The following is a 144,179-nucleotide window of genomic DNA, read 5'->3' on the forward strand; positions in this document are numbered from 1 at the left end:
TGCGGGGTAGGAAGCATGGCTACCCCTTCTGATGAGCCTATCCCAGGAGCATTTGTCTGACGTAGGCCAGCTAACTTGGCAACGATCTGATCGATCAAGGACTCTTGGACTTTCGTGATTGCATCTAGGGTACTCTGGCTATTCTGATTTATCTTTTCTTCTATCTCTCTCTGGAGCTTCAACATGTTCTCTTCGATCTGAGTAAATCTGGCTTCCATCTTCTTTTCGATTTGAATGAGGATGACACGTGTCCGAAACTTGTGGAGGTATGTCCAGTGTTTGTACCGTTCCATTATGAAAATCTCTTGTTAGTTTATGCGAATGCAATGAAAAAAAGAAAATTATGCGAAATATGCAAGAATGCATGATGCATGAAATGTTCGAGGCATTGATCTAAAAAATGTGTCTGTTATTCTGAATAATCCTTATTGGGGACAAAAATGTTACGTCTGAAGAGACAAAAAACTTTTTGATGGTATAGATCCCGCACAGTTTCTGACAAGTTAATTCGTCTTCCGCCTTTTTTCACCGGTTGAATATCCTGTCGAACCATTCTGGTTTGGTTAAACTTGTGCAGGTGACGAGCTACTTGCCCCAAAAATTGTCTCGAATGACTGCATCTCCGGCTTTCACTCTATGCCGAGCTTGTTCCAAATGAAACTGCCATTGGAACCCTCAATCCAAAGTTTATCGACTTATTTCTGGAATTCTTCAATAATGGTCTCCAGCTTAGCTAGGGTTTCACCATCTTGTTCTTGTAGTTTTCTAAAGGACTCTTCGGGTCAGTAACCTTTTCCTCGTCTTGTCCCTGTAACCTTTTCCTCTGAGTATTCTTGGACCACGGTTGGGCTTCTGAGCTTTTTATCTCTTTGTATTATAACTCCTTTTTCCATTAATGCAGATTATTCATGTTTAACAAACACGTTTTGGTGGATCGACACCTCGTTTTAAATGAGGTAAACGATGAAAACAAAATAAAAGAGAACAAAAATAAAAAGAGTTAGTGATGTAAATCAAAACAATAATAAAAATGAAAAATCCTACCTCACATGATATCTACCCCACATGCTAATTTCAAATAAATCATAACCGCATATTTGTCTAGTTCGAATGATTTGAACAGAAAATAAAGCAGGAAACAAAGCAGCTTATGGTTTGGAATGAGGTTTTAGGGTGGGCTCTAATTCCATGTACTCTCCCGGTTTAGGTTCTAAAAAAGGTACCCGAGTTCTCCTTGTTGGTGCCCCCTTGGGCTTGCCAGACTCTTAGTCCTAAGCCCATTACAAGCTTGTGTGGACTAAGTTAAACTAGAGAGGAAAAATTCCCTTATGCCCATACGGAGAATAAATTCACACAAAGGCATAAGGTATATGAATCTCGAATGCTACTTGCTAGGCCCGCACAGTGAATAAATTCACACGAAGACGTCGCTTTCACCCCCACTTAAATAGGGTTCAGAGCTCGGGTATAGAGCCTGAGATGAAAAATTTGAAAATCTGAAATCTTTGAAAAAAAAGTCAGTACAACTATTTACTTGAAAAATAATCAAAGGTAAATAATTTGAATCGAATAAATAAATTAAAATTTAAATTCACTGTTTTCGCATAAAAAGACAATCAAAATTAACTCTGGCCTGACTAACTTACATGTCCCCAGCGGAGTCACCAAGCTGTCGGAACCGTCTTTCGGTTGGGCCTCGGAATTGGGCCTCAACTTAGGAAAAATGATTTGGGTTAGAGTCGCCACCAACTATTTTAAAACAAATTTAGGTGGGTCGGACACCATCTTACTTGATATGCGTTGTACCAGAAATATGTTGGGCTCGAGAATCGGTTACGGTCAAAGAAGAATTAGCACCCTTGAACTGCCCTTTTGGTACCAATTAATTTTTCAGTTATCTTTAATTGTAAAAATTAAAAATTAAAATTAAAATTTAAAAACCCGATTCGAATTACTTACCTCTGATTGGTTGAGATTATTACTGGCAAAGGCAAAAATAATATTAGATAGAAAAATAAATAAATAAAACTAAAAAGGCAAAAACATAAAATAAAAATATATATATATATATATATAATAGAAAAAAATGAATCAAGGGAAAAAAAGAAATAAAGACTAAAACAAATCAGTAAATAAATAAAAATAAATCAAAGAAATAAAATGAAAATAAAAAAATAATAAAGGAAAAATTAAATATAAAAAAATATTATTTTGAAAGTAATAAAATAGAAGTAAAAAAATGCTAATAATAATTTAAAAACATGATAATAATAAAATAAAATAAAATAAGAATTTAGAGGACCAAATTGTAAAACAAATGTGAAATATTAATGGGGATCGAATTGAATCAATCGAAAATCGAAGAGCCAAATTGCATACAGTGACCAAAATGAATTACGCTTCGAAATTGACAGGATGGCGGAAAGGATTTAATTATCCTTTAATTACCATGTAGTCCTTGGTATATAAATAGCCTAAAACACCTATTCCCTTCATTCTTACCATTTTCCTCAAAACCATCTCCCTCAAGCCTCACCAGACGCTCTCAACTCACCCCCAGCCGGTCGATAATTGGTCGCCTGCCGATGAATCCTCCGCCGTCCGGACCGTCACTCCGACGCCGCTCATGGCGGCCGAAAAAACCCAACTAGCCTCAAAATGTTCCTCTCGTTACCGTGAAGCTAAAACCGTAGCCCAAATCACCGAAACCCCTATGGATCGGCGTAGATCTAGGAAAATAGCTTCGGCTTTTTACCTTTTTCGGTGACCGTTCGCTTATCCGACGATGCTTTTGGGGCTTTCAGTATCCTTCCACGCAACAAAGTTTTGGACTTTGTTATTTTTACTTTCGGATTCGAAAGTCTCCGCCTTTTGGGTTTTGTTTTGTGTTGTGTTTGGCATCTGGCTTTGTTATTATTTCGTGGTTTACTGTAACACCCCAACCCATACCCAACTCGAATACGAGTTCGAGGTGTCACTTTGACTTTTCAAACTTTGACTCTTAAAGAAAAACCCCGGGAATTTAAAACTTTGTTTAAAACAAAATACGTTAATTTACATAAAAGAGACCACAAAATACAAACTCGATCAGAGTGCTCATAATTAACGACTTATTACATGCCAACACTCTATACACAACAAAATACATACTTTGTCGATTACTTCTGATATGATCTTCTAGTAATAATACTATCCTTGCTACTTCTATTCTTGCTCTTCTCGTTTCTTGGTACCTACGTATAAATCACTTACATGCTAAGTCATAGACTTAGTGAGGCAATAAATAAACATGTAACAGTAGATTCATGAATATGCATTCTTACCATTTGATCATGATATTTCAATATGCATGTATATATTTCATATGACATATATAACCAAGTCATGCACACATGAAACTTACCTTTTTGCATCACTTTCACTTTAATTTATATTTCAATTGCCCATTTATATTGTTGTTGAGAACAAAGGTATGTAAGTACATTGAGGTTGTGCACTAATACTGTCACCACAGCTCGTATAAATTCCCTCATGGGCACCGAACATTTGTTCAGTATTCTTCCCGAAGGACTGCTATATATGTCCCGTAGGACCACTACGTCCTGAAGGACTACATCCCGAAGGACTACGTCCCGAAGGACTACAATACCCTCGACTCTTGGCATGCCAACTATACCTATAGCTCTCATATCATATACTATGGGCATTTACGATGAATACATTTCTCATCACTTGTTCTTTCTTTTCTGTCACATACCACATGTATGTGTAACCATGTATTTCATATCATATCACATAGCTTATCTCATTTCACATTGGCCATGTCTCATAGCATATATCACATATGCATATAATCATGTATATCATATCATATCATATCATATATCTTATGTTTTATGCTCTTATGTCTATGCATATCATATAACATATATAATAACCTATACTCATTTCATGTATTCATGCACATAAGAATCACAAATCAAATAATATTTTAGGAGTCACTTCTTACCATAGTAACTCCATCACTAGCTCTTCGCAAGCCAATGTTCGTTCAATAATATAAGTATAATTAAAATTGCACTCACCTTAGCCTTATTTGCTTTGATTCGATCATAATCCTTTGATTATTCCGGAACTTGTTTAGACTCAATATCTACATAAATATAACATTTCAAAACAGCTATCAGAACCTAAACCTTAAACTTGATGTCAACAACTTAAACCAAATTAAAGAACCAAATTCCATTTTTCATTTAGGGGGAATCGATACCCCCTGAACATATTGGAATTTTTGTTCAAGAGGGGGGAATCGATACCCATTCATAGGGTATCGGTTCCCTCTACCCATAAATTGTATTTTAAGCCCGAAATCATCAATTCTTCATTCAATTATTCTATTTTAAACCCCTACCATGTCATTAAACCTAACCACCATTACTTAAACCAATTTCTATCAATGAAAACCATCCATAACCTCAAAATCCTATCCCTCATATGTAAATCAAGAATCATACTCAAATTTCAATATGTTCTAAATACAATTCTAACACTTCATATTCCTTAATTAGCATGATGACAAGTCAAATTTAACTTCAAATTCAACTTATCAACTTTTTTTCCATAATTTCATATAAAAACCCGTTTTCTTTAATTTCTTATAACTTCTTCATCTTTTGATTATAAGACAACTTAAGCTTTCCTTAAGCTTAGTTATCATCTAATGATCATAACCCAACCTTAAAATCAACAATTAATCAACAAAATAGAAAACTCACCTTTGTTGTGGCTCTCTCTCTCTCGTATGGAAGAAAAAATGAGAAGAAGATAACTCTGCTTTGTTTCCATCCCTAGCACGTGGTTTCCTTATATAATAAGGAAATAAAAATCTTTCATGTCAAATGACCATTTTACCCTTTGATTCCTTTAATAATTACTAAAACCTTCAGGAATTACTTCCGAATCAATCATTGAACTATTCAAATATCCTAGTTTAATCAACACATTATGAAGTTTTACAATTTAGTCACTAACCCGTATTTTGGGATATTACAAATCTCTCCCCATTAAGAAAATTCGTCCTTGAATTTTCATTGTACAAAGAGATGGGGATATTGAATCTTCATGTCCTCTTCACGTTCCCACGTCGCTTCTTCCACCTTGTGATTTCTCCACAACACTTTGACTAATGGAATAGTCTTGTTCCTTAATTGTTTAACTTCATGGGCTAAAATTTGGACCGGTTCTTCCTTATATGTCAAATCCGATTGCACTTCTATTTCTTCTGGTGATATAATATGGGAGGGATTAGATCGATACTTACAAAGCATTGAAACATGGAAAACATTGTGAATTTTCTCTATATCAGGTGATAAAGCTAATTGATATGCCACTGGTCCCACTCTCTTAACGATTTCATATGGTCCAATAAACCGAGAACTCAATTTTCCTTTATTTCCAAATCTCAATACTTTCTTCTACGGAGACACTTTCAAGAACACTTTATCTCCGATTTGAAACTCAATTTCTTTCCTTTTTAAATCAACATATGATTTATGTCTATCAGATGAAGCTTTCAGATTATTCTGAATTACTTGAACTTTCTCTTCCAATTCATGAATCAACTCAGGACCAATAACTTCTCGATCCTTAAGTTCATACCAATTCAAGGGTGTACGACATCTTCTCCCATATAAAGCTTCATAGGGAGCCATTTTGATGCTTGACTTATAACTATTGTTGTACGCAAATTTAGCAAGTGGCAAATATTTTTCCCACGATCCTTTAAATTCGATAACACAAGCTCTTAACATATCCTCCAGAATTTGAATAGTTCGTTCAGACTGGCCATCTGTCTGAGGATGAAACGTTGTGCTAAAGTTCAGTTGTGTACCTAATGCTCCATGTAAAAACTTCCAAAATCGTGACGTGAATCTAGGATCCCGATCAGAAACTATGGAAATAGGTACACCATGTAACCGTATAATCTCTCTAATATACAACTCAGCATATTTATCCATAGAGAAATCAGCTCGTATCGGAATGAAATAAGATGACTTAGTCAACTTGTCTACAATCACCCATATTGAATCTCTTTTGTTCGGAGTTAAAGGCAACCCCATCATAAAATCCATCGTTACATTCTCCCATTTCCATTGAGGAATTGAAATTGATTGTAACAGTCCCGACGGAACCTGATGCTCAGCCTTAACTTGCTGGCAAGTCAAACACTTAGATACGAATTCTGTAATGTCTTTCTTCATTCCCAGCCACCAATATCGACTCTTGAGGTCCATATACATTTTGTTTCCTCCTGGATGCATCGTTAATGGACTACAATGAGCTTCCATTAATAAATCATTCTTTAATTCATTAACATCAATAATCACTAGCCTCCCTTGATAATATAGGTTCCCATCAGTTTTCATCTCATAATCTGTACACTCTCCATTCTTTATTTACTACAACTTCTTTGAACACTTTTTATCTTTAGCATACAATTCTTTAATTTGATCTAACCATGATGGTTTGATTGTCAATTCTGCACAAATTGCACCATCTCCGCCTAATGATAGTTTAGCATCCATAGCTCGTAAGGCTACAAACGTCTTTCGGCTTAAGGCATCCGCTACCACATTTTCCTTTCCGGGATGGAAATCAATCATAACATCATAATCCTTGAGAAATTCCACCCATCTTCTCTGTCTTAAATTTAACTCTTTCTGAGTCATCAAGTACTTTAAACTTTTGTGATCCGTATACAAGTAGCATTTTTCACCATACAAGTAATAACACCAGACCTTTAAAGAGAACACTATTGCAGCCATCTCCAGATCGTGTGTCGGATAATTCTTCTCATGCGGTTTTAATTATCTCGAAGCATAGGCCACCACCTTGCTTTCTTGCATTAATACACATCCCAAGCCATTATGAGACGCATCACTATACACTACAAAGTCCTTGCCAGACTCATGTTGGACTAACACTGGAGCTTCTGTCAAAATCTTCTTTAACTTTTCAAAACTCTCTTGGCATTCTTGAGTCCACGTAAATTTTACTTCCTTTCTCAACAGCTTAGTTAGGGGTAATGCTATTATTGAAAAGGATTTTAATGAACCTTCGATAATAACCAGCTAACCCCAGAAAACTTCGAACTTCTGACACATTCTTTGGAACTTCCCACTCTAGAATAGATTTAATCTTTTGAGGATCCACTCGAACTCCTTCTATAGAAATTACATGTCCAAGAAATGTCACTTCATTCAACCAGAACTCACATTTAGAGAATTTAGCATAAAGCTTCTTGTCTCGTAAATTCTGTAAGATAATCCTCAAATGAGAACTATGCTCTTCCTCTAACTTTGAATATATTAAAATATCATCAATGAAAACCACCACGAACTGATCCAAATAAGGTTAAAAAATTCTGTTCATTAAATCTATGAAAGTAGCTGGTGCATTCGTAACTCCAAACGGTATTACGATAAACTCATAGTGACCATATCTTGTTCTAAACGCCATCTTTGGAACATCTTTCTCTTGAATCTTTAATTGATGATAACCCGAACGTAGATCAATTTTTGAGAACACTGAAACTCCCTTTAATTGATCAAATAAGTTATCAATTCGAGGAAGTGGATATTTATTCTTGATAGTCACTTTATTGAGCTGCCTGTAGTCGATACAGAGTCGCATTGATCCATCTTTCTTCTTAACAAACAAAACTGGAGCTCCCCAAGGTGATACACTTGGTCTAATAAAACCTTTGTCCAATAATTCCTGTAATTGAATCTTTAATTCTTTCAACTCTTTTGGAGCCATTCTGTATAGTACCATTGCAATGGGCACTGTTCCTGGAATTATCTCAATATAAAATTATACCTCTCTGTCCAGAGGTAAACCTGGCAATTGTGCAGGAAATACATCAGAGAACTCTCTCACGATAGGAATTTATTCAATCTCTTTGTCTTTGGCTCTTACATCCAACACACTAGCAATGAACTCTTGACATCCTTGTAACAGTAACTTCTTTGCCGTTATCACTGAGATTACATTTGCCAATGGATTCCACCCTTCACTAAACACCACGATTTCTACCTCTTCTGGACTTCTCAATGTTACTCTTTTCAGTCTACAGTCGACATTAGCACAATAACGATATAACAAATCCATTCCCAGTATCACTTCAAATTCTTCAAAAGTTAATTCCATCAAATTAGCAGAGAATTTAATTCCCTGAATTCGTATGGGACACCCTCGACTCACCATATTTACCCGAGCACTGTGCCCTAACGGATTTGTCACTATCACCTCATTGTTAGTAGCTTCTAACTGAATGTTCAATTCTCTCACTAACTTACTAGTAATGTATGAATATGTAGACTCCGTATCAATCAATACCATAACATGTTTATCAAACAGTAAAAAGGTACCTGTTATAATCTCCGGATCATCCCGATCTTCATTGGTCCTGAGATTATACACTCGAGCAGTGGAATGTATCTCTTGTTGAGCAGAAGACTCTGACTGACTTCTTCCTCTGCCTCTACCTCTTCCCCTTTAGCCTGTATAAATAGACCTCTCTGGCTGTGCAGATTCATCGACTACCCTAGGAAAATCCCAAACAAAATTCGGTGTCCCCACATCTAAAGCAAGCTCCAGAAATCATTCTACATATCCCAGAATGATTTTTTCCACAATGTGGGCATTATCGGACTTGGCTTTGGTTAGATCTCCCAGCTCCCGATCCCACTGACTGAGTTTGTCTGACTCTCATCGGATTTAATCCTCTAACAGAGGATGCCACTGATTCTGACCGTGCTTGGGGTCAAGAACTAATATCTCTGCCCCTTTTTGATGGTGCAGTACTCGATGATGCACCTGATCTTTTCGATGTCTGAGCTCGAGAATCTCCGAACCTCTCATTCTGAGCTCTTTTTAGAGCTTTAGCACGATTCACCACTTCTTGAAATGAAGATAAATTCAACACAATTAACATCTCTTTCAGTCGAGGATGTAATCCCTCTACAAACCATTCACAAGCATCCTTATCCGTAGGAATTAACTCAGTAGCGAAACGACTTAACTTGTTGAATTCACATTTATACTCATACATTGTACGGTTCCATTACTTCTGATTCATAAACTCTTGCTTCATTTGTCGAATGAATTGATCTCCGATGTATTTATGCTTGAACTCTTCTAAAAACAAGGACCAAGTTACTTGATCATCAGACATTCTCAATGTAATGTTGGTCCACCAAATTCTCGCTTGCCCTCGAAGCAAGGAGACGACTCCATCCAGCTTGTCAGCATCGGAACAATGAAGTCCCTCAAGCATGATTTTCACATCATTAAGCCAAAGGTCCGCAGTAACATGACCTTCATCAGCTTCCCCTTTAAACTCTAGAGCTCCTAAACCCTTCAACTCTTTTGCAATATTCATTTTTGGAGTTGAAGTAACAGGAGGTTGAAAACGCGTCAATACTACGTCTAAAGTTCTAAAGAATACATCTTGATCATTCATAGGAACTCTAGAGGGTGTCTGTTCTTCACTCTGCCTGGCCAGGGCAGGTGAATTACTGCTTTCAGCAGGTATATCTTCTCCTGCTTCATTTCTAGAACTACCTTGTCCGGACATCTATAAAAATACAATCATATAGTTCTATTAACATAACAATATACTTATTATTCCATCATATCAGAAGTTTTCACTATTTTGTTGGCATGTATACCTTATAAAACACTCTAGACTCTGGTTTATGCCGAGAATCGACTAAACCTTAGCTCTGATGCCATTAACTGTAACACCCCAACCCGTACCCGACTCGAATACAAGTTCGAGGTGTCACTTTGACTTTTCAAACTTTGACTCCTAAAGAAAAACCCCGGGAATTTAAAACTTTGTTTAAAATAAAATACGTTAATTTACATAAAAGAGACCACAAAATACAAACTCGATCAGAGTGCTCATAATTAACGACTTATTACATGCCAACACTCTATACACAACAAAATACCTACTTTGTCGATTACTTCTAATCTGATCTTCTAGTAATAATATTATCCTTGCTACTTCTATTATTTCTCTTCTCGTTTCTTGGTACCTACGTGTAAATCACTTACACGCTAAGTCATAGACTTAGTGAAGCAATAAATAAAAATGTAACAGTAGATTCATGAATATGCATTCTTACTATTTGATCATGATATTTCAATATGCATGTATATATTTCATATGACATATATAACCAAGTCATGCACACATGAAACTTACCTTTTTGCATCACTTTTACTTTAATTTATATTTCAATTACCCATGTATATTGTTGTTGAGAACAAAGGTATGTAAGTACATTGAGGTTGTGCACTAATACTGTCACCACAGCTCGTATAAATTCCCTCATGGGCACCGAACATTTGTTCAGTATTCGTCCCGAAGGACTGCTATATATGTCCCGTAGGACCACTACGTCCCGAAGGACTACGTCCTGAAGGACTACAATACCCTCTACTCTTGGCATGCCAACTATACCTATAGCTCTCATATCATATACTATGGGCATTTACGATGAATACATTTCTCATCACTTGTTCTTTCTTTTCTGTCACATACCACATATATGTGTAACCATGTATTTCATATCATATCACATAGCTTATCTCATTTCACATTGGTCATGTCTCATAGCATATAACACATATGCATATAATCATGTGTATCATATCATATATCTTATGTTTTATGCTATTATGTCTATGCATATCATATAACATATATAATATCCTATACCCATTTCATATATTCATGCACATATAAGAATCACAAATCAAATAACATTTTAGGAGTCACTTCTTACCATAGTAACTCCATCACTAGCTCATCGCAAGCCAATGTTCGTTTAATAATATAAGTATAATTAAAATAGCACTCACCTTAGCCTTATTTGCTTTGATTCGATCCTAATCCTTTGATTATTCCGGAACTTTTTTAGACTCAATATCTACATAAATATAACATTTCAAAACAACTATTAGAAGCCTAAACCTTAAACTTGATGTTAACAACTTAAACCAAATTAAAGAACCAAATTCCATTTTTCATTTAGGGGGGAATCGATACCCCCCAGGGGGAATCGATACCCCCTGAACATACTGGAATTTTTCGTTCAAGAGGGGGGAATCGATACCCATTCATAGGGTATTGGTTCCCTCTACCCAAAAATTGTATTTTAAGCCCGAAAATCATCAATTCTTCTATTCTAAACCCCTACCATGTCATTAAACCTAACCACCATTACTTAAACCAATTTATATCCATGAAAACCATCCATAACCTCAAAATCCTATCCCTCATATGTAAATCAAGAATCATACTCAAATTTCAATATGTTCTAAATACAATTCTAACACTTCATATTCCTTAATTAGCATGATGACAAGTCAAATTTAACTTCAAATTCAACTTATCAACTCTTTTCCATAATTTCATATAAAAACCCGTTTTCTTTAATTTCTTATAACTTCTTCATCTTTTGATTATAAGACAACTTAAGCTTTCCTTAAGCTTAGTTATCATCAAATGATCATAACCCAACCTTAAAATCAACAATTAATCAACAAAATAGAAAACTCACCTTTGTTGTGTGTGTGTGTCTCTCTCTCTCGTATGGAAGAAGAGATGAGAAGAAGATAACTTTTCTTTGTTTCCATCCCTAGCACATGGTTTCCTTATATAATAAGGAAATAAAAATCTTTCCTGTCAAATGACCATTTTACCCTTTGATTCCTTTAATAATTACTAAAACCTTCATGAATTACTTCCGAATAAATCATTGAACTATTCAAATATCCTACTTTAATCAACACATTCTGAAGTTTTACAATTTAGTCACTAACCCGTATTTTGGGATATTACATTTACTGTCTTGTGATGATAGTTCTTTGGTTTATCGTTGGCCGTTTGTTCTAGTAGTGTGGTGTATCTCTGTTGGTGTTGATTCTGTTGTGATCTCTGTGTTCCCTTTGGTGTCACCATGGTGGGGTATTTATACCCACCCCATCGGTGCCTGCTCCGATGACAACGGGGTTGTTCCCGTGTATTTTGTGCTAACGTTGTTCACGTAGCCGGGAATCCCGGGATGGTGCAATCCCGGTTTTCCCGGCCGACCGGTGCACCGTTTGACCGTTTGGCCCCCCTGTACGGCGTTATTGATATGTTAGGGTTCCTAAACCCTAAACTCCCTTGGTTAGTTCAGGCTCATTCCTTTGGATCAATATGTGGACTGTTATTGGACCTGAAAAAACAAAAAAGAAAAATAAGTGATAAATAAATAAATAAATAATAATAATAATAAATAAAATAAATAATTAGATATAAAAAACGTTCTAAAACTATACAATATATATTTTAAAAACTAATTTTCAAAACTATATAATATATATTTTTTTAAAACTAATTTTAAAACTATGTAATATATAATTTTGAAAATCGTTTTCTAAAAATTATATATTATATTACTATATATATATATATATATATATATATATATATATATATATATATATAATAAAAAATAAAATAAATCCGAGCGAAAATGAATTTCTATGACAATGATCCAAAACGGAACGAGACAAGTGAGAAATATCATGACTCAACAACATATTACTCCAAGTATCATTAGCAACACCTCGATCAAGCCGCTCTCGAATATTGGTAAACTCAAACCGACCCCTCTCCCACGTGAACCAAAGATCACGGTAACCCAAATCCACAGGGTTACAATCATTAAGGGCAATTATGTCTATCTATAATTGAATTGCATCATCAATTCATATATTTTTGGGTAAACTAAGCGTTTAGTACCTAAACAATCAATTTTGATCTGTTTTAATACCTAAAGTTTTAATACCTAAAGTTTTAACTTTTTTCAAAACCATACCTAAAGTTTTGTTTTGTTTCATTTTAGTATCACGTTTAAAATTTAACGTTAAGTTTTGAAAAAATTAAAAATTTAGGCACTAAAACGGACCAAAACCTATAGTTTAGATACTAAGCGATATAAGTTTTTAACAGCAAGGTACTAAACTGAAACAAAAACTAAATATTAGGCTTGACTTTAAAAAAATTGAAAGTTTAAATACTAAAATAGACAAAAACTGATAGTTTGAATACTAAATGCATAGTTTATCCTATATTTTTTTGGGTATAATAAATTATATATGCATTTATTAAGAAGATGTGATTTTCTAACAACCTTTTACTCATAACATTCAAATAATTATTATGGAAAGGATGCTTTCATAGAAAATAAAAATACATATACACTTTTAGATGCCTTGATTGGTGGGTCCTAAAAGGGTTACTATTAGGGAGGAGCCGATGTGGGATCCCATTCCCATTTAATGTACCTCTCTTTGTTATAATTCGATATCACTAGGATGGCAAATGGGTACAATTTCATGGATTTCACACCGCACCCGCTCCAATTGGGGACGGGGATGGGTATAATTTTAGTAGGTAGGGGGCGGGTGTGGATTTAGAAAGTGGTACCCGTCGCGGGTAGTGGGCGGGTAATGGGTTTGAGACCTTAGCCGCCCCGCATCCGCCCGCCCAGCTAAATATCCATTAAAATTTGGACCATTATGAATTTAGGTGTAATTTTAGAGACTAATTTATAAATCCTAATATTGTATAAGATATAACTTGTAATTTAACCAAATATTAGGGATAAGTTTATGCTTAAATTTTTTTCTTGCAAACCTCTCGTTACAGCGTCGATCTTTCAAACCTCTAGTCTCCACTCTCTAGCTTATTCAGGTACGTTTCTTCCCTTTTTACTTGAAATTTAATTTTCGTAAGAGTCATTTCCGTAGTCATTTCGTTTTAAGCTCCTCTGTATTTCGTTTTAAGAGTTTAATTTTTATTTGCTCGTACTGATTTTTAATTATTTTTTAGATTCATCTCAATGTTTGTTTTAAGCTTAATTTCTTAATGTTCTGCAAATCAGTATCTTGTCACTGAGCACCCACGTTTTAGGCCAACAGAGTCAGATCATTGCTTCTCAAACCTCCATTTTTAACGCCATTGAATAGAACTAAGTGTTAAGAGATTCAATGTCTCCCTTGTGCTATATTATTTTCCCCTATTCTTGTCCCCAAAATTAAATTTATATTTTTTTTATCTTTTACTAACTGTAGAGTTGTCATTAGAATAATGACATAAAAAATTTATATAGAGTCAAGTAAGCATCTTTTCTGTTTTTTGGGATGTGTCAAGTAAGCTTCTTTTGTTCGATATAGTAATATCATTTGTTTTTTTGCTTCTAATCTCTACCGAGAATCTTGTTTTAGGCACCTCCTAAACTATATCTTGAAATGAAACACCAAATTTACTGCTTTTCTTACTGTTAACATATAAATAGATGAGTAAATGAATGTTCTACCCACATCTTTCACATTTATTTATGATAAGTAAATGCATTGAAGAGAAATCTTTGTAATGATATGGTTATCTTCTTGTTTATGGTTAAAAGGCTGCATTTTTTTTGCTCATTTAAAAAGGGCCTATGTTGTATTCTCCTTTCTGGAGAGCTGCTATTTTAGAAGGTCTTAAGTAATCTTAGTTTGCTTCGACAAAACTTAAATGTTCTCAGCTTTTATTTTGGTTAAATTTGATGATATTTTCTCATGATTTTGATGGAATAATTTAGCTCAAAGAAAGCAGATGATAGGGAAATATAAATATATAATGTCATTGAATCATATGTGTGTAATTCAATTGCCCTTTCCTGTTTTACTAAAAAACATAGTTTTCTTTCTTTTCTAATCCAATATAAATTTTCTTGTTGGATAACATAGTTATAATTTCTAAAGAAAACCGAAGATACGAGAAGTTTATTGCCTAACATATTTATTCAAGCGAAACATGGTCTGCAAGCCCCATACTGAGTTGTCACCGATCGTTGGCCTGAGCTTGAAGTACGAAACAGTACACACATATATAATGCATCCCCTATTCCCATATTTGGTTGAAATCATCATGCATTTATTGAAGAATCAATGTTGTTGGGTAGTGGGTGTGGGGATGGATTTGAGAATGTACCCTCGTGGGCGGATGTGGATTTGAAAATTTTTACCCATTATGGATGGTGGGCGGGTGGTAGATTGAAAAATATTTGGTGGGTATGGGATGGGGAGGGGGTATCCACACCCGACCCGCCCGTTTGCCATCCCTAGATATCATATCTCTCAAAATCCCTCCCATTTTCATCTTTCGAAGTTTACTTGTATAATTCTATACATTATATAATTATATAATACAGGAACGAAGTTTTAAAAAAATCAAATAAATAAAAGTCTTTTAAAATGTCAAAATGAGTTGTTGTTATTATTATTATTATATTAATTTAAATTAATTAAACAATAAATTTATTATTTAGGATCAAAATATAATTTTATTATTATACTAATTTACTTTTTTAAGAAAATAAAAAAAATATTTAAAGAAATCAAAACCCTTGCATTTCTCCTTTGATGTTCTCCCTAATACGATGTAGATAAGATATAAGACAAAAAAAATAATGTCTATAAATAAACTTTATTAGCATATCAAAATTTATATATAGTATTTTAAATATAATCCTAACCTTAAAAAAGTATAAATAAAACCATCAGACACTAAAACTAATTGGTACGCAATAGTTCTTTTTTTAATTAAAATCTTGTTTGAATTCTTATAATATAATAATAATAATAATAATAATAAATATTTGATAAATTTTATTATTATCTTATATAATTTAGCGAAATTAATACATGATTAAAGGAATGAGTGAACAGGCTCGTATATCATAAAAAACGAGATTAATATTAAGTTTATAGTATGAAGTATAATTTATAATATTTGTTCCTTAATATTCATACACTACATCAATTTAGTAAATATTTTAATTCAATTAAATAAATTCATCTCTAATCTGGAGGTACCACGTGTCATTATATGATTGGAGGGTGAATTTAATTAATTTTAATATTTTAATTAAATAAAAATTTCTACCAATTAGATTGTGACACGTGTCACAACATGTGTAAAGTTAAAACATTTGAGAAATATAAAAGGCTACGAAGATTCAAACCAAGGACCATATGGTGTCCCTAGGCAAGCTGTTTAATTGATTTAAAATTACTAAATACTTTATATATTGTATTTGAAGTTATTTCATATATATATATATATATATAATTATATAGTTAATATAAGACTTAAAAATAAAAATAATTTTAATATTTTTATTTAACTAATAATATTGTGAGTTTAATAAATATTTAAATCACAAAATAATTTAAATAATTATATTGGTGGGAATTTTTTAAATAATATATATATATATATATATATAAAATTTTATATAAATTATTTTTTGATAAATATTTATTAAACTCACAATATTACTATTTAAATAAAAAATTTAATTTAATTTATTTTTATTTTTATATAAATTATTTTCTATAATTTTATTTTTTTAATATAATTTATATATGCATGTGTGAAATAACTTCAAACATAATATATAAAACATTGTGCAATTTTAAACTAATTAAATAGCTTGGCTGGTGACAAAAGCTTCCTTAGGGACATGGATCCATGGTTTGAATCCCCCTAACCCTTTATATTTCTCAAATGTTTTGTCTTTACACAGGTGGTGACATATCACCATCAAATTGGAGGGAAAATTTATTTAATTAAATTAAAATGGCTAAATTGATATAATATATAAATATTAAAGGCTGAATATATAATTATACCAATTTGACTTAATTGCCACATCACAAAAATAACGGACAATGAATCATTTAAATAGTTGGGTGATTTGTTTGAGTGTTTTCAAACGTTGATGGTCAAAATGATTTATGACCATAATTCGGTAGTCACCAGTATAGTTTACCCTTATTTTATATTATAAAAAGTTATATTTTACTTCAGTTCATGATCACTGTTGGGCAGGCGTTTAGGTTCATATTTTGATTTCCGTTTGGTAAGACGGCGGCATCCAATGATCCGACAAAACTTTTAAACTGATATAGGGGTTTTGTACTGAAAGTTAATTATAATGATTTTGGTATGTGTTGATTTGGGTGGAGGGTTATAATTAATAATTTTATAGAGGAGAGATGGGTTATTAATGAGTTGAGTAGTTCGAATTTAATTCAGTAAAAATTTGATAAAAATTCGACTCGAGACCTTAACGAGCCGAGTTAAGTAAAGTATAACTCGATTCGATAAGTTCGTGAGCATATTGTTAATTTTTTTATAATTTTTTACTATTATCTTAAAAAATTATTTCATTAAAAAAATTTACTAATTTACTAATAGATGATAAATGACTAATCTATTAATTTTTTAATAAAAATACTAAATTATTAATTAATAATTATTATTTTACAACACCCAAAAATTAAACTCTAATAATTATTTTAATGTATTTGTGAATTTTTATTTTAAAATTTAGACTTTCAATTTGTTTCATATACACTTTTGATAATTTTTTTTGTTAAATTTATCAATTTACGTTTATTTTAAGCTTTATATATTATTAGTAGACTTTACATACAGTTAAAAAATAAGATAAAAATTTTGGTGAGCTTAATGAGCAACGAGACGAGTAACAAGCTTAACAAACAACAAACTTAATGTGCACGAGTCGAGCAACAAGTTTATTTAACGAATATGAGTCGAGCAACAAGTTTTTTTAACGAGCACGAGTCCAGTACTACCTAACTCGCGATCGACTCACTCAATAAATACCCCTATCTATAACTTAATTCACCAGTTCCTATCACTAGAATATTGCTAAACCGTTACCAATCGACCAATAGGGCAATGATATCTCCATCCTCATCTTCAATGCTATCAGTCTCGAAACACGACGCAACATTATTGCGAATATTTTCTTGTATAGTGCCTGACAAAGCTTGAGGTATTAGTCCGGTTTCCAGATTATCCGGAGATGTCGACAATAGATGTGGAATCTTTCTCTGGTTGTTCAGTAAACAGCCTCAACCTTTCAGGTAATGTGGGTTTATAAGCACAAACTTATGGCATGGAGTGTGTCTCTGATTGAACCTGCCTGGAAGCTTAGGTCGAGTTTTATAGCAATCTCCACAAAGATCAAATCCCATTCTCTCTGTACAATCCTTGCATCTGTATCTATCCCCAACTATCGGACACATCTGCCAGCACAAATTTGAGACTATGAAAAAATTCTAACATTACAAGCGATGACGATTATACAGTAGAAAAAAGTATCAATTAGTTTAGCAATGCAATGCAATGCAAAGCAATAATATACTCCATCTTTATGCATTAGATCAGGTGAAAATGTTGCTTGAAAAGCTCTTAACAAAATCCAACAGACACTGAATCAATAAGCAACAGAGCAACTTATCCATTATAGGACCCCTCTTTAAGCAATAAAATGTCATCAATACAAATTTTCAGAGTTCAGTGCCCGGAAACTATCGATGGGATTAACTAGGGAGTGTTAGGAAAAAGAAGAGAAGACACTAGCCAAATCAAGCATGTACACACACATATGCTTGCACTCTGCATTTCCATTAGACTATTTACAAGCAATTTTCGTTAGAAAAGAATAAAAATGTTATGGGATCGAATAAAGGAAGACATGTTTTAAAACATTGTAGAATGGGCTATGTTATTTATGGGGATGAATTAAGAAGACAAGAGACAATTATGAGCATGCATGAAACCAACTAATTTGAACTTTAATGAAGACTGAATTGGTGCGACTCCAGATCACACACATAGACATGCACTCATATAAGAGAAAGTAAGCAACATATTTACCCCACAAGCATCACAACCAGCTTCTACATGAATATAGCGATGGGGCTTTACTTCTGAGGGCAACTGGACAGGTGAGATATCTCTTTTACCATCTTCCATGGAACCTGAGAATTCAACCATAATAACTAGTTTAAAATTATAGACTCAAAGTTGATGCAGCCTTATTATAGCACGGTCAGTCAATCAGACTCCTTTTAAGATTGATTTTGCCAACATGACTGACTAAGAAATTGAGTATATATTGGATATTGAATTAGTAATCATGTGCTTCAGTTTTAAGCTTAAAAAAGTAAGGCAATAGACCAATCAGCAGGAAAAAGGAAAGAACCAAAAATATAATTCTGTTAAATACTAAATCAACCGAAGTGTTGATAGACCTAGAACAAGATGGGACCGGTGGAAAATTGAGACATACAAGTGGATGGTCCCTCATGCTTGCAAGAAGCTTGTTTGAACTGAATAGTATCTTTTCTCAGTGAATACTCATTGGGAAATTTAGCCACCAAAAAGTGATCAAGTGTCAAGCAGACTTTTGGAAAACCCCTTGGATGCAAACATTGACAAACTTGACACCTAAGCATCTCATCAGCAGGTATACCGATGCATGTTTGACAAGAAACTGAGAAAGAATAAAGATAAGTCATAAATAACAGGAAATTGAGGCTCAGTGATGCTAATGTAAAGATAGAAACAATTTTAGAGGCATACCATGTCCACAGTTAAGAACAACAGGACGGAAAAGCAGTTGCTTGCACGTGGTACACAGTACATCAGCAACTGAAATCTGATCATTTTCCTTCCTGGAAACATGAGACTCTATCTGTCCATCTGGTTTATTAAGTTCCTCTTCACTGGTAGAAGAGTCAGAAATATTAGAAGACTTTGACGAGCTTCCCAGGTGATTAATTTCTCCATCAGCCTCCGATTCACATGCATAACCACTGAACTCCGGCGAAAAGCAGGTGCTTTGCTTTTCCTCCTCTGTAGCAAACAAAGCAACAAGATAAGTTCCATAACGTCAAAAAATATAGGCATAGCACTACACTAAATACAGTGAGAATAATCTCAAACTATCTACAACAATTCAGCACTTGAATCTAGAGACAAATCCACCACTGAAAAGTGTGGCAAACATAAGCAGACCGCTTCAATGCAAAAAACTGGGTCAACAAATTAGTCATATAGAACTATCGATTACGAAATCAAATGCTTTTTTTCTTGAAAATTATACTAAGAAACAATATTTTTGTTGCTAATAGTTATCTTTATAAAGCACAACCATGAAAACATATTTGATAGAACATAAAATCGAACCGAATAGAAAACCAAGCTTACCCAGAATCCGAGCTTCCCTGTTTTTGTATGTAATCGGATATAACTTTAACAACAGGAAGTGAAGCATTTCACAGATGCCTGGAAAGTGAGAATATGGATTTCTACAAACTGGACAGCGGGACTCGTATCGATAATTCATTGATCTATAAACGCACCAGAAACATGATATATGACCACAATCTGTACATTTTTGAAGAAGAAAAAATATCGAACCAATATAATAACAATTAAACATAAAAAAGCATGAAATTCATAGTTCTTTCTATAAAAGTAGCAAAGGAAAATCTTACGCAGAACTATTGGTTTGTAAAGAAGATCCCTGCAAAAAAACACAAAATTTTAAACAAAAGTTTTGGTATTTAAAAAAAATAAAGGAAAAGATGGCGAGAAACATTGAAATTATTTGAAGGTAATGATAATTACTTACAGACAAACGCAACAAACGAAATCGTCAGGAATTTCTTCAGCATCAGGAGAGTGATGTTCCATGGGACAAGTTTGGGATTGGGAGGAATCCATTGAATTCCCTTCCACTCGGTAACCAAGATCAGCAAATCCTTCAACTTTCTTTTTTATCCTCACCGATTAACCATTTCTATTCTAGAAGCTGATCCCACGTCATAACAAAGTCATTCCACGTCATATTGTTTTGACGGACAAGCTAATTCCACATCATATTTTATAGAATTTATTAATTAAAACGTAAAAAAATAACATCAAATTGATTTAAGTTTGTATTACATAATATCGTTTGATTAAATAATTATATTAATTTATATTTATTTGTAGTATTTTAAATTTTAATATTTTATTATTGGAAAAAATTATCTATGGATGAAAATTGTTTGTCAACAATGATCGAATCTCTAAAATGTGTTCTTTTTTGTCTAAAATAAAATATTGTTAGAAAAAAATATTTAAAAAATAAAAATTAAAGTAATTATTTAGACAAACGTTAAAAGTATTTTTTTGCTTAAAATAAATCATTAGGAGGTAAAATGCTCTAAAAAAAGTTAAAAATAAATTTTTAATTAAATATTAATGATGTTTTTTTATTAATATAGGATGATTACAACTGATAATATGTTCTAAAAATTCTTAATCATTTGACAATAAATATTTAAATACTCATGTTGATGTTTAAACCTAAGATTTATAGAAATAATAATCATTCATTTAATCATTAAAGTATATTGGTTTGTGCTATTAAGGGTATATTTTAATATTATATCTTTTCATTTTGATAATTTAAAAAGCGTTACATGTTGGTTAAGTTTTAGACTATTATTTAGTTAATTGAGAAAACTTTTTTAGGGTGAAACTTAAATTAAATATTTATTAACTTTGATGGAATAATATTTTTTATCATCAAATTTTATAATTTATAAAATAGTAATTAAATTATTATAAAATAATATTTATAAGTTTATAATAATATATTTTAATGAGTTTTGTGATTATTTTATAATAAATAATAAATTTAATATTTTTAATTATTTAATAAATTTAAGAAACTTAATAACTATCTTATAATATTTAAAATGTCGTTGAATAAAAAAGTATTTTAACATAATCAAATAATACACTCATCCGAAACAATAAATCATTTATTGAAATTTATTTATTTTTAAACTAATGATTGCTATCTTGTTCTACTTTAACTTTTCCGTGCTTTCATTCTAAAATCCCGTTCAAAATTGTTGTAACTGAAAATTCTAAATTTAGAATCGTGATTGCTAATCCTTTTGATAAAAAACTAGGGTAAAGTATATAAATAGCCCCTGAAATTTTAAGGAGCTTACATTTTGTCACCTAACTTTTGAAAATTACAATACGATCATCAAACTTTTAGTTCGTTTTTAATCAGGTCCTTATCGTTACCTCCCATTAGTTTTTGCTGACATGGTAGTTAACCTTTCGTTAACCTTTTTTTCTGACATGACAGTTAACCCTTCTTCTTCAACTCTGTTGACCTCTTCTTCTTCTCTCCTAATCCAACTCTTTCTTTCTCTCTCTAGAACTAAGTTAAGCATTGACCATTCGACGGTCGTCGTACTCATATCGTAAGAACTTATTTTCATCGTTGCCGTCTGTGATGAAGGCGACGTTGGTCGATCACCGATCGCAACGTAAAAGCCTTCCCCGGGACCTCCTGGTTGGTCATTGGTTGGAAATTTGATTCATATCATCCTCCAATGTCGACATTACGTCTTCATAGTCGACATTACGTCTTCATAGTCGACGAGTTACATAAATTGTATGGTCCGATTTTCACCTTGCAAATGGGGCAACGTGCCATGGTGATCATTATAGATTCCAAGCTCATCCATGAAGCCCTGGTGCAGAAAGGCCTCGCTTTCACTTCCTGACCATTGGACTCGCCAATCTGGCTTGTGTTTAGCGTCGGTAAATGCGCTATCAACTTCATCGAGTACAAACCTCTATGACGGACCTTACGGAAGAATTTGGTCACTGATCTGATTACCCCTATGAGAGTGAAGCAGTGCGGCTGGATCCGAAAATGGGCGATTGAAAACCACATGGAAATGATCAAAAACAAATGTTTTGAGAAAGGGTTCGTTGAGGTAATGAGTAATTGCAGGCTCACTATATGTAGCATCTTAATTTGTTTATGCTTTGGTGCAAAGATCTCTGAGGAACGTATCAAGAATTGAGAAATACACAAATTGTTTCGACGCAAAAAGAGAAAATCAAGAGCATACTTAAAGATGTAATGCTCGTAACATCGTCGCAGCTATCAGATTTCTTGTCGATCTTTACGCCTTTGTTTCGACGGAAAATGAAAAAAGCTAAAGCATTGAGAAATACGCAAATTGTGTGCTTGACTCTATTGATAAATAACCGAAGATATTTCATCGAGAATGGCGAAAACCCTCACCAAGAAATGGTGAGTCCGATCAATGCAGCATATATCGACTCACTCGTCGGACTCGATCTAGCAACCTGAGGTCTATTAGGGGAAGAAGAGTATGTTACTCTATGTTCTGAGGTGATCATTGTCGGTACTGATATGAGTACGAAGATCGTCTAATGAGCAATGCTTGACTTGGTTATAGAGAGAGAGAGAAAGAATGAGTTGGATTAGGAGAGAAGAAGAAAAAGAAAAAGAATGGGTCAACGGGAGTTGAAGAAGAAGAAGAAAGAATAAGGATTAACCACGTCAGCAAAAAAAGAAGGCTAACGGAGGGTTAACGGCTACGTCAGCAAAAACTAACAGGAGGTACCGACAAGAATATTATTGAAAACGAGCTAAAAGTTTGATGATCATATTGCAAGTTTCAAACATTGGGTGACCAAAATACAAACATCCTAAAAGTTTAGAACTATTTATATACTTTACCCAAAAAAATTAGCTTTATCAAATGCAACTTGTAATTTTTTTTTTTTTTGAAATGGTGCAACTTGTAAATTTCAATTGCCCAAGACAAGTTCGCTCATCGCGCACGCGCGGACTGTGTACAGCGTGGACAACCTCACCGTTTTATTTGCCACGTATGACTAATAACTACCATCTAGAAACACTAAACAAATACGTGTCAAACAATGAGTGGACAGCACTTTCAAGAGGCTAATAGAAGAGCGCGAAACCAAACCCGGGGTATCGGGAAATATCGGGGGCCCAAACCCGAATAACCCGACCGCCCAACTATACTTAAACAACTCCCACGTCTAGTTTTCGTTTTCACACAAAGGGCTTAAAGAAAAAAGAGGAACAATAATTCCGCGATTTCGCCCTTTCCTCTCAGGTTCGCAAACCGTACGGTCATTCCCAAAATAGTTTGAAATTTTAAATGCTTATTCATTTTGATAGTTGTGTTTTTGGGTTAAAACCAAATTATTTAATTATATATGTTTCGTGTTTCTTCCGATTCGATTTTGCCTCTCTCTAGATCGTGTGATTTTAAAAAGCGGTAAAATTTTGATTTTGTGATCTCCAATAATTGAGAATTATAAGTCCATGAGTTATCTCGAGTGAAAGTCCTGGGCTTTTGATTTATGATGTGTGATCATATGGGTAATTAGCTATTTTAGGTTTGAAATTCTGATATTTTAAAAGATAAATACAAGATATTGCCGTTGTTAACCCGATTGAATGTATTGGGATCTGGTTAAAGAGGCAGTTAAAGTTTTTATAAATGGAAAGCCTTGTGAAGTAAAATTCTTTCATTTGATGATAATTTTTGCTTGTAAATTCTGTCTCCCTGATCTGTTTGGACAGGTCATCTGCGTCGGTTCCATTAGAGGTGCAATAATTCTTTCCCCTTTCTTTCCTAGCAAGAGCGTTAATAGCGTGACCTGCAGGCATGGCTGAGGTAACTAATTCTCCTCATTTGTTTCAACTTTTGTTGATTCTTTGCTTTGTTATATTTTCTTTGCATTTTTGCACTGTTCTGTTAGTATGCTTTCCCAGGATTTTGCTTTTGCACCTGTTTTTTTAGTATGCTTTACAAAAATTTTATTTAGTTGGTAAATGTTTGCATCGAAGACTATCTGTGATCTTATTGGGACTTTGAATTGATGACAGAAGAGCTATAATGTTACCTTGAATGTGTACGACTTGAGCCAAGGACTTGCTCGGCAGCTTTCAACGACCTTGTTAGGGAAGGCTATTGAGGGAATATGGTAAGCATTTAGTTTTAAGGGGAAAGATTGTTTCTTGATGTGAGATTTTTTATTGAAGTCTAAAATTTTCTTAAGTATGTTTATTATCATGTATCTTACATTTTAAGTATTCATTAAGAAAATTTTCTTAAGTATATTTCATTTGTAGGATTGTGTTGGTAGTTTTGCGTTTTTACCAGTTTTGTTTCTTTGAGCCAGACAGTCAGCTTTATCTGATTTTGACTCATAATCTGCTGCGTCTTTGTTTCAATACTGGGTATGTTGGGCCTTATTGGTGAATGTTATTGTTATTCATTTGAGGTTGTTCTCACATTATGTTAATCCATGCTGGAAACTTATTTGTGATGGTTATCTATGCTCCATCCCTTCTTTTAGTTGTAGTTATTCTACTTCTTTTTGTCGCATCAAGTCTTCTTCCTCCCATTGTATACATGGAAATGGAATGGGGTTTATAGTTGCATTGCTTGATACGCATTTGCTGAGTTAGGTTTATTCATTTTTGTTTGCTTGATAGGCACACTGGAGTTGTGGTTTATGGTAAGGAATACTATTTTGGTGGAGGAATACAACATGCTGTTATGACCCTAGGAGATTAGAGAAGAAATTAGACGAAGAATTGAGAGAATTAAGAGTAAGGAGAGAAAAGAAAAGATTCAAGAAGCTTAGAATTCATTCAATCAAAAGCATGCCATCTCCTCCTCTAGTACATGGTTTATATAATTACAGTGTACCCCTAATTACCCTACAGTTGGAAGTCCCTGTTGTACTGAATATAACAACCTACACAGATAAGCAAGTTGTTTCCTATCCTTAGTGGGCTGTAGAACATGTCAGGTTCATTCCCAATTCCAAATCCCTAACCCTATCTGATTTCCCCAATTCTCTTGCTCCGATTCTTATCTCTTCTCCTTTGTGCATGACAATACCCCCTCCATGAAAGGATCCTTGTCCCCAAGGATCAAAACCTGGGATTAGCGCTTTAAGCACAATATAGTTTTCCACAGTGATGTTTTTTGGCCTCAAGTTTGTCCACTGCAGCAACAATTGAGTGATAGCCTGATTGTGCTTCTTGAGGTTAAATACACTTTTATCCAGTGTTGGGCGGAGAATTCCATCAGAACCACCCATTGCAACCTCAAAAATTATTTCTTTGCCAAAATTTGAAGTAAGCAATTCTCTTGAGTCCTCAATGCAAACATCAACAAGATTCTCAGCGAGCCCACTCTTGACTAGCAACTCTCTCCTCCTTAATGAAGGATCCTTCTTCCCACCTTCAGCTGAGCAAAGGCTCTCTTTGGGAATGTCACTTTTACCAGACTCGGTTTCTGTCATATCAGGATCACTTGTAGCTGTCTCCGTTGTAGGTTCTTCATCAATGTTCTCTTCAGGAATATCACTCTTAGCTGCCTTCTTATTAGATTCTTTATCCCTTGAAATTTTCTCAGATCCGACTTCGTAATCATTCTTAGCAGTGAGCGACAGAACAGATAAATTCAGAAAGGCCAGACCATCGAAATTTAAATAGCGTGAACAATTTGGATGAAGCAACTGCAACAACAAGCGCCTTCCACTCTTGTCCAAAGCAAGCTCTTTCAATGTTTCTTGGAGCTCACGGATGATGAACTTTGTTAGAAGCTTCGTGTCATCAACCATTGAAACAATGCCAACGAGTACCATGCACCCACATTGATCATGTGTTATCTTGCTTATATGTCCTTTCATTCCTTTGATGATTTTCTTTCTTTCCTTAGCACTTCCATGCTTAACGCAGAGCATCCCAATCTTAGATCCATCCCGGTTATGGATCATACGAACTAGGAGTGGACCAGACAGTTGTTGAATTATATCCGCAACAGAGGAATGATCAGCTGTGTTCAAATACTCTACTAATACCCTGTATATAATCGAGTGATCCACTATTCCTTTTTCAAGGATTGGTTGAATCACCGAACTCATGTGTCGCAAAACAGAAGATTTCTGCAGGCCCAACTTCGATATTACATCTATTAACCTGCTTTCTTTTATGGATGCAAAGTTTTTAAACAGATGAAGCTCGAAAGAATATAATTCCATCAGAAGCTCTTGTTTTTGAGAGGCATTTCCAAGTTGATATGCATGCTCAACAACTACAGATCCAACCCTGTGACGAAGAAGCGAAGCAACGTGCCCACGGAGAGTTGAGATAACCCCCACCAGCTGCTTATTAGATGCCGCATCTAACATTTTCTTCACAAGATGCACCGCACAGGCATTGCACGAAAGGGTGAGAAGGTGTGGCTGAAGCTCAGAAAATACAGCATCCCTTTCTGTTTGCGAGCAATGTTTAACACAGGTCTGCAGAACACGAGACGAAACATGAGAACCAGTTATTTCTGGAATCTTTCCCTTCATCTTTTGCAGAGCTTCAGTTATCAGCTTTGATTTGTCTTTTTTAGCAATATTCCGAAGTCTCATCTTTTCCCCTAGAGATGCAAGCTCTTGTTCAAGAGTATAATGTGGTTTCCTCTTCGTCTTTCTAGCTGCTGCCAATTCCTTTGCTTGGATTCGACGCTCTCTCTTAGAAAGCTCTTTATTTTCACTCCCGTAATCCTGCTTCTTAAACTTTGAATGACTTGGGTGTTCGTGTTTTTGTTTCGATGGGTTGAAAGGTTTTATTAACGGCTTGTTTGAAGGGGTTTTTGATTGGATTGAAGCAAGTAGCTTCGGTTTCTTCGATTTCGAGCAATCTCGGTCAGTGTTTGAGCTTGAAATTTGCTTTCTCTGCTTGGGTTTTCGCGTTTGTTGATTCTTGGCCGCCATTGAAGCTTTTAGCTCTAGAGCTCTATCTCCTTCAGTACTGTATGATTCATAGGATTCATCTCCAACCTTAGGTGGACTCATAACAAGACTAACAAGAATTTGACCAGAGATATTGGAATACAGATTGACAATTGCCACTTTATAAATTTGCTCCCTGACATCTGCACCGAACCCAGTTACCTCCATGTAGCCACCCCTTTTTTTACACTCTCCATAATAACCTTTAGAGACTGACTGAAAAGATACTAAGGATATGTCCTTCTCGCTATAACCCATGGACCGCAAAACCTTCTTGAAATAGTGGAATTTCTTTTCAGGTACATAAATTTTTTTCTGGTAAACCTCATCTTCCAGCAGAACAAGACCCTCTTGCTTGTAGAACTCCACAATTGTCTTCTGATTTTCCTCAGTAAGAACCTGTCCTGTTGGTTTGCCTGGATTTATTACAACCAAGGCCCTAACAGTGTTGCCTTTGTACCTAGAAATCTCAAGTTGTTTCTTAAGCTCAGAGACTTCCAAACCCCATCCTGTGGCTTCATCAAGATAATATGGAATCTCCACAGCAACAAAACCACTGCCCACTCGCGCATTTTTAAGATTGATTCCCATTAGCAATAATCTAAACTTGTAAGGGTCATCATCTTCTACAAGTTTATTCCTCCCATTAGAATCAATATGAAACACCTTGTTTGTGGTCATTTTTGCTGTCAGCCGAGTAATTATCTCTTTGCCGACAATGTCATCCGTGGAAATCGGACCAATAGTGAATTCGAATTCAGTATGCTCTTTGTCTTTGTAGAGTCTGGTGACCTGGTAGATCCATTCATTAAACTGTTGGTAAACTTCATCAACTAAGGGTCCAGGAGTGATCCTCAATGGTACTGATCGTGAAACAACGATTAGAGATGAGCTGTTAGGCCGGAATACATATGCACCAAATGCTTGGGAATCAAAATTACCACTGCTTGAACTGTACCATAGGTAGCTCTGCTGCACTGGTACATCTACCTTTGGTGTTGGCAATTTATCGAACACCTGGGAATCATCATGATTTTCCTCACACTTTTTACCAGTCAGCAATTGGAAAATGTGCTCCACATCTCTCTGCTGCGACGTCATTTTGGATTCCAACATACTCAATCGACTGTCCTGCTGCTGCCACCATTTAGGAGGTTCTGTGCCATCCGTTACTTGAGTCACCAAAGTTGTAAGTTCTGCAATTTGATGTTGGATTGAAGAAAGATTAGGAGTTTTACCATGGTTGGTTCTTTGCTTTAAGCTGCCAAGAAATGATGGCTCTGAATACCAATTGTTATGTCCCTAGGAGATTAGAGAAGAAATTAGACGAAGAATTGAGAGAATTAAGAGTAAGGAGAGAAAAGAAAAGATTCAAGAAGCTTAGAATTCATTCAATCAAAAGCATGCCATCTCCTCCTCTAGTACATGGTTTATATAATTACAGTGTACCCCTAGTTACCCTACAGTTGGCAGTCCCTGTTGTACTGAATATAACAACCTACACAGATAAGCAAGTTGTTTCCTATCCTTAGTGGCTGTAGAACATGTCAGCTTTATCTGATTTTGACTCGTAATCTGCTGCGTCTTTGTTTCAATACTGGGTATGTTGGGCCTTATTGGTGAATGTTATTGTTATTCATTTGAGGTTGTTCTCACATTATGTTAATCCATGCTGGAAACTTATTTGTGATGGTTATCTATGCTCCATCCCTTCTTTTAGTTGTAGTTATTCTACTTCTTTTTGTCGCATCAAGTCTTCTTCCTCCCATTGTATACATGGAAATGGAATGGGGTTTACAGTTGCATTGCTTGATACGCATTTGCTGAGTTAGGTTTATTCATTTTTGTTTGCTTGATAGGCACACTGGAGTTGTGGTTTATGGTAAGGAATACTATTTTGGTGGAGGAATACAACATGCTCCTGTTGGGACAACACCATACGGGAAACCGATTAGAGTCATTGATTTAGGAGTCACTCATGTGCCTGAGGATGTGTTTGAGATGTATTTGCAGGAGATTAGTCCTCGTTACACAGCTGAGACCTACAGTTTGCTCACCCACAATTGCAACAACTTCAGCAATGAGGTTGCCCAATTTCTAGTCGGTTCCGGCATTCCAGACTACATCTTGCAGCTGCCTAATGAAGTAATGAGCAGTCCCATGGGTGCACTTTTAAGTAAGTTATTATCTGCCCTTAAATTTTACTTCATTGTATTTGTCTGATGAAGTCTGTGGCAGATATGCTGTAGGGACATCTCCATTAACCTATTTCATGTTAATTATAGTGGATTAATGTGTTTTAGCATTTTTATAGTGCATGATTAGCCTAACTAGTACTTTCAATCCAAAAATAGTGATTTGTTATTTCCAATAATTTTCTTTTCGTCTTGCATGTAAATTATCAAAATAACATGCTTGATAAAATAAAATTTAATTTCATCCCTTGATGAATGTGATCCATTTTGTTAGGTAGATGCTTTCTTTCTTTCCATGGCCAAAGTAAATGTTTTTTGGAATTATACTTATACTCTACCCATTTTTCTACAGTGCCCATGATACAAAATTTGGAGACAACCTTGAGAGCTGGCGCTGTTCCTCAAGTTCCCCAATTTACCCCTTCTGTATCTGGTCAGTCATCTCGGTTCACAACTGCCAAAGTGAACGGGTCATCTAATACTACACAGAAAAAAGAGGTTGAGAATAAGGCGAAGGCTGGGGAGCAGCCGAAATACAAGGAAGTCAAGCCAACACCACCTTCTAAACCGACTGGGGCTGGTGGAGCTGCAGCAGACCCTCTTGGAGATGCACGGACCAAGGTCCAAGAGGAGATAACACGTGAATTTGCCGCCATTATGGCCACCGGAACTTTGCGAGCTAGTGAGGCAGCAGCACTAGCGACTAGAAAAGTGATGCAGAAATACGGGCATTTGAATGTTGCCATGCCACAGAGTTAGAAGCAGGAAAGACGGGGAGAAAAACTTTGTTTTCTTCTCTTTCTTTGCAGGTGCAGCCATCTACCTTGGAAGTTTGGATTCGGACGTCCGACAAAGAATTGAAATAATGTTATAATAATGATTCGACTTCATTAAGAAAATGATTTGAATCTTTCCAAATTTAAATTTAACTATCGGAATGTGGTTGCGATGAGCCAGTAGCCTTCCTTTTTGAGGGTGGCTTTCACGCTATGAATCCCCTAGTATTCAACTGTATCCGCCTTCAGCAATATGGACTTGATTGGAATAAATCAAAATATTTTATAAATTTTATTGAATCGGAGTCCATCCATATTTGTCAATTCTAATGCAAGGATTTACGATCATTTTTTGGTTTAAACTTGAGATACAATTATTAAATTTAAAATGCCGAGTGAAGTATTTTAATGAAAATAAAATTACTCATTTTTATAAAAAATAAAAACTAATAATTTATATAGTGAAATCTTTTTTTTTTCTTGAAAATAAAATTACTCATTTTTATAAAAATTAAAAACTAATAATTTATATAGGGAAATCTTTTTTTTTCTTTAAGTTACGAGTTCGAGTAAAATTTTCATTCTTATCTCTAAGTAAAAAATGTTTAGAAATAATAGTAAAAAAAAGTGGTGTTAAATTGGAAATAGTTTTTGGCGATGTTATTTTGATAAAAATATAGAAGGTATGAACTTTCACATTTACTCTTAGATGATATCAAAGGGATAGAATTCTTTAGGTGATAAACTACAAAACGTAGTCGTTTCCCCCCATTTATACTAATTTTCCAGTTTTGGGGGCCAGACTCCCTCTATCCCCTCAAAACGCTGCCTTCGGCCTGCAGGTCTTTTATTTGACTTGCTTGGCTTTCCACCTGTATTCCGTATTAGTAATTTGCCTAAGTTACATGTTACATCAGAAAATTTAAAGTAGCATAACAAATACAAAAAAAAATGTTTTTAAACAAAAACGTACCAAAATGTTAATTACTTCTCAATTAAAATAAACATGATATTGTGGGTAAAAGATTAAACATATCAGCTACTCTATAGAATCACATCATCCAAATTTAAGGTGGAATCTTAATACAACTGCCCATTGTCACTAAATTTTGCTTTTATCAAAACATATAAGGACTAAATTCATTAAAAATTGAATAGAGAGGGACTAAATCGATAGAATAGTACAGATTCAAACTTCAACCTGAAAACATTATATGCTCAATAGAACTAAACTTCATAACATGTTAGTCAAATTGTTTCTTCCCGAGGTAATGCTGTATGCTCCTGATTGGTTAAACTAATGTTTACATTCTTTAATTCATCGGTACCTTCTTTAGCTCTACAAAAAACATCAGAAGGGATGTTGATTCCCGCAAAACCGATCATCACGGCCGCAGCTCCCACGTAATCCATGAGATGGGGATCATTGCCGATTATCGTATCAACAATTGCCGCCAATGGCACTTGGATAGCAAGACCAGCTGTTGCTACTGTTGTCGTGGTAAGAAGAACAGCTTTTGCCCATAAATAATCACTCAGCACATTGTCCAACAAGCCTATGCATGATGAAGTAAGAGATGATATCAGGTATGAAAATTGTGTCAGAGAGAAGGATACAATAAAACTGGAGTTCATAGCACAAAAACAAAGTTCACGTGCTAGGAGAACGCATTGAAAATGGTGGTAAAATGAAAAATTCTATCACTTCATCAAGGAAATGAAATGATATGATCCATCAAACCACCTCTGAGATCTAAATTCATACATGACGGTGTCTGCAACATCTGTAGTTTCCGGTGATGTTGTGCAATCAGGAATTCTTGGAAGAAAACAAGATTATGGCAAAGTATCGATACAACATACAACCGCATTTATGCTTCTCTTTCCAAATATGCTTATTTCGAAAATGAATAAAGACTTGAAGCAACAATTCAATTCAAGCATGTAAAGCCAATTCCCCTTTGTATAGATATTATCTAACTCAGGACTTGGACAATATTCCTTTGTAACTTGCATATTATTTATGCACAAAACCACGTCAACATTGCGATTGAGAATCTAGACTCCAGCTGTTCATGCACAAGCAGTTCTGTATCCAATAAATTTTTCAAACAGTTGTGCAAGTCAAGTGCATCTTTTCATGCAACAAATGCTCCAAAATCCATTAGCTCCCATATAACTTTTAAAGGACAAGTTTGAAAGGGATAATTTCATAAAGAGGTTCTCAAAAGGACGGATGACGACAAAAGCAAATATGATAAGGCACTTTAAAAAGGTGAAATATATTCTAGAAAACAAACACCAACCAAAAATGTCACCTATATGTGCTAATGCATTTAGTCATGCACCTTTTGTTTTATTAAAGCCCAACATATTAGGTAGATAAATTTAATAATTTCATCAGTTAAGAGGAGAAAGTAACTGCAACCCAAAATAAAATACAAACCTTTTCCTATAATCAGGCCAAACTGCTTCCAGGATAGTGTGTTGAGAGACTCTAGCTTGGTGAAATGGAGTATAAGAGCAAAAGGAAGGGATAATAATACGTTGAAAAGCCCTAGAAATCCCAGGAATTGTGCCATGCTCGCACAGCCACTCTTTTTGTCATTATCAGGTAACTTTTTACGAATAAGTGTAACATATACAGCATACAGAGCTGCTGCGACAAGAGCCAGAGCGTCTCCAAGAACAGGATTTGAAGCAATTATTCTTAAATTCTTGTTGTTGTGTGAGTCCCCCAAGCTGACAATAATGGTTCCTGTCATGCAAAGGAGGACACTTACAAGCTTTATCCAACTGAACTTCTCACCCAAGAATGCCAAAGAGACCAAAAATGTGAAAATACTTGACGCACTGCTCAAGACGGCGTTGGACTGCAGACAACAAAGGGAAGTAAATTATCTGATATATCTGAAAAAGAACATGTGTAGAATCTGAAATTATGCAATCATTGCAAATATGCATTATGCATACCGTTACAGTTGTGTACTTCAATGAGAGATTGAAAGCCAGTTGCCCCAGAAACCAAAATGGGCATATTGACAGGCTAACTTTAGCCACTCTAGTACGTGTCCATCGCCCTTTTGCATCTAAGCCAACATTGGCAACCTCACCTTGATTAGACAAAGTCGTAGTAAGCTCATCGGAAGCGTTTTCACACAGCGAACCATCCAAGATCTCGTGAATAATTTCCCCCTCTTCCGCAAGTGAGAATTGACTTGGTCCATCTGCTCTTGAACCTAAACAGCCCTCTCCAAGAAGGATAGCTTGCTCCGATTCTCTCAACTCTTCTAAAGGGCTGCTTCTTGAATTTCTTCGGAACAATAAACTTCCACAATTATCTTCTAGATACCGCCCAATTTCGACCAAGGGAATATAAACAACGAATAATGAATTGCAAATTTATGTTATAAGAAATGGAGAAACACCTGCATCAACAACAGACTGTACCACAAAACTAGCAGCTATCCATATAGCGGCAACAGCAAATATGTAAAGCAAACCTAAACCCCATCTCCAAGCTTCACTTTTCATTTCTTTCGAAGCCATTTATTAATCAGACTAGCTCTCAAAGTCACAATCATCCCATAAGGATCAAAACATGGCATGCCGACCAACGAACTTCAAATTCTAGAATTCCCATTAAGGAAGAAACTCAATACAAATGTAGTATCCAGATATCAATATCATAAATCAATAATTCACATCAAAATTTGAAGCTTGCTCGAAAGAAAGAAGAAAAATAAGCAAACAGTGGATTATTCAATAATGCCGGAAAATTATAAATAAAGATTACAAGTAAACCAAATGTAATCAATTAAAACACGAAAAATACTGATAACCCCAACAAATAAGATGCGCAGAAAAGTTACCTGCCTCGAATGTTTATATCTTGAGATTTTGTTGTATTCCTTCTGGCTCTGATTCTGAAATGTTTTGCAGATTCAGCTCAATAGAAGAATAACGATTGATGTCAAGGACCAAAATGGGTATCTTATGGCCCAATTTATCAGCCGTTTATGGCCCGATCTAAGATTTTTCACTCTCCTCCCTCGATCTCTCTCGACTTCGATTGGTTTGTTGATCGAATCTTTATTACAAAAAGTCAAATAATGAGCTGGTATGAATATCTTCAAATTCACCCATATTCTCGTTTGTTTGTTCTTTTATCTTCTGTCAGTTTAAATTAATTTTTTAACGTTTAAATTAGATATTTTTATTGTAAATACAATATATTTTTAGAGAAATTCTGTTACGCTAAATACTATTAATTTAATTTATAAAATTTTAAAATTATAAAGGATTGAATGTATAATTATAAATTAGTTAAAATTTAAAAAATTATTTAAAATAAAATATTAATTACATTATTTTCCATATTTTTTAAAAAATTAAATAATTTTTTAAAGATAAATTATAATTTTTTATTGTTAAAAAATTATGGAAATAATGTAATTAATATTTTATTTAAATAATTTACCTTTAAATTTTTAATTAATTCATAATTATACGTTGAGTCATTTAGAATTTTAAATTTTTATAAATTATATTAATAATGCTCAACAGTGTTCATCATTATTGGTGTTCAGCGATACTCGTTAAAGGTGAAGAAGATAAAACAAACTTGCTTTAAGGAGTTTCTACAATGCAATGACGACGAAGAAAGATCGAGAGCTAAACAAAGATATAAGGAAGCAAAGCGGGAAGCCAAGAAAACGAATGCTAAAGTAAAGGATAAGGCATACGAGGAAATGTACAAGAGATTAGACACCAAGGAAGGACAAAATGACATCTTCAGACTTGCAAAATCCAGGGAGAATAGGAAAAATGATATAGGTAGCATTAGGTTTATTAAGGACAACAATGGTGTTCTTTTAGTGAAAGATCATGATATTAAGAGGGTTTGGGTAGTTATTTCTTTGGCTTATTTAATGACGGTGCCTCTCCCTGTAGAGATAGTATCGTTGATGGGTCAGCCGACCATCATACTACAACCAATGACTGCCCTACAAGTAGGATTGGGTTTGAGGAAGTCAAAATGGCTCTTAGAAAAATGGGGAGGGACAAAGCTGTCGGTCCAGATCAAATTCCTATCACTGTGTGGTTGGCCCTAGGAGAAGAGGGAGTTAAGTGGTTGACCAACATCTTTAATATTATTATAGAGACTGCCAAGATGCCAGAGGAGTGGAGAGAGTCTACGGTGATACCAATCTTTAAGAATAAAGGAGATCCCCAAAGTTGTGGCAACTACAGAGGTATTAAACTACTCAGCCATACCATGAAGCTATGGAAAAGGGTGCTAGAGGCTAGGTTGAGACAAGTTACTAGGGTTTCAGAAAACCAATTTGGCTTTATGCCAGGCAGGTCTACTACGGAGGCGATTTATCTACTTCGACGGCTTATGGAGAAATATAGGGAAAAATAGAGATCTTCACATGGCGTTCATTGACCTTGAGAAGGCGTATGATAGCGTTCCCCGCGATACGATCTGGAAGACCTTGGAAACGAGATAGATCCCAACTACTTATATCAGGGCGATTCGTGATATGTAATGTAGATCTACTACATACGTTTAGGACTACAGTTGGTGACATCGAGGCATTCCCGGTGGAAATCGGACTCCACCAGGGGTCGGCTCTTAGCCGTTACATCTTCGCCTTGATTATGGACGATATCTATTGTGCTACACCAGACGGTGTTCCATGGTGTATGCTTTTCGTTGACGACATTGTCCTAGTCGCTGAAACAAAAAATGAGCTGAATAGTAGACTGGCTACCTGGAAGACTGTTTTGGAAGAAAAAGGTCTAAGGATCAATATTGAAAGACATAGTATTTATGTTCAAACTTCAGTGAGAACCAAAATACAGTCGACGGTGCCAGAAAGGATAGGACAACCAATGCGGAAGTGAGAAGACTGCTTGAGATCTGATTTGAAGGATTTAGCCCTTACGAGGACATGACCTCTAATAGGAAAGTATGGAGACTTAAGACCAGGTAATCGATTAGTGCGGGTCACTCCTAGGGTGTAACATTATGTCTTCTTTAATGCATTTGTTGTAATTTCTAAGACTTCTACTTTTTATACGTTTCTGTCATTAGAATTAATGAAGGCTTAGACTAGGGTAGGGATTAGTGTTGCTTAGTTTAGGTTTAACCCATTTGATTTTATTCCTTCTCGTAGCTTACTATCGTTGACTTCTGTGTATCATTCTCTTCATGTTTCCTCTTTTTAATTTTAGTCGAGTCTTACGTTTATGTCTATATGCAGAGATTATTATGCATGGATTTATTAGCAGAGATTATTATGCAGGGATTTATTAGCAGGGATTACTTCCCATTCCAGAAGTGCATATAAAGACTGTATATGAAGATTGTTCAAATATGTATTTATTTATTTATACATGCATTGCATTTTATCTTTATTTTTAATTTTCTGACTGCCAGAGGTCTTCCACGGAAGCTGCTCTCAACCATGCGTTGGGGGCAGCCTACTATCCTATCTCCCTCTTACCCCATTGCATATGGGAATAGAGTTTTGTTGTTGTTGTTGTTGTTGTTGTTGTGTTTTTCACATCCATAGGGTGTAACATTTTTGTCTTCTTTTAATGCATTTGTTGTAATTTCTATGACTTCTACTTTTTATACGTTTCTGTCATTAGAATTAATGAAGGCTTAGAACTAGGGTAGCGGATTAGTGTTGCCTTAGTTTAGGTTTTAACCCATTTGACTTTATTCATTCTCGTAGCTTACTATCGTTGACTTCTGTGTATCATTCTCTTCATGTTTCCTCTTTTTAATTTTAGTCGGGCCTTACGTTTTTGTCTATATGCAGAGATTATTATGCAGGGATTTATTAGCAGGGATTACTTCCTATTACAGAAGCGCATATGAAGACTGTATATGAAGTCTGTTCAAATATGTATTTATTTATTTATTTATTTATTTATTTATACATGCATTGCATTTTATCTTTATTTTTTATTTTCTGACTGCCGGAGGTCTTCCACGGAAGCTGCTCTCAACCATGCGTTGGGAGCAGCCTACTACCCTATCTCCCTCTTACCCCATTACATATGAGAATAGGGTTTTGTTGTTGTTGTTGTTGTTTTACCATCAAATCGGCAATGACCTAAGGGTGAATTGAGAATATATAAAATAATAAAGATATATTTGGAAAAAAAATAAAATTATAGTATGTCTTAAGTAACTTGATATTCTTTTAATATTATGTCATTTGTAAAGTAGTAATTGGTCTAAATATTTTTAAAGATTAAGAGTGAAATTAAAAATAGCAAACATTATATTATGTTTTAAACAAATAGATAATTTTATTTTGAAAACATATAATTCATTAATTTCTGAATAATTGGAAGGATTTATATTACATTCTGATTTATATTATGTTTTAAACAAAAATTTGCATATCAAATAGTTGGTAATAACTGAAAAATAATTTTAAAAAATAAAATATTTTTAAATCGTAAATTGAATCTTATGTATATAAAACAATTTGTCATACATACATACGTAATATATATATATATCAAACATCTTAAAATGGTACAATGAATTACATTGATACCAACATCAATAAAAAGGCTTAAATATAAAATAAATGTCCAAACTATAGCGTTTTTCATAAATAGGTGTCTAAACTATTTTTTGAATAATCTCAGTGTCTAATATTACAAATATTAACATTTTAAGTATCTGGATCGTCAACGGCGTTAATTTCCTCCAGTTAAATAACACGTATCACAATTTGATAATTTTAAAAATTTTATTTAAAATTAAAAATAAAATTATATATTAAAAAACAAAAAAAATGAAATAACCCAAAACTTTGAAAACCTTCATTTTAACCCCTAAATCCACACCAACCATCGCCCTTTGTCGTCGACGAAACTCCACCCGATCTCAACTCCCCTAGGACCAAAATCCCTATGAAATCGTGACCGATCAATGATAAATCAACTTTTTATGCACTACAGATCATATGATGAAAATTGTGATTGCACGTGATTATGACGGCCAATTGGCTGCAACTATAGTGGGGTATTACTAGGGGATGGCAGGGACTAAGCCATTGGCGGTGGTCGTGGTCGAAAAAGGCGGCGGCGACGGGTTAACATTAGGATTTGGAGATTTTAGAGTTTTTTTTATAATTTAAGAGAAATTATGTTTTTTATTAATATAATAATATTTTTAATATTTATTTTTTTTAAAAATTATCAAATTGTTGACATCTTGTGCACTTAAAATAATAACGTTTGTAACTTTAGACACCGAAATTATTCAATAAATTATTTAGACACATATTCATGAAAAACGCTATAATTTAGACACTTATATTATATTTAAGCCATAAAAAACGGAAGAATCATTACATTATACCGTAAAGAATTTATAAGATATGATATTTATAGATAGAATTTTAAATAAAATTTATATATAGATGTATATATTAATAATAGACCTAAATTATTAATAATTTTTTTATAATATCTTGACTATATAAAGTACTTTTAAAAACCACTAATTGGCTGTGAGTCCGATTTTTAATATTTATAATAGAAAATAGTTTTACGAGTTTTGTTTTTTTATATATTTTAATGATTAATGATTAGGTTAATAAAAATTGTAAACGTAAAAAACTAAAAATATTATTTTATATTTTTATAATCATCACATTAATAATCGACAGAACCATGAATATAATTTTTAAGAGAATAATTAATCTTATTTTCTCGAGATGCATAAAATTAATGTATCTATTTTTTAGTAAAGAGACCAAAACGTAATGTCGGATAATAAATGGGGACTGCTATGGTACTTTCACGAATTTACCCAAACACTTGTGTGCATGAGTTACGTGAAGACAGTATAAAATACAACAGCAGAATTCAACAAATACTTTACAGTAGTATATGTACTCCTAGAATCACGAGTGTGTATGTGTGACATAAGATTTTATATTAGAGAGGTGAAATTTCGATTCATCTGTGTGTACATTACACATGTCCCGCGAAATTTATAGCACAGCGCTACGGGTTTGCGCCATGTTGCGCCTTGAATTTGAACCCCATTCCATGGCTTCCTCCACAGCTCGTTGCCGTTCTTCCCTGCTAATTTCTTCATCATCGTAGCTTTCGCCGTCGGATTCCACGGAAGCCGAACCAGAAGCGGTCGTGTTTATTTTGGTGTTTGCATCCGGATCCTTTCCAAGGCAACTCAAAGCCGACACCACATCTCTAATCAAGGGGCGTACCTCGGCTTCCTCTTGCAGGCACATGGCCGCTATTGCCACAGCCTGTTGCAAGCCTATTAAGGGGAAATCACCACCGAGAAGTGGATCGGCGAGTTCCGGAAACCTACTCGGTTCCTTGAACATTGGTTGAGCCTGGTAATGGTTGAACATTAAAAAAGAATGAATAAGACATCGATTATTAAAAGAAAACTGAGAGAGAGGTCTTGAAAAAAAAGTGAATTTACCATAACTAGATTCTGTTCTTTGTTCGGTCTTGTGGTGTCTATGGCTCTTCTTCCGGTGATCAGCTCCACAAGACGACTCCGAAACTGTAAACATCGGATCTCACCGTTATTTGTCCGGTTCTTTGATACTCCGGGGCACAATCCGTATGTTCCCATGACCCTGGAAGACACATGTGTGTTGTCCCCTAGAGGCCCGAGTTTGGCTAACCCGAAATCGGAGAGTTTGGCGTTGAGTTCTTTATCTAGCAAGATGTTCGAGGACTTCAAATCGCGGTAAATGACCGGAGGATTCGCCTTATCGTGTAAATATTCGAGGCCTTTAGCAGCATCTACTGCAATTCTCATTCTGGCATACCAGTCCAATGGCTTCTGATCCGGGCTGATATCTGAAGTTGGAAAGATAAACAATTCATAGATTAATGCATACCCTTCCCATGAATTCATATATGAAAGCAAAAAGAAGAAAGTATACCAAGTAGATGGTCCTCAAGAGATCCCAACGGCATGTACTCATAAACCAAAAGCCTCTGATCTCCATCGGAGCAATATCCGATAAGATTAACGCGGTTCGGATGGTGCAACAGGCTTAGCATCAAAACCTCAACAAGAAATTCCCTGTTTCCTTGCAATCCATTTCTGTCAAGCTGCTTTACGGCTACAATCTACAATGCAAGTGAACCCAAAGTAATTAACTGAAAGAACAAAAAAGAAACTTCAATGAGCATGAAAGAAGTATGCAATACCTGGCCAGTTTTATCAAGCTTTCCCTTGTAAACTCGACCGAAACCGCCTTCCCCTATCAAACATTCTTGTCTAAAGTTCCGGGTTGCCGTCGCCAATTGACGGAAGGTGAATGTTTCCGCTGCGATGTTGTTGTTACCGGTCTCTCGAGCACCATCGGCAACAGTCTTTGCAGTCTCAGCTGAAATCTTTGGTTTAGGAATGTGCTCTGTTGAGAAGAAAGAGTTTACATTCAGAACCTCGTGCATTTGCAAAGTAAAAATGGTGAACGTGACATTACCCGGGGGGTGTTGCTGGGGAAGAAAAGCTTCAACTCGGGAGGAATTTTAGCACATGGCTGGCCACCATTTCTGCAGAACTTGTTTGCCTTTGAGATGCCTTCTTTTCTGAGGAAGTAAAACATGAAGACAACCCATTTTCCTTTGGATTCTGAATCAAATAAACTCTTTTCCTTAAAACTTTATTATCTCAGAACTTGGTGAGATAACCCCAAAGTGCTGCTATTTAATCACAAACGCTTCTAAAATATATTCTATAACAACTTAGATTAACGTTACAACATATCACCCTATGTTAGCTACTAACAAATGAAAAGAAAAGAAAAACTTAACTTTCCTAATTAGAAATTAGAAGATGAAAAAAATCTAACTAGTGGTCACAAATTAACCATACAAGGTTCCATTAGGAAATCCCAGAACAAGATAAAAGAAAAAGGAAAAACCTTCATGGAACAGTAAGGTGATTTAAAGGAATAGTGACCTTAGAATTGGAACAAAAAGCCAGCGAAACGTTCTTAGTACAGTTACATTGTTGGTTAGAAACGAAACGGGCAAAAAGAGGTTTATATAGGGAGGAAAATTTCGTGGAAAATGGAGAAATGAGGGATCCTTTCTGTTTTTGTGTGGACATTTTATGGACATGTTATGTGATGAAATCTTCCAGCCCTGAAGCAGAGATAAAAAGAGGGCCTGCCTGGCAATGGCATGTGTAGACACATTTTCGTCCATAACATTTTAATGTGATTATTATAGTATATAGTATATGTATTATATAATATGTACATATTATATTATATATTATAATTATATAAGCATATATTATACTAATTTTTTTCATTTTATTTACAGGATCAGACCCATTACATCTAGCTCGTTTACAAGCAAAACAACCAAACAAGTGGCCTAGCAGAAGCCAAAACGTGCGACCCGGTCCACGACCCAAACCGGCCCGCTGCAACGCCCGACCCGAACCAGTAAGCTAGGGTTTCCAGAACCCTATCCCTTTCTCACCCATCAACGCCGCTTCCCCCTTTGAAGAATCCACATGCATCACGGCTCCCTTGCCCGAATTTCCCGGCGAGTTCTCGACACCATCACGGAGTCAAAGAAACAACAACAACCAGAGCAGTTTTAGTTTCATTAGGATGCTATTGAGCTAAAAATAGCTTCGTTTTCTATTATAAATAGGCATGTAACATTCGAAATAGGGGGATTGCACAAGAAATTCCACACGAACTATATACAAGTTTACAGTGAAATACAAGAAGGATTCAAACTTTTTGTACTAATTTTTGAAGCTAAATAAAAGGTAAAAGCATTTTACCTCGTTCGTTTCTTTGTCTCGCATGCATGGTATGTTCCCTTTCCTTTTCGTATGTTGAAACGCCGATGAACGGGGGTATTGTTTTCGAGATTTTCGAACCTAGATCTACCCGAGGCATTTTCTTTTTAAAATTTCTTTTTTTTTTTCGGATTTTTAAAGTTTAGATCAGAAAAGTTTCAAAAAGAAAGGAAAAAACAACAATTTTTCGCCGCCGATGACCAGTGGCCGACGCCACTGGGAAAATCTGGAAAGCACGGTGGCGTTCATCGTGTTCACAAGAACATGAATGAGGCAGAGGTTTTGAAGAACAGGGAGAGGGGCTTGGTTTTTGAATGAAAATAATGAAAGTTTTAAAACATTTTGAGTTAAACACGACCCGCCTACCCTGATACAAACCCGCGTGTCGACCCAACCCTCACCCTCAACCCGCGTGTTTTCATTTCAAAACAGGGTAAACGACACTTTTGGTCCTCGTTAGTTTCTTAAGGTTCATTTGAACCTTAAAGCCGATTTTAAACTCAATTCATTCTCAAATTCGGCCTTCTATTTTGATTTTATTTCAATCTGATCCCTTATACGAATATATGTGTTTCTTTTTTTCAAATTTTCCCTTATTTATTTTATTTATGTATATATTTTTTATTATTGTTTATTTTTTTTGTTTCTATTGTAGTTATTTTCATATATGTATATTTACTATTTTTATTTTTTATTTTTATTTCTTTTATTCATTATATCATTCTTATGCTCTTTATTTTATTAATCTCCTTTGTTATTGCCTCTTTACTTTTATTTTCCTTTCCTTTATTTTTATCTTACTTATTTACCCTTTTTTAATCTATCTTTTTACTTATTCCATTGTTTCCTTTATTTTATTTTTCCCATCTTAATTATCTCCATCACTTATCGTTTGATACATTTCTCGACTTTTTAAGAGTGCGCTTTAATTCAATCTAAGGTAAGTGATCGGGATCATATGTACCTTTTTATTTTAACTTTTAATTTTATAATTTAAGACAATTGTAATTACGTAGTACCGAAAGGGCAGTTCAAGAGTGCTAACCCTTCCTTGACTGTAACCGACTTTCGAATCCGACACATCTGTGGAAAGGCGCAGATCAGGTAAGAAATAAGGTATCCGATCACCCGTTTGTTTTAAAATAAATGATCGGTGGCGACTCGAATCCATTTAATCCACGTCGAAGCCCAATTCTGGGGCCCACCCGAAAGACGGATGCGACAGCTTGGCGACTCTACTAGGGACATGTAAGTGAGTCAGGTTAAGGTACTTTACATTGTCTTTTTAGCGAAGAGGGTAAGTTTAAATTTTAAGGTAACATTTCGATCCTTATTGCTTACTTTTGATTATATTTTTCGAGTAAATAGTTGTACTAACCGTTTTCTGATGATTTCAGCCTCTAAAGATTTTTCATCTAAGGCTCTAAACCCGAGCTCCAAACCGTTTTAAGTGGGGGTGAAAGCGACGCCTTCATGTGAATTTATTTACCGTATGGGCCTTGCAAGTAGCCTCGGGATTCATATACCTTATTCTTCGTGTAATTTATCTCCGTATGGGCATAAGGGAATGTGTCCTCTCGAGTTTAACTTAGTCCACACAAGCCTGTGATGGGTTTAGGACTAAGGGTCTGGCAAGCCCAGGGGCACCGGCAAAGAGAACTCGAGTACCGTTTTTAGAACCTAAATCGGGAGACTAGGAGAATTAGAGCCTACCCCGAAACTACATTCCAAAACCTAGGATTTTTTTTACCCTAACCTAGCATTTATTTGTCTTCTACTTTTCATTTTTCTTTCATCATTTATTTATTTTATTTTTATTTTTTATTTTGCTAACTTTTTGCCTTTGGTGTTTGTTTTAAAGCACTTGCATCATTTAAAAGAGGTGTTGATCCACAAAACGTTTTGTTAAGAATGAATAATCTGCATTAATAGACAAAGGGGTTGTAATACAAGGGATGAAATACAGAAGACAGTCTACAAGGCGACTATGTATCACATTTAATCCCGAACGTGGCGCCCATAATTGAAGAGTATATCACTCTGTTGCGTTATAAGGACTCAGAATGAATCGAGTCTACATCAAGCACAATGAAAGTCTATTTTGGAATAACTGACTGACAGAGGTTGCAGGGGCAAGATGAAGGTTACTGATCTTGGGAGTCCCTTCAAAGACAACGATGGCAAAACGATAGCTGAAATTGGAGACTATTGCTGACGAATTCAAGAAGCAGACAAATGAACTTTATATAGTTCCTATTAGTTAAGGGCTCTAATGACGTATTCGTTGGGAACATGCTCAACAAAATAATGCCCGAGGTGCAGTCATTCGGACTTCATGGGCCAGTACAAAAGCAACTCAACATTTCACGATTCATCCAGAGAAGCCAGAGCGCTTCGACAAGTTATTCAACCGGTGACAGACGAAGGCAGAAGGCTAGTCAACATGCCAGAAGCTGTCAGGATATTTTTTGTCTCTTAAAAGATAAACACTTTTGTCCCCAATAAGAATTATTCATAATACAGACACATTTTTTGGATCAATGCCTCTGATATTTCATGCATCATGCTTTAGACATATTTTGCATTTTGTTATTTTCTTTGCATTCGCATTAACTAACGAAAGAATGCTTCAAATAAAGGAATAAATACTAGATACACCACATCAAGCGTTGGACACATTCTATCCACATAACACTCGCTTGAAAAAGAGACGAATGGAGGCCATAATCATACAAATCGAAGAGAATATGGCAAAACTACATAAAGAACTAGAGGATAAGATGACTCAGAACAATCAAAGTACCCTGGAGTCCATCAAGAAGAACCAAGTCCTTGGTCGATCAATTATGGCCAAGTTATCGGGTCTCCAACAAGTCAATATACCAGGGGCAGGTTCTCTGAAAGAGTCACTATACCACCAACCCGACAAGTGGTTGTCTCACCTGGGATCTTACTCGGATTACAAGTGGACTCATCTGCTATCAAGGGGAAAGCCATATATGGTGCAAATATACAAGCTTCCGCAACCAAAACTGACAATCATCCGGAAGACTATCATATCCCGGATTTTGACGAGGAGGATAAGACAAAGAAGATGGAGGAAAAGATCAAGATATTAGAAGATTAGATAAAAATGGTCCAAGGGGACCATGATTATTATGGAGTAGACGCAATAGAGCTGAGCCTGGTTCCAGATTTGGTGCTTTTACCAAAGTTTAAGGTTCCGGAGTTCGAGAAGTTCGACGGGAACAGATGTCCTTCCGCTCATATCACTATGTTCTGTCGAAAGATGACAGGACAAGGGGAAACGACCAACTCTTGATCCACTGCTTCCAGGAGAGCCTGTCCGGTTCAGCTATTCGGTGGTACAACCAGCTCAGTCGAACTCATATTAAGACATGGAAAGACTTAGCCAATCTTTCTTGGAGCCATACAACATATTAACGATATGAGACCAGACCGGGTTTTCTACAAAGCCTGGAGAAAAACACATGAAAGTTTCCGACAATACGCACAATAATGGAGGGATCTGTCTATACAAGTTCATCTACCTTTGGATGAAAAGGAACTAGAAAGCTGTTTGTACAGACCTTGAAGACGCCTTACTTCGGGCACCTGGTGGAATTACATCGGGAACTTCTCAGATCTATTTATGGCTGGTGAGATGGTCGAGCTAGTTATAAACAAGGAAAAATTGAGGGAATGTACTCCATCGAGAGGCCTCCTGAAGAACAAAGAGCGAGAGATCAACAATGTCAACACCTACAACGCTAACAAGGGTGTTACGATCTCAACCACTGTAGTTGTACCATCTGGTACTTCTAAACGAACTCAGAGAGAACAAAGGAATGAAAGAGGATTTTACCTGACTAATTTGGGGATTAGACCTCATAATGTCTTCCATAAAAGCTTGCTCAGTCCAATCCCAATGACATATGAGGAGTTGCTCCCAACGCTAGTTGAGAAGAATCTTGTGACTCCGGTTAGAGATCGAGCTAGTTTTCTCTTCACATGAAGAGTTCATCAAAGGTTTGGTATTCAGGTATGTGTTAGGAGCGAACAAAATGGGGCAACTAGCACATGAGATGGAAAACTAATTGGTTTATACTTTTGTTTAAGACGTTCAATGATGATCATGATCTTGTCAGATGGAATGGCCAAGTAGTGAATCTAGTTTAGGTCAGTTGCTTGGGAATTGAACTCTAACTAGTTTTAGGTCAGTTGCTTGGGAATTGAACTCTAACGATGAGATTTTCTGACCTTCAAAACACAACTATAACAGGTTCTTCTTAACAAACTTAAGAAATTCTCGTAATCCATATTATAATATTTTATATACAATAAAGCTTGAGTTGTTCCTCTAGAAATTGGTTAAACTCCCAGCTTTATGGATAATATTCAGCTAGTCTGATAACGGTGATTATACTATAAATAAAGCTTGAGCTGTCCCTATAAGGCAATTGATTAAAAGCCCCGACTTTATGGATAAGATTCAACTAACCTGGTAAAGGTTTTACATATTGAGTTGTCCCTCTAGAGCAATTGGTAAAATGCCCGGCTTTATGGATCCAACTAGCCATTTAATGGAAATTAAATAAGGAGTTTCGGTAAAAATTGACTAAGGGAGTTAAGGAACACCTGTTATAGTCAAATACACACGAGCCTCAATAATCTCATTTTAGACCGATATTTCTGCACTACCTTTGTTAGAGGAACTTACAAAACTTGAACAAATGGAATATTTCAAGAACTGAAATAGACGTATTCTGAAAGGTCTAGCCATTGATTATTCTAGTTGTGTCATTTTGTTCACCTCCGATCAAAATGTCAAATCAATAAAAAGGGTATGCCATGATCTTCACAATGACCGAATCGATGAAACAAACCTTAACCCCCCTCTAAACCAACTTTTCTATCTTGATATTTGTCAAAGGTTTGCAGCTATCAAGATTAAAAGAGCATTTGATTCTTTTGATGTTCAAGAACTCCGGTTTTATGATTTGCTTCAATTGTGAAACCTAGAATGAGGCAATATTTTCAAAACTCCTTTTGATATTTTTCAAAATTTTGAAATTCAAAGAAAAAAGCATTTTCAAACAAGATGAGTTCTGGAAGCATGTCTTGGAAATCAACGAATATCTCTCCGAAGCTCAATATTGAAACTGGGGCAGGAGAAGCCAAATTTTTTAGGCAAAATTTGTTGGAGCAAGGAAAAAAATGTCTTAGGTTGAGATTTGCAAGAATACACCCTGGTGGAAATGAAGACAAACTGAGAGAATGAAGACTGCTCACGCAATTATTCCCTTCACAGATCAACATTCTGTTTTAAGCATATTGAAGAATCCAAGATCAAGAATTAGAAATTCAAGATTCTAGCATCAAGAGTCATCAGGACTGACAACCAGGGATTGCGATTTCCTATAAACCCTAAAATAACATATTTTGCATATACATTTTAGGCATACATAAGAGCATCACATCCAGCATCGCATATGTGCATAATTTTGCAGATTCATGCTAGAGTCAATTTCAACTTCTCAGCGAAAGATATTGAACTCAAAGAATGTAATTACAAGTGTGGATCTGAACTTCATAACAAGAACATCCAATTAAATCTCAATTTCACAATTAATGAGCCATCCACGATTTCAACTTCACGAAGAAGGATATCGTGCCAGATAAGTGATTTAGTGTCACAACAAACATGTCTCCGCAGATTTGACTTCCTTAAGTTAACGATTAAAGCTTCTGAAAGGATTTCTTTAACATGCATGAACAATCAGATTATCGATCACCTTTGAGATTGTTTCTCTCGAAACAGGGGTCGCCTCGCTCAAGACTAATTTACTCAAAAAGTTTTGTCGCTCTCGAGACAGTTCTCTTAAAACAATTATGTCTCTCTTAAGACATTTCTTTTAAAACAAATTGTCTCTCTTGAGACAGTTTCCCTTGAAACAAAATCTTTGAATCTGTTTTCCTTAAAAAAATTCTCCCTTGAGACAGTTTATTTTAAAACAAATTTTTTCTCTCTTGAGACAGTTTCCCTCGAAACAAAATCTATGAATCTGTTTTCCTTAAAACAAGTTTCATCTCCCTTAGACAGTTTATTTTAAAACAAATTTTGTCTCTCTTGAGACGGTTTCCCTTGAAACAAAAATCTTTGAATCTATTTCCCTTGAACAAATTTTGTCTCTTTTGAGACATTTTCCCTTGAAACAAAATCTTTTAATCTGTTTTCCTTTAACAAATTTCGTCTCTCGAGACAATTTCTCTTGAAAAATTTTGTCTCCCTTGAGACGATTTCTTTTGAAACACAAAATCTTTGAATTTATTTCCCTTAAAACAAATTTTGTTTACCTTATACGTTTCTCATGAAACAACAATAATCTTTGAGATTGTTTCCCTTGAAACGAATTCTGTCTCTTTTGAGAATTTTCTCTTGAAGCATCATCTGAATCATGTCATTTAAATCAGAGTCAAATTTTTAACTCCACCGAACGAAAATTTGTGTCCTTTTATCTTTGTCCTATTTTTCGTTCCACGAAAAAGGACAAAGAGGGGCAGCTGTAGACACACATTTTCATCCATAACATTTTAATGTGATTATTATAGTATATAGTAATGTATTATATAATATGTACATATTATATTATATTATAATATAAGCATATTATACTACTTTTTTTTTCATTTTATTTACAGGATCAGACCCATTACATCTAGCCCGTTTACAAGCAAAACAACCAAACAAGTGGCCCAACAGAAGCCAAAACGTGCGACTCGGTCCACGACCCAAACTGGCCTTACAGTGCCCACCCGAACCAGTAAGCTAGGGTTTCCAGAACCCTAGCCCTTTCTCACCTGACCCGAACCAGTAAGCTAGGGTTTCAGAACCCTAGCCCTTTCTCACCCATCAGTGCCGTTTCCCCTTTGAAGAATCCACATGCATCACGGCTCCCTTGCCGAATTTCCCGACGAGTTCTCGGCACCATCACAGAGTCAAAGAAACCAACAACAACCAGAGCAGTTTTAGTTTCATTAGGATGCTATTGAGCTAAATAGCTTCGTTTTCTATTATAAATAGGCATGTAGCATTCGAAATAGGGGGATTGCACAAGAAATTCCACACGAACTATATACAAGTTTACAGTGAAATACTCGAAGGTTCAAACTTTTTGTACTAATTTTTGAAGCTAAATAAAAAAGGTAAAAGTGTTTTACCTCGTTCGTTCTTTGTCTTGCATGCATGGTATGTTCCCTTTCCTTTTCGTATTTGAAACGCCGATGAAATGGGGTATTATTTTCGAGATTTTGAACCTAGATCTACCCCGATGCATTTTCTTTTTTTCAATTTTTTTTTGGATTTTAAAGTTTAGATCATAAAAGTTTTCAAAAAAAAAAGAAAAAACACAATTTTCGTCGTCAATGACCGGCGGCGACGCCACCGCCGAAATCTGGAAAGCACGATGGCATTCATCGTGTTCATCAAGACACATGAATGAGGCAGAAGTTTTGAAGAACAGGGGAGAGGGGCTTGGTTTTTGAATGAAAATAATGAAAGTTTTAAAACGTTTTTTGAGTTAAATACACCCGCCTACCCAGATACAACCCGCGTGTCGACTCGACCCTCGCATTCAACCCGCGTGTTTTCATTTCAAAACGGGTAAACGACAATTTTGGTCCTCGTTAGTTTCTTAAGGTTCAATTTGAACCTTAAAACCAATTTTAAACTCAGTTCATTCTCAAATTCGGCCTTCTGTTTTGATTTTATTTCAATCTGGTCCCTTATACGAATATATGTGTTTTATTTTTCAATTTTTTCCCTTATTTATTTTATTTAATGTATATATTTTTTTTTTTATTGTTGTTTCATTTTTCGTTTATATGTAGTTATTATTTTCATATATGTATATTTATTATTTATTATTTTATTTCTTTATTTATTATTTTTATTTCTTTTTATTCATTATATCATTCTTATGCTCTTTATTTTATTAATCTCCTTTGTTATTGCCTATTTACTTTTATTTTCCTTCCCTTTATTTTTATCTTACTTATTTACCCTTTTTTAATCTATCTTTTTACTTATTCCATTGTTTCCTTTATTTTATCTTTCCTATCTTAATTATCTCCATCACCATATCGTCTGATACATTTCTCGACTTTTTTAAGAGTACGCTTTAAATCCAATCTAAGGTAAGTGATCAGGATCATATGTTACCTTTTTATTTTAACTTTTAATTTTATTAATTTAAGACAACTGGAAATTACGTAGTACCGAAAGGGCAGTTCAAGGGTGCTAACCCTTCCTTGACTGTAACCGACTCCCGAATCCGACACATCTTTAGAAAGGTGCAGATCATGTAAGAAATAGGGTATCCGATCAACCCGTTTGTTTTAAAATAAATGATCGGTGGCGACCACAATCCATTTAATCCACGTCGAAGCCCAATTCCAGAACCCACCCGAAAGACGGCCGCGACAGCATGCATTTCGTTTCAAGGTGATACATTTGATAAATATTAGGTGGTAAGGACAATACTGCAGAACCCGTATGCAAAGTTTGAAGCGGAGAGGGAATAGTCGACGAGGCCGGAGCGTTTGGACAGAATCAAATTAGCATCCTAGGAAGTGAAGACAAGCGTGACAGGACGGACATCCCAATGGGCAGAATTGGGTAGCAATAGCATAAGCTTCCCACAGAGAATTAGAGATTGTCAGTTTAAAATTATTTTTATTTGAAAACTAATAAATAATTTAAATATTGTATAAAAATCCTTTCATAATATGTGTGAATTATGATCATGTTGAGAAACAATATCTCAGAATAGTTGTCGAAAAATAGGTGGACAAGAAAAAGGTACAAGTGAACTTGCAAGGGCAGGATACGGATGAGATGAGACTGTAAATACCATAATGATATTATGACTTCTGATACTGTGAAACGTAATTTAATTCAATGCTGTAAGTAATGATTTTGTGAATTACGATGGTGTAAAGAGAAATTCAGAATTAATTAACGGAGATGAGTTTGAGAAAATTTACAGCCAAAACACAGTAACGAGAGAGATGGAGCATCATTACAGCAATGGGAACTATAAAAAAAAAATTGGCAGCATCAACAATCATGCCTTCAGTTCAAGGAGACGTCAACTTTAACGGAGGAGTCGGTTAAGATGATGTCTTTTGAGTTTTCAGCTTTTGGGTGATTATGAGAATTCAACTTTATTTGCACGTGCAATGGTTTTATGAAAATGAGGTCTCTCAAATCACTGTTAGATTTCAACAGGAACTTGGTGCAACAATCGCCACTTCCCTTGGGGTCCAAAATATTTGCTATCCTTGCTGCAAATTTCTCCCGATTGTTGTCATCTTCTACAACATGATTTCTTCTAAGTTTTAGATACAGTGCTGCATAAATTATAACCTGTATGGTGAAAGTTAACTGAAATAAGTCTCGCCGTACCTAGGCTGAAGATCATAAAAGCTGTACATGTGGCACCAATCATTGAGGGGGAAAGAGAGAGAGGGAGAGAGATGGAGAGAATACACCTCACTTGTTCCAGGGCTTGTATTAACTTCACAATCAATGTGAATTCTCTCATCTTGAGAATTTGAATCTGTAGTAGCATTGTCATCCTCGATTACCAGTTCTGATTCAGGTGCCGCAAAGGCAAGATTGTCCAGTTCATCATACCACTGTTGTGCAACACCAACCTGTATAAACCCAATAACTGAATTAAGCACCTTATCACACAACTAACCATACGGAATCACAGGAATGCAAGGTGAAAACCTTCTCCGAGGATCCTGTCACACGCTCCACCACTGATAACTCAGTAGCAGCCCCCCTTGCTTGGCACCATATGCAACTTTCATGCAAAGGTTCCACAAGTTCAGTGTCTTCGGGGATGTCTATGCTTACCCGAATGTCAACCCTACCTGTTAGAGAAAAAAAAAATTGGGCATAGAAAAAAGAATCAAACAATGGCATGAGATGTAGGTGCACCATTGAAAGAATGTATATCATAGCAGCTAAACATAATTTGTACAACGGAAATGCAAAGAACATACTAATTGTAGCCAGTAATCTACCTGGCAACAAACTAAATTCTTGAATATGATCAGTTTGTCCAACAGAAAATCCTGCAGCACTGTAAATTAGTCAAGAAAAGAGAAAAAAAATCAGTGGAATTAGAATGAAGAGCTGTCACTTTAATTGCCACAAAAAAGAACAATACTGTCATTATGCAGGGCTTGCAAGACATTAAGGGCTTGGCATGAATCCATCTATGTAGGGGGAAAAAGAACTTAAAGAATTGTAAAAGCGAAGGGGATTGAGAGAAAAACAAAGGAACTCAGGGAAAACACATCTAGGAAGACCAAATACTCACAGAGCATAAATCTTTCCAGAGGGAAGGACAGCCAGTAAGGTAGACCGAGCACCCCAAGATTGGAAAACTGGAAATTTGAACTGATTCCAGATTCTCTATTTAACTTCAGAACTCCCTGACCCACTTGAAATGCACATTAAAAAATGAGTAATCCTTGAAAGTCTCACTATGCATCCGGTTAAAGAGGCAAAACATAAAACAGACACAAAAATCAAGTACCAGTGTCACACATGATTACGTGGTTTTCAAAAGTTGTAACACATGATATAAGACCAGCATATGGGAGCTCCTCTCGCGATAAGTTGGCATCACTGTGCTGTTGCAACAGATAATCAGGCATCGTTTTCAAGAGGGATACTTTCTCCGAGATAAAGTGTCTGCAGAACTCCAAAGTATTCGGAAGTTCTTCATAAAAATAAGATAAGAAATATTAGACGGATTCTGCGGATTAAAATACAAACAATGAACATATAGAAAAATAACTTTGAACCTTTGACAGATTCTTTAATTGCTCCTGATGCAAGATCCATAACCCATAAATTCTCAAAGCTGCAAAGACCATTAAGACATTTGCAACAATAAAAACATGAATTGCTGGTAACAACCACCGGAAGCACAATAAGAAGATAGATGCATTTTAAAAACAGCAAATAAGCAACTAAAAAAATTTAAAAAATGAATAAACAAATTTAAAAAAGGCTGTGAAAATATGTTTAACAACCATGGAGCTTTTAGGAGCGTGGTAAGAATTCTAGGGAAAAAAGTGCCTAAAGTGTTGATAAGAGAAGTACAATAAGAAGACTTACCTTCGACTGGTAATTAAAATATTATTATCCCCCAAGTTTATCAGATGCCAAGGACACATTAGTGCCTGGGAATCATGCTCATCAAGTTTCAGATCAGCATCACCGGAAAAACCTAGCTTGGTCCTGATCCAGGTCCACAAACTTGTGCTTCTCTTGTTGCTAGATGTTGGATAAATTGTTTCCAAAACCCTGCTTTCCAAATCAGCTCTCCTGATGGCATGATTCTTAACAAATGGGACCAAACCAAAAATATTAATTAAAACCTAATTAAAATTCCATTGGCGTATCACAACGACATTACATCAGACCAGCAAAAGGAAGGAAAGAAAAAAAATATTCTGAGCGACTTGTAGGACAGAATTGCAAAGAATTCATCTCAAATGTTCAATCTATAAAGGAAGCCTAATGTTGAGAGCCTAAGATGCACATTATATATATTAAGAGAATTGTCAGAAGCATAAATTTAAATTTTGTTTCTTGCCAAAATCATAACCAATCTTATAGCACAGAGATTTTTAAAGCAATAGACCTTGGTGCCTTAAATATAAGCTGCAATATGAAATCATGTAAAGACCCTAGACCATACCTCAGAATCTACAATATAAAGACAATCTTCGGTATCATGATAAAAGGAAGCAGCAGGGCAAAGCAGCTTTGCAGACTCAAATTCACCATCCTCAAAACCTGGGGAAGAACCAATCTGACATAAAAAATTTAAGCTTGAATCTAAACTGTTTTGTCCCTTATTTTAGCTTATATACAAGGGGAAATACTAAATAAACAATAACAAGGATATAACAGATCTTTGAACCCAAAGTTTCACAACCCTAGGCAGAAATTATTACTAGCACACAGAGCACAAAACTTATGCAACATCCATTGAAGACTATTCAACAGTTATATTAGGTCTAGCAATCCGCCAAAAATGTATTCCTGACCTATTTCAGATCATTTAAGTAGCCAAAAAGGAGAAAAGAGTCTGTTTGATTTATTTTCTTTAAAAAAAATTCTTGTCATTTTTGCATTTTGCTAAATTAAGTAGTTTGGGGAATACCCAATTTTCCTTCTTTCTATTTCTACTGGTTGCAGTATATACTAAATTTATCAGTCAAAATACAACATAGTTGAAGATAACCACCAGCTAAAGATAGCTCTTAAACAGCCTCTGCAATTTATGAGTTTAAATGCTTACACTGTCTAAAATCTTCCCATTTCCATCAAATATAATTATCCGATGATGCTTGCTATCAGAAAGGAACAGGCGCTTCCCACTTTCATCTGCTGAGATACATGCTGTTTAAGAAAATATGAGTGCTTTAAGAATATTGCATTTTTCATTTGGCAGTCTTGCAAATTTGCTGAAGCTGATGTACTATCAGAAGAACTAGTGTTGTAAAAGACCTATACCAGGAAAGTAAAGAAATAAATTCCGCAAAGCAGTGCAAAGCTGGGATTCCTTAATGATCTCAGCTTCTTTCGACCACAAACTTTGTAAATTATGAACTGCGGTATTATTAACTTGGCATTGAGGACTTAACTCCTTGAAGGCTGCAAAGTGAAGCAGAACCAGAAGGTAAGAAAGTTAAATATAAGTGTACAAGCAAACATAGAGAATTGTGCACCCACATGTGTGCATGTGAATGCCAGGAAAGTGCATAAACACATGTAAAAACATAATCCACAAACCATATTGATAACATGATAATTCCTTTGAGAAGAGATCTCAAAGAGATGGGGGAGGTTGTAAAAGCCATAAAGAAGAAATGTTTTGATATGGTAATACCCATGTTGAAAGGAGGTGCATGTCAATGTAGGAGCTTAGCCTATTTTGTGTCAAAACATTTCTTCTTTGTGGCTTATGTTTTTATGATTATGGTTTTTGGATTATGTTTTTACCTGGGTTTATGCACTTTCCTAGCTTTTACAAGCACTCAGAAACGCATATTTTAGGGCAAAACATGAAATATTTGAGCAGCAAATAGTGTACAATAATAACAAAAACATAAGATTATATTACCAAGCTGATGCACAAGAAAACGACCAAGGAATCCAGAAGCTCCAAAATCAGTAGTATAATGCCACTGCAAGAGAAGGCGAAATTATTTCTGGCACTCTGAAATCGATCATTCAACGAAAAAAAGTTAAAATACCAAGAATGACTTGATGGAGGATCGACTACCGATGCCCTTGCGAAGGAGGTGACCCGTGCCCTTGTTGGAGGCCAGGGTAGATCCGTATAGCGGATGGTCACCTCCATAATCTAAAAAAATAGATGATAAATTGATTTAAAAAACAGAAAGAAAAAAATCATCAATTTGATGGAAATGCTAAACAACAACAATTAAAATAGAAGAGGAATAAATATAAACCGAAAAATTAAAAAGTGGGAACGGAAACGTTACAGTGATCGGAAAGAAGGTAAATGGACTTGATAGAAGACATGGAAGCTGTTGGACTCAGAGATTGCTGCCCAAATCGTCTCGTAATCGCTTGCATCGTTTCTGGCCTCAGAGATTGTTGCTTATTAATTTTAAAGAAATGAAAAACTTAATGATAGACAAAAAGGGAAACAGAACAAACACAGAAGAAAAGAGAAGAGAAGCGGAGCCAAGAAAGTTAAGAAGTGTGGCGCTAAGAGCCAAGGCTGAATCTATTAAAAATATGGAAAATCCAAAAGTAAAAATATGGAAACAGTCTAAGCAGAATGCACCCGGCGAATGACAGAATCATCGTCTTCAAAGTGCAAAGTTGTTCATCAACCGAAAGCAGTATACCCTAACCCGCCCCTCCAAACAAATTGGTCCCAAATTAGAATTACATTGAACTAAAACTTGGTTATAAAATATACCCAGAACTCATTCAACTTTGCAATTATATTGTTAATTCAGCATCAAAGAACTAAAATGGGAAAATTTTCAATGGGAACAGAGCTTGAAATTACAGTGCTAAAAGCGAAAAGAAAATTTTATGGTTTGCTACGTACTAAGAAAAAGTTGACAAGGGAGGAAGAAGAGTACAAATGGAGGTATGGAGGTTTGAGAAGGGCACCTGTGAGCAGTCCAAAAGAAGACACTGAAAATGCAGAGATTGTTAGTGTTGTTAAGAGTTGAAGGACGGAGATTTAGATTTCGGGTATTGATAGGTTTAGGGTTTAAGATTTACACTTAGAGTGTGTTTGGTCGATAGAATATAAGATTATAAGCAGTAATGTAAGATTATCAGAGAATAGGATTAATAAGAATATTGTATTTTGTGATTGGTTGGTTTAATAAGAATGTAAGATTACCGTGTTTGGTTAAAATAATAAAAAATTATTGGAATACATATTTGATCAAATTGTCCTTATTATATATATTTTTTTAACAAGTTGAAAAATATTTATATATTTTCTTTAAAAATTTATATTTTTTTAAAAAATTGAAAATATAAAAAATGTTTAATGAAAGGGTAAAATTTTATTTTAATCCCTGAACTTCATATAAAATTTTAATTATTAACTTTTTGTAAATCTAAAATAGTTTAAGGATAAATTTGTAATTTAACATTCGTAGAATTTTTATTATTCAATGGCAGAAAAATGATATTATTGAAGAAAACAAATTAAGGGCATTTTAGTCCAAAACGCCGGTAGTGTTACAATACCTAAGGAAAGGGAGGTAATGACATTCCCGGTAATATATCCCAAAAAATATACTATTGGTAATAAAACATTCCTGGGAATAAGATTCCCGTCCAATCAAATATGGGGATGTGGATTTCATTCCAATGTGAATCTCACGTTCCTTGATCCAAACACCCTCTTAGGGTAAACTACGCTGTTAGTACCTAAACTATCAATTATGATCCGTTTTAGTATCTAAACTTTTGATTTTATTAAAATTATACCTAAAGTTTAGTTCTTATTTCATTTTAGTACCTCTATTCAAAATTGAACATTAATTTTTGAAAACATTGAGTTCTTAACTGACCAAAAATGATAGTTTATGTATTAACATATTAAGTTCTTAACGGTGTGATACTAAAATGAAACCAAAACTAAACATTAGGTGTGATTTTGAAAAAAATGAAAGTTTAGGTAATAAAATTGACCAAAACTGATAGTTCAGGCACTACATGCATATTTTACCCTTTTTAATATATTTAAAACCATCAAAATGAAATAAATTATGTATAAAAAATAAGGGTAAAGTACATAAAAGGTAGGCTATTGGTTTATTAAGTCCCTCGACTATTAAAAGTTATAAAATGATCCTCTGACTATAGCATATTGTTTTGTTAAATCCTTCGACAATTAAAATTTACAAAATGATCACTTGACTATTCATTATGTTCTAAATTCATTCTTTTCGTTAAAAAAATTGAAGATTTTCTAAGTTGGACATCTACATGATAATTGGGATATAATAGTCGTTTGGGATTCAATGATCATATTTTATCATTTCACAATCAGCAGGTTAACATTCAACTCAGAATATCAACACATTTTAATGAAAAATGACGAGTTTGGAACATAATGAATAGTTGGGTGACAATTTTATAACTTTTAATAGTCGAGGGACACGAAACACTCTATAATCAGAAGATCATTTTATAACTTTTAATAATCGATAGACTTAATAAAGTAGTACCTTATAATTGAAGGACCATTTGTGTACTTTACCCCAAAAAATAATTAATCTAGTCATAGAATTTTATTAATTCGGATTATATTATTATTATTTTTGTTTAAAAAATCATCACATAGAAACAACATTGATATTGCGCACCAAAATGGAACAAAATTTTGACAAACTTTTGTGCATTGTCATGAGTCGGAGAAAAGCATTTCTTGTATATTAATTAGTCATTTCTAAATTAAATTAATTGAATAAAAATTTATAAAGTCTTGTAATTATTATATTTGAATTCATTTATATAGTAATTTAATTAATCAAATTATTCTAATTTAATCATTTAATTTAATTTCATGAATTCAATATGTTAATTAATATCGGAGGTGTTTTTCCCAAGAATGTGTTAGGAACTTGTAAGCACGAAAGTAATCAATTCGGGATTACCTTTAAATAAATCCATACACAAGTGATAATGTTTAACGTAATTTGACATTAGTTATCCACTTCAACGGATAAGAAAAAAAGTTACTATAAAACACAGAGACTATAAAGAATTCAAACATACGACAACTCTGTAGACATATGAATTATATGATTTGATGTGAATTGTACGATTATATGAACTCCAAATTTTAGAGATGAACCTGAAATCCTCAATATAAGAACAAAAAATTGAGATTTATTGGAAATTTCTGGAGTTTTTTAGTTTCTTAGCAGGCAAGGAACATCATGAATTTATACCCACGGAAAAAAACACATGGACTTATGTGAAACAAAAAAACAAAATGTCAGCATGAGGTTCCAGTAACACTTTAACAAAATGTCTGCAGAACTCCAAAATATCGGAAGTCCTTCATAGAAATGAGATAAGAAATATTAGACGAACTCGGGCTGATTAAAATACAAACAATTTTGATCGATATTAAAATACAAACAATGAACATATATAGAAAAATAACTTTGAACCCTTGACAGCTTCTTTAATCGCTCCTGATGCAAAATCCATAACCCATAAATTCTCAAAGATGCAAGCACCATTAAGTAGAATCATAAGCATCACTTATGTGGCGTACTGATTGAAGACATTGGCAACAACAATGAAAACATGGATTGCTGGAGCGCTGTTAGCATTGCTATCTTGGCACAAGAAGATAGATAATTTTCCTTACCTTGAAGTTAAAAACAACAAAAAAGCAACTAAATAAATTAAAAAAAATGAATAAACAAATAAAAAAGAGAAGGCTGTGAAGAATATGTTTAATAACTATGAAGCTTTAAAGGGTGTAGTAAGATTTCTAGAGAAAAAGTGTTGATAATAGAAGTACAATAAGAAGATTTACCTTCGACTGGCAATTAAAATACTAGTATCCCCTGACTTCATCAGATTCCAAGGACACATTAGTGCTCGAGAATCATGCTCTTCAAATTTCACATCAGCACCACTGGCAAAACCTAGCTTGGTCTTGATCCAGGTCCACAAGCTAGTGCTTATCTTGTTCCTAGATGTTGGATAAACTGTTTTCAAAACCCTCATTTCTAAATCAGCTCTCCTAATGGCATGATGCTTAACAAATGGGACCAAACCAAAAGTATTAATAATTAAAACCCAATTGAAATTCCATTAGCATATCACACTGACATTATATACATCAGACCAGCAAAAAGAAGGCAAGTGAAAACATTCAGAGTGACTTATAGGATATAATTACAAAGAATTCAACTAAACTTTTCAATCTATAAAGGAAGCCTAATGTTGAGATCCTAAGATGCACATTATATAAATCAAGAGATTTGTCAGAAGCATTAAATTTACATTTGTTTTCTTGCCAAAATCATAACCAATCTTGTAGCCCAGAGATTTTTAAACCCTGAGACCTTAGTGCCTTAAACTTAGTTTTAAAAGGCGCTAGGCGCACCGAGGTACAAAGGATCCCTGGAGTCTACGCACAAGGCGCAGGGCGAAGCCATACACCTTTTGTAGGCGAGGTGCACCTTTTATGCTAAAAAAATTATAGAATAATTCTAGAGTATATTCACACCCATTACTCACTGATTCACTCCTAGATCACTTAATTAATTTTAAATGATATGAATTAATTCTATAATCAATTTTAAATGACCACATAACTCTAAATTATTATTATAAATAAATAAATTTTATATTTAATATAATTTATTAAGTATTATTATGTTATTTAATATTTATTTATTTTAAAAATAATTATATATTGTGATAAATAGATAAATTAAAAAAACATAAAATATAAAATATAAAAGCAGTGTATTTTTTTTACCAAAACTAAGGCCTTAAATATAAGCTGCAATATGAAATCGTGTAAAGACCCTAAGACCATACCTCAGAATCTACAATATAAAGACAATCTTCAATATCATGATAAAAGGAAGCGGCAGGGCAAAGCAGCTTTGCAGACTCGAATTCACAATCCTCAAAACCTGAGCAAGAACCAATCTGACATATAAACAATTTATGTTTGAATCTAAACTGTTTTGTCCCTTATTTCAGCTTATATAAAAGGGGAAATACAAAAAAAAACAATAACAAGGAGAGAAATCTTTGAACCCAAAATTTCACATCCCTAGGCAGATATTATTACTAGCACAAAGAGCACAAAACTTATGTGGCATCCATCGAAGACTATTCAACAATTATAGTAGATCTAGCAATATGCCAAATATGATGTAACCCTGGCCCATTTCAGCTCATTTAAGTAGCCAAAAAAAGGAGGAAAGAGTCAATTTGATTTTTTTTTTCAAAAGACCTTTTTATTTTTGCATTTTGCTAAATTAAATAGTTTGGGTCCTTTGGGAAGTACCCAATTTTCCTTCTTTCTATTTCTACTTGTTGCAGTATATACTAAATTTATCAATCAAAATACTGCATAGTTGAGGATAATCACCAGCCAAAGATAGCTCTTAAAACAACATCTGCAACGCATGAGTTTATGTTCTTACACAGTCTAAAATCTTCCCATTTCCATCAAATATAATTATCCGATGATGATTGCTATCAGAAAGGAATAGTCGCTTCCCATTTTCATCTGCTGAGATACATGTTGTTTAAGAAAAAAATGACTGCTTTGAGAATATTGCATTTTTCATTTGACTGTCTTACATATTTTTCGAAGCTCATGTACTATTAGAATAAATAGTGCTCTAAAAGACATATACCAGGAAAGTAAAGAAGTAAATTCTGCAAAGCAATGCAAAATTGGGGTTCCTTAATGATCACAGCTTCTTTTGACCACGAACTTTGCAAATTATGAACTACGGTATTCTTAACTTCGCATTGCAGACTTAACTCCTCAAAGGCTGCAAAAGGAAGAAGAACCAGAAGAACCAGAAGACAAGAAAGTTAGATGCAAGAATACAAGCCTGCATGGAGAATTGTGTTCCCACATGAGTACATGTGAATGCCAGAAAAGTGCATAAACACAGGTAAAAACATAATCCACAATCTATATCAATGACAAGAGAATTCCTTTGAGAAGAGATCCAACTCAAAGAGATGGGGGAGATTGTAAAATCCATAAAGAAAAAATGTATTGATATGGTAATACCCATGTTAAAAGGAAGAGCATGTCAAAATGTAGGAGCTTAGGGAATACAAACAACTATATAGAATGAAGGAAAAAGGGGGATAGAGAAGAACTTAGGACAATGATTTATAGGTCCACCATCTCATTTTCAGGCTTTATAAATTATTCCTCAAATGATTGTTTTTAAATGTGCAAATTAAGAAGCTCAAAGTTCACTAATCATACTAAGAGGAGTCTAAAGAACGTAAAATTTGTATGAGAAAATAAATGTTTTGGTAGTTATAAAATGAAATAGAAAGAGAGCCCAGCAATCAGTTCATTCTTGATGAAAGATTCTTCATGTAAAAACAACTACATCAAAGTGAATAAATTAGATGTTACACATAAGTAACAAATATACCTTTGTTAAGCATTGCTATATCCAGGTCTTTCTCATGGAAAACTTAAGATTCTTAAAATCTATAGACAAAATAAATCAAGCCTTGTCCGTCAACTACGTACATAAAGAGGAAAAGGGGAAAATTTAATCAATCTACTTGATAAATGTATAATGTCAAGAAATACAACAGAACAGATCCTTGAGAAGAATTTAGCCAACCATGGTAAACAGATTCTAATTTGTAAACCATGTTAAAAATCATAGAGGCAATACAAAATAGGCAATACATGGCCATGTGACACAGCTTTAAAAATTCATGACATAATTTTAGAGAAATTCATCGCAAAAGATCCATACTTAAGACTCTGTCCTAGTTCCAAGTTACTCTGAATTGTTGATGCTTTGACACTTTCCCTTTTTTCCCAATCTCAATTGCCTTTTAATAAAATTATCAATTTTTAGACTAAGCTAAGGTATAAAAATTATAAAAGGAATTAGAAGAAAATGGTATTCTATAAGCTAAGATTGGGCTATATTGAATGCTAACAGAACACAGAAGAACAACATCTCACTGGTTCATTCTGAAAGCTGAGGGGATCATACTTGATGGCATAACTTAATTGTGAGAACATGTTTTGAAGTAAAATGCAACTCTCTCTAGTTTATGACAAATTTCATTCATGGGGATGTATGGCTTTGCAGCCATGTAGTCTTATATAGCTTCATTTCAAAATTGTACCTTAGAAAAGTTTTTGTTTGTCAACAAAACAGGAAAAGTAATGTATTCTTCCATTATCAATTGAATAAGTTGACTTCGATCATCAGTAGAGCAAACTGTACTGCGGTCCTGGAAACCAATAACCTCTATTGAAGGGAACCTACAATAGCAAAACATTAACTTTTTTCCTCAGACAAAAAACAAAAACAAAGTATTCAAGAAGCTAAGAGAAACAAATATCCACTATCTCTCTACCTCTGCTGAAGGAACTTCACTTTTTCAAATATAACATCCGAATGACATCCTACTTTCTCTGAATTCTCAAAGAACCTTCTAAAAACCACTAAAACCGTACAGTCTTTCTTTAAAAATCTTTGTTTTCGTCAACTTTATTCAACCAAAAATGATTATGAGCTAAATAAAAGACGTTATATTAGCTAATTAACATCTATTCAAAGTAACAGAAAAAAGGGTAGTAGATTTGAATACCTTGGAACTGACCAAAAGCAGATTTGATGAAAGACAAAAAATGGGTTTCAGAAGGAGAGAAACATGATTGTTGTGAGATTGTTGAGTGTCTGAAAGAGACTGTATTTGGTAAATTAGGAGAGTGAAACTCACCCAAATGCTGAAACTTACGTTACATCAAGAACATAAGTTATGAAACTTTAATATTTTTCCAAACGGGTTTCCTGAAAACCTCTCGGAAAATCTAATGTTAATTCCATTGCAATGCTGAAACAAATGACTCGATGAGGAAGCTACCGAGTTGAGTGATCGTCTAGACGACTGATAATGATAACCTGAATTTGAGAGAGAGAAAATAAAGTAATTCAACATATAATAGATTGGGGAAAAATGATTCTGGGAAAGGGCAAACTATAAAAGACCTGAGGAAAAATGGGACAAAAATCTTGAAAATTTTCTGATATGACGATGTCTCAAAGACATTTTCTAAGAAAAAAATTACAGGAAAATAAAATGGGATTTTGGGATTAAACGAGTTGAGGACGCATGTCTCCCCTTTTTTGCCTGCGACTAGAAATTTGAAGTTGAATGAGGGTTTTCAGAGTCCAGGTAGGGTTTAAGGTATCCGTTTGCCATCCGAAACAGTGTAAGGGTCAGGTTAATTCATATTTATAGTTTTAATAATAAATGATGATAATATTGTTCAAAACTAAATAAATGATGAATATTGCAAATTTTGAAAACTCGATTTGTGCGAGTGATGCCCTTCATCAATGTTTTAAATTTGGAACGATTTTTTTAATTTAATTAATTAAGTTGTAATTTGATATTAAATTAATATAAAAATAATTTTAAATTGTGAAATTTTCTTTTCCTCGACTCTTTCTCTGAACAATTGGAAGCATAATTAGAAGTAGTCATTCTTTCAAAAAATTTAAATTTATATATAATTTAAAGGTATTTTATATATTTTTCAATCTTATTTTTTTTTATTTTACCACTAAAAGATTTTAATTTGTTACCTAAGATAAAATCATAGGTCCAACCCTGATTAAGAATATTATTAATTCAAGTAGGAAATAGTTCATGCTATATCTTTGCATATTTTTCTTCATTTTAAGTGTGAAAATTTTAAATTTTGGGTTTTGTGTGCTTTGCATGAACACTTGACAGGCTTTTGAATTTGTGAGCATGTATGGATGAATAGTTTGAAAGTTATGTTCTAACTTGATATGGGAGGTGTAGCTTTAAATTTTTTGAAATTAGATTATACATTAGAACATTGGATGCTTTGAGGGACTGAGCTAGAATTTTAGTTCAAGAGAGAGAAAGTAACTAACAATAGAAAATTATGGGGTAAAATAAAATAAATTAAAATTTAAAAACCTAAATAGATAATTGTCCCATTATTCGTTAATGATAAAAAATAGAAAGAAAAATCAAAATAAATTAAAATTTAAAAATAGGTAACTCTTCCATTACTCTTTAGGGCGTGTTTGGATCACGTCATATTAGATTATCGGGGAATGAAATGTCATTTCCCTATTTGGTTGGTCAGTAATCCTATTCCCGGTAATCTTTTATTACTAACAGTGGTATTTTGGGGATATTACCGGGAATGTGAATACCTCTTCTCTTAGGTATTGTTGGATTATCGGCGTTTTGGATTAAAATGCACTTAAAAATTCAAAAATATCCTTATTCTTTCGTTGAATAAAAAAATTCTACGAAGGTTAAATTACAAATTTATCCTTAAACTATTTTAGATTTACAAAAAATGTCCATAATTAGAATTTTATATGAAGTTCAGAGTTAAAATAAAATTTTACCCTTTCATTAAACCTATTTATCTTTTCAATTTTGTAAAAAAATATATATAAATTTTATGAATTTAAATTTTTTAAAGAAAAAAAATATATAAATTTTATGAATTTAAATTTTTTAAAGAAAATATATAAATTAATTATAGTAATATTATAGTATAATTCAACTTGTTAAAAAAACAAATATATAATAAGGACAATTTGATAAAATATACATTCTAATAATCTTTTATTCTTTTAACCAAACACTCTAATCTTACATTCCTGCTAAACGAACCAAACACAAAATACAACATTCTCAGTAATCTTATTCCCGCCGGTAATTCTATTCCCACTGGTAATCTTACATTCTGTGAACCAAACGCACTATTAGGTATTTGTCATTTCCCGGCATTTTGGACTAAAATGCCCTTAAAATAATTTTTTTTCAAAAATATTATTCTTCTGTCGTCGAATAAAAAAAATTCTACGAAGGTTAAATTATAAATTTATCCTTAAACTATTTTAGGTTTACAAAAAAGTCCATAATTAGAATTTTATATGAAGTTCAAGGGATAAAATAAAATTAAACCCTTTCATTAAACCTATTTATCTTTTAAATTTTGTAAAAAAATATATATAAATTTTATGAATTTATATTTTTTAAAGCAAATATATAAATTAAAAATAGTAAAATTATATATTTTCTATGATCTTTTATACAAATATTTTCATTTGAATATTTAGAATTCAACTTGTTAAAAACAAATATATAATAAGAATAATTTAATAAAATATATATTCAAATAATCTTTTATTCTTTTAATCAAACACTGTAATATTACATTCCTGCTAAACGAACCAAACACAACAATACAATATTCCCAGTAATATGTTAGATAATATTACATTTCGATAATTCTATTCTTGAAGATAATACTACATTCTATGAACCAAACACACTATTAACAATAAAAAAAGTAATTTGATGGGGGTGCCCCAAGCACATACGTAGTATGTACCTTCATCCCCGGATGCTTACATGAGTTCAATTTTAAACTAACAATTTTTCTTAAAATAAAAAAATCTAAATATAACTCAATTAATAAAAAAAATGTACGCTTTCTTTATCATCCTTGCTTTTCCCTTTTTTTTCTTTATAATTTATGTTATTTTATTGATCAATCTAACTTTTTTTTTTAATTTTATTTAATCGACGACGATATCAATTTTAATGTTAGTTGTCGCCTATCAGTTATTTTTTTCTTTATTTTTTAAAATTTTTAATAAGAATAATTATGTCTTTATAACATGTTTTATGTCTTTATGTTACATTTATATTTGTTTTTGTGATATGTTTTTCTATGCAATTTGGTAACTTACAATTTTTTGTTGTTGTTTACGGTTTTTTGCCGTTATTTTTGTTTATCTTTTTTCTCATTGTTGGATTTGACATTGTCACGACTAATCAAGATGATACTTATTTGTTATCATGATAATCTTCCCTGCTTTGGACATTCAGATTGATTTGGATACCCGTTTTGCGTTCGTGGATAGTTTTCTCACGTCGCTTGACTCTGATTTGTGGTTTATCAGTGGTATTTCAATAGTTTCATCTCCTTTTCTAGTTCGTTCACCGATGCAGTCAGATTTATACGTATTTTTATTTTATTCGAGTTTTTTTTGTTAGATTTTTTAATCTTTTATTTCTTTAGTCTTTATGTGATCTAGGCGGCTAGTTTTTATCACAATAATAATAGAAAAATATCATAATTATATTTTAAATTTACGATTATACTTGTAAATCTTTATTATAATTTTAAATATTTTATATTTTTAATAAAATTAACGAATTTTTATCAAAAATAAAATAAAATTAGAGAACGTATTATAGAAAGAAATCATAGTGTAAAGTAAATAAGTAAACAAATAGATTGCGTGCGTGTTTGAAAAACATACAGTATCTCTCTTTAAATACGTTTCTATAAATGAAAAAAAGAAACAAATGAAAATAAAGGTAAACTGTGTATTTAGCCACTCAATTATCACTTTGGTTCCATTTTGATAACTAACTATCTTTTTCTTCAAAATCATATCTAATATTATGTTTTGGTAACCCAACATTAAAAAATAAATAGAACTATTGTTGTCATAATTTTTTATTTTTTCCAATGATGACATGAAATTATCTTATGGTAACACGTCAAAATTACCTTTAATTTTTTAGCAAAATGTAAGTTGGATATGATTTTAAAAACAATTAACAAGTAATGACCGAAACGAAAATAAAGTGGTAGTTAGGTGACTACAGACGTAGTTACTAAAAATATTTACACAAAGTAATGCCCATGATCATGACGATGACAAACGAGGTAACAAGCCCTTCTCGGAGAAGACTTGAAGTATATCAATGGAGGAACTGAACAGTAGTCACGAAGATATATCGTCCAAATTAACATCAACCCTTTGCACGACGCTATCTTCAACAAGCATATATGGTTTGGTGTCTTCCACAAACGACACCCATTACCTATCGGAAATAGGGTTTGGACCGCTTGGAATTTCGTGGCCTTCAGGTCCAAACTCTCTACGTGAAGCGTGAGGTTTTGGGGTTTGGTGGATGTTCATGGTAGAAGAAGTGAATTTCGGGGGAGCATCTAAGAGGAGCCGCCTGGTGTGAGCTGATGGGTTTATAGTAGGGTTGAGGATAAGAAATATGAAGAAAAGAGTGAGAAGGATGAGGAGAAACTGAGTTTTTGAGTGTGGTGGTGGAGGTTTACTTAATGCTTCCATGTACACATGAAGCACCCCTACAAGAGTTCACAAGGGTTCAATATCCATCAACCAGATAGCAAGGGGGAGGGGAGAGAAAAGGAAAAGAAACCCAAATCTATGGAAATCAGAGAAAGAAAAGCAAGGGGAAAAAGAGAAGAAGCTTCACTAAAAGTGAATACAAAGTAAGTTTTGAAACTCTGTATAAATTAGAGGGGAAGTTTATATGGAAGATGCATTAAGTTTATGAAATTTAATAAGGATTGCATAAAGTCACCGATCACCAAATCAGAATATTATGTAGAGGAATTTATTGAGTGGACTCGAGAGTGAAAAAAATATGTATATTCTTCTTCGTTGCTTGTTTTCCTTCCTAGTTTATTTTCGAAACATTTTTTTAATACAACTATTGATTTTTTATTTATTAATCGATTAATCCGGATTAGATACTACAACAGCAAGAGCGGAACTCTAATCAGTTCATTAAGCTAAAAACTTAAAATAGGGTGATGGCAAAGACCTTCAAAACAGTGTTTTGTCTGAAACAACAAAAGTAGCATTTGTAATTTTGGAAACCCTAAAAAGCAAAAAAAAAAGTGAAAAGACCAGACCAATCAGGGAAAACAAAGCAAAGGGCATCAGGCATGAATGATGGATCAAAATCTTATTTATTTATTTATTCTGTCTCGATACTACTAAGTATAATATCTAGTGTTTAGATTAAATAAAGCGATAATTTTAGAGAGGATACGGAAAAAAAAATAAACTAAAATCAACTCCATAAATGCATCATATTTGGTAGTATATGGGTAGAAAGCTGGGAAATATTTACATCATCATAATCAAGGGGAGTTCAAGGGATGAGATGCCAGCCATTACCATGCAAGCAAGAAAAGGGTGGCAAAAGTCAATGATGTTGGAACATTAAAACTCTTCCAGGCGAATAACCAAGGAAAGAAGAAAATGAAAATACATCAAAAATGGGGTCAAGATGTTATTGACATATACAACGAGGCAAATTTATCAGCGAATGAAAAAGATTCTCTTCAATTAAACTTCCAACGGATAGTGAATTCATTCTCATCTTTAATTGAGCAAGTAGAGCTCACTAACCTTTGTTTTTCTCAGATGTAAGTAAGAGAGGGGAAGCTGAATCCACCGGACACATTGAATTAATTGATGTATAATAAGAAGTTAGCAAACGAAATTATCTTCTGAAATGTACTTTTTCAACTATTGCCAATCATTTCAAAAGCATTAGTCACTTTCACATGACCGCGTCCCCAACACACATGCAGAATCGGAGTCAATCAATCAAGATTCAAGAAACAATGATGAGATTAGAAATATTAAAATAATTAGTTAAATTATATTTCTTTTCAACCTGTATCTTCAGCAAAATCACTTATCGAGGTGGTTATCACATCCTTGGGTTTTCAAACACAAATACAGACACAACTCACTTCACATGCACATGATTCTAAATCTGGTGTACTTTCTATCCACAAGCCGCAAGGACATAAGATAAAGGAGAGGAGAGGTGAACAAAAAGGCAAATTCCACAATAGATGGAAATGAACCCATCTGGATAAAATCACACGTCAGCCACAAAAATGTTCTTAACATAGAACTAAATCAGCTTCTCAAAATTTATTGACCAAAGGATTTAGAGAAACATCGAGCTGCAAGAGGCCGGAAAAAAAAACTTCGCGAGTAACGATGTGCAGATCACATTCCTCTAGACAGATGATACAACACGCAAAAATGACTATAATATAAATTTGTGATGAACAAAAAGTTAAGGTACCATTTACATCTCACTTTCATCTGAGGGACTGCCTAATTCCCGTATAGATGAGTCCTAATGACCTCCCAATCAAGCAAACTAGAAAAAATGAGATTGCATTGCTAACTTTGTCGATGACAAATCTAACCATGGGCAAGCTAATGTCATAGAACTCGAGAAACAGGCTGAAATAGTACCTCCTGCAATATGCAAAGCGAAGATTAGACTAAAAAGTAAAAACTATAATCAACTTTATAAATGTGGCTAGATCACAAATACGAATTCATGGCATTCAGTTGGCTCTAAATGTAGAAATATTGATTTCCTTAACCTTTATATGAATATTTAACCAATCACTACGATTATATTTGCATATTAAATATTTCTTGCCACCATAAAAAAACAATCGTTATTTTGTGCCATCCTACTGCAGTTGTCCTAATCAATCACGAACTTTTCTCAAACAGCACTACCTAAGAGGCCAAGTATTAATAGTGAATAATGAAATCACCATTTCCGAAAATATTTTTTATCCACATCATGAATATATCCACTCCACCAAAGCATGTTTGGTTTCACAATTTCTATAATTTCTCACACTATCTGAGAGAATAAAAGATCTTCAAGCATGAATCCATTGCGGTAGAGCTAATCTTTAAGTTCTCTGGGACAAATATATAAGGGCATATCCAAGCCACAAAAATTGAAAAAGACAACAATATGAGCTCAAGTGCCATAGTGTTTCTTTATATCCAAGTATCTAACCAATTTCAGTGTTATTCCCAGATAGTCTAAATCCACTAAAGTTCCATTAATGACAATGAATGCAAGCAAAGAAAATATTTATAGGAGAAAGGTTGTGGGAAACATGCCACCTTGTCAGGGCTCTTAATTCCTTGGTGCGTTTTATAGACATAGAGAAATAGCTTATCACAACATACTGCGATGAAGTAGGCACACTTCCATATTTTCTTAGAATAAGTTTCTTCCACCAACTATATGTTTCAGCATAATCACTACTGTTTTCCTCAATGAGTTGGCTCTTAAGCATGTAGAGGTTAAATCGATCCTCATACATTGATACAATTGCCTCCATATTTTGGTACAACCACTGGTTTAAAGCCACCTGTTAACAGGCACATGCTTTAAAATCCTGATGAAATATATCCTTATCATCTCATTAACCAAACATATCCGTAATATTTCACTCAATAACTATAGACATTAATGGCATGCACCAATATCACATGAAAGCTTTATGAAATTCTTAGTCTTTCAAATATGAGAAACAATTCCCACCTCACCACATCACTGATCTGAAATGAGAGCAGAAATAGACACTATTGAAGTGTTCCCAAATTTAGAAATATGTTATGCTAGCTTTATAATTAGAACATGATATTCATAGACAAGAAATGAAATAGTTTTACAGATATGTATCTATGAGGAGCTTGAAATAACATGCAAAGGAGGCAAGGACAAGAAAAAAAGGATCAAAGGTCTTGATGAATAAGCAATCTCACAGGCCTGCATAGTGTTTGCACTAAGTCAACATGCCTAATATGCTCAATCACTCCACCCATCAAATCTCACAGCAAAAACCTCATTATTTTACTTATAGAAAATCAGAAGTGGTAAATATGTTCATGAACACAATTAGGAGTTGAAGACCAACAGGTGCTACCATTAAACTCGCTAAGAAAAACAGCCATACCTCATTACGCAACTTTTGGAGTGCACGAGTAGATATGTCACAGATGGCTAAATCTAGATCATCCACTTCATCCAGTAAATTGCCATCAACAGAAATAAGCTCCAAATAAGTGCTTGCTATCCCATCTGCTAAAGTTATCACCAGATCTTCCAATATAGAATCCTCATATAAAGTAAACAAGCTTTGGCATAACAACAACCTTTGCTCCAAAATAGATAAATTAACAAATAAGTTTCCGAACAAATATATTATGAGAATATAATCAAATTTTATTACAAGAAAAAGCATGTGTCAAAGCTTAAATGTATTGTAACCAAGAGCAAGTTATCCAGCGACAATATATAACATTTAGCAGCAAATATTTATGTTACAGCAACTATCAGAATAGATATCATTTTGTCGCTGGCATGATTTGTAACACCCCATACCCAATTACAAAGATTAACCCGGATACCTAAGTATACATTAGATTCCAATCATGTTGGACAGAACATAAAACCATAAACATGTGTGATAAGTAAAAGCAATTTAAATTTAAAACATGCATCACTCAACACGTGGCAGTAACTAGCAAGAATATCAATCACAATATTTACACGATCAAATATCTCGAAGATAAACGTCATTCACAATGCACGAGTAATTTGGACATTTCACACTACATGGTTGTTCAAGTCAATTTCTTATTTTAAAGTTCCCAATATTTATTATTGCCCATTAATTAGTGTCATGCAAATTTTCAGGTTAATCGAATGTCAAACATGGACCTACTTGAACGTGCTCAACTTAGGTACTAAAATGCAAACGTTTCAAAATATGAAAATAAACCAAAAATATGAATTTAAAGGTTACAATATTAAATTATTATCATTATAGAGTCATAGAATAAATTTTAAAAAAATCCGAGTTGAAACCAAGATTTAATTACAAAATCATGTTTCAGGACCAAATTGAATACATTTTAAAGTTTAGGGACCATCCAAGGACTTAGGGAACTCTTTAGGTATTTAATGAATGTAATTTTACCAATTTTCATCGACCAAACAACGAAGGGATCGATCTCTTTTCACGGGGGATCGATCCTTTACATAACAGTGAGTTTTGGATTGATCCTTTGGAGAAAGGATCAATCCTTTACCTTAAGGGATCGATCCTTTTGAGCAAGGGATTGATAGTTTTTTATGAAAAATGCGTAAGTTTCATAGTAATGTACATGAACATGAATCCAATAGATCATGCAATCGATCCTAGGGTCTACGAACATGCTTGGACACCCTTAAACCACTTAAAACATGTCGTAATACATATGTAACGTGCTTCTTAACATCATTTCACATAACATACAAGTATTTAGCATCCAAAGTCAAATATTGCATATAAATTTAACTTAAATACAAATCGCTTATCCATTTTGTGCATTATTAATCGTTTGATACTTCCTAAGAGTCTCACATATTATGTCATCCTATTATAACTTGTCTAGGTGATCAAAACATATATTTAAGGCATAAATCATACTTTGACAAACCTAGATATACTTAGTTATAGGGCACAACATGTAATCCAACATAAAACTCATCATTTCATTATTCATTCAAGAGTCAAAGCATAATATATGTAACACCCCTAACTCATATTCGACCCGAATACAAGCCCGAGATGTCACATTAACTTTTCAAACTTTGATTCTTAAAGAAAAATCCCGGGAATTTAAAACTTTCATTAAAACAAAATACTTTAATTTACATAAAAGAGACCACTTAATACAAAATCGATCAGAGCATTCTTAATTAACCACTTATTACATACCAACACTTTATACACAACAAAATACCTACTTTGTCAATTACTTCTGATCTGATTTCTTAGTAATGTTGTTGTCCGTGCCACTGCTATTCTGAATCTTCTTATTTCTCGGTACCTACGTGTAAATCACTTACACGCTAAGTCATAGACTTAGTGAGGCAATAAATGAATATGCAACAAAATCTTCATGAATATGCATTCTTACCATTTCCTTCATGACATTTCAATATGCATGTATCTATTACACAATAACATATATAATCATATCATGCATGTACAAGACTTACCTTCTTGTACCACTTTCACTTTACTTTATATTTCAATTGCCTATGTATATTATTGAGAATAGAGGTATGTGAGTACATAGAGGTTTTGCACTAATGCTGTCACCACAGCTCGTATCAATTCCCTCATGGGGCACCGAACCTTAGTTCAGTATTCATCCCGAAGGACTGTCATATATGTCCCGTAGGACCCTTATGTCCCGTAGGACCACTACATCCCGAAGGACCACTACATCCCGAAGGACTATTATACCCTCGACTCTTGGCATGCCAATTACACCTATAGCTCTCATATCGTATATTATGGGCATTATTCTTATATTTCATATGTTCATGTACTCATGTCATTTCTCTTGTGATCATGTAGTTCATGTCATTTCTCTTGTGATCATATAGCTCATGTCATTTCTCTTGTGATCATGTAGCTCATGTCATGTTTTCATATCACATATCATATCACATGTGTATTTGAATCTATTCATATATATATACATCATTTATCCAATCACATGAACATATATATGCCTTATGCATGTATTACAATAATTATCATGTATGCATGTTCACAACTACTGTACTATGAAAATCAATATAGGAATTAGACTTATCACAAGTCTTATTCCATTATACTATACATATAGTATGCACTCACCTTAGCTTTGCTTTGATTCGATTCTAATCCTTTGATCAATCCGGAATAAGCTTACTTTTAGTATTTACATAATCACACATGGATCTATATCAGTATTATAGCTAAAATACTCTAATGGTTCACTCTTTAGATTAAGATAAATGCAAATTTCCTATTTTAATGAAGGTATGCATCGATGCACTACTTGTGCATCGGTGCATAAAATGCATTCGATGTTTTATTATTAATGGGATGCATCGATGCACTAATTGCATTCGATCTTTTTATTTTAAAAGAGTGCATCGATGCACTACTTGTGCATCGATACACCTTCAAACACTTTCTGGGTTTTAACCTTGATGCATCGATGCACTATGAATATGCATCGATGCACTCTGCCCAGAATCCTCTTTTTGAACCCGAAAATTCATTCATTTTGGATTAAATCCTTCATGTTTAATCCTCTTTTACATTCTTAACTATAGTACACATCCTTAAACCAATTTATACTCATTTATTTCATCTTAAACCTCCAAATTCTATCTTTCATATGTAATTCAAGAATTACATTAATAAATCAACATGTTTGAATTCCACTTCTAACACTTCGTATATCTTAACTAGATTGATGACAAGTCAAATTTAACTTTCAATTCTAGTTATGAACTATACTCAAGATTTCATTTAAGAACTTCAAATCTTAAATCTCTTCTAACTCAATCATCCTTTGATATTAAGATAACTTAAGCTTTCCTTACGCTTAGTTATCATCTAATAATCAAAACCCAATATTAAATTTAACAATAAACTCAATAATCAGAAATCTTACCTTTGTTTTGGTTCACACGCACAAGGAAGAAAGAAGAAGAAGAGAACTCTGGAAGTCTTGGGTGTTTTCTCCCCTTCCACCCACGTGTATCCTTATATATATACTTATCCTTTCTTTAATTATTTTTCCTTGCAATTACTCTATTGTCCTTCCATTCCTTCTTCCTTTCAATTCCATCCTACACAATAATTTATATATAAATCTTTATATTATTCATTCATTTTATTTTAACCACCAAATTTTGAGACTTTATAATTTAGTCACTAACCTGGTATTGAGGATGTTACAATATAAGTCACTATAGATCACTTATGCACTAGCAAGGGTCATAAGAACAAATCAACTTAAAGCTCAATTAAGGATCCCATATTTCCTCAAAATAAAACCAAGATTCAAAATAATTTTACAAAAGCTCCATTGGTTTGATCACAACCAAATGCCTTGCCCCTAAAGTTTTCGAGTCGAAAAGTAAAAATCTGAAAAATATTAAATAACGAGTGTGAGCTATAAAGCCCAATGAATGACTAAACATTCAAATATGATGTACATGCCAAGGCTAAAGGAAAGCATACCTAAATGCCATGATCCATTCTTGTTTTTACCTCAATGATCATACCTTAATATCATGCTTCGATGCTCACTTAATGCATCATATTCATCCTTTACATCATCACATACATTGCAACAAATCACATGCACTCATGCACAATTAACTTTTCGGAAAAGTCACATATTCCACATACATTTTTTCAATTAAAGATCAATGGCCTTTGTTCAAAATACAACTCACTAATTGGATAAACGAACTCTATACAACTCCTATTTTATTTGTGGACTCATATAGGCCCAAAACCATAAAATTATAGAACAAAGGTCAACGCCCACCTTACCTCGTGACTTCTCGGAGTATAGCTCAACGCATCAACCGAACCCCATATAACTCGATCACACACACATAAAAACACATAGAGTACTCTTTCCTAGGTATGTATTTCATATCCAAAGGTCCCATAAAGAAAAAATAGTCAATTAATCCGAGTTTCCAAGAGCGGTTGTCAATGATGTATAGTTTTTCACATATATTGATTCAAACGCATTTTGAAACACAATCACAATTGGTTGTCATGACCAACCCACATATGGACAGTGAGAAGATCGACTCGTCCAAGCACATATTTTGAAGCACAATCATAAATGGTTGACCTGATCAACCCACATATAGACAACATAATGTTCCACTCGTCCAAATACACATTCACATTATATATAGATTTTCGGAAAATATTTTCAAGATTATATGCATCATTTGCAGCACATCACATTCACATTTTCAATATATGTGTTGCATCACACACAATGTAGCACGATCCACATTACATACCATATTTTGTATCAATTGCACATTTTTAATTGACATTCCATGAATCAAAATCTTCCATTACATCATAGCTCATATTCAACACGCTTTAACATTCATGCTTGCATATAACGCTTGCTACCAATGTATCACGAATCATAATTAATACACCATAACTCACATAACTATCTTAATCACATTCTTTCAATATATTCTTAACTCATAGTCGACATGTTTTTATACACATGCTCATAATGATAATTCACTTTCAATGTTCCATGAGTCATGTCAGAAGATACAATGTTCACATTGATCGCAAAATTTAATCTACACATCATGAATTCACACAATCAATTATCAACAGCAATACCAACTTAGAACCTAAAATTTAGAGTTCACACATAACTAAACCTTCATTCAACATTGAATAAGTTCATCATGAGTGAATGGAGAGACACTCATCTCAATGTCTCAACCATATGATTCAACCCCAAACGCTAACCAAATAACCACCAACAATTGATGAACCATTTTCCCCCAATCATACACACCTTAGGCACCTTAGAAATCAATTCAACATGTCAAAAAAACATCTAAAACATAGTAGAAAATTCTCCTACTAAAACAGAACGAAAATCAATCGAAATATCGACAAATCTTACCGAAACAACTCTCCAAGCCTTCGATCCAATCGACACTACTTTTCCCCAACAATAACTGATCAAGAACAACTAATGTCAACATCTAAACTCATCTAGAACCCTCTCAATTGACATCAATTAACTCTAATTCTCGGATTTTCAAAAAATGTTGAAATCAAGTTTGTTTTGAAGAATTCCACGTAGAAATCAAATGAGATTGAAAAACTGATTTAGTATGGTAATAATATCATCAAAAAAGACCTTATTTAATCAAAGAAAACCTTAAAAAGTGATCAAGAAAATTAGCACATTAAATACCTCCGAAAATCACTTTAAAACAATTGTTCAATTAAAATCATCAATCACCTTTAATCATTAATCATTGAAGCACAAAAAGAACCAAGGAAGGAACATTACCTTGCTGGAAAATGAAAGAAAGAAGAATACCAACAATGGCAACACCAAAGAGATCAAGGAAAATCGGTAAAGAAGAAAAGGAGAAGAAATAATCTTGATTGATGAGAGAAAATCAAGAAGAACGGAGTAAAAATCAATAACAAAGGAATAGAAAATGAAGAAGAAGAGTTTCAGCCATTAGAGAGAACTTGAGAGAGTTTAGGAGAAAATACAAGAGTGTTTGGATGAGAGAAAATGAAAGGAACGGTTAATGAAAATTAAAGAAAATAAGCAAAGATTAAAAGAATGAATCTAGATGGAAAATTGGCAAAAAGATATTAATGATACAGTTAAGAAAGGAGGGAAAAATCATCCAAACAAGCCTTGGTAAAATAAACTTCATAGATTTTTCGATTTGTGATCTTTTACAATTTAGTCACTAAAACACAATTTAGTCACCTTCTAAAACCTAATTATAAATTCTCAAAAATAAAAATCAATAATTTAACCCCTTCAAATCATTTTAGAAAATATTTATCAATTAAAAATAACGTTATTAATATATTTATCGAAAATTCAGAAATCGATTCGACGACCGACCTGAAACTACTAACCCAGATTTTGGGATGTTACATGATTAATCTGCCAATTTCTAGCGGTGATGATACCCGAGTACCCGACACAATTACCTCCTGTTAGTTCCTTATCTGGGAACAACTAATAGCATGTAAACCAAGTAAGATCGCATTAACAACCATGTGATTAGGGCTATCATATCTACCAATCAATCTACCAGTGGAAGGGTCGAGGGAATATGTTATACTTGTTAGAATTATATCTATTAAGATTTCAATTTTTTGAAAAAGTAAAGGCAATAAACAAGAGTAGTCATTCTTGCGGAAAGAAAGAAAAGTTGGGGGAAACTGGATATCAAAGGAGAAAAAAGAAAAAACTGCACGGTCAGTTCCCATAAAACATATGCATAAGTTTCCAAGAAGATAAAATATCTTCTACTTCACAAAGTCTTGAATTTAGGGATCCAAAACTTTGGAAAGTTCAAATGTCTATGTTCCAAAAACAAATGTTTCTTTTAATACATGGTATAGAGGGCAATTAAGGCTATTTAGATCCCACTGTCCCATATCTTAGAAACATCCAGGCTCATTTACTCTAAATCAACTCAAAAGCCATTTGATTCATGCACTTGGAAAACCCCACGGCTTAAAGAGATTCCTAGTTCTTAAACGAGGTGTTATGAAGCTAGCAACATGGAATTATTATAAATCTTTGAGATTGATTTAAAAGGAAGTTGTGCACATACATCTGTTAGTACATGTAAAACTTGTCATCACTCTCCATCTATATACTAGCAAAATTGATGCATAGAAATATTACTAAAATTGTTTCTAAAGAGAAAGAAACAAGGAACAAGATAATTAATGCAACAAGTTATAAGATTAGTGGCTTTGAAGATTTATAAAGTACACTAAAAGCAACGCTTAGATATTAATATCATACGAAGTTCGAGTAAATCTTTAAAGATACAAAACCTATAGAAATAATAATCTCATAAGATACTGTAATAAACACAACAAGAGATGAGATAGTGGTTGTTCATTTTACCTTAGAGAACCAAATATAAGAAAATACAACAATTCCGCATACATATTTTTCTTCCCCTAGTTATAGAGTGTTGTTTTGTTGAGTCCCCCAACTATTAAAAGTTATAAAATAGTCCTCCAACTATAGGGCATTATTTTGTTTAGTCCCTTAACTATTAAAAATTACAGAATGTCCACTTGACTATTCATATGTTCCAAACTCGTCATTTTACATCAAAACAATTGGCTATCGTTTGAGCAGGATGTTAGCATGTTGACTAAGATATGATAAAATCCGATCTCATAATTGGTTGAGTTTTATTATATGGATTGACTCTCTGTTTACATTATGCGTTAAATGAATGCTTGAAACATTATGTCATCGAGTCAATGCTTGAAAGTAATGGCAGTGCCAGTGACATCATTAAAACATAATTTTATCATATCTTAGTGTAACACCTTGAATCCCAGGTTAGTAGTCCGGATCAACCCGAGACCCAAAGTTGAGCCCAGAAGACTTCATAAATTAGTTGGACCAAGTTTAGTGTTAGTGGTCTTGAGTTGAGACCCAAGAGAATTATGGTTAAGTGATAAGAGTTTTATGATTTAGAAGTTGGGAGACTAATAATGTAGTTTTCCCATAGTTAGAACTAAAAGCTGAAAACTCATTCCTTATTATATCTTATACGTGAACCACCCCCATTACCTCCTCACCAAATACTTCTCTTGTTTGTTCCATAATTCATTTATTTCTTCTCCATTCCAAGTTGAGATATTAGGATTTCTAAGTGTGGGGTTGCTAAGCTAAGGTGAGAATGTTTTTCTCCATCCTTCAAGCTTTGTTTCAAGCTCCATTTTGTGAATTTAAGAATTTGTTTTCAAAATGGGTTTTTTTTTTGAAGGTAGGGTGGCTCCTAGTTGATTCAAGAGGTGTTTTAGCAGCCATGGCAATAAGGTAACACACTTATAGCTTTCTCATACCAAGTGTAGATCATGGAAAGTTAAGACGTGTTAGAAAGTTAAGTTTAAAGCATGTTTAGCAATTTCCATGGTAGATTGTTCATTCAATGTTATAAGCATGTTAATAAGCCTCTATTATAACCCCTGTTGTTCCAATAAAACTTTAAGAATGTGTAGAGACCTCGCTAAGGTCATGCGGATTGAGAAATAGAGTTTTTCGTCCTTGTTTTTTACTTATACATGTAGGGTGTCAATACTATATGGATAATATCGATACTTGTTCTTTGTTTTAGGCAAATTCTTGAGTTTCTGGGCAAGATTATCGATACTTTCTCAAGAGTATTGAAACTTTGGGTCAAAGTTTTGAAACTCCAAGAAAGTTTTGAAATTGGGCAGAACAGAATGTTTAAAAGTATCAGTACATATAAAGTATCGAAACTTTTGCAGAAGTATCGATAATCTTGGGCTATTATCAATACTGTCAATCTGTATTGGGGAACAAAGTCAGTTTTTTAGGAAATTAGACTCGAGGTGCCCCAACACTTCATTATATCATCAAATAAGACTACAAGTGAGAATGATAAGAAAATTTAATTCAAGCGTATAAACAAGAATATAGTAAGATCAAATAATACTAGCCTTGTTTGAATGCTCGGGAAACAACCAGAACACTTGAGTTCCTTTGAAAAAGATAGCAGAGACGAAAATATAGAATCAGTCTGGATATTCTTAGGTAGTGCACAATGCACTTAAAACTGACTAGTTTGGGTGCAAGGTCCGACACTCAAGGAGTGGATCTCAAGAGTCAGAAAGAGCCCCGACATGTCAGTTTAGTCGACCAACTCAGAATGCAAGCAGATGAGAGAGTAGGACCAATCAGCGCAGAAGACCATTATTTACTGTACCAATAGCTAGCGTTAGAGGATCGTTGATAGTTCCTTGTCGGCCCATTTGTTTTATCTGTAGTAGAAAGCACTCAGGAGTTTGCAAATTTGGGTCTAGAGGTTGTTGCCATTATAGGTCTCTAGATGATTTTATCTGAGATTACTTACAAGCTCAGGATGTAGCTCCAGTGTTGACCCAACAGTCAGATTTGTCAGTTCAGAAAGACAGAGGGTTTTAGAGAGGAAGGAATTATTTTGGTCAGACTGGTAGAGGTGACATTCAACCCGAAGCTAGTGGGGAGCCTAGAGTTACAGCCTGTCAGTTTGCGATCATAGCTAGTGAAGAGGATGATGCAGTTGATGAGATCTCAGGTTACCTCACCCTATTCATATTCCAGTAACCGTTATAGTTAACCTATAGTTCAATCCTTAGAATATAAGTCTTAACAGTTGAGATTGGTAGTAGATGCCTTGTCGAAATTTTGAGGACGAAATTTCCTATTAGAAGGGAAGAGTTGTAACATCCCGAATCCTGGGTTAATAGCTCGGGTCAACCCAAGACCCAAAGTTGAACACAAAAGACTTCATAAATTAGTTGGACCAAGTTTAGTGTTAGTGGGATTTAGTTGAGGCCCAAGGGAATTATGGTTAAATGCTAAGAGTTTTATGATTTAGAAGTTGGGGGAATAATAATGTAGTTTGCCCATAGTTAAAACTAGAAGCTGAAAACACATTCCTTATTATATCTTATACGTGAACCACCCCCATTACCTCCTCACCAAATACTTTTCTTCTTTCTTCTGTGATTCCTTTCTTTCTTCTTCCTTCCAAGTTGAGATATTAAGAGTTCTAAGTGTGGGCTTGCTAAGCTAAGGTGAGAATGTTTCTCTCCATCCTCCAAGCTTTGTTTCAAGCTCCATTTTATAAGTTTTAGAATTTGTTTTCAGAATGGGTTTGTCTTCAAGGTAAGGTGGTTTCTAATTGATTCAAGAGGTGTTTTAGCAGCCAAGGTAATAAGTTAACACACTTATAGCTTTCTCATACCAAGTGTAGATCATGGAAAGTTAAGATGTGTTAGAAAGTTAAGTTTAAAGCATGTTTAACAATTTCCATGGTAGATTGTTCATTCCATGTTATAAACATGTTAATAAGTCTCTATTATGACCCTTGTTGATCAAATAAAACTTTAAGCATGTTTGGGGACCTTACTAAGGTCTTTGGGATTGAGAAATAGAGTTTTTTGTACTTGTTTTTTTACTTTTGCATTTAGAGTATCAATACTATAGGGATAGTATCGATTCTTGTTTTTTGTTTTAGGCAAATTTGTGAGTTTCTGGGCAAGAGTATCGATAGTCTTTCAAGAGTATTGAAACTTTTGGTAAAACATTCAAAAATCCAAGAAAGTTTCGAAACTAGGCAAAACAAAATGTTTAATAGTATATGTACTTTTATAAAGTATCAAAACTTTTTTACAGGAGTATCGATACTCTTGGGCTAATATCGCTACTTTAAGTTTGTTTTGGGAAAAACGTCAGCTTTTTAGGGAATTGCACTCAAGGTACCCCAACACTTCATTATATCATCAAATAAGACTACAAGTGAGAACGGCAAGAAAGTTCAATTCAAACGTAAAAATAAGAATAGAGTAAGATCAAATAATATTACCTTGTTTGAATGCAAGTATATAATCAGTCTGAATATCCTTAGGTAGTGCGCAAGGCACTTAAAGCTGACTAGTTTGGGCGCAAGGTCCGACACTCAATAACACCTGAGTTTCTTTAGGAAATATAGTAGAGACAAAAGTATAGAATCTATCAGGATATCCTTAGGTAGTGCGTAAGGCACTTAAAACTGACTAGTTTGGCCGCAAGGTCCGACACTCAAGGAGTGGGCTAGTCGATAGTGTGGTGTCCGATTCAGAGATTCTGGGGGCCACATTCTCGATAGACTAGAGTGGTGTGTGAGCTCCGAGATACAAAAATCTCAGTCGTACCATGATGTCTACCATAGAGTAGAGAGTGAGTATACAAGTATACTCACTAAAGCAGTACAAAATAGCTTAGTAGACTAGATAGAAAAGCAATTAACTTGAATGCTTAAGCCTTTCAGTGAATTATAGTTAGTATGTTTTAGATGTTAGTGTGGTTCTGAGCTAGTTAGCTCAGCCTTTGTATGTTTCTGTGGGCATGTTAGTAGATCAAGCATTTGGGAAGCAATATATAGATCAAGGTCCAGACCAGTCCAATGTAGATCAGATGTACGTCTCAACATTTTTATTGGGCATGTATATTTGTAAACATTATTATCCAGTTGAGTCATAGATTTAGTCATGTTGGTCTGTAATATTTTTGAAGTGTAAATATTTTATTTTGGAGCTCCTCAGTGAAAGGATTTTTTATTATTGGGCATTTTTTTATGATTGGTTATAATGGTCGTTTTAAAGCATGAGGAAGTAAGTTTAAAGATGGTTAGCCACTTTGGTGGTATTGTATAACACCTTAAATCGGTCGACTGTGTGTCGTATCGGTGTAGGATGTTACACTTAGTCAACATGTTAATGGCCAGCTCAGAGGCCTTAGATAACTGTCAATTTTCTAATGAAAATGATGAGTTTGGAACATGTGAATAGTTGGGTGTCCATTTTGTAACTTTTAATGGTTGAGGGACTAAACAAAATAACTTGTTGAGGGACTAAACAAAATAACTTTCTATAGTCTGAGACCATTTTTTAACTTTTAATAGTCGAAGGACTTAACAAAGCAACACCCTATTGTCGAGGGATCATTTTATAACTTTTAATAGTTGGGGAACTCAACAAAGAAATGTCCTATAGCCAAGGGACCATTTGTATATTTTACCCTTCATTTTTGTGCTTTAGAACTTCCATATATAACTTAATTAGAAGGCATGCAACTAGGTTTGGAAACAAATACTATCACAAGCTTTATAGAAACTCTTGTTTTGTAGAATTTTAACTAATGATTCTAACTATCTTTTGGCCTAAGATCTATAATAAATCCATAGACAAATAATGAGCCAATTACTTTGTTCACATAACTAGATTATTCAATTCTTATAACTATAACTACAGTAAATTTATGCACAATGAGTCCATTACCTAAAAATTTTAACAGTTACTTGAACACTGTTTACAGTATACTTATGCCTATACATCTATAAACAAGACTAACACTGATCCAATTAGACAAAGAACACAAATCACCCTTATTTTTAACACGCCCAAAAGAGCAAACCTTATTTATTGCTTAACATTCCAATTGATCTCTAAGTGAGGAAACCTCTTAAAAAATGGGTAGCCTCTTTGATCTAACCGGTGCCCATTCATTCATCAACAGCTCAACCCCATTGATAAAATCATGATCATCGAGTCCCATAATATCAGATAATTCCAAAGGTGGCTGAAAGGCTTTAAGCTCCATCAGCAATTCTCGACCTCTATTCCTGGCTCTAATGTCTTCTGAACCAGGAATTGTACCTTGCAATACATCTCCAAGGATCGAACCTGCATCCTCGAACCTGCCTTGCTTGAGAAGGCAAAGACCCAAGTTGCATGCCTTGTTGGCGTCGGGGTCGATCATCTGGACTTTTTTGTAAACCACCTCAGCCGTCAAGTAGTTGGATTTCTGCATGTAAGCCCAACCCATATTTCCCAGTAATCTAGAGGTTTCTTGCTTAACGGAAACCTGAAACTTCTTCCCGTAGGAACGAGCAGTCTTGGTAGGTCTTCCATTGAACATCTCTCCCTGGTATATTAATCAGCTTTCTTTTTATTAACTCCATATGCTCGTCTACTTTTCCACACTTCTGCCAAATTCATTTAAGTGGAACCGGTTCAAATGCAGTTGCAGGGAAACCATCATTGAAATGAGAACATGGTATGTGTTATATATATATATATACCTTGTATAAGTCGATGAGAACGTTGTCAAGCGACTCCTGTGCTTGTTTAGAGCAGCATGACCTGAAAGATTTGAAAGCCTCGATGGCTTCTTCGGTTCGGTTGAGTTGCTTCATCACCACGGCCATGTCTTTCAGTGCACTGTCTACTCTATCACCCACGTTTATCGCCTTTCAAAATAATACTATTGCTGCTTCTAGATTCTTTCTACCAGCTGCATGCCACGTTCAACCCAAAAATCTTCCATTATGAGCTTGGTAAATTGTTTTCATCACTCGGCTTATTTTGTAATGCTTTCATTCTAGTTTTAATAAAACTACCATTCAAATTGAACTTTGAGGTTAGTAAAGTACACGACTACTTTTAAGAAATTATATTCCTTAAATTCAATTCCAAAACCCTAATATTCGCTACTTATAAGCTTTGATTTTTGTAGTTTATACCCAAACTTTATGATAATGTGTTCATTGAATTAGTTTATTAAACTGATATAATCACGGACTTTATAATTCGCACACTTCTTATTCTTCTTCTTCTTATTATAATAATAATTACTTTTAATGATTTTTAGAGTGATTTACAGTACTTATTACATTTATGTTAATTTTTTAAAGGAGTTCATTTTTTTAAATTTTACTATAATAGAATAATAATTAGAATAGTGATCCGTTATTATCACAAATGATTGTTATCTTTTAAATTGCTACCGCAATCCATTATTTTGGGTGTAATTCTGCTTCATATCACTATTTTCAATAATAATGAGTTCAGACGGTGTCGTTATTGCTATGTCACTACCAACCTCTATTGAAAACCCTAGTAAGTAATTCAATTAGACGTACTTATAGGCACTTTGGTTCAAATTTTGAAGTGGGGAGAGAACTGAAATCACAAATTAATTTTCAAAAAGATAATTAAGGTATTATTATTTTAAAATTTAATAAAAAATTTAGTTTACCAAAAAATGGTTATTTACAGAAAATAAATTAAATATACATGAAGATTAGTGATTAAAACTAGAATGGTAAGCAGAAGGGAAATAGGGAAAGAGAGAAAGACTTGAGCATGTTTGGCTTTAACACAAGGAGAATCTCCTGTGGAACTTTATGAATGACGTGATAAAGATCATCTTTCTTTGAGCTTGAACTTCCATTCTTCATCATCTTCTTCGTTAAATTCTTATCACTTCACCCCTCTCCTCCTTTTATACATACAGTGGAGACTTGGGAACAATAAATGGGAATTGAAAAAACTCCATGCATCTTCCATCCATGTTTCTCACTTCATCTTCACTCATACTGTCTGCCCCCTTGCTTCTTCGAAGGGGCCACCCATTGAACAATTCATCCTGTCTAATGATATTATAGTAATAAAATACATACTACATAATATTTGGTTAAGATAATTATATCTATTTTAAAGTTGAATTTTACAACTCGTTAAACGATTTTAACATTAAACGATTTCAATAATAGACGAGAATATTATTTTTCTTAGATGTCTTGAGTTTGAGTAGCTGTCTATGTAGGGCGAGTTAGTACACTTTATCAACAATTAAGACAGATTCTGAATAGATAATATCTTATAATCACATCAAACTATTAAAAATGTCTTTCTAATTTCAAGATCTTAAACCTTAAATCTTACCTAAAATTACACAATTGTTAAATCCTATAAAAAATAATTTTATAAGTGTATGATAAAATTTAATCTGAAATGATTGATGATGATTTTATTTTTAAAATAATTTTTTTAAGAAAAAATATTAATATTGTTGAAAATAAAAGCAGTGAATAAAGCTAACTGCATCTGGATTTTTTTTTCTTTTCTTGGTACAATAATTGAATTAGGGCTTAATGATGGAGCAAATATAAAGGATCATGGATGGAGCCATATTTTCACACTTTGTTCACTAATGTTGTTGTTATCTTTGGGTGTGTAAGATCTTTGTTTGTATTGACAAACGACAAAAAGAGAAAAGAGAAACTACATCACATATATTTCAACAATAGCCGTGATTTGTTTTGGATGTATGAACTATGAACCTCTTGCAAAAACATGTGAACTTTTAGCCGACTTATTACTTGTTCAAAAGATTAATAAGATATTAATTCAATTATTAAAATATAATAAATAATAATATTATTATTTTTACATTTATATTTACCTAAATTAATTTAAAATTATTAATCAATGAATAAATATAAATAATTATTTTATATATAAATCATTTATTACTCTATTTGAGCGAAGACAGTGCATGCATAAATTCTTATACGTGATTTTGTAAATATTACGAATTATTAATATTTCTATTGATTATTTGTAATATAATTTAATATAGGATGATTCTTTATCTTTTAGGATTAGATTTATTATTTTATTAGGAATTGAGATAGAGTTAAAACATTATGTTTAATTTATTATTATTTTATTAAGAATAGGATGAAATCTAAACATTATCTTTAGTTTATTATTATTTTATTCAATAATTACTTAGATTCATGGAACTCCTTACCCTATATAAAGCACGCTCCATTGACCATTGTCAATCAGATTTCTTTGGATTAATAATACAACATGAGAACGTTTTTGCAAGTGATGATTGTGTTGTTCCTTCCAAGCATTCTTTATCATTAAGTTCTTCAAGTTCTTCGTGACGAAGATCTTCACACTTCGGTTTACCTCTTTATTGCGATTAGGAGGGCTGATTAGAGTTGATTATTGAGTTTTCTTAGTCAATTATAACTAGGAGGGTTCGTAGAACAACTATCTATCTATCGCCATCATCATTGTATAATCACCATTTTAGCCCATCACCACCAAAACCATAATTTTAGCTAGGTCATTCTATCTTTATCAGTTCTTTATCTTTGTTTATCTTCTCTATCTTTCGTTTATCTTCATTGCTTAGTCTTAATCTTGTGTTCTTATCTTAATTTTCTAGCATCTTCCTTCCTCATTCAAAACCCTAGATTATGACAAAAATCTAATTCATCTTCCCTCTCGTTCTTTGATTGAGTCTAGATCCCTAGGCTTGTTTCTTCAACTTCGAGCAACGTACATCACTCCACTGACATCCTCTATCAATGTACCAACAAAACAGACGTTGTACAACAAGCACATTACAAACAATCCACACTGCCACTACGCCCAGACAATATAGAATCAAGCATACACATTTTCAGTGATTGCTTTCTTGCTCAAGCAGTTTGGAAAAAAATACATTAATTATGACCTTCACAAAGCACACAGTGGAGCTTCAACAAGTGGTTAAGCTAGATCTTTGATAGTGCCTCAAGTGGAAAACAAACAGAAGCATTAGTATGTGTTTGAGTGCTATGGTTTGCTCGAAACATTAGGATACATGAAGGAAAAAGACACAAGAAGCAATAAAGTAGTAACCTTAGTGTGTAGTAAATATCAAGAGTAGAGAATAGCAATACCCTCGAACCCCATGTTGGGGATATGAAAATATAAAATACAAACTTGTAGAGAAGAAGAAGAAAATATAAGAAAATTCACTTGAATTGAGTGCTTTGCTTCATCATTTACAATCCTTTATATAGGGATTGTAAATAACTATTAGAATAGTTACAACCTTTGATGATACATTTTCAACATACATGGTTACATCTAATCATCATGGATAGTCATATTCATTCATGGTTATATAGCATGCACGATGTGCTTATTTCAACCTATATAACATAATTTTCATCCTTATACATTTATCTTCTTGAACTTTGACTTTGTATCCAGTGGGTTGCTCAATGTAAACTTTCTCTTCTAATAAACCATTGAGAAATGTTTGTTTCACATCAAGTTGATGAATTTTTCACTTCTTTTGAGCTGTTAGGGAGATAATCAATCAAATGGTTTTAATTCGAGCAACTGGTACAAAGACTTATCATAATCGACCCCATGCTTTTACTTATAGCCTTTAACAACATGTCTTGTTTTGTATCTCACCACTTCTCCGCTTGTATTCTTCTTTTCTTGAAAATCCACTTGACCTCGATAGCTTTATGACCTTTTGGAAGTTTCGATAACTCACGAGTATTGTTCTTCTCAATGGACTTATTTATTAATCCATTGCTAATCTCCATTTCTTGTCCTTCACATCATCATCAAAATTAAGTGAGTCATTATCTACCATCAAGCAAAACAAGTCATTAATATCTTTAGTGGAGAGGTAAAAATCCCTTATACTTCTAAATTTCTTTAGTCTTTCATTCAAACTTTCTCTGGAGCTCGAGCTTTCACCAGAAGTTTCTTCATAGAACAGTTTAGGTGAAGGTGGGGTCATATCATGTGGAGGGTTCACATCTTGCGGAGGAATCATATCTTGTTCTTCTTCAAAATACGAAAAAAATTCATAGTTTTCTTCTTGTGTGTCCCAATTCCAACTCGCTTATTCATCAAACTCAACATCACGACTAATAATAATTATTCCATTGCTTGGATTATATAACTTGTAGCCTTTGGACTTTGACTCATAACCAAAAAAAACATATTTAAAACTTCGATCGTCAAGTTTGGATCTACCTTGGTCGGGTACATCTGGAGGCGGCGGCCGGAATAGCCCTAGGGTGTAATGAAACCCTAGGGTTTCTGGAAGCTTCATCTGGGCCGTTTATCTCCCTTTCGATCGAACGGTTGTGATTGCTGGCGGCTGGAACTTTGAGCAAAAAAACCCTAAATGGGTTTGGGCCTTCTCGGGTTAGATCTGCTTCAGGTCAACTGGGTTTAGATCTGTCTCAGGTCAACTGGGTCAAACCTGAGTCTTCACTTGTAAATTGGCCTCCAGGATTGATGTAATTGGGCCTTTGTTTTGTTGTATTATTTGTAGTAATAATAATATAATTATATAATAATAATAATAATAGTAATAATAGTAATAGTAATAATAATAATAATATTATATAAATACGTAAACTCAGACGAAAATGATTGTCGACAATCTTTATTGGCCAAAACTTCGACCTCATCCACGTCCTCAACCCCTTCGATTCTTTTCTTCTAAGTTTTTTTTCAAAGACACATTAGCTTTGAGGGCTTCTTCAATATACTCATCTTGTATCCTATTGAATTTGTCTTCCGAGGCTTGCAACTCGTCCATAACTTGTTAAATAACCATATAGTCTAAATCCTTTGATTCAATAACATAAACCATATAATTAAACTTTTAATTCAAAGAACAAAGGATATTTTCAATCACACGAACATCTATTAAATTTTCTCTGTATCTCTTCATTTGATTGACCATGATTATCACCCTTGAGTAATAATTCGAAATTGACTAAGATTCCTTTATTCGTAAGGTTTCAAACTCACCTCGCAACACTTGGAGCCGAACCTTATTCACTTTGTCAACTCCCTGGAGAGAATTTTGTAAAATCTCTCATGTTTTCTTTGCAGTGTTAGCATTTGCCACTCTTACAAACATCGAATCATCCAGACATTGGTGGATGAGAGTAAGAGCGATCCTTCTTATTTGTCTTCGTCAAATTCTCCTTTTCTTGTTGTGACAATGAGACCTCATCTTGGGAAGATTCATAACTATTGTGTGTGATCTCCCAAGCATCTTGTGCCCTGAGTAAAGCTTTCACACGGAGACACCAACTTTCATAATTTTCGTTTGTAAGAAGAGGAAATTGAAATGGAAACATACCATTGTTGCCCATCTTCACTTATATCGAACCTGACTCTGATACCACTTATTGGAGATATGAAAATATAAAATACAGACTTGTAGAGATAAAGAAACAAATATAAGAAAATTCACTTGAATTGAGTGCTTTGCTTTATCATTTACAATCTTTTATATACAGATTGTAAATAACTATTAGAATAGTTACAACCTTCAATGATACCTTTTCATTATATATGGTTATATCTATTCATCATGAATAGTCATATTTATTCATGATGAATAGTTACATACATTCATCCTAATACATTAATGAAAAGGTACAGTTATTCATAATAATTGTTTAAATTAAATATTCAACACCCCAACCACATATTGAAACGAGATAATCTCCACCTTCCCCAAACATGGTAAAAGTGAATTATGATACATGTTTCAAAAGAACAGAGAATAGAAGCTGGTCAGGTGTTGTCATCAGGAACAATTTAGGGCTTGAAATGGAAGCATGCAGAAGACTTACCTCAAGAATTCCAATGGCTTTTGCAGTAGAGGTAGTAGAGGCGGAGCACACACTTCAGTTGACGGTGGATATAGGTTTAGTCAAGAAATTATAAAAGGGGACTCTTGATCGGTGATGAAGAAGCTAGCCTCACCAAACCCAGAAAATTCTGAGATAAGTGCCCTAATATGTGAAGCTCAACAACGGGCCAGATCATTTCACCACTGCAAATTTAGCTTCATTCCCCGTGAAGGTAACAGAGTGGATCATCTAGTGGCTACAAACCCAAGTGAAGGAGAAGGTGAACACTACTGTGTTGTGGAAATTTCTGAGGAACCAGCAAGACAGGCTGCAGAAGACAAAAGGTGGATAGATCTGCCTTAGAATCATTGGGGTCAATCAAGATTTCTTGTATCTTCATACAGAGAGCATGGCCATTTGAAGTTTTTAAGATTATTAAGAAGAAGAACGACTAGACAAATTAGATTATTTTTTTATGTCATTAGGAAAGTGCTAATTTATGCACAAAACCATATGTTTCATTCTTCATTTATTATTCTTTAATAAAACCTAGTGGTTTCCTTAAGAAAAGTAATATTTTATATTTATAAAGTCAAATATTTGGTCAACAAGAATCAATATTCAATGAAATTTTTTGTTAAATAAATTTAACCATTAAGTAATCTTCAACAGTAGAATTACAATAAAATTCAGTTTAATTTCTAATTAAAATTTTGAGTCAATTTCTAGGGTATCTTTGCCACTAACACACTGCTTATCGATCAATATTATTGAAAGGAACATAATTTTTTATCACTGTAGTAAATCTCCTTCAACTATGAAATTATGAAAACCTAGATCTTGAACGCAGTTAGGTATCCACCTACTCACTTCAAGTTGCTGTAAATTACAATTATTCTACTGTTTGCTGGTGGTTGAGCTCGGGCAATTTTGTTTCTTCCACTGTGGCGTGTGAAAGAGGTGCAGCTCGAAGTTAATGGAGGGTGTTGTTGATATATGATGACTATTTCGATCAACAGGTTGTGATTTTACTTGACACCATGATTCCTTCTGGTTTTCCTTTGGCAGCTGTTTGGACCATATTTATCTGCAATATTCCGTTGCTAAGATCAATGGTCCAACCAATTAAAAGTAATCACATCAACGTTTTTCTCCATGGCATCTATACAAATGGATTTTATTTTCCAAAAATCAACTTATTCATTAATGCATATTAAAATAAAACTAAACTTAAATTTAAAAATTATTGTTAGAATCTTCGTTAATACTCTTTTCTTTTCCACCAAAACAATCTTCTTTCTCTTACTCCATTGTTTTTCTTCTCAATTAAGGTGTTAAAGTAACACCATTTATAAGTGAAAAAATTACTTGAAAATTTTAAACAACTTCTGTTAAAACCTCGTACAAGAGAAGTCAATATCATAAACGAAATAATCATAAATCGTGAAAGAGCAGCTATCGAGGGAGAACAAGAGTTTGGCATCATATCATTCAAGTCCGCTGTACACAATTTAAGTGTTTTAAACCCCAGAAAGCATATTCGGCTTCTATTGAGCATGCTTTCAAAAGAGACAAAGAGCATGAAAAGCATGGACGAAAATGAGCTTATTTGTCTTAAGATGGTGTATCCAAGTGCCGTGTTTATGTGTCATTCGATCAATAAAACAATTATGCACAAAATTCCATTGGTAAGCAAAGTAGGTGCTTTGGTTGTCTTCCATGAAAATACATCGAGTCAGGACCCAAAGCATTTGGCATTTCAAGTTCTCAAAGTCTCATTTGGCATTTTCTTGGTAGAAATATTATTGTCCGAATTTCAACTTAAAAAATTAAATGATGTTTCAAACAGTGAGCATCGTCTCTTGAAGTGTACTTATATTTTAATAACCTTCCTCGTATGGGATGTGTGGATTGTATTTCTAATGGGGTGTTGGATGTATATTTATCTTTATATTAATCACCATAGATAAAGATATTAGCACCGATAAGATAAGATGATTAAAACAACTAAAAAAGAGAGAGAAAGAAGAGTATTTTTTTGAATGGAGAAGAAAATAGTATTAATGAATATCCCAAAAATAATCTCTAAATTAAGTTAAATTTTGATATGCTTTAGTCAAGAAATATATTTGAAAAATAAAACTCTCGTGTATAAAAGACATGAAGAAAATTATTGATATGTGAATCTTTTTAATTAGTTAGAACCGTTAATGACGTGGCGGGAAGAATCTATAAAATAATTTCTCGTAGAAAAATGTAGTTTCTAGTTGGGCTCATCAATGAGACAATTGAAACATATTTCCCAACCTCGTATGACAGCTGCGTTAATTTTTTGATAGAAAGTCACTAGTTTTATTAAAAATAGAAAATGTTCAAGATTACATGAAGATTTACAAGTATAATCGTAAACTTAAAATATAATTATGACATTTTCCTATTACCATTGAGACAAAAACTAGCCACCTAGATCACATAATGACTAAAGAAAGAAAAGGTTAAAAAACCTAACAAAAAGGCTCGAACAAAATAAAGATACGAAAAAATCTGAATGCATCGGCAAAGAACCACAAAAGAGGATAAAACTACTGAAAGACCATCGATAAATCGCAAATCAGAGTTGAGCTACGTGAGAAAACTATCCACGAACGTAAAATGTGTATCCAAATCAATCCGATGGTCCAAAGCAGGGAAGATCAGCATGGTAACAAATAAGCGTCATCTTGATCAGTCGTGGCGATGTTAAATCCAATCCTGAAAAAAAGATAAACGAAAACAACGGCCAAAAAACCGGAAACTACCAAAAGGCAAAGATAAACATACCACAAAGACAGAGATAAACATATCAGAAATACATAATTATTTTAGTAAAAAAACTAAAAGAAAAACATTGAGAAAATACAACTAAACGGTCAGTATCAAAACATATCTGAGAGATTATTTGTATGTTACCCTTTATTTATTTATTTATTTTAACTTTATTGACTTCAAGGCTTAAGGTTAATAGTTGTTAACAACTTTAATAGGTAACCTTCGTTACAGCACGAGTAGAAGTTAATACTATAATGTTAAAATTAGTGGTTTACCCAAAAGAATTTTTTCTCATTAAATTTTAGTTTTTCTTAATTAATCACTGTATTCAAACTATTAATCGACTAATTCAGATCAAGTTTTGTAAAAGCCTATTATAAAAAGAGAAAATCGCCTCAGTGACCAAAAAAAAGTTATAATATACGATTTTAACCAACTTTTTTTGGATTTGCCAAAATGACCAACAAAATCGCAACGCGAAATAAAAATCGCAACGCGATCCCCAGAATCGCAAATCAGTTTCCAGAATCGCAAATCAGTTTCCAAAATCGCAACGCGATTCTTGAAAATCGCGATGCGATAGTAGAAATTCGCATTGCGATTTTCCATAATCGCAACGCGAATATGAAAATCGCAACGCGAACACATAAATCGCAACGCGTATCCGTAAATCGCAACGTGTATCCGTAAATCGCAACACGTATGGGTAAATCGCAATGTGTATCCGTATATCGCAACGCGTATCCGTAAATCGCAACGCGATATTTAAAGCGCCATTATAATCGCTACGCGTATTTTATTTTCAAATTACAAAAAGAATATTAAGACAAAATCCCGTAATCGCAACTCATAACCTAAAACCTAAAATCACAACTCAGTCCCATCTCCATCTCTCACTCTCTACGGCGAAGAAATCCGTCCCCATCTCCGAAGATTTCCGTCCCCATCTCCGGCGAAATCCCTCACAACCATTCACGGTCAGAAATCCCTCACAATATTCAGAAATGGAAAATCAACCTCCGAGGGTTAGTTTTTTTAATTATTTTTATTTTGAAATGTTTGCATTATTGTAGGTTTTTCATATTGAAACTGATGATAAGTTTACTGGTCATTTCAATAATAGATTAACCATTTCACTTAGATTTCATTTCGCGTTACGATTCTGTCGTTGCGATTTTCATTTCGCGTTGCTATTCTCTCGTTGCGATTTTCAAGTTAGTATTTGTCTTTGTCTTTGTTCTGTCTTTTGGTTGAAGTAATGCAATCCATTCAAGTTTCAATTTGCAGAAGAGTCGCAACGAGATAAATGAAAATCGCAACGAGAGAATGACTGTCGCAACGAGAGAATCGCAACGCGAAATGAAAATCGCAACGAGAGAATCGCAACGCGAAACCAAAATCGCATTGCGATTTTCATTTCGCGTTGCGATTCTCTCGTTGCGATTTTCATTTCGCGTTGCGATTCTCTCGTTGCGATTGTCATCTCGCGTTGCGATTCTCTCGTTGCGATTTTCATTTCAACCAAAAGACAAAACAGTGTTGCAAATTTAGTTTCAAGAATAAACTACTACTTTTTATGTTTATTGTTTTTGGTATATCTTCACAGTGTAGTTTTTGGTATATCTAACTTGGTATGTTTATTGTTTTTGTAGAAATTTTTTTCGGCTCAATTGACCTTGAGAAATAAAGTCAGCCTGGCCACTACAATTGCAAAGAAGCTTTCACCTGCTCAAAGACAATTGTTTGAGGAAACCTGCTTCGGGCCATGGCTGAGAGTACAGCATCCGGGTGGAGATGCTAATTTGACCCATTTGTGGCTTCAGACCATGACATCAAATCTACCCGACAGTATACAACGTGGTGAGGAAGAGATATGGTTTCATTTTCCACCAGCGTATACTTGCTTTGGGCGGAAGGAGTTCTGCTTAATCACTGGTCTACGATTCGGACACGATGATGTAGGCCGGTACACTCGTCATATCGCCCGCCCATCATGGTTATCCCGGGTTTTTTCCGGATGAGTCAATGGAGAAGCCGAACCTACATGTCGACGACCTGAAGAAATTATTTAATAAGAAAGCTGGTTTCACTCGGATGGAAGACGTCGATGTTGTCCGAGTATGCCTTCTACTACTTGTGTATGCCGGCTTTTTAGGCAGAGAGGCCAGACAACCTATTCATCGGGAGCTAATAATATTGGTAGAGGACCTGAATGCATGGAATCTGTTTCCGTGGGGTTCGTATATATGGAAAGCTACCTGGACTAAGTTGTCGTCTGCCTTTGATGACCGCAAAAGTTTGCGGGGCGATGGGTCCAAATACACTTTGTCAGGCTTTGTTTGGGCCTTTAAGGTAAGAATTTCTATATAATGTTTCTAAAATTATAATTAATTATTTAACAATTACTAATTTTGTTATTATATGTTTGTAGATTTGGATATTCGAGGCTTTCCCCAGCATGCGTACATATGCAATAAAAACGTCAAATGATATTCCCAGGGCTATTTCCTGGAAGAGGAAAACTCTGTTGGATTGGGAAGACTTAATACCATATGCCACAATAAATAATGTAAGTTAACACACATACTTTCATATAATATATAAACAAGTTATTAATAGTAGACGTTTAACTTTGTTTGAGTTTTTATATTTTAGGAGGCCAACATTCCATTACAAAGACTGACACCCACGGAGGAAGAGCTTGCCACTGATTGGTGGCAAGCTAGTCAGAATTTTTTTGATGGCACGGATGATGAGCAGCATCCACTTCCTCCAATTCGAGAGCCATCACCTCACCTAGAGCCATCACCCGATCGACCCGACTATACACCTCTAGAACGAGAGCCATCACCTATCCCGTCACATCATCGAGCCTCTTCTCCACCATCACCTCATGATAGGCGACCGGCAAAGATGCCACGACTCCTATCTCCCTGTTCTCCACCTCCACCTCAACGGGATGAGTCAAGGGAGTTACGTGATGAGGTCAATGCCTTGCGTGAGGAGATCGGTACTCTACGCGATAACGATGGTGCATGGCGTGTGGAGGTGTCAACTTTACGTGGTGAGGTTGCCGCTCTACGTGAGATGATAGTATCGTTGTAGAATGAGGTTCATACTCTACGCAACGAGGTAAGTTTAAGATTTTCCATATTTAACTTAATGATAAATTTACTCGTAATTTCACTTAGATTAGCCATTTCACTTAGATTGCTTAGTAAATTTATTCGGTTGCTGCCAATTCTGCTAAACTGTGTATTCTTTAACACTGTGAAATAGTATTTGTCTTTGTTTTGTCTTTTGGTTGAAAGTAAATTTGTTCGGTTGCTGCCAATTCTGCTAAACTGTGTATTCTTTAACACTGTGAAATATATTTGTCTTTGTTTTGTCTTTTGGTTGAAAGTAAATTTGTTCGGTTGCTGCCAATTCTGCTAAACTGTGTATTCTTTAACACTGTGAAATATATTTGTCTTTGTTTTGTCTTTTGGTTGAAAGTAAATTTGTTCGGTTGCTGCCAATTCTGCTAAACTGTGTATTCTTTAACACTGTGAAATAGTATTTGTCTTTGTTTTGTCTTTTGGTTGAAAGTAAATTTGTTCGGTTGCTGCCAATTCTGCTAAACTGTGTATTCTTTAACACTGTGAAATAGTATTTGTCTTTGTTTTGTCTTTTGGTTGAAAGTAAATTTGTTCGGTTGCTGCCAATTCTGCTAAACTGTGTATTCTTTAACACTGTGAAATAGTATTTGTCTTTGTTTTGTCTTTTGGTTGAAAGTAAATTTATCCATTCAAGTTTCAATTTGCAGAAGAAGAAATAGTTTACTTTCGCAACACGAAACTTAAAATCGCAACGCGAAACCAAAATCGCAACGCGAAATAAAAATCGCAACGACAGAATCGCAACGCGAAACCAAAATCGCAACGACAAGATCGCAACGCGAAACCAAAATCGCATTGCGATTTTCATTTCGCGTTGCGATTCTTTCGTTGCGATTTTCATTTCGCATTGCGATTCTGTCGTTGCGATTTTAATTTCGCGTTGCGATTTTGGTTTCGCGTTGCGATTTTAAGTTTCGTGTTGCGAAAGTAAACTATTTCTTCTTCTGCAAATTGAAACTTGAATGGATTGCATTACTTCAACCAATAGACAAAACAAAGACAAATACTAACTTCAGGGTATTAGTTTGAAACATATTTTTCTTTGTTATCTGATGCATTTTGTGAACTATGATAGAATAATGACTTGGGTGAATACAATGCAAGTTTGAAACATATTTGTCTTTGTTTTCACTGTTTAAATATCATGTCTGTTTATTTACTGATTTTTGTATTTAATTATTTAGCGGCCCGATAGAGTGGATGCTTTACGTCGGGTTATGCTTGCACGACGGAGTTCACGCATCAGACAGCGTGCACGTGCTATTAAGTCTCCGTACACCCCAATAGTGCGAAGACACCGCAAGAAGAAGCCCGACTCGCCTGTCATCCCTCAAGAGTCCACTCCTATCGTTGAAGAGGCCCCCCATATCATTCCTCGAGAGTCCCCTCCCACCGTTCAAGAGGCCACTGTCATCATTGAAGAGGTCCCTCCCACCATTCAAGAGCCCGATTCACATGGCGTCATATGTAGGCTTCTTGAGAAACCCTCTGACGTGCCGGACATGATGGATTCAAGTTGGCTCTCGTATGAGTTACCGGCCAGTACCATACCGGTATCTGAAGAGGAGAGGGAACAACTACCGGACACAATTTTGGATAACACCCTTTGGGCTAAGACCGCAGTTGATTTTTATCTACATGAGCGGAGCAAGGGGTGTTTCACTGACATATGCAAGCTCACCGATGATATCTTTTTGTTGCTTGAACGGCCTTGGTGGGGCGTATTATTAGGGGTCGAAGACAATGGCTATTCGATGGGGGGGTAAGTCTTATATTTTTCTTATATTTCAATTTGATTAATTTTTTTTTAAATTTATGTAAGTCACTAATATATGTCTTTTTTTGTAAAAAGCATATCGATGCGTGGGTGACACGTCTTCTAATAATAAGAAAACTTAAGAAAAATAAAAATATACGATATACAATAATGCCGACGTCTTTTCACGCCGTTCACTTGAAGAATGCACGAGATGAATCATTTGATTTGGGCAATGGACAAGCTAAACTTTATCCTGCATGGTGGGAGGTCGATAAGGTTAGTATTTATTTTAGATTGAGTTTAAAGGTTTTATGAAATAAGTGCGCAAATGAATGAATTATTACTTATGATTGCAGGTGTTTATCCCTGTTTTGGAACGTAAACATTGGATTCTCGTCGAGCTTCAGCTCCCATCCCTTAAGACAATAGTGTATGACAGCATGATAAATTACATATCATTGGCTGATTTAAGAGATGTTATTAAGTGATGGAGCTCTCATTTGGCTAAATTCTTGGATGCGATCAATTATTGGACTCGTTCTGGAAACAAGAAGCCAAAGAAGCTCAATATTACAGTTATTAGAGACGAGACCGCGCCACAACAAACGAGCGGAGCCAGAGGAGATTGTGGTCCTCTCGTATGCTTGGCGTTGGAGCGTTTGACGACGGGAAGCATCAAGTATCTACCTCCCACCGATAGAGATAAAGCTGCAGTAGGCTTGTGGTTTCGGCATTATATGGCTAAATCGATATATACGAGACGCTGCCTACCTGCATCCGCGTTATAAAAATGTCCATAAACAATTGGTAAGTTTATATACTTTTGGTTTGAAAATGTTTGGTTAAGTAACTAGAATTCAATAATTTGCTGTTTGTAGGTTTTAGATGTGTAGAAAGTGTTGTTTGAACAAATGTTTGGTTTCTGCAGGTTAATCTCAGAAGTGAACTGCGTGAAAATGATGTCGAGCTGCAAAAGTTGATTCAATAGTTTAATTGATTGTTTTTTGATTGTTTAATTGATTTGTAAAAGTTGATTCAATAGTAGATGATCGGAAATAAGAATTATTGCTTATTTTTTGATTGTTTAATTGATTTGTAAAAGATGATTTGTAAAAGTTGATTTGTGTAATTGATGCGAACATAATTCTTATTTGTGCTTGTTTAATTGATTGAAATGTAATGGTTGATTTTGTTGATTTCAATCTGCATTATGTTGAAGGCAAAAATGACTATCGCAATGCGAAATGAAAATCGCAATGCGAAATGAAAATCGCAACGAGAGAATCGCAATGCGAAATGAAAATCGCAATGCGGAAATGAAAATCGCAATGCGATTATAATTTCGCATTGCGATTATCTCGTTGCGATTTTCATTTCGCATTGCGATTTTCATTTCGCATTGCGATTCTTTCGTTGCGATTTTCATTTCGCATTGCGATTTTCATTTCGCATTGCGATTTTAATTTCGCATTGCGATTCTGTCGTTGCGATTTTCATTTCGCATTGCGATTTTCATTTCGCATTGCGATTCTCTCGTTGCGATTTTCATTTCGCATTGCGATTTTCATTTCGCATTGCGATTCTCTCGTTGCGATTTTCATTTCCGCATTGCGATTTTCATGTTGGGATTTTCATTTCGCGTTGCGATTGTATTTTCCGTGTTGCGATAGTCAAATGCATGCCTAATAGTGATAACAACTGAATAACAAGAGTTGGTTAAGTCAAAATGGTTGGCCTGAGTCATTAATTCAACTGAAAATGTTAAAAGTTCACACATAAAATCCACATAATACAACGTTTGCATTTAAAAATCACCTAAGTTAACAGTCTCAAAAGGTGAAGCCAATCGTGATTGGGATTTTAAAGATGATTGCCTTTTGCTTGACACCATATGAGCTTTGGATTTTGATGAGGATCCATATTTTGGTAGAGGAAAAGATGATTTTGATGGCACTGGTGATCCACATGTCAACCTTGTATGACCACTTTCCTTGCACCGACTACATGTCGATCTCTTCTTCTCTTCACCCTTAGACGGTATACGATCGTGACTTTTTGGTCGGCCAGGTAGCCTTCTGTCCATGGCTGGTGGCAAAACTGTTTGTAAGTCATCTGGTATGTCCCACTCAGAAGGATGTGGAATAGGGTAGACAATCTCGGCATAAGTCTGTCGATAAACTTCTGTAGTGTAGCAATCCATAGCGTATGCGCTTGAATCATCTTGGTTTAAATGAAGAGCAACTTTTATAACATGGCCACACGGATAACCAGATGTTTGCCATTTCATACAACTACACGTCTTTGCATTTAGATCGACTAGCCCATTTAAGTTATTATCCAGTACTTGAAACAAAGTGTTTGAACATGGTTCAACTCTCCATGACGTTGACTTCACAACACGTTTCGTTATCTTTTTTTCAGTCCATGGTGTAACACGATGTTCCAATGTTCCTGTAAATTTAAATAAACAATACTTAGTAAAATATATAAATATGATAAGTTACGAATTCAAAGAAATAATACCTGCATGGTTTCTTTTCTTGTAGTACCACTGTTGAATAGAGGCTCGAAAAAACTCCATTAACATAGTAATGGGTAATTTCCGGGAATGACGACTTAGAGCGTTGATTGATTCTGCACTATTAGACGTCATGAAACCATATCTTGCTCCAAGTTGATGTACTCTTGACCATCTTTCAAACCCGACATCTTCTAGTGTTTGAGCACACTGAGGCAAAACACGTCTTAAACAATTTATATGCTTATTGAAATCCACTTCCCGATAAGCTTTTACAGCCTTCCAGTATGTCCATTTGTGCTTTTTTATACCAGCAGACCTTGATTTTAGATTTCTATACAAATGAACACCACAAAGTCCATGAAAAGCATCTGGGAAACACCTTCTAACAGCGTTGTCAATTGAGTTTGCCCTATCGGATATGATTGTCAGATTGCTAATAGGACCTATGCAATCCCTAAGATGCCCCATAAACCATGTCCATGAATCAGAGGTTTCAGATTTGCCAACCCGTAAGCTATTGGCAATATCCCATTGTTAGCATCCATGGCTACTGCTAATAAGTTTACTCCAAGGTATCGACCTTTCAAATGTGCTCCGTCAACTATAATAACTGGGCGCATGCAAGTAATAAACGAACGAATCTACAAAATAATATACACAAGAAATATAATCATTTAAATGTGAAATGCATGTAACTAACAAAAATGAGTCAACAAAATTATATTGATTTACTAACCGTAGCACCAATGGCGATAAACAGCAACTCAAAGCGTCCATCTCTATCTGTTTGATATGAGTTACCGACCCAGGATTTTTCAGCTTTAAATTGTGACAATAAGCCGGCAGTTGGGCAAACGATGCTTCTGGCGACCCCCTCAACAATTCCAAGGCATAACATTTGGCTCTCCAAGCTTGAGAATATGATATACTAATCTTGAACCGAGCATTCATGTCAGTCATAATTTCATGTCCCCGATATACCCTGCCATTCAAAAACATTAACTCAGCCAGAAAACCACCCAACACCTTTTGTTTGCCTGTCTATGGTGAGGAAAAACTTGGGTTCTTGAACATGTATGTTTATCAATAAAAGTCCTAACTTGAAACATTTTGCAATCTTTATTCTCTTTGCAATCATACGCCACGTACAGTTTTGTCAATCATACACCTTGTTTCGAAACGATCTTTGCTTGATTTGTTAACTTTTAGTTGATAGCCATCTTCCACACATTTCGTATATAAAGCTATCTTCAAGTCTTCCTTTGTATCAAAACAATCATCTTTCTTGATACGAATAACTTTTGTGTAACAATCAACTGCTTTCTTTATCAACTCTTCTTCCGGTATCTGAAGTAATTCTGGCATATTCCAGTTATACGCCCGTGGCATTTTCTTTTCTTCGGGGACTTTTTCTTCTTCTTTTTCTTCTTCAGGATTATATGAATTACAGAATGGATGTTCAACATGTTCATTCACAGTCGTAACTTCCTCCTCATTATCATCAACATTACATTCTTCGGCAACGGCTGTTTCATCATCAAAATTCGGGTATTGACCAATATCAATATCATTACACGCATGGTCTGTTTCTTCTTCTGAAACATCATCAAAATCCGTGTATTGACCAATATCAAAGTCCGGATATTGACCAAGACCAAATTTCGAATACTGACTAGTACTCACAATTTTTTCTGTTGGCTCATCATCGTCTAACTGGTCAATACGAAAACCGGAATTTGGTGCTGAAAGTTGATTGGGATTTGGATTAGAGAAAGGTTGTGGGTTTTGAGAAAAACTTAGTTGATTACTACCCGCTACTGACCCAACAATACTACTTCTAGGTTCAACAACATACAATGTAACATCATCTTGTGAAACACTAATGTAAGCAATGAATCGTTCAACATCTTCATTGTCGGTTAACAAATAAACTTTACCATTTCTCTGATAAGATAGCCTAAATCCACTTAGGGGCTCTAAATTCAATTTATTTGAAACACGTAGCATTAGAGTTTCATAAGTTAACTTTTGTAAAGACAATTTTAGTTGAAGATTCATGGGTAAAGGCATATATTGTAAAACACCATGAACATTATCCCATGACCCTCCAAAACACAAATCTATCCAAACATGATCAACATTAGATGATTTCATGGTTGTAAATTAATTTACTAAACAGACGAGCTGCGAAACTAAAACCTGTTGCCGGATTGGGAAGGATGTCGTTGGATATAGGAACGGATGTCGCCGGAGAGAGTGATAGATGGAGATGGAATGAGTTGCGATTTAGGGATTTAGTTTATGATTTCAGTGTTATATACCCAAAATTTCAGTGTTGTGATTTACAGATTCTCGTTGCGATTTACGGATTATCGTTGCGATTTACAGATTCTCGTTGCGATTTACGGATTATCGTTGCGATTTACGGATACGCGTTGCGATTTACGGATTATCGTTGCGATTTACGGATACGCGTTGCGATTTACGGATACGCATTGCGATTTACGGATACGCGTTGCGATTTACGGATACACGTTGCGGTTTACGGATACGCGTTGCGATTTACGGATACGCGTTGCGATATACGGATACGCATTGCGATTTACCCATACGCGTTGCGATTTACGGATACACGTTGCGATTTACGGATACGCGTTGCGATTTATGTGTTCGCGTTGCGATTTTCATATTCGCGTTGCGATTATGGAAAATCGCAATGCGAATATGTACTATCGCATCGCGATTTTCAAGAATCGCGTTGCGATTTTGGAAACTGATTTGCGATTCTGGGGATCGCGTTGCGATTTTTATTTCGCGTTGCGAATTTGTTGGTCATTTTGGCAAATCCAAAAAAAGTTGGTTAAAATCGTATATTATAACTTTTTTTTGGTCACTGAGGCGATTTTCTCTTATAAAAATGATCCTCTCAACCCAATTTGCTTCATACCAAACACCAATATTCGAACTTATAACATTGTTTAAAAAATCTAATACTTCATCCCATTGACCTTGCTTAAGGAATATAATGTTTTTCCTTTAATAGTCATTTTATATTCATAATTATCGTGCTCTCATCGTAATATAGTTTTTCATTGATTGCATTGCCCGGGCAAAGAGACAAGATAGAGTTCAAAGGAATAAAGAAATCAAATATTTACATATAAACTTCAAATACAGCACAAATCATAAACCCATCCTCTTGGCCTTGGCTAAATGCGAAATAAAAACGTTTCCCTCATCCATATATAATGCCAGACAGAAACACAAAACCACTGCTTAATAACGCTCCAGATTTCAACCCACAATCTCACGCTATGACAAACACACCTACTTCCATAATTTCCCACTAACACGAGCTTTATGCGTCCTTTTATTATGCTTTAGTAGTCACCACCCCTCAAGCGACCACCACCCATCCTTCCACGGCCACGGCTATAGCCTCTACCACCACCACCCTTACCTCTTTCATAACCAGCACCTGTTGGAATAAAACAGTCAAACAAATATTGATAAATAATAGTCAAAAATTTGAGATTCATTTTAATGGATTCTATTCTCCAAATTGGGCTACTTTGATAGATGCAACTGACATGGCTCATAACAAGCAAAAGCTATCGGTCCATATTAAAACATCATCCGCATGATCATTGTGTATTTCCTTTGAACTCTACTTCATTACAACTGGCATTTTAACCTAGACAATTTTTTGTATGATCTTACTCTGAAAATTATGTTCTACATCACTTTTGTCAAAATTAGCAATGGGTTGGTTGATGAGAACTGATGAGCAAGGAAACTCAAGACAGATGTTTGCAATTTCAAGAAAAAGGGCATTCATCTATGAACTATTTATTGTTTCGCATGTATGAAGATTTTAACAATGGCTACTTCCATAGATGTACAAACATGAAACTTCTCAAAGTGAAAAAAATACCACTCCAATAAACTATGAATAAAGTATACTTACCACGATAACCCCAACCTCTTCCTCGCCCACCACCTCTGCCCCAGTTCGAGTATCCTCCATTATCTATTAGAAATAAGTGAAGTATGAAGTATGGTTCAACTAATGTGCAAACTTATACTTGATAAATGTAGAAGTGCAAAGAAAAATGTCAATAATCACAATAACTTTATTAAAAATCCATATACCACACCTTGATAATCCCCATAGTTCGAGTATCCACCCCTGCCCCAACTCCGCCCTCTCCCTCGGCCTCTACCACGACCCCTTCCTTGGCCATATGAATCTAAATACGAAACACAGGAAATGAGTTTGAGATTAAAAGAACAGAGTTCTTAAGACAGTTGCAGAACTACTAGTTCCCGAAAACACCTTCATTAACAGCATTATATGGGACCCGAGCTTGATTGGGTGGTTGCTGCTGCTGCTGATGATGATATTGTGGCTTGGGTTGTTCAGCATAATGTGGAGCTTGATACCTGGAGTGACACGATTCAAGTCATATCAGCAAAGAATTATTTCATTCAAATAAGCAACATAATAAAAATTTGTGTATCATCGGAAGTTAAGACATTTAAGAACTGGCATTTAGTGTATATCGGACTCCAGCTAAGCATAATATTAAAAGTCTAAGATTCCATAGTTTCATTTCCCTGAAAAAAAGTAATAACTGGCTACCGACCAATATCTCATCAATTTACTTCCTCTTTGTTGACAAAGAAACCCGAATAAAATACAAGACAAATTAGCTTACCCAACAGAGTTTTTGTTCAGCTCTTTGGTTGACAAGGTGATAGATATCATTGAGACCTGACGAGTCATCTCTACACTGCACAAAACAGGATATTAAATACTCATTAACATAAAAGTATAAACTCGAATCATTATAAATGAGGGTATGAAAGTCAGATATTTACGGGACGAGACCCTCTTCAATAGGTTCCCAAATATCAGTTATGCTCACTGAGTTAATCGCAGTATCTTGATGCAAGCGAGGAACTCTTTTCTGCTTCACAACACAAGATACATTAATCATGAGAAGTGGAAAACAAAATGCAAGGATGATAAAAAAAGGACACGAACCTTTAAAATCTCAGCAATGGCTACTGTCTTACTGATTGCCTGCCCCATTGCTTTCAAGACAATTTCCTTGACATGCTTGTCCTAAAAAACATCAAGAGAACACTTCAATACAGAAAAACTAATGGTTTCCTATGCCATTACGAAAACAAAACCGAAAAAGGTGCACCATTACCAGGAGAGGCTGAAGTGAACTAAATAATTCATGTCAATCAACGTAAGAATGTAATACGCAAAAGGAAGAGAAACCAGCTTCCAGTAAAAGAATCGCATAAAAGGAAAATTGCGTGTTCGAATTTGATTTCTTCCGTATTTAGCTAAGCATATGGCAAATAATACCAACTCATCAAATAGCATATGAACTGACAGAATATAGAAACAATCTCTGCATTACCACAAATAAAGCATGGTTGAATTTAAAAATAAAAACCAAATTTTATATGACTAAAATCAGCACAAGAATAGAGCAGATATTACCATAATAACAAGAAAGGACCCAACGAGAAACGAAAACAAACTCTGGTAAAAAAGAAAAGAAACCTAATGCAAACATTTTCCTAAAATAAAACCCCCAAAACTGTCAAGTAGCTAACACTATTTTTTTTTTTTTTGAAAATCAAGTAGCTAACACTAAAAACCCGAAAACCTGGAACAAACTTGCAGGTTTCAAATCTCTAAAAAAACAGCTACCGAGGCAAATAAACCATAGAAGAAAGCTACCCATAACAAGGAGAAAAACCCAAGAGCACGAAATGCCCAGCAAACAAAAATGGAAACATGAATGTAACTGATAAAAGGGGGTGAAGGAGAAGAGGGATGGGACCTGAAGAAGAGCAATAGCATAGTTGATGTAGTTTCGAATAGCGCCTTGAGAAGTGATTCGGATCTCATTCTCGTTAATGGGTGATTCAGGCTTTGGTTTCTCTACTTTCTGGTATCTATCCATTCGCTGATGATGATGGGGAAAAAACCCCTGATTTAAACCCTAAAGCCTGTAACAGGACGAATCAAAACGTTGGCTGTTAAGCGAACCCTTTCTCCTCTCTATGGCCTTGGCTCATGCTTTCTCCCATTTTTTTACCTTGTCGGGTTTTCGGGAGAGAATAACTTTTCTTTCCCGCACTCGCTACAGGAAAGCGGGTTTCCAACACGAACGGCTAAGATTGGATATCCAACCTCTAGGCCCAATTTTTTTTTCTTCTTAATCTGAATATTTTCTTCTTCTAATCACGAAATGAAGAGTAAAGTAGCCAACAGAAGAAGGATGCGTAAAGTTATTTTCTACTTTTGGCTAATAAACTTTTAAAAGTTATCTTAAAATTATAATAATAATATTCTTTAAAATTTTGAAACGTATAGCATCAACTATCACAATATAATCAAATAACAGAACCAAGTGATATTTATAAAACAAACAATATTATAATTAAACAAACATTTTTCTTGAATTATAATATAATTAATCATATTTTTGGGATATCACTTGGCTTTATATATATCACTTGAATTTTATACTTGTATTATCGAATTTAATTGTGATAATTTTTCTTATTGTCATTTTTATTTTTATTTTTGGGTATTTTATACATTTTAGAAGTTCAGAGAATTTTATATAACTTTTTTTTAAAAAATATATGTCATGTCATCCCTTAATAGGTAAGGATGAAGTGAATATAATAGTTATATTATAATTTTTTGAAAGTTTATTATCTAAAAAATTAAATAATAGTAGTTTATGGACTATTAGTCTATTTTATCCAAAACGAAAATAGTTTAAATGTTTTTGAAATGCCTTTCTTCTATTTATTTTTGTTATTTAGTAAAAAAAACATGCTCTTAAAATATAGTAAAATATATTATTATTATTATTATTATTATTATTATTATTATTATTATTATTATTATTATTATTGTTGTTGTAAAAGAAAGAGTTAATTGTACCATGTATATCAAATTATGACTCTCATCTAAATTTTTTTGGATAAGTAAATTATATTCATCCAAAAAGAATGCAGCCAAACTGCTACAAACATAACCAACCTCAGCTAGATAAGTCCCCAATTCATGAACAATTGCCTATTTACATCGTCAATCCTATACATGTCATGTCTATACAGTTTAAGTTTCACATCCTCCCTCAGCTTATTTACAGTTCCCTCAGCTTATTTACAGTTACCTCAGCCGAACAAGCCAACCTTCTATAGTGTCTAAAATTGCGTTCCTTCCATATAAAATAGAGATATCCAGTCCACGCAAGCTTGAGTATACGTACTCTGATGGATTTACCCTTCAAATTAACCAACAACCAATGGAGAAGCTCGTCCCAACTATGAAACTCATGTGAAAGACCACAAGCAATCAAAAAAGAATCCCAAACATCCTTAGCATAAGAACAGTCAGCAAAAAGATGGACCCGAGACTCCATACCAGTCCCACACAACCCACATACATTATCAACAATCAAACCAAAACGAGTAAGTCTATCCTTGGTAGGTAGCCTATCAAGGATGGCCATCCAAGAAATTAACGAAATTTTGGGAATGTGAGCAGGAAACCAAATAAGTCTATGCCAAACAACTTTCTCCCTACTAATACGAATAATGTCCCAGATCCATTTTCCAGTTATAATGCTCCAGTTTGCACAAGGGAGAAACAGAGTCCTAGTTTCCTCTTTCAGTCTAAGCATCTGGCTTAAGATCCAACTAAAGTGTGGTTTGCATACAACCTCCCAGTAACTCGTTGACTTGAAGCAGTACTCCTTAATCCATGCAATCCAGAGAGATCCATCATTAGCCAGGATATTCCGGATTAGCAGTAAGCAACAGGTACTGCTCCATTCCACAAGCTTCTTAAGCCCCAGGCCACCTTCAAACTTCAGGGTACATATCTAGCTCCAGCCCACACGGGCACCTTTGGCAGGGGAGTCACTGCCCATCCAAAAGAAGCGCATACACAACCTCTCAATATCCCTAATAATCCCAACTCAACTCTAGTAGTTAAACATGCTGAGCATAACAGTTTTAACTAACTGCAACCTACCCCCAAAAATGAGTTTTTTGTTAGACCATTGACTAAGCTTGTCTCTAATCCTAGTCAACAAGGCATTACCAGTTAGTTTTCTGGTCACCAAAGGTACCCCAAGGTACCTAACAGGGAGCTATCCCAACCTAAACCCAGCAGCCCTACAAATTTGCTCAACAGTGTGCTCATTCAAACCACAAGCAAAGAATTCAGTCTTCTGAGCATTTAACTTAAGTCCTGACAGCTCATAAAACTTCTCTAAAGTATTTTGTACTCCCAACACATCATCAACTGAACCATAGCAAAATACTAACAAATCATCTGCAAAGCAGAGGTGGGTGAGGGAAATTCTCTTGTATTTAGGATGGAATTTAAAAATTCCCTTATTTGCAGCAGTGTCCAAGAGGGAAGACATGACATTTATAGCAATGACAAAGAGATAGGGAAATAAAGGATATCCCTGCCTAATCCCTCTTTCACCCTTGAAGAACCCCACCAAACTTCCATTTAAGGAGACAAAGTACAGAGGAGTAGTAATACAAGTCTTGATCCATTTACAAAAAATAGCAGGCATCCCAAGGCCTCAAGAATAGTCAATAAGAACCCCCAATTAACATAAACAAAGGCCTTTTACAAATCAATTTTAATAGCACACCTAGGAGAAAGACTCTTCCTAGAGTAGCCTTTGACAATCTCCTGGGCTAGCAATGTATTATCAACAATATTCATGCCCTTAACAAATGCTTATTGACTTTGTGAGATCATAGCAGGTAAAAAATGAACTAGTCTATTTATAAGAATTCTTGTAATGGCTTTATAAACCACTGAACAACAGGAAATAGGCCTAAAATCTTTTTCTAAGCAAGCATTAAGTGACTTAGGGACCAAAACTAAGGTTGTAGCATTGAAGGCTGACAGTAAACAAAAGGAATGAAAAAAGTACCTGGCAGTAGACACAAAATCAGTCCCAACAATGTCCTAGGCAGCTTTGAAAAAACCAGAAATATATCCATCAGGGCCAGGACTTTTATCCTTCCCTTGTCTAAATAGGGCACTTTTAATATCCACATCATCCACTTCTTTTGTAAGGAGATCAACTTCTTTAACAGGAAAAGAATAGTTCAGCAGCTCCTTCAAACTTTCAACAGTGATGTCACTAACTAATGTGTCAGCAGAACCAATTAGATTAGTGAAGTAATTCACTAATTCAGTAGCCATATCATCATATGATTCATAACACTGCCCATCTTCACCCTTAATAACCCTAATTATATTTCTCTTTTTATTAACTTCAACTCTCTGGTGAAAAAATCTAGTATTCAAGTCCCCCTCCTTTAACAAGTGTATCTCGGCTTTCTGCCTATAAAACCCTGATTCAACCACTTCCAGATCCACTAATTCAATATGGGTACTTCTTTCCTCTTCAACTCTCCTCTTCTCAACATGAGACATGTTAAACACTTGAATATGTTCCAGCTCAACTCTCTTGCTTCTGACTATGTCAGAAATAACATAAAAGTGTACCTTGTTAAATTCTTTAAGGCAAGGCTTCAGTCTTCTCAGCCTATTGAACAAACACTGCATAGAAGAACCTACAAAGTGTACTTGCCAAGACTCCTTAACAATCCAAAAAAATCCTCATGAGCAGTCCAACATTTAAAGAACTTAAAAGGCCTAGGTTTCTTAGTCAAAGCTCCTTTGTATGACCACAGTAAGCCAAGGAAATTATTAGAAGCACCTTGAGCCTTAAACTCAGCAAAGGACTCAGGAAAGTCTAGCAGCCATTGAGGATCAACTAAAATCTTGTATAACTTCCTAGCCAAAAAAGACCATTCCTGCCTATTTGACCAAGTGAACATGGGCCCCAAGAATAGATGATCAATCAAGTCAAGGTCTTCCAAGCACCCCTGAAAATCCCTCATGTCAGGGGTAGAATGCACACCCATAATATCAAAATCATAACTTTCCTCAGCCCTTGCATTAATGTTAAAATCCCCTCCAATCACCTATGATGAATACCCAATGTCATTCTCAACACACCTCAAGTGATCCCAAAGCCTTCTTCTAACCACCCCATTATTACTGCCATATATGGCAGTAATACCAGCCCTATGCCCTCCAACAGTACCAATTATTGTAATAGCCTGATCACATACCCTCAAAACAGAAAGTTGTCAATGTTTTTTTCCATAGAATCCATAGTCTACATCCTTCAACAGCAACATAATTATCAGCAATGTTCCAATCACCAGAAAAGGAAGAAATGAACTTGGTAGAATTGTCACTTCTGATCCGAGACTCCATAAGACAAATGATGTCAACCTCAACAGAGACCAATCTCCTAAACACCTTCAGCTACTTCAGGGGGTTATTGACCCCCCTGACATTCCAAAAACTTACTAGCATCAGGAGGAAATAGTGGGAGCACCACTACCAGGGCTCAAATTTACCATATAACACTTAAATTTATCAATATGGTCCTTTTTCTTAGCCTTAATCTCATTAAGGAGCATAACCACTCCAACAGAGGCATCACGAGCCTTCCTAGGACCATCAACCAAGACTTCTGCCTTGCCAAAAGAACCAGTAACATCTTTTTCCTTCCCCTAGGCTTTTTTTTTTCATAGAATCTTGAAGAGAGGGAAATTCACCAGATTTTGCATCTTTATGGAGGGAAGTTAACCCTGTATCCTCAGTAACATGTTTACTGACACAATGACTGGTATCAACCTCTTTTTGTGTCACAACAGCAGCTGTTGTGGCTGCAGGTTGGTTCACAGAGGGGTTAACAGTATGCTGCATAGTAGCCTTTTTCTTAGCATCACTATGGTCTTGCAATGATTGCACAGTTGTTTCGACAACAAAACTAACCTGTAATCCATTCCTCATCATCTTATCATTGATAATACTATCATCCCCCTGAGAGAGCTCTCCCTTAGAGCTGCAATGCACATCAGTTGATACAAAGGCATTTACAGGCTGAACAGATGTAAGTTCAGGCAGCTCCTTCTGATCAATCCTAGAAGAGCTGACCTTATTATCAGATTCAAGAGTACTAAGGACATCCTTTTTCTGCCAAACTTTAACTTCTCTGGGTTTCACAAAAGCTTGCCCAACCTCAGTGCAAGACATGCCTGATGTCAAAAAGCCTTACATTTATCACATCACTTAGGAACCCAAGGCACCTGCACTCTAATTCTCACTAAAGAACCATTACTAAGAAGCACATGGATCATATCTGGAATAACTCTGCCAATCTCAACCTCAATGCAAACCTTGGCATACTCAAGTCTCATTCTAGAAGTAGTTATGGAGTTCATATACAAGGGATTACCTAACGCACTCTCGATGTAACTAAAGCCCCTTTGAGAATAGAGTTCCAATGGAATGTTGTAGAGCTGAACCCAGATCGAAACACGGGATAGGTCAAAATTAAGGTTTTGCAGACTAGATTCCCATTTTCTCAGAACAAGAGGCTTGTTCTGAACGTGCCAGGGACCGTTTTTCAGAACCCATTCCCTCAAATCAGAATTTAAAAATAGGAAAACATAAAGGTTAGGGCCAGCCAGACTAACCTTCACTCGCGTCGATTTCCCCCAAATCGATCCAATGATACGCTACATTGAGTTGAAACTATGAGCCATACCAATAAACTGCCCCACAATCGCAAGATTCCAGTCAGCAATTCCTTCTTAAATGACCTCAAACGGAGGTTTAACAATTGTAATTCCATCCTAAAAATCCTGGGGAAAGAATTCAAGAGGTTGCTCCTTCGAACCCACAAATAATTTCCTCCATTCCAGCCCCGATGATGAATAATCCATGCAATAAAATCAAGAAACAAACTAGGAAAGCGATGGAAAGCCAAATCGAAAGAACAATTAGAAGAGGAGAAGAGAGACTAAGGACCCATTAGTCTAGCTAACGATCACCCACAGAGTCTTTATTTCCTTCTATGATAACTACTCTCATCTAAATTTGTAATACCCCAAAAATTTAGACAATGACCAAAATAAAAATTTTGAAAGTTTGTTAGCCAAAGTAGTAAGTTGGGAAAAGTTTGAGGAAATTAAGTGGTAAAGTTCTTGAAAAGAATTTTATTTCATAAATAGATAGTTTACTCTTGAGAGTGGGGTTTTATGGAATTATATTTGGAATTTGGTAAAGAAAAATTAGAAATGGTTAAAACCGGTAAGGAATCGGTAATTTCATATTGAATTGGAATCTTACAAAAATTTGAAGGATGTTTTAAAATAGTTGGAAATATTATTTTAATATTTTGGATCAGATAAATTTGGTATGGAAATGTGCAATTTTTTAGATTTAATTGAAATACTGGAATTTAGTGACTAAAATGCAAGTTTTGAAATTTCATGGGAAAATTCGGAAATTTAAAGTCAAAATATTTCATCTTTGACTTTGAAAGATGATAAGGATGAGGTGTATAGGTTTTATGGTGAATATGGAAAATCATTAATGGCAAAAATGGAAATTCCTATTGATTTGAATAAAAAAAATCCATTATACCATGTGATGGATTATTTAATATTAGACTATCAATAATATGGAGCATTTTCAACTTCTTCCTCATCCAAGCTTGCCGTGGGTTTGCTTCAAAGGTAAGGGAAAGATTCATCTCAGATTTCAAGTAATTTACTTAGGATTTTGAGTAAGTTGTAAATAGAAAATTGTTATACGTGAAAAAACTCTATCTTTTGGTACCAATATTGCATGGTAATCTTGTTGGTGTTCAAAGATCCCAAATTTAAGGGTTTGTGTTCATATAAAGGATCATGAAATTGATGATGGATTTTGATGTTTGTGAGGTAATATATTCATATTCAAGCATGTGTGATGATTAGAACATGTTTAATCTTTTTAGAACTTGTTATATGAGTTTTGGTCATGGATTGTTTGAGTGAGAAAAATTATGGAAAAATTATACATGGGTTGAAAATGATGAAGGAAGTATGCTACAAGTTTTAGAAAATTTGAGGACCATTTCGTAAGTTTTGAAAAGTTGGATATCAATTCGTAAATTTTGGAAAATTAAGGGATTGTTGTGTAAGTGTTATATAATTGATGTGCTATGCTGGAATTTTGGTATTAAGAATATAAGTGATAAAATGATGAAGGACCATTTTATATAAGTTGGAAAAATTGGTGACAAGATTAAAAAGAATTAATAAGTGTTTAAATATTTGGTAGAAATTGAGTTCAAGTATATCATGGAGTTGTTATGGGATATGTTTATGTTAGTATAATACTAACATATGTATAGTATGAATTTGTGATTTATTCAGATCGTGATTGATTTGTGATCGAAGCAAGTCAAATAGAAAAGGGTTTATTGTGGACAATAGTGAGGCACATATTTTCAAAGATATAAAGTGTCAATGTGAGTGCAATACATGTATGAAATTATACATGGATGTTTTATACATCATAAGGAAGACTTGCGATAAGTCTACCTTGTTTATATCAGCATGATATTATGTCATATTTTTATAAATTGACATGACATTTATATGTCATAGTATGAAATTATAATGCATTGATTTTGGAAAATGTGATATTTTACCATGAATGTTATTTTGGGTATGAACTGCCCCATTGTTAAATATTGATAATATACTTTGCCATGGATGAATCAAATAAAATAGACTGTATGCCCAAGTAAGTCATTGAGGGAGAGGGTATAGTTGGCATGCCATAGAGTCCAGCAATAGGCTGTATACGGGATACACTAAAGGATACCTAGTGTATATGGTGGACACGACCTTATGTGTCATACGGATTATGGTGGACACGACCTTATGTGTCATACGAATTATGGTGGACACGACTTTATGTGTCATACGGATTAGCACTACGGTGCTTATATTTGACTCGTGTACCCAGGGTCCTCAGGGTTGTATATTGGGCTATTGTCTATGGTTTATGGTTTATTGGTTAATAAATGGTAAGTTATACAAATAAGCTTACGAGTTATTAGAATGAATGGCAAGTATTTTGGAAAGAATATTTTTTTATATTCAATTATGATATTTTGATCATGGTAAAATATTGAATATGCTATTAGCATGGTTTTATGGCATTTGATTTGGAATTTAAATTCATGCATGAATTGTATTGCACTATTTCTTGTTATAATTGCCTCACTAAATATATACTTAGCGTGTGATGATTTTCACGCGTAGGTAAAAAGTGGAATAAAGAGTTCAAAGTGATATCAAGCATCGAGAGGTATATTTCAATATCAGTAAGACATCCTATGATGGAATTTGATTTTATATAGTGGCATGTAATTTGAAAATGTTCAATTTATTTGTTGAATAAATTTTGAAAAATTTTATAGTGATGAAAGGTTAATTTTTATGAATTTATATGTATTTTCGGAAGTTACTGTAGCAGTTACGGTAGCATGAACAGTAACCATGTTTTTAAGCAAAATTTTCAGAATGATTTTGGGTACCGATTCCCCCAACAGGGAACCGATTCCCCTACCGTTCATCGCCACTGTTCACTATTACTGTTCATGGGTAATGTTCACTATTCATAAAAAAAATCTTTTGAATTAAATTCGTTATAATGAAACATAATTTATATGATATGATATTTTTATAATATCAATTACCATTTTAAGAAAATAAATTTTCAAATCACTTGTAAAAGTGGAAATGGTTTTAATTATTCGGGTGACATCTATAATCTGTATAGGTATAATTATACGGGTTATGGGCGTTACAAAATTAGTCTTCAAACTTTTTTAACATTTCAATTTCATCCCTAAACTATAGATCTCCTTTTAAATTGGTCCCAAAACTTTTGGACCTTTCAAGTCAATTCCAAACTATGACCCTCATTCTAAATTAGTCATGAAGTTTTTGAATGCTTTGATTCGATCCTTAAATTATCATTATATGTCAATCATGTCTCATGTTAATAAAAACGTTAAAAAATATTAATTATCATATAAACAATGATTTGTATTATGTAATAATATGATGTGGTATAAATGATAAATTAATGTTGTATCACGTTTTTTGAAATCATTAATTAAAATAAAAATTCAAAGATTCTTTGGTTTTTTTGTTTATAATCATTTCTACCGTTCAAATTTAAGTCATTGTTTTATTTAAATTTAAAATTAATTATTATTTATGTCATATCATATTATTATACAATACACATAAGTATTTATATGATTGTTAACATTTTTATGATAATTTTAATAACATGAGATGTAATTAGTATATATTGTTACTTTGAGGTTGAACTTGAAGCATTCAAAGGTATAGGCTATAATTTAAAATGATATACATAATTTGAGAGATAGAATTAGAATGTTCAAAATTTTGTGGATTAGTTTATAATTTGAGAGATTGTTCAGGAATGAAATTAAAAAATTTAAAAGTTTAGAGACTAATTTAAAATAAATATAATAATTTAAAGATGTGTACTAATTTTTAACTCTAAATAAATTATATTTAGGGTAAACTAAAAATTTCCTCATTAAATTTCACTCTCTATCCTATTTTATCACTATACTTTTAATTTTTTTCAAATTACTCATTGAACTTTAGGGTCTCTATGAATTTTCTTTTTTTATTATTATTCTATGACATGCCATTTTTAAATATTATTATATATAAAAATAATTTAAAATAAATAAAAAATTAATATTTCATTATTATTAAATCTAAAAATATTTAAAAAAATCACCGCTACTTCTTGTCATCATCAACCACCATTGGTCTTCGAAACCAACAGTCGTTTAATCCCAAATTGTACCGAGAGACTCACTTTGACACACTGAGTTTAAATTTAGTGGTTGTTTTCATCGAAAAATATCATAAAATTGTCTAATCTCGATTGAAGCGTTTCAATTTTTCACTTTCGATCTCCTATTCATGGACTTTGGATCTTGTTCCGACAAAATGGAGGTTGAATTAAGACTCAAGGCATCAAGACAAAGTGACGATGAAATATAGAACTAAACGACCACCATCTACGATCATCAGTGTTTTTGTTTCCTCATTTTCAATCTCCTATTCGAGGATTTTATACCATGTTCCAATAAAATGGAAGTCACATTCGAACTCTCGACCCGATGATGGCGTCCAACGACAACAAACAGTGGACGGCCACCATTTGGGTTTAATTTTAAATTATTTTTATATTACATAATAAAAAATGTCATATCATGGCAAAATAATAATAAAATTTTAGAGTGATCAAAATAGGGACAATTCAAAATTTAGTGAAAAAATTAAAAAAATTAAAAGTACAGTGAGTGAAATAGCAGAGAGAGAGAGTAAAATTTAAATACTAAATTAATTATTTACCCTCATTCTTATTACGATTGTTGTTTTTGAAAAACTAACTTTGTAACGCGGCAACAATTCAGCCATTATTTCATGAAAAATATTTTCTTCATGGAATTCACATTTGAAATTCTGAAATGGAGAAGAAGAAAAAAATAATTCAGTGTGAAGACACCATTATAGTAAGTATGAGAACGAGAGGATTAATCCTGAGAGAAGAACTTGAGACCTTGTTTCCTCGCGAGACTCTTGGCTCACATTGTATTTCTAAATAATAATTATCTTTTCGGCCCAAAACAACTTGAGCAGTGCCGGGTCGGAGGTTTTAAGTCTGTTGGGCCAACCGAGCCTGTTTGATCTGCAGTATTTTCACTGTGATATTTTAGTCCTAAGAAGGACCTTTGAAGTTGAATTCAACACCGGAGCTTTTCTCTTCGGTATAAACTCCCGCCAAAGCAATGGCAAACAATCCGTCGCAGCTTCTTCCGTCAGGTGACAGTTCCCCCTCCACCATTTTTTTCCATCACTTTCTCGAGAAAATCAGATCAAATGCCAATTTGGTTTGTTTTTGCCTGCAGAGTTGATAGACAGGTGCATAGGGTCCAAAATCTGGGTGATAATGAAAGGGGACAAGGAACTCGTGGGTACTCTAAGAGGCTTCGATGTCTACGTCAATATGGTCCTCGAAGATGTCACTGAATAGTAAACTCCTTCCCCCCTTTTTTTCTTTTAATGTTTAGATTTAGATATATCAGCTCAAACTCTCCCTGCAATGTTCTGTGTGTTAGGGTTTTATTCTTTGGTCACTAGGAAGTAGGGCTACGAAATTGATGAGAAAGATAGCAAGCTTTCTGGGTATAGTTACGTTGTTTGAATTTAACAGATGCCATATTTTGGGTAGCCTTTGTTTCCCCCATTTAATTTTTTCAAAGTCTCTAACTTTAAGTTCAGGGTTTTCAGCTACCATTTTCATTATTATTTATTTTGTATTATTTAGAATTCTCATTATTGAAGGGAAAATTGAGGACCGGTTGTCCATATTTTGGGCTGGAAATTCACTCACTTTGCCAACCGCACTGCTATCGGCTTTTACATTCTGTCCCAATTGAGCATGTTTGCCTGATTTCACGATATTTGCATTTCGTTTACTAGGTGGTGATGGTTATTTCTTTTGAGAGGGAAAGAGAGGTTTGATTTGATTTTCTCACATTGGCTAAAAAATACGGGTGTTATAGAAGAAAATGTATGTATACGTCTGCCCCGTGCTCGACCGCATGCTTAAGAGATTTCTGAATGTTTGGCCCCTTAAATAGAACATTATAGCTCGTGCTGATCTTGGTTGCTTCTCCGTTCCTTTTTTGCATATTACAGTGAGATCACTGCTGAAGGAAGACGGATCACAAAGCTTGATCAAATTTTACTTAATGGAAACAACATTGCCATTGTAAGATTTAGTGTTCTTTTTTCCTGATTTAGTGAATGCATTTCTTGTCGTTAGGTGAAACCCTAATTTACTTAGGTCTGGTATATTTGAGTTATTTCATCATGGATTGAAACAAATTTTGGCTAGATCATATAACGGAACGGTAGCAATTTGTAAAATTAGAAATCAAAGGCTACTCATTGTAACTAATGCTATAAAATTTCTTACACTTTATTTTTTCGTGTGATGCAGTTGGTCCCGGGAGGCTCACCTGATGTGGAATAAGAGTGTATGCTCCATGTTTCTTTAATGATATTAGTTCCAGGCTATATTCTGTTTTAATGAGAAATCTGGTGCCAAAAGAAAGCTCTTATTATTTAACTCAATTCACTGTAAGGATCTTGAAATTTGGTAGGAAGTTTGCCACAGTTACTGTAATGGTTAATGATTGATTATGTTGATCAGAAAATTTCAAATGCTTTTAGTTCTGATGTCACTTTTATGCATCATCATTGTTAACATATATGATGGATCCGGCTATTTGACATAACTGACACCAATTTTCTTTAATATTCTCTTTTTGACACCGTTTGACCAATATTTCCCGAAGTAGCACCTTTTCTGCTGAGTTGGCAAAGGCGCGTCCCCGGGGACGCGTTTTACCCGTGTTTTCGCTAAGTTGGATGCCACGTGTGGAAGGCGCATCCCCGAGGACGCGCCTTCACTGACTTGACTGCAACGTGTGGAAAGCGTATCCCCGGGGACGCGCCTTCCATTAAATGCCATAAATGCCCCCATCCGTTTTTCCTAACTACCCCTCCTCCTCCCCTATATAAACCCCCTCAACCCTTCCTCATTCTTCACACCAAAATCATATTCTCCTCTCTTATATAACTCAAATTCTCCAACTATTTGAGTTTTAAATTTGTTATTAGTGGTAAGAAATTTATTTTTATGTTAGTATTTTTTTAAATAGTTATTATTTTTATATTAATATATTATGTAAATATTATTTTTTTATTAAAATAATATTTATATAATTATTATTTATTTAGAATTATTAATTTTTATTGCTAATTATATTGTTTTGTCTACAGTTATAATGGAAAACGAAATGCTGTTGCGATTGGATATTGATCATATCTCCAGACATTTTAGCGATATAGTAATATTTTTTATAATTAATGTTAATATTTAAATTTATTTTTATTTTAAAGTTATTATGAATTTATATTAATTTTTATTTTTTATAATGTATATTATTTATGATACTGATCGTATTTTAGAGACTTTTATTAAAAATCCACGTATACCGACATCAGAACGTATTTTGCCATATTTGGCTTCTGTCGGGTTCGGGTATATTGCAACAATTATAGACGGTTGCAAACTCGAACCTGTCCTAATTTCTGCACTGATTGAGAGGTGGAGGCCCGAGACACACACTTTTCACCTTCCATGTGGAGAGGCGACAATTACATTGGAGGATGTCTCTATGCATCTGGGGCTTCCCGTCGACGGAAATATGATGTGTGGTATGGCGGATGGTGATTGGCAATCAATGTGCATTGATTATCTTGGAGCTGCTCCGCCAGAGTTTAATGGAGGTAGAATAGCTTTATCTTGGTTGAAAGCTAATTTTGAGGTTTTAAATGAAAATGCTTCAGAGGATCAAGCAAAGGCATGTGCTCGGGCATATATTCTACGAATAATTGGAGGAATATTGATGCCCGACAAATCTCGCAACCAGGTGCATTGTATGTGGTTGCGACATCTGATCGATTTTGATGAAGCTGGAAGATATAGTTGGGGCGTTGCAGTTTTGGCATTTCTCTTTAGAGAAATGTGTCAGGCAACGAATTATAAGAAAACTGCTATCGGTGGATGTCTTCTGCTTCTATAATCATGGGCGTGGTTCCGCATGCCTTTCTTATGCCCGATCGTGAATGAACCATACGTATTCCCCTTATTGTTGAGGTAATTTTCGAACTAAATTTTGATTTAAATATTTTCAATTAAATAGGGTGATATTTAGTTTATATTATATTTCATAGGTGGTCGATGAAAAGAAAGGACCATAAAAGTATACCTACTGGGTTAGAGGAAATTCGTTTACTTATTGATACGAAAGCTGGGTCTGAGGTATGTTTTTAAATTTGTTTAATTATTAATATTTTAATTTAAAATGTTAGATATAATTAGAATATTTTATTTATTTGAATTGTATATTTATATTTCAGTTTCAGTGGATACCTTATGCGAGTGATGAAGTGAAAGCTTGCATCTCACCCCACCTTAGTGGGTCATTAGAGGTATGGATATCGGTTATACCTCTTATATGTTATGCTATTATTGAGTGGCATCCAGTTGATCACGTGCTCCGTCAGTATGATTGTACGCAATATATTCCTGGAGTTCCTAGGAATTTAGACGACGTGCATAAGATAGATAGACGAGGAAAGAAAGATGTTAACTGGGTGGTGAGACACAGAGATTGGATTGCGCTTTGGGAGAACCGATATACACTGTTGGCCCCTCGACAATATTACGCTGAAACTGGTCATATGGTTACGGATAACTATATGGACTGGTTTAATGAAAATGGGAAGCCGTTTCTACTTTCGGCGGAAGCACGAGGGGTTAACATTCCTAGGCGCCGAGCAAGACGTCAACCGTCTCAATATCATCGTCCCCCGACGCGTGGACGGAGAGAAGGCGCTACCGGTTCTGCATCAGTCCCACCACAACATCCTTATTCGTCGATGCCGCAGGGGTACATGCCCAGCCCTCAACTTCATATGCCAAGCCCACCAGTTTATATGCCATCTCCGCATGGTTACATTCCGAGCCCGCAGGGTTACATTCCTAGCCCGCCAGGTTACATGCCTAGCCCGCAGGGTTTTATACCATATGGAGGTGCATATACGATTATGTTTAATGATCCAGCATATGGTTCATATGCATCTTATTTGGCTGGTGGTGCTTCTCCGCAGACACCTCAATCTCCATCTGGATCACAGACATCGATGCCAATGTTTCCACAGTTTTCACAGTTCCCGGGGAGCGGTGGGATTGTTACTAGCACTCCTCCAGGTCGTTATTTTATACAGGCCCTTCAGCCCCTTCAGCGTCATCTACACCAAATGAAGAAAATGCTGGTGATGATGATAGTGAAGATGAGGAGACTGAAGAACAAGTTCCACGAAATAGACAACCACCGCCATGTGGAAGTCATTCGAGAAGACGACATTGGTGAACCAGTTGTATTTAATGTTATTTAAATAATTATATTTCAGAATTTTATGTAATTTGGTTATGTTATTGAAATGCTTCATGGCTGTTACATACATATTTTTTAATGTTATTTTTTATTCACATTTAACATTAAATGTTTGATAAATGTTTTTAAAATACAAATTATATTATTCGAAATTTAAAATAAAAATAATATTATTCGAAATTTAAATTTAAAATATAAATTATAGTATTCGAAATTTAACATTAAATTTCAACTTAATATTCCAATTGTATTTGAAATTAAAAGTTATATTCCAATTATAGTTCACAATACTTAAATTGAAATTAAATTTATCCATACATATGATTTTATCATTAACATATATATTAAAACGTATACATTAAAATCAACTTATGTTGAGTTAATCGATCGACGGAATCGGCCAAGAGGGGGGTGAATTGGCAATTTATTCAATGTCACATTTCAATGCTCATTCCATACAATTTCAATGTCACAATCAACTTATCACTTCACATTTATTCAATTTATCCATAACATTTTATCTAATTTATTCAAACTTCACATAACGTTTTAATTTAAGTTATTCTTAACTTGCTGAACTTTCAAAAGAAGTTAATTTTTGGTTATAATTTACCTGATTTACTGATATATCTAGTGTCCCCGAGGGACATGAGTGATATAATAGGGCAATGATAACATATTCTATGACAAAATAATGGAAGGCGCCCCCCCGGGAACGTGCCTTCAAGTCCCCTGAGAAATAATAGGTACTGATATGAATAATGTCCCCGAGGGACATGAGTGACATAATAGGGCAATGATAACATATTCTATGACAAAATAATGGAAGGCGCGCCCCGGGAACGCTCCTTCATGTGAATAGTGAAATAATAGGTACTGATATATCTAGTGTCCCCGAGGGACATGAGTGACATAATAGGGCAATGATAACATATTCTATGACAAAATAATGGAAGGCGCGCCCCCGGAACGCGCCTTCATGTGAATAGTGAAATAATAGGTACTGATATATCTAGTGTCCCCGAGGGACATGAGTGACATAATAGGGCAATGATAACATATTCTCTGACAAAATAATGGAAGGCGCGCCCCCGGGAACGCGCCTTAATGTGAATAGTAAAATAATAGGTACTGATATATCTAGTGTCCCCGAGGGACATGAGTGACATAATAAGGCAATGATAACATATTCTCTGAAATAATGGAAGGCGCGCCCCCGGGAACGCGCCTTCATGTGAATAGTACTCCGATTATAGACACTATTATATGCAACATATTATAAACTTTCAAAACAAACTTCAGTTCACAAGCTTTCAAATTCTCAAATTCCCAAACTCTAAATTCTCAAATTCTCTGAAAATGAGTCGTCTTTCTGCTGTTGTTTTGTATGATGGACTAATTAAGGAAGCTGAAGAGTGGGTTATTTTTGAGTCAGATCATTATATCCCCTTAATCTTGAAGAGAAACATCACAATTGAGGAGTTAATCACAAAAATTTCGTTAAAGATTCGTGTAGCAGGCCAGAGAAGACTATCTTCACTTCAGTACAGATTTCCTACTGAACTTTTTCCGCTCACGTATATATCATTTCAGCTTTCAAACGATGATGATGTTTCTATGATGGTTGATGCTCATATGGGGAGTTCACAATCTCTTATTGAAATGTATGCCACTTTTATTGAGGTTCGTATAACTCGTGGTCTCTCATATTCCTCTCACTTTGGCATTGCATATCAAACTGATCAAGTTGATAGCCCGACACAACTGATCTGTAATGATTTCACATCATTAATGGCGGATCCAACGCCAGATACCATGCCATCAAGTTCAATAGGAAGGCATTCATCTGCAACTGCTTATGATCTCAACCCACGTGGCTTCACCAATAATCCATATGGCAACATCTCTTCTACTTCAAGGGGCAGACATTCATCTGCCAATGTTTTCGACTTACATATGGAAATGCCAACGAGACGACAGTCTATTCACATCCCACATGATACAATGGCCTCAAGTTCAAGGGGAGGACACGCAAGCGGGAACTTATTTGACATCAACATTGGATTATCGGAGGAACCCTCATCTCCACCAGAAAAACCTCTTCGGGAGCCAGGTGCAGATGGTGCTGAAACGGGATTATTCGTTGAACCTGACTCACCACAGTTTAACGTACATTCTGATGATGACGAGGATGACGTTCCGATAAATACAACACCAGCTGAACTTCCTGCACATATGTATGAGGCTGATTATGATGCAATGTATGAGCCTGAATTTCCAGATCTTCCTGATGTTGGCAACTATGGACTTCAATCATCAGTCAATGACGGTAATTTACATATTGGAATGGAGTTCGCATCGAAGGAGGAAACAATGATGGCAATAAAGAGTTACAATATTCGTAACTCAGTTCAGTCCCGAGTTGATCGATCTAACACGAAGAAATATGTCTGCTACTGTGTCCATCGTGACAACGGATGTCAATGGATGGTCCGTGTATCAAAGAGGAAGAGGAAGAACAACTTATGGGAACTAACCAGATACAACGGTCGTCATACATGTTGTGCAACAGGTATAAACTAGGATCATCCCAACTTGGACTCCAACATTATTTGTCAAGCAATCATGCCTATTGTGAAGTAAAGCTCTCATATAGCTGTTGCAGTGTTGATTTCTGCTATACAGTCACAATATGGGTACACTGTCTCATATAAAAAAGCGTGGTTGGCAAAACAGAATGCCATTTGCAAACTTCATGGCGAATGGGATTCCTCTTACAACGAGTTGCCCAGTTGGTTTCATGTTGTGCAAAGACTTAATCCCGGGACAATTGTTGAGTTCGAAACACAACATCATTACGTGAATGATCGAATGGTTCGCGATCGCTGCCAATTTTACCGTGTCTTTTGTACTTACCCTCAGTGTATTAATGCAGTCAAGTACTGTAAACCAGTTGTCCAAATTGATGGTACTTTCTTGTATGGGAAATACAAGCAAGTTTTATTATTGGTTGTGGTCCAAGATGGAAACCGCAATATTCTTCCTGTTGCGTTTGCTCTCGTTCAAGGAGAAGACACTGAGTCTTGGGCTTTTTTCCTTAAAAATTTACGTTTACATGTTGTCACCAGGGAACGAGTATGCATAATTTCAGACCGAAGAGCCGGGATAAAAGCAGCAATGGACTCTTTGGGTACAATGTATAGACCTCCACATGTTCAACATCGTTATTGTGTCCGTCATATTGCTGCAAACTATTACGGAAAATACAAGAAGAACGATGAACGTCAGTTAGTCGTGCGGATGGGTATGTTACTTTTCCCAATTTTTCTATCAATTTTTATTACTTTATACTTCATATTAACTATTACATATTCCTAATGGCTTAGGTTACGAACTCTTACCTCAAAGGTTTGAGTCGATGCTACAAGAGCTGTTTGGCAAAAATAAGAAGGGGTGCGAGTACATTATGGACATCAGCAAAGAAATGTGGATAAATGCATATGACGGGGGGTATCGCTATGGTCATATGACAACAAACTTGGCTGAAGCAATAAATTCAACCTTAAAGGGGGCGCGTCATTTACCAGTCACGGCGTTGGTTAAAACGACTTATTTTCGTTTGGGTCAACTCTTTGCAAAGCTCGGTGGACAAGCTCTTACTTGGATGCAAAACGGACATATTTACCACCCAAGACTAGTAGTTGATTTACAGAAAAAAGTGGCTGCATCAAATGGGATGTTAGTTACAAATTTTTCTCGCACCTGTGAATTGTTTCGTGTAACCGAAATGCCACGTCCGCTGCAAGGGATTGAAGCTAACTCTTTCAGAGTTAATCTGCAAGAGAGGTGGTGCGATTGTGGTTTCTTTCAAGCACTCAAATATCCATGCTCTCATGTCATTGCTGCTTGCTCACATTCGCATTTGGACTACAAAAATTATGTTGATCCCGTATACCAACTTTCACAAGTATTCAAGGTATATGAATTTGAGTTTCCGCCCATAGGAAACGAAAGAGACCCAAATGAGATTCAAACTTGGCTTACAATTGTACCAGATCCATTGCTATTGAGGGACTCAGGTCGTCCAAAATCTACTAGAATACATTGTGATATGGATATTTGGGAGAAGTCAACAGAACAAAAACGATGTGGGCATTGTAGAAACATCGGGCACAATAGAAAAAAATGTCCAGCTCTGTTATCATATATAACCGTTAACTCTTATGTAATTAATATTGTATTTAAATGAATGTTTTTGTTTCTAATAATTTAATGTTATTGCATTTATATAATTTGTCAATGTATGTACACCTAAATAATTTTTTTTAACTTTTAAATACATAAATATTTAATATATTTAATAATATAATTAATATTATTAGTTATAATTTTTTTTAAAATATAATAACAATTCCACCTTCTAAGTAGAGAAAAATATTAAATTAAACAAATTAAAAGTTATTAAAAAATTTATGTATACGATGACACATTTCATGTTCTGATTGGAGGATTAAATTTATTAAATTAAATTTTCAATAAGACTAATTTATAAAATATGTAAGTCTTGAAGATTAAATATGTAATTATACTAATTTATTAACTTATGCATCAATATTTTCGTTAAATATTGATATGAGATGACTAGATTGATAACATTTAAATAATTAACTAATAAAATTAATAGATCGATAATCAAAATCAAAAATAATAATATAATCATATGTGTAATATTATAATTTCATACATTTTTCCTATAACTACAATAAAGTCAAAACTGGTTTTCATATATTGTTATATCATATTAATGTAGATAATTCACTCCACCTTTAACACACATTAACAAAATACATTTGATAATTCTTACATTATAATCGAAACATTTTACATAATTTATTATTAATTTATAATAATAATAAAAATAAAATATTTATTATTAAACAAAATACGTGGCAGTCGAGCTGGCGAAAGGCGCGTCCCCGGGGATGCGCCTTCCACACGTGGCATCCAACTCAGCTGAAAGGGTGCTATTTCGAGAAATATTGGTCAAACCGGTGTCAAAAAGAAAATATTAAAGAAAATTGGTGTCAGTTATGTCAAATCCCCTGATAGATCCAAATGTGCATTGCTTCTCAGAGATCGATGCAGTTCAAGCAAGTGATTATGAAACAGTTTGCGCGTACCTGTTCCACAGGTGATAGGCTACTGAGTAGAGTCTTAATGATGCGCTAGAAGCTCGTTGGTTTTAGACAGCTCTAGAATTGCAGAGTTCATCAACAGAATCTTCCCTTTCAAAGACGGCTGCTGCACCCATTCCACTGCCTATGCACATTGAGACCACTCCGAAGCGACAGTCCTTCCCACGATGCTTCATCTCGTACAACAGCGTGCTAACACAGCGAGCCCCTGATAAACAAACAATGGACATCTTATATTAATACCAGACTACCCTCAAGATCAAAGCTTATCCTCTGGAAAAGTTAGAACATGTAATATAGTTTTATTTCAGACATTTAAGTGTATTGGCATACATGCACAAACTGGTGCATGTTTGTGTCCTTAATTGTTTGCATTCTTGATTGTTTATCATGGACTCAGTCTTTAACTTGTTACAAATTGTCAAAATTCTGTAAGACAAGTACCTGTATAACCCAAAGGATGACCACCAAATTCATGCATCTACACTCTACACTAACGATCATGTACGATTATGTGACCCAGGATAGACCAAAGGGGTGACGAGTGGAGGCAGTCCCCCATGTTAGAAATATTAAATTAACATATGTTTTAGATATTTTTTTTCATATTTTCAGTTGATTATCTATTTTCATTCCTAGAACTTTATAAGTTGATCCTATATTTTAAAATCTACTGGATTCGTGATTCCTTCGTCCCCAGTGGTAGCCACATCTCTGATGTTGAACAGATGGACTTCATCAGCCCAAACTTTACTTATACCACTCATCACATATATCACATACGTGGACCCAATCTCACTTTAATTCCAACTCAACGGGCCCAATAGATTCTTAAATTTGAAGCCATCCTCTAACCCATTTACTACACTCGTTTTACACGTGTAACATCTTGATTTTTCGAATCAGATTTTTAAGTCTGAAATATATTTTATTTTTACTTCAACTTTAAAATGTATTTTGTTATTATCTTAACTTTAAAAATATATTTTATTCTTTTATTAAATTAAAAATGTAGTTTTTATTATCTTAACTTCAAATAAAAGAATTTTAAGTTAATAAAAGATTAGAATATATTTTTAAAATTAAGATAAACATAAAATATATTTTAAAGTTAATATAAAAATAAAATATATTTAATACATTAAATGAAAATAAAATATATTTTCTTAAAATTAAGATATGAATTTAAGTTAAGATATATAAAATAATATAAATTTAAATTAAATTTTAAATATTATTATACAAATTATGTACCATATGTTGTAAATTACAACCATCCAGCACTATTGGCTATGTGGTTGCTCAATTGTCTGCCAACCTATGCCATTAGTAGATCTGGCTAATTTTATCTGTACCCAATTACCCGAACCGAGACTTGATATATAACCGAATATATTTTTTTTCAAAATTAATTTAAAACTCGAAATAAACCGAATCGAACCAAAATCGACCTAAATTATAGTTTAACCAAAATCAACCCGAACTGAAAGCAACCCAAACTGAAAATCAACCCGAACCGAAATCAATTAGAACTAAAAATAACCCGAACTAAAAGCAACCCAAATTTAAGTTACCCATACCCAATCCGAATTGAACTTTCACCCAATTTTAATCCGATAATTGCATCTAAGTGAACAAATAATTTATTTATTTATTATTATTATTATTTATTTTTAATAATTAGATAAATAGTAGAATGATATTTTTTTAATCTCATTTTATATTGTACAATTAGTTCATCACCACATTTAGTAATAGTTTAATAGTTCAATATAATCTTTACTATGTTAAAAGACTATCTCTATATCCAATAACTTCTAAATCATTCCAAAAGACAATTTTTTTAATAGGGAAGATTATAAAATAAAATTATTCAAACAAAAAATTTGAGTTTATCTGATATCTTTAATTCATATTCAGACGATTGACTATAGTTAACTTTAAAATAAAATAAATTTTGAATACAATTGTTAAATAAAAAGTTCTCATTCAAAATATTTTAATTTGATTTGATTCATTTAAACTAAAAGTTTTAGTCCCGAAATTGGAATGTGACAATATATAGTCACATAAAGTTTTTGAATTACAAGTTATAAAGAGTAGCACTAATGATTAAGAAGACAAATTGTGAAGAAGATTGACCTAAACAAAAACAACCTGAATTGACCCGAAAATCTAAAGGTTAATCCCAATCGAAATCAACCCGAATTGACCCGAAAATCTAAAGCTTGACCCGAACCGAAACTAACTGATCTGATATTGACTTGACTCGAAACCAACTGATCCGAGATTAACCCGACCCGAACACCAACTGATCCGATTTTAACCCGACTCGATACCTGACTCGAACTGAATTTCCATTGACCCCGAACTAAACCCTAATTTGATTTGACCCGAATCGAACCAAATGTAATCCTAACACGAAATAACCTGATCCGAATGACCCGATTGCAGCCTCTAGACCTTAGTTTGATTCTCTTCAGCATTGATCTAATTAGAGACTAACATGTTTTACAATCTAATTAGAGAATTAAATTTAATTAAAATTGAGATTAAGTTAATATCTTGTGTAAATAATAGAGACAAAATATATAGTTATACTATAATTTTTAACTGATTTTTCATCTCCTCCTTTAAATTTTAACGGTATGTGGTTTGATTGAACCATTTAAATAATAGTGTGGTTGATTGATGGAATTCAAACATTAGTGGTCAAAATGAAAGGGGACAATAGTTGAATGGTTACCTGTGTAGTTTACCTTTTTTAATTAAAGCCGAAAAATGATATATGAAAGTGGAATTCGGTAAATTTTCTATTGGAATATTATTTTAAACCTTCCACTATTCGTCAAAGTATAGTTTTCTTTTTCATTATTACCAAAATGACTGTTTTTTAACGAATGTCGAGAGGTCTAGGTAATTTTATGAGAACAATATTATTTACTAATTATTTATGTAAATAATATTTAAGAAAATAATATTTTTTTAATATAGAGATGTGTCACATAAGTTGTACTTTTCAATAGGTTAAAAATATTTTAAAAGTTGTATATTTATTTTAAAAAAAAGAAACATACGTGGTATGTGTCACATTACATATTTGAACATAAGTCAACTAAAAATGAATATAAATTTTATCTTCAATTACTCAATTAGTATATAGTTAGAAAGCTAAATTAAAACGCTTGAAAAAACTCATATCAAAATAATATGAGATTTGAGAATCTTACGGTCAAACTCTTTCATTTTGAGTGTTTAAAATATGTCTTGAACCGGACTCATATGAATATGAGAGTCAAAGACAATTATTGCTTTTTTGAAATATTGGGATCCTATTATCCAAAACTATCTTTGACTATAATACCTATTTGGGTCTATTAATTATATAAAGAAAATAACCTCAGTGACCAAAAATCCCATATAATATACGATTTTAACCAACTTTTTCCGGATTTGCCAAAATGACCAACAAAATCGCAATGCGATCGCTAATTCGCAACGCGATCTCTATTATCGCAAATCAGTTTCCAGATTCGCAACGCGATTATGACTATCGCAATGCGATTTTCCAATTTCGCATTGCGATTTTCCCAATTCGCAATGCGAATAAGTAAATCGCAATGCGAATTTGGAAAATCGCAATGCGAATTTGGAAAATCGCAATGCGAATTTGGAAAATCGCAACGCGATACTGACTATCGCAACGCGATAATACAAAATCGCAACGCGATACTGACTTTCGCAACTCGATACTTAATTTCGCAACGCAATACTGACTTTCGCAACGAGATAATACATAATCGCAATGCGATTTTCAAAGCGCCATTAGTATCGCAAAGCGTATTTTATTTTCAAATTCCAAACACGAATATTAATATATTGGAACACTGAACCGTCCACAGTATATCCCGTAATCGCAACTCATAACCTAAAACCTAAAATCACAACTCAGTCCCATCTCCATCTCTCACTCTCTCACCCATCTCCGACGAAATCCGTCCCCATCTCCGGCGAAATCCGTCTATCTCCATCTCTCAGAGCCACCCTCACAATCAGAAATGGAAAATCAACCAAATCAACCACCGAGGGTTAGTTTTTTTAATTATTTTCTTTTTAAAATTTTTGCATTATTATTAGGTTTTTCATATTAAAATTGATGATAAGTTTACTGGTAATTTCAATAATAGATTAACCATTTCACTTAGATTGCTTATTAAATCAACCGAGAATCGCAACGCGATTTTATTCTCTCGTTGCGATAGTCAAATTCACATTGCGATTGTCATTTTCGTGTTGCGATTTTCATTTTCAGAAACTATTCTTCTTCTGCAAATTGAAACTTGAATGAATTGCATTACTTCAACCAAAAAACAAAGACAAATAAGAAATTCACAGTGTTGCAAATTTAAGTTTGAAGAATAAACTACTACTCTTTATGTTTATTATTGTTTTTGGTATATCTTCACAGTGTAGTTTTTGGTATATCTAACTTAGTATGTTTATTGTTTTTGTAGAACTTTTATTTGGCTCAATTGACCTTAAGAAATAAAGTCAGCCTGGCCAAAACAATTGCGTCGAAGCTTTCACCTGCACAAAGAAAAATGTTTGAGGATACTTACTTCGGGCCATGGCTGAAAGTACAACATCCCGGTGGAGATGCGATGTTGACACACCTGTTTCTTCAAACCATGACTAGGGATCTACCGATGAAGAGATATGGTTTGATTTTCCACCGGCGTATACGTGTTTTGGGCGGGAGGAGTTTTGCTTAATCACCGGTCTACGCTTCGGACACGATGATGTAGGTCGGTACACTAGACACATTACCCACCCAACATGGTTATCCCGGGTTTTTCCTGAGCTGTGAAGGCCGAATCTGTAACCCCCTAGACCCGGCCTATGCGTTTCGACTAAGTCTAGTGGATCACATTATGATTATTAAAGACATTTTTCGCAACCGTTATTCCATCAATATAAAATCACATTATAAATAACATGAAATTATAAACAAATTATACTATCAAAATCCAACTCGTAAATATAGTACAAATAAATAATAATTTAATTTAAAACATGTCTTCAAATTCAAAATCACAATAAACCGAGCAGTATTAGCAAAAGAGTTATCATTATAAAATCTGATATTTTAAAATAAGGTCCATGTCACCAAAATAAAATCAACTTGCCAGATAAAAACATTACAATCTGATTTACTTCAAGAGATATGTTGATCCTCCAAGTGCTCGAACCAAGGTATCTAACCAACAATATCTGAAAGGGGGAAACATTTTCAAAAGGTGAGCTAGGCTCAGTGTGTCCCAACATTTCCATAAAATCACAATAGGTACAAATCATAGTCCAGTAATCTCACAAATTCGTAAAAGAGTTTAACTTTTTGAAAATCATAGTTTAAACCCTTTTCTGGTACACCATCAGTAGTTCCCAAAATTATTTTCCATATAGCTTACTTTATGCACATAGCAAAAAGAAAGCCGACTTAAGGATAGGCTCTGAAGCTTGTATCCTTAAGCCCAAGTCAATAAGTCCATATAGCTTACCCTAAGCACACAGCAAAGGAAAGCCGACCTAATGAAACATCTTGGGGCCCTCAAGAGTCACATTAGGCCCAGTTAGCTTGATCAGAGCTATTCCATCGTAATTCAATTCCAAAATTCAATTGCACCGTGACATAAATTCCATAAATCCAAAAACATGGTAATCATATACCATTTCAAAACAAAAATTTGATAGCAGCCATATTCCATAAATTGTCACATTAAATTGGTGCATCCATAAAACAATAACCAATGAATTCGGTGTACCACATATTAAAACCAATAAAATAGTTCAATAATAAGTAGGGAACACACCTCGACAATAGATTCAAATAAAAAATCTACTGATTGCTGGTTTCATCACGCTCTGCTACAGTTTTCGAACGGGTGAATACTGACACACGTGGTTTAACTGATCTAGAAGAGCTGGGTCGAGCTGTCGAACGATCCGGAGAGTCTCTTGTACCTTCAAACAATAATATTTATCAGTCTCAAATCCTATTTAATTGTTCAAAGCTAAACTTCTTAAGTATATACGCATTTTTCGGGTTTGACTATCAATTTAAGGTATTTCGAGTCTGAATTTGGCCAAACGGATTGCGGAATCGGAATCAAGGCGTCGAAAAACATAAAGTATGACTTTTCGAAAATTCAAATTCTTGGTCAAAGTCAAAGTCAACCAATTTGACCATAGATTTGGAGACCTTTGGATTCGAATTTGACAAAACGGACCACGGAAACGGATTCGGCACGTCGAAAACTATCAGGATAGGTATACTTGGAAAAGATTAACGGTCGTTTAATGCTCGGTCAAAGCCATTTTAAGTTTTGGTCAAAGAAAGTCAACGGTCAACGGTCGGGTCGGGTCGGGTCAACGGTTGGGTCGGATCAGACCGGTCAAACCGGTTCAGACCGGTCAAACCGATTCAGACCGGTCAAACCGGTTCAGACCGGTCAAACTGGTTCAAACCGGTTGAAACCGGTCAAACCGGTCAGAACCGGTTGAAAACCGGTTAAACCGGTTTCCAGCAGCCACTCGCCCTGCGGCGGCGCATGTGGCGCGTGAGGCGTCCTCCGGGGCCCTAAAAATCCCTGAAAATTTTCTAAAAATTATTTTGAGCGATTTCAAGATACTTACAACGATCGGTTCAAATTTTTGAACGGCGGAGAGCTCGATTTCAAATCGGCCGAATCTTTGACTGCACCACCTCCTCACGCGCCGCCGTCTACGGCGGACAAGGTTGGCACCGGTGAACTCGGAACGGCACAAGGAACACGATGGTGCGGGAGGTGTCGTAAACGGAGCAACGATCAACGGTGAATTTAAGATTTCCTCGGCGATAGAGCTAACAAAACCGTCGCTACTTTGACTGGAAATTCCCGACGTTTGGCCGCGTTTCGCTTCAATTAATTTGAAGGGTTTGTTCCTTGCTCGATGATGAACACAACGGTGGTTTCAAAACAACGATCGGAATTCGGACGGTGTTTGGATCGGACTTGAAAATAGAGGTGTGAGAGGAAGAAAATTGAAGAAAAGCTTTTGTGTTTTCTGATTGAAATCAGAAAACACGTTAGTTATAACAAACTTGCCGACACTTTTAGGGGAAATTCAGGGCTTGGTCCCTGAATTTCCTTTACTTTAAAAATGGCATACAAGTTTTCATAAATTATACTTTAGTCACTTAATTTCACCCATTTTCACAATTTACCTCCAATTTCAATTAAATATTATTTTGAAAATCGGGTTGTTACAATTCTCCCCCTCTACAAGAAATTTCGTCCTCGAAATTTACCTTATGAGAATAGTTGAGGAAACTGAGCCTCCATTGACTCCAATGTCTCCCAAGTAGCTTCTGAGGGGCCTCGATTACTCCACTGAACTTTGACCATTGGAATTCGTCTATTCCAAAGAACTCGTTCATCTCTCTCCAAGATCTGAATGGGCTCCTCTTCATATGACAAATCAGGTCTCAACTCTACTTTTTCAACCTGAATAATGTGACCTGGATCTGGACGGTATCTCCTCAACATTGATACATGAAAGACATCATGAATACGACTTAGCTCAGAAGGCAACTCAAGCTGATATGCAACAGGTCCTACCCTCTTCAAGATACGAAATGGTCCAATAAATCTTGGACTCAATTTACCCTTACGCCCGAATCTCAATACTTTCTTCCAGGGTGAAACTTTCAAAAAGACCCGATCTCCCACTTCAAACTGTATATCCTTCCTTCTTTGATCTGCATAAGATTTCTGCCTATCAAATGCCTCTTTCAGACGGTCACGGATTAATCTGACTGTGTCCTCCGTCTCTCGCACTAACTCAGGTCCCAACGTTTTCCTATCACGCAACTCAGTCCAACAGATCGGAGTGCGACATTTACGCCCATAGAGCGCTTCATAGGGTGCCATACGAATACTGGTCTGATAACTGTTATTGTAAGCAAATTCAGCCAACGGCAAAAAGTTCTCCCAACTACCATGAAAATCGATTACGCAACCCCGCAACATATCCTCCAGAATCTGAATTACTCTCTCAGATTGACCATCAGTTTGTGGATGAAAGGATGTACTATAATCCAATCTTGATCCCAAAGCCGTATGTAACGCCTTCCAAAATCTCGAAGTAAATCTCGGATCTCGATCAGAAATAATAGACAATGGAACACCATGCAATCTGACAATCTCTGAAATATACAATCTTGCCAGCTTATCCAAAGTATAATTTACTCGCACAGGAATGAAGTGAGATGACTTTGTAAGTCTGTCAACAATCACCCAAACTGAATCTTTTTTCGAAGGAGTCATCGGCAAGCCAGTAACAAAATCCATAGTAATACGCTCCCATTTCCATTCAGGAATCTTGATAGGCTGTAACAAACCTGATGGATGTTGATGTTCTGCCTTAACTTGCTGACAAGTCAAACACCTAGCCACAAAGTCAGATATGTCTTTCTTCATACCAATCCAATAATACCTCTCTCTCAAATTCTGGTACATCTTATCTCCTCCGGGGTGCATAGCATATGGACTACTATGAGCCTCAGTAAGGATAGTCTGCCTCAACTTAGCATCATCAGGCACACAATATCTACCTTTAAAGCATAAAACTTCATCCTGATCAATTGCGTAATCTGTGTTTGTCCCCTGCTCTACTTGCTCAAAGATGGAAAGCAATGAGCTATCAAGGGGCTGCTTAGCTTTGATCTCATCAACCAAGGTCGTCTTAACTTGCAATTCTGCTAACAAAGTGCCATTGTCATATAAATTCATCTTGGCCATTAAAGACCTCAACTCCGATACCATCTTTCGACTCAAAGCATCTGCTACAATGTTAGCTTTACCAGGGTGGTAATCAATCACGCAATCATAATCCTTTAGGAGCTCTAACCAGCGACGCTGTCTCAAATTAAGTTCCTTCTGGGTCAGAAGATACTTTAAGCTCTTATGATCTGTGAAAATGTAACACTTCTCTCCAGAAAGATAGTGTCTCCAAATCTTCAAGGCAAAAATTACTGCTGCCAACTCTAAATCATGAGTAGGATAGTTACTCTCATGCGGCCGCAGCTGACGGGATGCATAAGCCACCACCTTACTTTCCTGCATTAAAACACAACCAAGTCCTGAATGTGAAGCATCACTATACACTGTAAAATCCTTCCCGGACTCTGGTTGAATCAACATCGGTGCTTGAGTCAAAACCGCCTTTAATTTCTCAAAGCTCTCCTGTTGTGCCTCGCCCCAGTCAAACAACACATTCTTCCTTAACAACTTTGTCAAAGGAGAAGCAATGATCGAGAAGCCCTCAACAAAACGTCGATAATAACCAGCCAAGCCCAAGAAACTGCGGATTTCAGATACGTTCTTAGGTCGTTTCCAATTCATAATAGCCTCTATCTTGCTGGGATCAACCTGAACACCTCGCGCAGAAATAATATGCCCCAGAAATGACACTTCTTGAAGCCAAAACTCACACTTGCTTAGTTTGCCATATAGACGATGCTCTCTCAAAGTCCGCAGAACGATCTTCAAATGCTCGTCATGCTCTACCTCAGTACGAGAATTGATCAGAATATCGTCAATGAAGACCACCACAAATTGATCCAAATATGGTCGGAACACCCGATTCATCAAATCCATAAAAGCTGCAGGAGCGTTCGTCAAACCAAAAGGCATCACTAAAAATTCATAATGACCATATCTAGTGCGAATGGCCGTTTTTGCAACATCAGATCCTTTAACTTTCAATTGATAATACCCCGAACGAAGATCAATCTTAGAGAATACAGTAGCTCCTCGCAATTGATCAAATAAGTCATCAATCCTGGGTAATGGGTATTTATTCTTGACCGTCATCTTGTTCAATTTCCGATAGTCAATACATAATCTTAGCGACCCATCCTTCTTTTTCACGAATAGAACTGGAGCTCCCCATGGTGAAGTACTATGTCGGATAAATCCTCGATCGAATAATTCTTGCAATTGGACTTTCAACTCCTTAAGTTCCTTTGGAGCCATACGATAAGGTGCCATAGAAATAGGTGAAGATCCTGGATAAGTCTCAATCTCGAACTCTACCTCTCTATCAGGAGGTAACCCAGGCAACTCCTCCGGAAAAACATTAGGAAACTCGCTAACTGTACGAATCTCATCGATCGTGGACAATGCACCTTTGGTGTTCAAAATACAAGCAATGAAGGTCTCATATCCCTTCCGGATCATATGATCAATTTCCATCGCTGAAACTATATTGGAGAGATAACCACGCCGTTCACCAATTAACACAACAGTCCGACCATCTGAAGTCTTCAGAGTAGCCCGCTTGTATTCGCAATCCAGCTTTACCTTGTGTTTATTCAACCAATCCATTCCAAGAATTAGATCGAACTCCCCTAAAGGAAGTTCCATAAGATCAGCGAGAAAAATTTCTCCCTGAACCTCGAGAGGACAACGCCGAAATACTTTATTCACTAATGCCGCTTGTCCTACTGGACTTGTAACTGTAACAGTATTTTCAGTATTCTCGATCAGAATCTGAAGGTTTCGAGATACTGAGCTCGATACATAGGAGTGAGTGGAGCCATTGTCCAATAATGCAAAGTATGGGGTAGAATAAATAGTAAATGTACCTGCAATAACCTCAGGCTCATCTCTGTCATCACGACGTCTAGTTGCATAAACTAAAGCTGGCTGTATAGCCTCAGAAGCTGTTGGCCCTCTATTTTGCTGAGGTCGGGCTCTACTGTCTGTCCTGGACGCTGATCCTTGAGTCTTTCCTTGACTACGATCCCTAATTGGGGCCTGTACTGTAGTCTGCGAACGCACAGGAGTTTGGGTAGTGGTCTGCTCAAACGAAACTAACTGAGGACAATCCCTCCAATAATGACCACTAGATCCACACTGATAGCAAAGACCCATCTTCTTACGACACTCTCCTAAGTGCTGTTTACCACAATACTCACAAAGGGGCCCATTATAATACGACGAGGAACCGCCTCGACTGACAGCTAAAGGTGAGGATGCTGCAGGCCTGAAACGTGTATTGTTTCTCTGAGGGGCTGAAGTACGAGTCCTCTTCCCGGACTGTGCTGATGACTCCATCGGGCCTGAAAATTTCTTAGATCGATCTTGATCAACACGCTCTCTACCAGAAGCTAAAACCTCCACCTCTTCCGCATCTTTGGCTCTGCCCACCAACACATCAAATATCTCATCCAGATGGGTTACAACTTGCCTACGCAGCTCGTATCTGAGTCCAAGGGCAAATTTACGACATCGATCACTCTCCATAGGTACCATACTGAATCCATACTTCAGCAACTTCAGGAACTCGATCTCATATTCAGAAACAGTCATGTCTCCCTGAACCAGGTCTTGAAACTGTTGTCGTCTCTGAGCTAAGTAGCGCTCTCCCAGAAAACGGCTCCGAAAGCGATCCTTAGAGAAATTCCAGGTCAAACGATCGGTAGGAACACTACTGGTCACTGACTCCCACCAAGTGTAGGCATTGCCATCTAACATCGCCACAGCACCCTGATATCTCTTAGTTGAGTCCAAACCCAACTGATTCATGCGTCTCTCTGTATCCTGGAGCCAATCCTCAGCTTCAGTAGGAGCTCCACCTATCTGTCCCCCAAAAGTTCTAACTCCATTGGCAATCAAAGTCTGCGAAATAGGAACCTCAGATACAACACCAGTAGCTCTGACTGCTCCCTGTATTAACTGCAGAAATTGTCTACCAAAATTCTCATCCAAAGCAACTCCGGTAGACTCTGACTCAATATCGGTCGCTCTAATTATCGGTGTAGTCATACCAATACCAGCGGCAGGAGGCAGATCCGTTGGGGTCGTAGGAGCATGATCACCTATCGGAGGTGGGGGATCTACCCATATCTCATCGATCGGATCTGCGAATCTAGCCACTCGACCTCGTCCACGGCTAGTTCGATGACTACATCTAGCACTCATTTTGATGGATCTCAAGTTTACTACAGAAGATAAAACTTAGGGTTAGATAAGCACTTGGAGTCTCAAACATAGTTAAAATCTTAATAACTTTGTGACATGGCCTTAGTAACTCGTTTTGTAAAATATTTCAAAACCGTATTTTCAATGTGGACTCATACACAGTCCGAGGGTTAAAAACCAAAAGCTCTGATACCAATAAATGTAACCCCCTAGACCCGGCCTATGCGTTTCGACTAAGTCTAGTGGATCACATTATGATTATTAAAGACATTTTTCGCAACCGTTATTCCATCAATATAAAATCACATTATAAATAACATGAAATTATAAACAAATTATACTATCAAAATCCAACTCGTAAATATAGTACAAATAAATAATAATTTAATTTAAAACATGTCTTCAAATTCAAAATCACAATAAACCGAGCAGTATTAGCAAAAGAGTTATCATTATAAAATCCGATATTTTAAAATAAGGTCCATGTCACCAAAATAAAATCAACTTGCCAGATAAAAACATTACAATCTGATTTACTTCAAGAGATATGTTGATCCTCCAAGTGCTCGAACCAATGTATCTAACCAACAGTATCTGAAAGGGGGAAACATTTTCAAAAGGTGAGCTAGGCTCAGTGTGTCCCAACATTTCCATAAAATCACAATAGGTACAAATCATAGTCCAGTAATCTCACAAATTCGTAAAAGAGTTTAACTTTTGAAAATCATAGTTTAAACCCTTTTCTGGTACACCATCAGTAGTTCCCAAAATTATTTTCCATATAGCTTACTTTATGCACATAGCAAAAAGAAAGCCGACTTAAGGATAGGCTCTGAAGCTTGTATCCTTAAGCCCAAGTCAATAAGTCCATATAGCTTACCCTAAGCACACAGCAAAGGAAAACCGACCTAATGAAACATCTTGGGGCCCTCAAGAGTCACATTAGGCCCAGTTAGCTTGATCAGAGCTATTCCATCGTAATTCAATTCCAAAATTCAATTGCACCGTGACATAAATTCCATAAATCCAAAAACATGGTAATCATATACCATTTCAAAACAAAAATTTGATAGCAACCATATTCCATAAATTGTCACATTAAATTGGTGCATCCATAAAACAATAACCAATGAATTCGGTGTACCACATATTAAAACCAATAAAACAGTTCAATAATAAGTAGGGAACACACCTCGACAATAGATTCAAATAACAAATCTACTGATTGCTGGTTTCACCACGCTCTGCTACAGTTTTTGAACGGGTGAATACTGGCACACGTGGTTTAACTGATCTAGAAGAGCTGGGTCGAGCTGTCGAACGATCCGGAGAGTCTCTTGTACCTTCAAACAATAATATTTATCAGTCTCAAATCCTATTTAATTGTTCAAAGCTAAACTTCTTAAGTATATACGCATTTTTCGGGTTTGACTATCAATTTGAGGTATTTCAAGTCTGAATTTGGCCAAACGGATTGCGGAATCGGAATCAGGGCGTCGAAAAACATAAAGTATGACTTTTCGAAAATTCAAATTCTTGGTCAAAGTCAAAGTCAACCACTTTGACCATAGATTTGGAGACCTTCGGATTCGAATTTGACAAAACGGACCACGGAAACGGATTCGGCACGTCGAAAACTATCAGGATAGGTATACTTGGAAAAGATTAACGGTCGTTTAATTCTCGGTCAAAGCCATTCTAAGTTTTGGTCAAAGAAAGTCAACGGTCAACGGTCAACGGTCGGGTCGGGTCGGGTCGGGTCAACGGTCGGGTTGGGTCAGACCGGTCAAACCGGTTCAGACCGGTCAAACTGGTTCGAACTGGTTGAAACCAGTCAAACCGGTCAGAACCGGTTGAAAACCGGTTAAACCGGTTTCCAGCAGCCACTCGCCCTGCGGCGGCGCGTGTGGTGCGTGAGGCGTCCTCCGGGGCCCTAAAAATCCCTGAAAATTTTCTAAAAATTATTTTGAGCGATTTCAAGATACTTACAACGATCGGTTCAAATTTTTGAACGGCGGAGAGCTCGATTTCAAATCGGACGAATCTTTGACTGCACCACCTCCTCACGCGCCGCCGTCTACGGCGGACAAGGTTGGCACCGGTGAACTCGAAACGGTACAAGGAACACGATGGTGCGGGAGGTGTCGTAAACGGAGCAACGATCAGCGGTGAATTTAAGATTTCCTCGGCGATAGAGCTAACAAAACCGTCACTACTTTGACTGGAAATTCCCGACGTTTGGCTGCGTTTCGCTTCAATTAATTTGAAGGGTTTGTTCCTCGCTCGATGATGAACACAACGGTGGTTTCAAAACAACGATCGGAATTCGGACGACGTTTGGATCAGACTTGAAAATGGAGGTGTGAGAGGAAGAAAATTGAAGAAAAGCTTTTGTGTTTTCTGATTGAAATCAGAAAACACGTTAGTTATAACAAACTTGCCGACACTTTTAGGGGAAATTCAGGGCTTGGTCCCTGAATTTCCTTTACTTTGAAAATGGCATACAAGTTTTCATAAATTATACTTTAGTCACTTAATTTCACCCATTTTCACAATTTACCTCCAATTTCAATTAAATATTATTTTGAAAATCGGGTTGTTACAGAATCTACACGTGGAAGACCTGACGATATTATTGAATAAGAAAGATGGTTTTACTCGGATGGATGATGTCGATGTTGTCCGAGTATGCCTTCTAATACTTTTGCATGCCGACTTTTTAGGCAGAGAGGCCAGACAACCTATTCCGAATGATCTAATCAAATTGGTAGAAGACCTAAATGCGTGGAATTTGTTTCCGTGGGGCTCGTATTTATGGAAAGCTACATGGAATAAGTTATCGTCTGCCTTGGATGATCGAAAAAGTTTGCATGGAGATGGTTCCAAATACACTTTGATAGGCTTTATTTGGGCCTTTAAGGTAAGAATTTTTATATAATGTTTCCAAAATTATAAGTAATTATTTAACAATTACTAATGTTTGTTATTATATTGTTTGTAGATTTGGATATTTGAGGCCTTTCCCGCCATGAAGACATATGCAATAAAACTTCAAATGATATTCCTAGGGCTATTTCCTGGAAGAGGAAACAGACCTTGCAATGAGAAGATTTACTACGGTATACGACAATAAATAATGTATGTTAACATAAATACTACCATATGTTTATAAACAAGTTATTACTAGTACACGTTTAACTTTGTTTGAGCTTTTATATTGTTAGGAGGCCAACACTCCATTACAGAGGCTGACACCCACGGAAGCTGAGCTTGCCACTGATTGGTAGCATCGTTGCAGAATGAGGTTCATACTCTACGCAACGAGGTAAGTTTAAGATTTTTTATATTTAACTTGATGATAAATTTACTCGTAATTTCACTTACATTAACCATTTCACTTAGATTGCTTAATAAATTCATTCGGTTGCTTCCAATACTGCTAAACTGTTTTTGTTAGTATTTGTTTTTGGTTTTGTTTTTGTCTTTTGGTTGAAGTAATGCAATCCATTCAAGTTTCAATTTGCAGAAGAAGAATAGTTTACTTTCGCAACACGAAAATGACTATCGCAATGCGGAAATGGCTATCGCAATGCGAAATGAAAATCGCAACGACAAAATCGCAATGCGAAATGAAAATCGTAACGACAAAATTGCAACGCGAAATGAAAATCGCGTTGCGATAGTCATTTCCGCGTTCCGATAGTCATTTTCGCGTTGCGAAAGTAAGTTTCGTGTTGCGAAAGTAAACTATTCTTCTTCTTGAATGTTTATATATGTTGCCCTTTTAAATGTTTATATAAGTGCTTACTTCTGGAATGTTATCTGATGCATTTTGTGAACTATGATAGAATAATGACTTGGGTGAATACAATGCAAGTTTGAAACATATTTGTCTTTGTTTAATATCATGTCTGTTTATTTACTGATTTATGTATTAATTTTTTTTAGTGGCCCGATAAGGTGGATGCTTTACGTCGGGTTTTCCTTGCACGACGGAGTTCACGCATCAGACGGCGTGCACGTGCTATTACGTCTCCGTTCACCCCAATGGTGCGAAGACTCTGCAAGAAGAAGCCCGACTCACCTGTCATCCCTCAAGAGTCCCCTCCAATCGTTCAAGAGGCCCCTATCATCCCTCAAGAGTCCCCTCACCATTCAAGAGGCCACTGTCATCGTTGAAGAGGTCCCTCCCACCATTCCAGAGCCCGATTCACATGGGGTAATATATCGAATTATTGAGAAACCCCCACCGTTGCCGGACATGATGGATGAGAGTTGGCTCTCGTATGAGTTACCGGCCAGTACCCTTCCGGTATCTGAAGTGGAGAGGAGACAACTACCAGAAATAATTCTGGATAATACCATTTGGGCTAAGACCGTAGTTGATTTTTATCTACATGAGCGGAGCCAAGGGTGTTACACTAACATAAGCAAACTCAACGATGAGATGTATTTGTTGCTTAATCGGTCTTGGTGGGGTGTGTTATTAGGGGTTGAAGACAGTGGCTATTTCGATGGGGAGGCAAGTCTTAATCGATGCGTGGGTGTCACGTCTTCTAATAATAAGGAAGCTTAGGAAAAATAAAAAAAAAATCGTGATATACAATAATGTCGGTGGCTTTTCACGCAGTTCACTTGAAGAAT

The 144,179-nt window shown here is 34.9% G+C and overlaps 9 protein-coding genes, 1 long non-coding RNA gene and 3 pseudogenes across 12 annotated transcripts; 3 read left to right on the forward strand and 10 right to left on the reverse strand.

The window, feature by feature from the left end:
* Positions 1–17,699: 17,699 nt before the first annotated feature.
* Positions 17,700–20,742, reverse strand: LOC120158227 (E3 ubiquitin-protein ligase PRT1-like). 2 transcript variants are annotated; one of them, XM_039169122.1, is made up of 7 exons: positions 20,625–20,742; positions 20,488–20,516; positions 20,198–20,377; positions 19,571–19,843; positions 19,278–19,481; positions 18,863–18,966; positions 17,700–18,228 (listed from the first exon to the last, which is right to left on the reverse strand). In XM_039169122.1, exons 1-7 carry the CDS (start codon positions 20,714–20,716, stop codon positions 18,055–18,057), a joined length of 1,056 nt encoding a protein of 351 aa, XP_039025053.1. In that variant the 5' UTR covers positions 20,717–20,742; the 3' UTR covers positions 17,700–18,054. The 2 variants fall into 2 exon arrangements, with proteins under 2 accessions (XP_039025053.1, XP_039025054.1); XM_039169123.1 differs by having other exon boundaries at positions 18,126–18,248; positions 18,792–18,966.
* Positions 20,743–22,135: 1,393 nt separating this feature from the next.
* Positions 22,136–23,249, forward strand: LOC120158172 (annotated as a pseudogene).
* A 593-nt stretch (positions 23,250–23,842) lies between these two features.
* LOC120158250 (desumoylating isopeptidase 1-like) lies at positions 23,843–30,802 on the forward strand. Its single transcript, XM_039169137.1, has 5 exons — positions 23,843–23,964; positions 24,438–24,531; positions 24,744–24,841; positions 29,518–29,834; positions 30,206–30,802. The coding sequence occupies exons 2-5, from the start codon at positions 24,523–24,525 to the stop codon at positions 30,610–30,612; spliced, it is 831 nt and encodes a 276-aa protein (XP_039025068.1). The 5' UTR covers positions 23,843–23,964; positions 24,438–24,522; the 3' UTR covers positions 30,613–30,802.
* LOC120158245 (pumilio homolog 24-like) lies at positions 25,652–27,743 on the reverse strand. The gene has a single exon (XM_039169135.1). The coding sequence runs from the start codon at positions 27,719–27,721 to the stop codon at positions 25,652–25,654; it is 2,070 nt and encodes a 689-aa protein (XP_039025066.1). The 5' UTR covers positions 27,722–27,743.
* Positions 30,803–31,731: 929 nt separating the features above from the next.
* On the reverse strand, positions 31,732–34,291 carry LOC120158248 (annotated as a pseudogene).
* A 5,370-nt stretch (positions 34,292–39,661) lies between these two features.
* Positions 39,662–41,111, reverse strand: LOC120158173 (annotated as a pseudogene).
* Positions 41,112–51,536: 10,425 nt separating this feature from the next.
* Positions 51,537–61,663, reverse strand: LOC120158174 (the record flags this gene model as incomplete). Its single annotated transcript, XM_039169082.1, has 11 exons — positions 51,537–51,910; positions 52,036–52,200; positions 52,280–52,425; positions 52,579–52,646; positions 52,889–53,000; positions 53,097–53,282; positions 53,368–53,426; positions 53,684–53,907; positions 54,270–54,383; positions 54,876–54,976; positions 61,486–61,663. Coding segments are annotated over 11 exons (1,647 nt in total), but the record flags the coding sequence as incomplete, so codon positions are not given.
* A 637-nt stretch (positions 61,664–62,300) lies between these two features.
* Positions 62,301–63,259, reverse strand: LOC120158232. The gene is made up of 3 exons (XR_005519208.1): positions 63,206–63,259; positions 62,972–63,110; positions 62,301–62,346 (listed from the first exon to the last, which is right to left on the reverse strand). It is a non-coding gene; the product is annotated as an uncharacterized LOC120158232 (long non-coding RNA).
* A 6,118-nt stretch (positions 63,260–69,377) lies between these two features.
* LOC120158240 lies at positions 69,378–70,874 on the reverse strand. Its single transcript, XM_039169130.1, has 2 exons — positions 70,651–70,874; positions 69,378–69,978 (listed from the first exon to the last, which is right to left on the reverse strand). The coding sequence occupies exons 1-2, from the start codon at positions 70,872–70,874 to the stop codon at positions 69,816–69,818; spliced, it is 387 nt and encodes a 128-aa protein (XP_039025061.1). The 3' UTR covers positions 69,378–69,815.
* A 13,262-nt stretch (positions 70,875–84,136) lies between these two features.
* LOC120158214 (sm-like protein LSM5) lies at positions 84,137–119,522 on the forward strand. 2 transcript variants are annotated; one of them, XM_039169107.1, is made up of 6 exons: positions 96,295–96,307; positions 97,000–97,002; positions 118,064–118,103; positions 118,190–118,313; positions 118,983–119,055; positions 119,287–119,522. In XM_039169107.1, the coding sequence occupies exons 3-6, from the start codon at positions 118,070–118,072 to the stop codon at positions 119,317–119,319; spliced, it is 264 nt and encodes an 87-aa protein (XP_039025038.1). In that variant the 5' UTR covers positions 96,295–96,307; positions 97,000–97,002; positions 118,064–118,069; the 3' UTR covers positions 119,320–119,522. The 2 variants fall into 2 exon arrangements, with proteins under 2 accessions (XP_039025039.1, XP_039025038.1); XM_039169108.1 differs by lacking the exons at positions 96,295–96,307; positions 97,000–97,002 and adding an exon at positions 84,137–84,190 and having other exon boundaries at positions 118,067–118,103.
* On the reverse strand, positions 84,169–84,644 carry LOC120158213 (protein SULFUR DEFICIENCY-INDUCED 1-like). Its single transcript, XM_039169105.1, has one exon. The coding sequence runs from the start codon at positions 84,637–84,639 to the stop codon at positions 84,184–84,186; it is 456 nt and encodes a 151-aa protein (XP_039025036.1). The 5' UTR covers positions 84,640–84,644; the 3' UTR covers positions 84,169–84,183.
* On the reverse strand, positions 104,386–107,362 carry LOC120158212 (ribonuclease P protein subunit p25-like protein). Its single transcript, XM_039169104.1, has 8 exons — positions 107,087–107,362; positions 106,267–106,347; positions 106,101–106,189; positions 105,938–106,012; positions 105,556–105,662; positions 105,377–105,469; positions 105,187–105,249; positions 104,386–104,697 (listed from the first exon to the last, which is right to left on the reverse strand). The coding sequence occupies exons 1-8, from the start codon at positions 107,207–107,209 to the stop codon at positions 104,600–104,602; spliced, it is 729 nt and encodes a 242-aa protein (XP_039025035.1). The 5' UTR covers positions 107,210–107,362; the 3' UTR covers positions 104,386–104,599.
* Positions 108,410–109,858, reverse strand: LOC120158175. Its single transcript, XM_039169084.1, has 2 exons — positions 109,431–109,858; positions 108,410–109,091 (listed from the first exon to the last, which is right to left on the reverse strand). The coding sequence occupies exons 1-2, from the start codon at positions 109,856–109,858 to the stop codon at positions 108,410–108,412; spliced, it is 1,110 nt and encodes a 369-aa protein (XP_039025015.1).
* Positions 119,523–144,179: the final 24,657 nt, after the last annotated feature.

This window comes from Hibiscus syriacus, unplaced genomic scaffold (genome assembly GCF_006381635.1).
Source record: "Hibiscus syriacus cultivar Baekdansim isolate YM2019G1 unplaced genomic scaffold, ASM638163v2 tig00111309_pilon, whole genome shotgun sequence".
NCBI lineage: Eukaryota > Viridiplantae > Streptophyta > Magnoliopsida > Malvales > Malvaceae > Hibiscus > Hibiscus syriacus.

Coding starts and splice junctions, on each gene's coding strand:
- LOC120158227 (XM_039169122.1), bottom strand. CDS start 20,716: ATGGATTCCTCCCAATCCCAAACTTGTCCCATGGAACATCACTCTCCT. Junction 20,517..20,624: donor TTCGTTTGTTGCGTTTGTCT/GTAAGTAATTAT, acceptor GTTTTTTTGCAG/GGATCTTCTTTACAAACCAA. Junction 19,482..19,570: donor TGTTCTTAACTGTGGACATG/GTATGCCTCTAA, acceptor ATTCTTTCTCAG/TTTCTTGTCAAACATGCATC.
- LOC120158250 (XM_039169137.1), top strand. Junction 24,842..29,517: donor AAGGCTATTGAGGGAATATG/GTAAGCATTTAG, acceptor TTTGCTTGATAG/GCACACTGGAGTTGTGGTTT. Junction 29,835..30,205: donor TCCCATGGGTGCACTTTTAA/GTAAGTTATTAT, acceptor ATTTTTCTACAG/TGCCCATGATACAAAATTTG.
- LOC120158245 (XM_039169135.1), bottom strand. CDS start 27,721: ATGAGTCCACCTAAGGTTGGAGATGAATCCTATGAATCATACAGTACT.
- LOC120158240 (XM_039169130.1), bottom strand. CDS start 70,874: ATGGAGGCAATTGTATCAATGTATGAGGATCGATTTAACCTCTACATG. Junction 69,979..70,650: donor TTAAGAGCCCTGACAAGGTG/GCATGTTTCCCA, acceptor TGCATATTGCAG/GAGGTACTATTTCAGCCTGT.
- LOC120158213 (XM_039169105.1), bottom strand. CDS start 84,639: ATGTTCAATGGAAGACCTACCAAGACTGCTCGTTCCTACGGGAAGAAG.
- LOC120158212 (XM_039169104.1), bottom strand. CDS start 107,209: ATGGATAGATACCAGAAAGTAGAGAAACCAAAGCCTGAATCACCCATT. Junction 106,013..106,100: donor ATTGAAGAGGGTCTCGTCCC/GTAAATATCTGA, acceptor TGTTTTGTGCAG/TGTAGAGATGACTCGTCAGG. Junction 105,250..105,376: donor GAACTATGGGGATTATCAAG/GTGTGGTATATG, acceptor TATTTCTAATAG/ATAATGGAGGATACTCGAAC.
- LOC120158175 (XM_039169084.1), bottom strand. CDS start 109,858: ATGCCTGCTATTTTTTGTAAATGGATCAAGACTTGTATTACTACTCCT. Junction 109,092..109,430: donor TGTAGGGCTGCTGGGTTTAG/GTTGGGATAGCT, acceptor GGAATGGAGCAG/TACCTGTTGCTTACTGCTAA.
- LOC120158214 (XM_039169108.1), top strand. CDS start 118,070: ATGGCAAACAATCCGTCGCAGCTTCTTCCGTCAG. Junction 118,104..118,189: donor GTCGCAGCTTCTTCCGTCAG/GTGACAGTTCCC, acceptor TTTTGCCTGCAG/AGTTGATAGACAGGTGCATA. Junction 119,056..119,286: donor ATGGAAACAACATTGCCATT/GTAAGATTTAGT, acceptor CGTGTGATGCAG/TTGGTCCCGGGAGGCTCACC.